Source organism: Gymnogyps californianus, chromosome 1 (genome assembly GCF_018139145.2).
Source record: "Gymnogyps californianus isolate 813 chromosome 1, ASM1813914v2, whole genome shotgun sequence".
Classification (NCBI taxonomy): domain Eukaryota; kingdom Metazoa; phylum Chordata; class Aves; order Accipitriformes; family Cathartidae; genus Gymnogyps; species Gymnogyps californianus.
The window spans coordinates 28,995,078-29,111,421 of record NC_059471.1 but is presented as its reverse complement, the minus strand read 5'-3'; the positions used below and the strand labels follow the sequence as shown (position 1 = coordinate 29,111,421).

The 116,344-nt window shown below is 44.0% G+C and overlaps 5 protein-coding genes across 10 annotated transcripts in view; 3 read left to right on the top strand and 2 right to left on the bottom strand.

The window, feature by feature from the left end:
• The first annotated feature begins 15,135 nt into the window (after positions 1-15,135).
• On the top strand, positions 15,136-35,772 carry THSD1 (thrombospondin type 1 domain containing 1). 2 transcript variants are annotated; one of them, XM_050902972.1, is made up of 4 exons: positions 15,136-15,196; positions 20,581-21,546; positions 29,869-30,027; positions 34,270-35,772. In XM_050902972.1, the coding sequence occupies exons 1-4, from the start codon at positions 15,139-15,141 to the stop codon at positions 35,643-35,645; spliced, it is 2,559 nt and encodes an 852-aa protein (XP_050758929.1). In that variant the 5' UTR covers positions 15,136-15,138; the 3' UTR covers positions 35,646-35,772. The 2 variants fall into 2 exon arrangements, with proteins under 2 accessions (XP_050758929.1, XP_050758938.1); XM_050902981.1 differs by lacking the exon at positions 29,869-30,027.
• Positions 35,773-39,219: 3,447 nt separating this feature from the next.
• Positions 39,220-49,920, bottom strand: LOC127020418 (fibrinogen-like protein 1). The gene is made up of 8 exons (XM_050902960.1): positions 49,726-49,920; positions 47,924-48,008; positions 46,377-46,587; positions 45,088-45,247; positions 43,433-43,530; positions 43,264-43,352; positions 41,654-41,844; positions 39,220-40,632 (listed from the first exon to the last, which is right to left on the bottom strand). Exons 2-8 carry the CDS (start codon positions 47,996-47,998, stop codon positions 40,443-40,445), a joined length of 1,014 nt encoding a protein of 337 aa, XP_050758917.1. The 5' UTR covers positions 47,999-48,008; positions 49,726-49,920; the 3' UTR covers positions 39,220-40,442.
• Positions 49,921-57,464: 7,544 nt separating this feature from the next.
• On the top strand, positions 57,465-77,999 carry LOC127018967 (phosphatidylinositol 3,4,5-trisphosphate 3-phosphatase TPTE2-like). Of its 2 annotated transcripts, none has more exons than XM_050900814.1 (19): positions 57,465-57,516; positions 58,400-58,493; positions 60,578-60,655; positions 62,971-63,018; positions 63,482-63,643; positions 64,057-64,176; positions 67,555-67,654; positions 68,489-68,552; positions 69,071-69,135; positions 69,673-69,733; positions 70,637-70,718; positions 70,801-70,889; positions 72,170-72,231; positions 73,197-73,277; positions 74,342-74,447; positions 75,095-75,192; positions 75,567-75,662; positions 76,148-76,218; positions 77,728-77,999. In XM_050900814.1, the coding sequence occupies exons 2-19, from the start codon at positions 58,444-58,446 to the stop codon at positions 77,828-77,830; spliced, it is 1,536 nt and encodes a 511-aa protein (XP_050756771.1). In that variant the 5' UTR covers positions 57,465-57,516; positions 58,400-58,443; the 3' UTR covers positions 77,831-77,999. The 2 variants fall into 2 exon arrangements, with proteins under 2 accessions (XP_050756771.1, XP_050756780.1); XM_050900823.1 differs by lacking the exon at positions 57,465-57,516 and adding an exon at positions 58,145-58,165.
• A 2,621-nt stretch (positions 78,000-80,620) lies between these two features.
• Positions 80,621-96,316, bottom strand: SLC25A15 (solute carrier family 25 member 15). Of its 4 annotated transcripts, XM_050914843.1 has the most exons (8): positions 96,223-96,316; positions 94,295-94,422; positions 90,185-90,443; positions 85,451-85,588; positions 84,952-85,121; positions 83,749-83,907; positions 82,678-82,829; positions 80,621-80,866 (listed from the first exon to the last, which is right to left on the bottom strand). In XM_050914843.1, exons 2-7 carry the CDS (start codon positions 94,347-94,349, stop codon positions 82,705-82,707), a joined length of 906 nt encoding a protein of 301 aa, XP_050770800.1. In that variant the 5' UTR covers positions 94,350-94,422; positions 96,223-96,316; the 3' UTR covers positions 80,621-80,866; positions 82,678-82,704. The 4 variants fall into 4 exon arrangements, with proteins under 4 accessions (XP_050770800.1, XP_050770792.1, XP_050770795.1 ...); XM_050914835.1 differs by having other exon boundaries at positions 80,621-82,829; XM_050914838.1 differs by lacking the exon at positions 96,223-96,316 and adding an exon at positions 95,033-95,065 and having other exon boundaries at positions 80,621-82,829.
• Positions 96,317-102,929: 6,613 nt separating this feature from the next.
• Positions 102,930-116,344, top strand: part of MRPS31 (mitochondrial ribosomal protein S31) — a 21,640-nt gene continuing 8,225 nt past the window's right edge. The window contains exons 1-5 of the mRNA XM_050910858.1: positions 102,930-103,008; positions 105,273-105,563; positions 106,259-106,417; positions 111,290-111,436; positions 114,457-114,530. Of these exons, the coding sequence (XP_050766815.1) occupies positions 105,427-105,563; positions 106,259-106,417; positions 111,290-111,436; positions 114,457-114,530 (517 nt within the window). The 5' untranslated portion in view covers positions 102,930-103,008; positions 105,273-105,426. The remainder of the gene's footprint in view (positions 103,009-105,272; positions 105,564-106,258; positions 106,418-111,289; positions 111,437-114,456; positions 114,531-116,344) is intronic.

The following is a 116,344-nucleotide window of genomic DNA, read 5'->3' as shown; positions in this document are numbered from 1 at the left end:
GTTGTCCTGGCCAGCAGGCCTGAGAGTCATTTTTCTTTGTGGTTTAGAATTAAAGTAGTATTCAAATACTAAAAAAGCACCAAAACAGAAAAACTTCAGGAGTGAGTGAGGAAACCTCAGTTTCAGAAAACCCCATAGCCTGCTAGTTAGCATGGACTCATGAGAGGTAGCCCTGACAGAAACCACCCTGCTTCATATCCCTGGGTGCTCCAGACCAAAGACCAGGTAGGATCTTGGGTCTCCTCCTTTTCCACTGGACTGTGAATGCCGTGACTTCAAATTCCCACTCGTGAAAGAGCGCATTAAACCCTGGTCTGCCATGCCCACAGCAGCAATGGACAGCAAGTTCAAGGTAAAAGGGGCTGGTACTGCTGGAATAGTCGCAGCACTTTTGTGAATCGCGTCCTGCTCTGAGCATAAGGCTCAGACTATTTAGATGTTTTGCGTTGTTTTGTTCAATTCAAAATGTTTTATGTACTTGGAGGGCTTCACTTAGCTGATGATGAATTATCATCAAAATGATCTCAGGGAGTAAGTAAAGGAGGGGACTGATACGATCTAAATGCTGTTTCACTGTGCTTTTGAAGTCAACAGTCAAACAAATCGGTGCTCCTGTGTCCCTTGCTTCATACATGCAGAACACTCCCAGAAACTCAAAGACAGGACTTGTTATTTTCTTTTAACCAAAAACTTTGCAGGAGGATACATGCTGTGTGAAGCGCTCTCTTTTTGCAAAGAACAATAAAGGCAGCACAGTTGCACAGAATAAATTTGTGTCTGTTGCTGGTATGGCATTTGTACTGTGGCTATTTAATGATTCACTTCATGTAGGTAGAATTCTTTTCAAATGTTGCCTAAATACAACAGTATTTGACATGGTATATGAGAAATGTCTGTTCTTTCAGCCAGACTCAGCAGTTGTGTGTGTGTGTGTGGCATAATTCCCCCGAATTTCACTTCACATCGGATGGAGAATTTGAGGTGTGTCCTTAAATTGCAAAGATACTCTGGTTTGATCCACCCATTAAATGAGAATGGCAAAACTCCCACCGACTTCAAACCCAACCTTTGTTATAATTATCAAACGTTGACTAGTTAGCAGCTCTGAAAATGGGTGTATTGGGTATGGCTGAGCTCTGACAGCAAGAAGGAAGAGCTTAAAAGACATTCTGGAATAAGATCACAAAATGGTTTGGTCTCTTCAGTAGAAATACCGAACTAGGCGCAACTGTTGCAAAGTGGCTATTCTGATCTTTTTGCATTCCTATTGTTTTTTCCACCATGTTTTGGGAAAGCCCGAGACAAGGATAATTTTTTCTCCACTGGGACTCTAATCTATTTATAGGTTACAAGGCCAGAAGAGACTATTATGACCATCTCGCTTGACCTCTCGGGTAACAGAAGCTTTAGGACTTCCCTTACTTAATTTATGTTTGAAGTAGGATTCCTCTTTTAGGAACAACAAGAGATTGCAACTTCTGGGAAATCCCACCGCAGCTCTTGGCAAATTATTCCAATGACTATTACCTGTTGTAAAAATGTTTTCGGTGTACGTAATCAGAGCCTGTTTAGCTTCGGCTTCTGGCCATGGGACCTTATATTTAATAAGTCCTCTATTAAGTGGAAAGTATCCCTGCCCATGGCAGGGGGGTTGGAACTAGATGATCTTTAAGGTCCCTTCCGATCCAGACCATTCTGTGATTCTATTAAGGGTGAGTTCCCTTCATGCCAGGTATCCTGGAATGTAACTGTTTCTTAAACAGATAAATCATTTGGAGTCCTTCTGCCCACCACATTGTCCTATTTTCTGCTCTTCCCAAGGTTTTCCATAGTTACCTAATAACCACCTTAAATCGTGAACACCAGCACTGGACCAAGAAAAGCTATTGCAAAAGTACTAATTGCAGAGGTAACTCGTTTCCCCGGTTTTTATACTCCCAGCCATCACCTACAGACTGCATGCCCACGCTATCAAACATGCGCCTGAACCTATGTTTGTGCTCAGTTCACTCCCCATCCACATAGCTCAGATGCGAATGTGACTTATATGTCAGACTTCTGCTGCACTCTCATTCCCGTGGGTATCTTAAGAAAGAGGGAAAGTGGGGTTTGAGGGTGGTCTCTTGTAAAACTGCACTAGGCTAAGTGCACTGCAGCCTGGTTTCCCGGTGGGTGTCCAAAGCTAGACTTTTCCTAAGCACAGTATAAAAACTATGAGCCTGAACCACAGTGGGGTTATTAACCAACAGCATAGATGGAAAGGCTCAGGGCTTCCTCTGATTAAGCCTGCCCTGCAGCTTCCCCGGCAGCTTACAGATGCTTTCCTGCAGATTTGCTTCCTCAGGGGTTGTCCTTCGTGCTATGGTTGTGTGATTATTTCTCATAGTGACAGATGAATTTCACTTGATCATCTCTCTATTTTGGTAAGATATCAATGGTAACTACTCTCTCCCCAATTTTCCTGTAAGTTTTTTGTTTCCTCATAGCAATCTGATCAAGGTCACATTTCCTGCGCTTGGTCATAATACTTTCAGGTGGGATAGTGGCAAAAGACTTGTGAAAGTAAGGTGACATCTTTACTCAAAACCTGTGGGCAGCAGCACGAACTAACTGATGGGACAGTGGGAGCTCAGGATTAGCTAACAACTCGGTATGATCTCCAGATCTTTGTAAAGTAATGAGTACCCAGGAGGGAGCTGCACATCCTATAAAGCATGTCCTGCAGTCTTTGTTCCTAGATATGTAATTTTATGGGAGCTATATTAAAATATGTATTGTTTTCTAAAGCCCAGCTTACTCAGAGATTGCTCGGTGGTAGTGACCTGTCTTCAGGATTTACCATTCTCCCAATTTGTGTGTTATCTGAAAATTTGAGCAGTGATGATGTTACATCCTCTTTTAGGTCTCTGATAAAAGTTTTAAATTGCTAAAGCTTAATCCATGCTTAAATCTTTAGGTAAATACATCCTGCATGAAGATGACACATTAAAAGGACATTTTGAGACCAATTAGTCAACATTTAATCCTTTTAATGCATGTTGTGCTAATTTTGCAGAAGCGTCCTTGGTGGAAATGTCAGGGTTACCAAACCAAATGTTCTATAGAAATGTAAAGTATTATTACATTATAATATTGCTACCTTTACTCACCAAATTTGTAACTTTATCTAAAATACATTTTCCACCAACCTTTGTCAAGTGGCATTAGTGATGGTACTCTCCTTTTTTATTATCAGCTTTTCCACCCCTGTGTCTGGAATCAGGGTAGGGCTGACAGGTCTGTATCAGCCGGGGCTGCTCTCACTTTACAAACCAATCAAACCAATAAAACCCCACACATGAGTATTTATCCAGTGGTCTGAAACCTCCACAGCATCTCTGGACTAACTGACTGGAAAAATAATATTACAAATTGTTGGATGGAAGTTTATCGAGAGCTGCTGATTTTAAGTTAACTGGAGCTGCTCTTATTTTACATTCTCAGGCTGGCATTGGAACAGAAAGTATTTTGTTACCATCCTGGAATATGGGTCTATCATGTTTTCCACCCCAAAACAGAACAGAAATATTTATTGAATATCTGTGTTTCTTTTGCATTCCAATTGACAAGTCAAATTTTTCACATAGCAGTAATCAGTAGAATAGCTACCATTTTTTTGTTTCAAACATATTAAAATCAGAAAAATCTTCATCACTCGACATCGCTGGCTGCGGATCTTATCTTCTTTTAAGTTCTTTACCAGTTTTATACTTCTGATTTGTACCAATTCCTGACAATTTTACCTTTTTTCTACTTATTTTGATTAATTTAAATGCCTTCTGTAGTTAAATTACTAGTATTCTTGTCAGTTCTCCAGTCAAGACTAGTTTTTTCAGCCAGTGCAACTTTTTTTTTTTTTTTTGATAGCTTGAGAAATTTTCTTGAACAATGCAGAGGTATCATTTCCTCTTAGCTTTCTCTAAGGGAAAAGAACACGTTTCAGTTTCTCCTTGTTTTCAGCTTTCTGAAGTTTCCCCCTAAACCACCAAATATTTATATTACTGTTTTGGCCCTTACCTTGTTCATCCATACCAGATGACTAGCTTGCATCCCAGCCAGCGCTACTTTGGGGGTTTCACAATTAATTCTTCTTTGCCAGTGTGGACGAGGGCAAATAGAGATTTCTCTTGCTTGCACGCTTTTCTTTCTGAGTCAGGATATTATTACTGCTCCCGTTAGGAAGCTTGAGGTCATTTTAATATCAGCAAGAGGAGACTTCTAGCATATTTTGCACAGATAGAAATCATACACAGTGTCGCATCTCTCCCCCCTACGCAGAGCACAGAGGGAATTCGGTAGCCAGCCATTCTGCTTTCACACCTGGTGGTCTGTAGACAATATGTGCTACTGCACGATCTTGGTTTTATGCCAACGGAAAAAAAAGACATTTTCTTCCCAACCCAACTGTGCTGGCAGGGGGGAGAGAGCCACAAACCAACACACCACCTTACGCCCGCTGAAAAGCACCAACACAGCCAATCTGGTGGTGGTGCCCTTCAGATAAATACCCTTAATTTGGTTCGGGTAAAATCAGGCAGATCGGTTTCAGCTCGTGGCTGGAGTCAACGTGGCTGCTCTGGCCCGGCTAAGCAGGGGGCAGCTGCCCGCAGCCTCTGACACCGCCTATCGCTAAATGTGCAAGTGTTTTCTGCACAGCTGCCAGCAGCTGGAAAACAGGTAATCCCATTTTTACAGGCCAGGATGCTTTTCCCTGTCTGACCTTCCTGTCACAGCTGCCTTTAACGTTTCAGCCCTGCAGGCCACCTCAGCACAGCGGCTAGCTGGGGTCTGCGCTCAGGTGGGATCCGTCTGCACGCTCACCACTCGTTTATCACACCGGTGGCTGGCGCTACAGATCAGCAATTAAAGGTCACTCTCTCTTTGTATCCTTCGGTGTCTAAATTCTTTTTGTTCTCAACATTACGGTTGTGGGCTAAATGAGTATTCGTCTGCTTCCCTCTTTCTCCTGTCCCTTCTGTTATTAGTTTCTCACTCTCCAGGGAGACCAACTTTAATGGCAAGGAACCCAGCATTTCATCCGCCGCTAGCCAGATGCCTCAGAGACCAGCTCCGCTGAAGTATTTTAATGAAAAATACATTCCTGCTGAAATTTGGACGGCACGTTAACAAAGACAGACCTTAGTCCTTAGCATCACAGCAGGTGTGTTATATGCAAACACAAACCAGTGTGCTTCAAAGGGTTTAATAATGTAGCCTGTGTATTTATCCCGTGCTCATCCTCCTGTTATCTGGGGTCTTTACAATTTCTATCATGTAATCATAGGGGCGACTTGTGTCTTTTAATCACTATTTTTTGGACTCTGTCCCCTTTTGGAAACGTTGACACAAAGGCGAGATGGGTCTAAAAGAAGGCACGGAGGGGGAGCGCAGTGACCTGAGCTGCAGTCTTGGTTTTGTTTCTGGCTTTACAATTTGAGCATAATCTCAGCGAATCAGTTTACTCTGGCAGAAAAATGAAGATAAAGCCTTTTTCATCAGGAGTGGGAAATAAAAAGACCACAGATCACTCATAACTCATAAAATACTCCAAGGCCATGGGATCAAAGGCACTATAGTAAGTGCAAAATACTGCGATACGAGTAAAACATCTTGCCACATGTTCCAGACTCTTTCCTGCTGTGTAGATTTCTTTACTTTCTCCTCTGCATGGAAGAGGAGAGGAGATGGAGGAATGACATTTTTGTCTTAGTGATTAAATTTTTAAGAAGTTGTGTTCATAGAGGGAAAAAAGCCTGGCAAAACACTCACTGATACAAGATTTTTCAGATGTTAAACATAGGCAGCAAGAGAGACTGGAGTTTCAGTCCTGGGACTTCAGCAGACTTTTTGGAGCAGGGAGCCATTCACTGCACACTTGCTCTCCTCTGAGCTTCCCCATCATCTGTAATCTCCTTACAGTACTATTCTCTTTACTACCCTACATGATTTATTACCTGTTTCATTCAAACCAAACCCAGTACCACGGCGCATCCACTTGTGTCAGCTGGTACCTTACATGATCAATATGAAAGGAGCTTCTGGCATGACTGTGTACCTGTGCACGTTAGCCCTCCACAGCAGCACTCCCTGGAGCTGAATTCTTGCTGCCAGATGCACAGACCAGGACCAGGCATGGGAAGCTCCTCGGCATTCAAAGGAATCATAGAATGGTTTGGGTTGGAAGGGACCTTTAAAGATCTTCTAGTCCAACCCCCCCTGCCAAGGGCAGGGACATCTTCCACTAGACCAGGTTGATCAAAGCCCCGTCCAACCTGGCCTTGAACACTTCCAGGGATGGGGCATCCACAACTTCCCTGGGCACCCTGTTCCAGTGCCTTACCACCCTCACAGTAAAGAACTTCTTCCTTATGTCCAATCTAAATCTACCCTCTTTCAGTTTAAAACCGTTGCCCCTTGTCCTGTCACTACAGGCCCGGGTAAAAAGTCCCTCTCTGGCTTGCCTATGAGCCCCCTTTATATACTGAAAGGAAGGGCTGAGCTACGTCACCGCGAGACATGGAACAGATTGTGTAGCCACATCTTCCGCGGTAAGTGTCTGTCGGCGAAATGCAGTGACCTTCACTAATTAGACTGGACACACATGTGTATCCATTCTCCTATGAAACATCAAACACTGAACAAAGTCTTACAGACACCAAAAAGCTGAGTTAAAAAAACTGTATACACCTGTATTAAAACAAACCAGGAGAATATTAGGAATTTGAATTGTTGAAATTGTTAAAAAACAGCCTGGAAAATCTTTATGATACATGAATACTTCACTTTTTGCTGTCCAGAATACAGTCCGAGTTCCTCAGCTAGTGTTTATCTTGCCTTCCTGAAGGTTTTTGACAGTACTCCAGATGGCAGTGTGCCTGTGAAGTGTTAACCACCGCAGACCCCAGCTAGCATACGGAAAAGGGTTTTAGCGCAGGTTGATCAGAGCCGAGTGAAAGCTGGAAGGCAGGGGATGACAGGGGGCTAGGGAGGGTGGCAACACTAATCAGTGGCTCGGGCTCAGCATTCATGTGGGGCAGAGATACTCATGTTGTGTGGAAGTTGTATTTTCTTGGTCATATAGATGACCAAAGTTAACTAAGAGCAACATTTTGCTTTGTTTTTAATTTTGGACACCAGAAGTTGACAATTACTTCCTCGGGCCTTTATGTGGTGCCCATGCTTACTGTACATGAATTAGGGAAAGCAGGAAGATTCTTTACATGTAACACAATTTAAACACCCCTTGAAACCCTTTCATAGCTTTGTGGGCGTGTGGATATCCATCCGTCTGTATTTAAATCACAGACTCCATGTCAGGGAAATAAAGTTAACCGTGGTTTGAGATAAATGGATGAGTCTGTTGCAGAAAAACAGATGGAAACTTTTCTTTTAAAGAAGTATCTCTGGAAGAGGATAGTTTTATCCTGTCACAATAGTCCCTGATTATTATCCATAAACACTGAGCGTGACAAATACCCATGCATACATGAACTTTGGCTGCAGATGGGCATGTTAAGGAGCCAGGGCTGCTCTTCCCTGCTGATGAGATCTTTTGATGCCCTGTCTTCACCACTGCAAGTTGATTCTGGAAAGCAGCCCCCGGTCTGCCCGCTGCTTTCTTCACAAGACAATGACCAACACCGATGCCTGGCTCCGACATGCAAGCTTGTGCATGGATGGATGACGTTACCAACGCCCAGCAGGAGGGGACTGATTTTGGGGTGAGGACTCTCTACTAACCATAAAGAAAGCTTGCAGAGAGGTGCACGAGGTGGAGACAACCACGCATCTGTGGAGAAACAGCAGCTTGGGCAGGTTTGAAGGCCTGGCCTGCCTCCCGAGTGTCGCCTCGACTCACACCACGGCTCTCCAGCTTCTTCATGACCGAAGGGAAGTCCGTGACTAGTTCACCCTAGGGCCATACAAACCGCGCTGCACCGTGAAGACCATTTAATCTATTGGCTGTTCTCACCTAAAATCAAACCCCCTTGAGGCACACATCGGGCTTCCCCATCCTTCCGCATCACCCACCAAGCGCACTCCTGCCTCAGGCAAAGGCAAACCCATTCGTGGGATTGCTTTTTCTCAAGGACCTGGCTGCACTGGGTGTTGAAGGCCGGGGTACGGCAGAGCCCTCACCGGGACTGGCCGCCGGCCCAGCGTGGCGGCTGAGCCCGGGGCGCACACGCCAACGCACCCCGGCGCCTCCCTGCCTCGGCGGGCTGCGGTGGCCGCCTCCCTCCCGGCGGCCCCTCTCCCACAGGGGCCGCCACACCCCGGCGGCGGGCGGGAAGGCGTGTGAGGGCGGCGCGGCCCCGGCGGGGCTGGGCTGGGCAGGGCAGCGCCTCGCCTCGCCGCGCCTCGCCGCCAGGGGCGCGGGCTCCCCTCGCGCAGCGCCCGCCGCCGCCCCGCGCCCCGCTGACAGCCGCCCTGACAGCCGCGCCGCGCCGCCATTTAACCCTCCCCCCGCCGCCGGCCGGGCCGGGCGCTGCCGCCGCCGCCGCCGCCGGAGGTGAGTGGGTGAGCGAGCGCCCGCCCGCCGCCGAGGGACAGCCCCGGCGGCGTTTCCTCCACGGGAAGGATCACGCTTCAGCCCCGTCCCTGCGCGCCCGTCCCGCCGGCGGCGCCGGTGCGGCGGCCGCTCCGCCCGCGCAGAGCCGCGGGCAGCGGCGTGGAGGTGAGCGCGGGGCGGGCGGAGGAGGGGAACCGAGTCCCCTGCTCCGCGGCCCGGCCGCAGCTTCCCCTGGCGGCGGGGCGGGCGCGGGGGCCGAGGGATCCCGGGCCTCGCTGAGGCGCCGTCCGCGGGGCGCGGGTGGGCTACCCCGCGGCGGCGGCGGCTGCCTCGTCTTGCCGCGGGTGACGAGGGGCTCGAGCCGTGGGGGAGCCCCGGGCAGCCTCGGGCTGGGAGCAGGCTGGGTGGCGTCTAGCGGTACGGACCCCAGTCGGCACAGGCTGGGGACAGCCCGTGGGTCGCCTCCGAGGGGTGCTTGACAGGACCGTGCTGTGTTTGCCGTAACGCTTGGTTATTGAGGTTTTTAAAAATACCCGTGCGACTTCAGGTTCTGGTTTATTTTCCCTGTGGTCGCCTCTCCCCTTGAGGCAGGGACCGTCCTGCCTCGGAGCCCCGGTGTTTTAGCACTCCCGAAGTGCAGGTAGCACTGACCCGTAAAGTGGTTGTAATGTTTTTGTCACTCCGAGTCTGTGATAAGTAGGATTAATTTTAGTGTTTTTCAGTATGTTTAGTGATTTCTACTTGATATCAGTCGCTAGACCAGACGAAACCATGTGGGTAAACGACAAAATCAGTGTAAAGCATAGGAGACAGCTTCCCGATTCTCTTTTTAATACTGATACTTCATATTTCAGACCTGCTTCTCAAACATATTTCTGATTATTTCAGCTGTGCAATATATATTCCCCATACTATGATCTTTAAGATAAACTCCACTAAAAGGGGAATTCCAGAAACAGTGAACAATATATATTTTTTTTTTTTTAAAATGTAGAGGGAAAGGAAAGAATGGATGACTGCATTCCATCCCTTATGCCATAAGGGGTGATCTGATGTATTTAATTCTTTGCATTCATTATTTATTATTGCTTGGACACCTTCCCAAATCTCCTTATGCTTAATAAACTTATTTTCACTGTACATTTTCCAAAGTAAATCTCATCCATATATTCAGTCTACTGTAGCCCTTAGCTTTCAAAGGGTGGATGTTGCTGGCCAGCTAGCTGAGTTGAATTGCTGAGTTGGTATCAAAAGGAGCTGAGAAATCCCAGGATTTTGTGAGATCAGACCCCAAATGTTGATGAAAATAGGCTTTACCAGATAATTATTGTTTTTTTCTTGCACACAGAGAATCTTGTGCTGTCAGTTTCAGCCTAGTGAATTTAGATGCATAATTTTAATAAAGCCATTATCTGATAACAATGTAAAATTGTCTGATGTGTAAATAAGAATGAAAGATGCCTTTGAGGATGTCAGCTCTAGCCCCCTGCTGTGGCAGACATCACATATATACTTTTCTTGCTAAACTCAGTATCTTCCGAGAAGTGGCATATTTTTGGCCCTGACCGCTCTGACTGGTCAGCAGTGATTAGATTTTGATAAAATGTGATGCACACCTGAGGTGCTCCCCCTTTAATGTCGAAGGGGGAGGATTATATGGGAAGTTCTGAAATTCCCAGCGGGTGGTAACACTTCAATAGCTGCCTAATCCCATTGCAATAAGCAAATGCTGGTTGAAAATAATTAATGTCTTTCCTGCCATACAGATAAAATACCTTAAATTTGCGGAAATGTTGCAGATACACATTTCTTTTTGCTGTTTGTGCTGCTTGGCGTCTCTCAAGTGAAATGTAGGCAGGATTTAGGGACTTTCAGGCTTTTCCGTCTCTAGCCTATTTTACTGTCAGCCTCTCATGCATAACCAGAATTGTGCAAATTTCGGGTTGCAAATATGACTGAAAAATGTTTACTAATGGACAGCTATTAAGGAAACTGTTTTTCATCTGGGATGGTTTTTTTTTCCTTTACATTCTGGGGAGATTTTCCTTGCTTTAAATTGCAATAAATAACTTCATTTTTCTGACAGGATCACTCCCGTCCCTGGCTGGTTGCTGGGTCCATTGGGGTGGCAGGGGTAGGTGCTGCTTCTTGGGGCGGTGCTCAGGGGGGAGGCAGGCTGGCTCCAAGAGGATCAGTCCTCAGCCTGACCCCCCCACTTATTCCTTCCCTGAGCCCTTCTCCTGCCTTGCTCTCACATGTGCCCCGAGTTGGGGGGGGTCCCGTGCCGTGGCTGGGTCCACCTTCAGGTGGAGCTGCATGGCCCGGGGACAAGGAGGGAGCAGGGCTGTACTCGAGGAGAGATGAGCAAGGACAGGCCTCTTCCTGATTCCTGAAGGAGGATGGAGCTAGGGCAGGGGAGGGCTCAGCTCTTGCGGGGGATTTGCAAAGAGGACGAGGACTGAGGGTACCCATGGCTGGGGTAAAATATGGGATCCGTCAGTGGCACTCCCCTTCGCATGAAGGAGGCTCCAGAGCACAGGTTTCAAGTGCCGTGAGTTTGTGTTCTCATTAAACTCAGTGCTTGGTCATGGAATAGCTGATTAATTCCTGATGGCCCTTTCTTAACTGCAGGGCTCTTCTGCCTCTCAGCTCCCTTATGAAGGGGGAGTAGCTGCTGAATGCTTTACTGTTGCAGCTGATGAAGCTGGTAACTGGTTAGCTGTGCTAAATCAGCAGGTGACAGCACTCGGAAGAGGTGGCTGGTGTGTGAAATGTCATGTCTGCTCTGTGGCCTTGGATACTGCTGCAAAAAGTACTGGGAGTCATAAATCCAGTTGGCTTGTGGTTTGTTGTTGTTTTGGGTTTGGGGTTTTTTTTGCTTGTAGAACGAAAATGGTCACAAAATACTTCATGATTTTAATGACATAGAGAAATAGGGACGTTATTTGAATAGATTAATGTATGTAACTAATAGTCTGTATATATAACCTGTTACTTCTTTATTTGCAAAAAATATTGTAAATAAAATTGTAAATTTCATGTTTGGTTCTTACACGGTTCCTGACACTGTGGTGCCTGTAAGCCTCGTGGTTCATGGTGGATTTTTTCTTGTAATACTCGTACCAGATAGTGGGGTACTATTTCCAGAGGGGAGCTGTGACACAGGAAAACTAAGTGATGTGACCAAGATCACACAGGAAATCTGTTGCAGAGCAGGGACTTGAAGTTTTCCTGTGTCATTTGCGTTACACACAAGCCTCTTGGTCTTCATTTCCAAGGCGCTTTATGGCTTATCCCCTCCTCATCTGTCATTTCCAATTCCCTTTGAAGAGGAAGTCTTCCACTTCCAGTCAGCCCATTACACCGTCTCTTGGAAGAAGAAAGCATCTTTTTATGTTGCTGTGCTTCTGCTGCGTCTCACACAATAGAGCCTTAGTCCGTGCTTGTCCACGAGAGCAATAAATTAAAAAAGCCAATTATTCAAAGTCTGATAGCCTTCTCTATTCGATCATTTTTCATCTCATTAAGTTAATGAACTTGAGGTAGAAGACCTGAATAGAGTAGAAACCATTTAAGATGTACTGTCTGTCTGCCTTGAAAAGCAAAATTTTATGTGAGTATAAGAAGTGGAAAAATAGTAGAGCGGGGGGGCAGGAGGCAAAGATGTGGAGAGTTTTGAAGAAGACCTAAAAATGAGAAGAAATCTAGAAAGAAGTTGGCTTAGGGAAGACTGAGAGGAGAGGGGAGAAGTCTGAACCAAGCTTCGAGGTCAGTATAAGGCCTGTCCAAAACTGAGGTGAGGTGAAAGGAGGGAAAACTGAAGGAGGGGAGAGGAGAAACCTGTGGGGAAAGAGAGGAGAAGGAGAGGGGCGATGCTACACCAGAAATGGGCCAGCAATTCTTGCATTCAAAGCTGCTATTAAAATTGAGCTAACAAAGGTGCAAAAACTAATGGAGGTGCTTTAATTGGAGCTTTCTTCAAAGGTAGGGCTGTATTGCAGCCGGTAGCCTAAAGCAGCTGTATGTGAGGTGGGAGGGCTCCCGCTGCAATGCAGTGGTAGCAGAGGCTTGCGGAGGGTGAAGTAGCCCTGGGCTAGGCTTCCAGAGGTACCTGATCTCACTAATTGGAAGTTAGTTTTGGTACCGTTTCAAATACTCCAGTTCTAGCCTGGGTGTTGCCCGCACTGCACGCTGGAGTCTTTTCCCAAGCGAGCCAAGATAACGCAGAGGGAAGGGCGAGAGGGAAGGAGGTTTTGGTCTGACGAATGATCGGCGTTACTGAAACACCCAAGGGCCCTGGTGCTGGGCTCTGTCCATGGGCTTGGTTAGAAAGAGTCTCTGTCCTGAAAAGTCTGTACCATAAATATGGAGCGGGAGATATGGGGTGGGAAAGAGAGGAGCAGATTAATGCTGCAGTTTGCTGACATCGTGTGCCTGGCAATGGCAGGAATAGGAACAGAAGTCGGGTCTCCCGTGCCTCCCGCCGGCGCCCTGTCTCGTGAACTACGCTGCTTTTCCCTCGGTCAGGCTGATGTGCAAATTAAGATGTAAGGCAACTATCTCGAGAGTGCTCTCCCACGCAGGCTTTTTTCTTTCTTCCTGAGGATTTATTCTTCCTTCCATAGCTTCGTTTCCTCTCTGCAGTGTGTCGCTCATCAGACTGAGATTAGGATTATTTGAATTTCACTTGTCGGTATGTGACTCTCTGAAAGAAGTATTTGTAAAAGCCCTTTGAAAAATACACAGCTAGGAAAGCTAGAATTGGAAAGGACCCGTTAAATCATCCAGCACAATCATGGTTGTGGCCCACAAAGCGTTTTTTTCTCTTTATTTCAGAGCGGTTTACAGCAACGCCACGTAACTTCTGCTGTTTTCCTTCAGCAGTTGACACTAGAGGCCAAGGCATCTATCGCAATCACTTTTTTTAAAATGAAACCTGCTTTTTCTTCCTTGGACCACTTTGATTCTTTGTTTCGATTAACGATCAATAACGATACAGGAAAGGAATGACGTCCCCGACGCGATGCCGTGCCCACTGCCGGTAGCGGGGGGCACTTACGGAGCGGCTGCCCCAGGAGGCAGGCTGGCTCTCGACCGCCCTCTGTTACCAGCCCGCCCCTGTCTTGAGGCATAAGGTTTGTCTTCCTGTAATTTACAGTGTATCAAGTGAAATTGTGGGTGGTGGCGGTATCACTGTCCCTATCTAATTCTTTCTGGAGCCTTGTCAAGTTTGTGGGCCGGATGATGATGATTCCCTTCAGATATGTACAGCTATTATTGTAATGGGCTTTTACTGAACAAAGCCATGCTGTTAGTCTTTTCTTAGAAATTACTCTTCAGCCACTTGGCACAGAGAACAGTTTAAAAAGCTTTCAAATAACACGTTTGCTGTCTCTTGGTTTAACAAGTCTAGCAATGTAATTGTTGAAATATCTCATTTGTGATTCCTAAAGATGTACCTGATCTTTGCCGTACCTGGTTCCTATGTTTTACCTTTATGCTCCGCAGTTTTGTTCGCTCCTAACTTCTGCCTGCTCCAGTGCCAGGTTTCTCTCATAAAATTAGGTTGTAAACTTTATGGAACAAGAACTTTCCTGCATGTTTGCATGACAGAGAGCACAGTAAGACTGACTTGCCGGCACTCCTGTGCAATTCAAAAGAGCAATTCTTGTATTTTGAGAACGGTTCCCTTGAGCTAGATCTTCTCTCTTTAGATTCTCCCCTACTTCTGTTTCTGAAGCAAACTGTTGGTTTTGCTGCTATCATTGTGCTTCCAACCTGTTTAGTGTGATTGTTATGAGACTCATAAAGACTAGTTTAAAGCACATGGACATAAAATTGTGAAACTTGCCAAAAGGAACTCTATTTTTTGTTGGCTTGACCAAGGCTGCAGAGAATGTAAACTTAAAAAATGATGGAGGAAAAAGTGGAAGTTAGCACCTTCTCCATCTGATCTGTCTGAATGACATAAAAGGCAGTTATAGATCTTTTATAAATCTAGTAAAATAACTAAATGTATTACTAGACCTGAATAACAGGGCAGTTTGAGGACCAAAATGATAGTTTTCTCCTGAGTCTCTTTCATGCTTGAAAGCAGTTGACGGTAAGTGATGAGTTGTGTAGCAGCAGTAAATCTCCAATATTGATATATGCTGAGGTCAGAGTTACATTTTGTATAAAATACTTGTTATTTTGTTATCATGAGCCTTGATCTTAGTGTAAGACATGCACAACAGCAATTACTGCAGTGCAAAGGTAAATTGTTGTGACCTGTCTTTGTTGTTCTGGCTCAGGAGCTGACATTTCAGGAGGGAAAATTTATTGTACGGTGAATTGTAGTTGTGCTTATTCAGATCCATTGATACGGTATTAGTAATTGTTAAGTAAATGGGAGAAAAATGTTGATTAATAGTGGTTGTTTTTTTTTTTTACTTATTAGTGGGATGTCTTCCTTATTGTATTTCATGAAGCAAAGTCAACACAGATGTAATTTTTTAACTTTCAGGTGTTCTTGGAAAAAAGTGCCTGCACTTCGGAGCTGAAGAAGGACATGAGGAGTAAAAGGACCTGGGATCTCACTGGTCAGAATGAAACAGATGTTGAAAGATTTTTCAAATCTATTGTTAGTAGTGCTCTGTGACTATGGTGAGTATTAGAGCTGTCAAGGGAAAACTGTGAGATGTATATTCACAAGGTGGTTTTGGATGGTTCAACAGGGGATCTGTTGAAATCAGATGCCACAGAAGCTACCATTCATGTGTACAGAGTATAGTGTAGATCTTACGCAATATTTAGGTGAAAAATGCAACTTGCATAAACTACCCCTTTAGATCAGAGTGGCAGGAACCTTTCCTGCTGTAAATTTGCTCAGAGAAATAAACAAGATAAATGAACAGCTTTCCGTGGGCATCATTGAGGGACTGGCTGTGTTAGAAGCAGTAACTGGAACTCTGCTCTCTTGTAAGACTCATATTTCATAATGTTTAATGAAAGTCATGGAGTATAGACCTATTTTAGATATCCATACCAGGATGGGCGGAACTGCACCATACAACTACCTGTTTCTTTCCATTAACTATAAAAGGAACCTGTGATGGTTGGCTGAGATGTAAGCATCTACAGTACAGGCAACCTCCTATGAGTTGAGCCCCCATCTGATGGTCCTAAGCTGCCACTTAGAGAACTTTTGAGAACAACAGAGGTGTTCTTTCATCTGACCGTATAAGAAGCCAAAGGATGGTATTCATACTCATTCAATTTTAGTCATGTAGAATTAGGCAGCTAGTCAGAGGCAATCAATCAGTCGCGTTTGAGTAGTCCATGCACAAATCAGCACATATTGAAAGCAGCTCCAACCCATCTGCAATCTGAGATGTGTGGAATGACAAAGCACCTCCTTCTCACCATCAGCTGCCAAGGAGGGAGGTTAGACAACAGTAAGATGTCTACAAGCTGAGGGGCATCCTATACATGGTGTCTTATCTTTTCCAAGAATGTACTAAGTACGAAATAGATTTGCAAAGGGAATTAATTCCTTATTGCACAGTGAATTAGAAATTTTGAAAATGGGACTCAATTCCTAAATAATACATATGTTTTTGAAAATTACATTCCTAATTTAAAAGCAGACATTGTTCTGACAGCTGCAGTACATTGTCAAACCATGCTAAAGGATTAAGCCATGCACTGCTGAAATGTCTATAGCATGGAAAAAAATGGAAAAAGGATTGTTTAGTCCCCGCTTATGGAATGAGCTGTGGTAGCAGGTAGTTCACACACCAAAGGCTGGAGATGTCTTACAAAGGAGAGAAATGGACCAAAAGTATATGCAGTTTGCTCTTTGTGTATGAGTGAGAAAAATCTGATTATAGGTAATGACTGAATACTAAGTATGCTCGGCTACTCATGCCTCTGTGCTTGCTCCATCTCCACTCTAGAACAAGGGATCACTGGAAGGTGTAAAGAATCTAGAATTGCCATCTTTTTAGATGAACTTAATTCCAGTAGAAGTGGAGACACTTGTCTATGGCTTTTAGTACCATTTCTTCTTTGAATAAGACAAAGTTAACTAGCTAAGTTAGGAACACTGCACTGAGTGGGGAACACAGTGAAGGTGAGTATTAAATTCCCTTAACCCAAGAAGTGAATGATTGCAATATCTACTGGTTCTTGGTAAGCCAGTCCTGTAGGCATTCACAACTAGTTGACTCAGAGGTAAAAGCGATTATTCCTGAACTTTATAGAGCGTGGCACAGTAAGTAATTACAAGGTGCTGTTAAAGAGCTAAATCTCTACTGCGAACTTTAGGTGCATCATCTTTTGTCTTATTTCCAGTTAAAGGGTAGTCCGTAATTCAGAAAATGTCTGCCAAACAGTTCTGCGTATACACGTCTTTGAGTATCACAGGTATACGTAGTTTTTAGATAACTGTTGCACTCATATACTTCTCTGTTTCAGAGCAAGACTATTTTTTAAATGATCCAGTATGCTCTGGAAAATTACTGTAATGCTAAAAAAAGCCCTAACATACAACAAAACAGTATTCTCATTTCTTATCAGTGTTTCTGATGTGTTTGTTCTTCTTAGCTCTGTGCTACTGGTGGCTGACAAGCCAGCAGCACAACCTAAGTTGGCTTAAACACAATTAAAAATAAATATCACAATAGCACCCTCAAATAATTCTTCTCACTCTTCAGTGAAAACAAGGATTTCCCTTTTGATGTTTCTAAGAGTGAGTTCTTGCAAAGACTCCTCTGGCAGGTTGTTGGCGCCACAGCCAGGCGCCATTAAATGGGAGATCATTGTAATGACAACCAAAAATACACAAGTGCATTGAAAGCTGCCCCTGACTGGCTGTCCAAACAACTGGGACCAATTTTTGGCATGTGACACAGTCATGCGCACACAGTAGGCTGGAGGGCAGCTGAAGGAGCTTCGGTGGAAGCTGGCTAGTTTTGACTGGCACCTTTTGGAGCATCGTAAAAAACTGCTATGTGGGCTGTCCCTGAGTGCAAAGTTCTTGTGTTATTAACCAAAGATGGGGGAAAGGATGCTGTGAAGTGGGGTGCACCAGCCAGAGCTGTGCAATGCTGTAACAGCATCCTCCAGTAATGCTCGCTTTCCTCACTTCCCAAGTGATCTGCGTTAGGGTTGATGGGAGCTACATGGCAGTCCCCTGGCCTCTCTCCAGTCCTCCCACACACGTACACAGTGGCGTTACTTCTCGTCTGAGCCATTCCAAATAAAAAATAGTGCAAGAGAGTCAAGACAGTAAAAGAGAGCAAGGACAGTAGAGCAGTAGGTACAAACAGCAATGCTTTTCATTACTATCACTTTAATGTTTTTGCTGTAAGTTTAAAGCTTGAAGTTGAAATTTTTCATGCTGGATTTTTGCCGTCATCTGATTTCTTTTTGCCTTATAATGTTTCAGCTAAGTTGAATCTAGCCAATTCCTTTGTAGAGAAATGCATCATTTTGCCCATGTTCAAAGAAACAAAAACCCAGCAACTTGCAGCCATTTCACTGGGAAACTAACACAGCTGTGGGAACTTCATGTTTGTTAGAGTGCTCATGGTGGCCTGGGACATGCTTTCTGCTGTCCTTATGAAGATTTGCCCAGACTTGGTCCAGATCTAAGTCCTTGCAGATGAGTTAGTGATGAAGTTCTCTGAAGGGTCGAGCATGCCCCAGCTTCCACTGGCTCCTCTTGGTAGCCCCATGCAATACTGTGCATGGTCCAGCCCAGGGCAGCAGAGTTCCCCTGCATTTGTAACATCAGGCACTAGAGTTGCTTGTCCTATGCTCTCTGCTGTCAGGCTAGCAGTGAGCAAGAAGACTGGGAACTTGCTGAAGTTAATTGCAGGCCCAAGGAACAGGAAAAGGTAGAAGAGCTATAAGGCAAAGAGACGAGGGCAGGAATTTGGAGCACTGTGGTAACGGTAATGGAGTTAGGATAGTACCCAAGAGATATTGACAGTAGGTGATGGTAGGAACAGGACTGGAAAATATGGGCAGGCACAGGTGACAACCAAAACGTGAAGAGCAAGGAGAATGTGTTGCTGGGCAATTCACAGAGCGCCATTTTCACAGGCATTCAGGGTCTGTGTCCTACTCTCTGAGTGTCCAAGTTGAGATCAGGTTTGGTGGGGTGCCATGTGCTCACCACAGCTGAGATCAATGGGATCCTGCTTTGGATGTCTGAAGGACCATTGTATTTAAAATCAGGTCCTGGGTTTCTTAGGGCATCCACAATTATTTGATACTTGACAGTTTTCACCTTTGTGCCTGTGCCTTGGTTCCTAACACAGTAAACGAGAACAGTGACATCCTCTCATCTTTCAGGGATATTGGAAGGATAAACTCATTAATATTTCTAATGCACTAATATACTATGATAAGAGCACAACAGAAGAGTCCATGGGAGAAATTAATAATTCTGTGTTATCAGGATGGATTTTGGATGGTGTGCAGTCAATAATACATGGGACCACCCATGGAAGAATGAGAACAAAAGAGCCCTCTGGTAACAAGCACCATCCATCTGCCAAATGAAGCAGCGTTTTGTGGAGATGCAAATTAAAGACTGAGTTATGGTGCATATATGTAAGAGTATATGCATGATTTATGTGTAGGGCTGTGCGTGCCACCTTCATTCGGACTTTATGGATGTGGTTGGAGCTGGTTATTTTAAGGATGTGTTATAGCTGGTGGAGAGTAATAGGCTCTTCTAGTGCACACTGCACTTCACCCTGATGTAAATGTCTATAGCTGGTCAGATGAATTTCTTCCTGAAAATTTTCCCTGCTGACAAGAAAGTGAATCCAAGGTGACTAACTCAAATTGAAGCTCAGAGTGGTAGGCGTCTAATATTATGTGAGACGAGTCCTGCTACTCCTGACTGCTGAGTGCTTGCCTTGGCAGTTGCAGTGTTTTTCCAGCAAAGCTTTCTTTGAGGTAATCTTAAGACATGTGTAACAGATTTAACAAGTCAAAGTATTGTTAGTTGATACTACTTACGAAAGGATTGCTTTAACTGAAGTTTTACACTTCTCTAGCACCTTCCATCCAAGACTCAGAAGCCTTTTCCCAGACAGTTAATTAAATAAAGATGTCTCACAGTGCATTCTGTATCTGGCATAGATGTATGCAGTTCCCGTTTTTCAGATAACCTTTCTGTGTCTGAAATCCTTAAGTTTCAAGCAACGCAGAAAAGCTAGCTGAACTGAGAACGGAAATGTGATCTTCCCAATCCATTGCTTTAGATATCATCTATCCCCGCTAGTTACAGCACGTCTCAGGATAATTTGGCAACTTGCACAAACATGGTCATGCAAGAAGTGCATTTAAAAAGACTGCGCCATTTATAATGAAATGATGTCATTTAGACATGTTGCACCACATCTGAGACAAGAAAAGTGCTGCAGTCACCATCACTGTTATTTTCAGCTCTTTCACTCAAGTGTCTCTGCGATGCAAATGAGGAAAATGAAAGATTCATAAGACAGAGCAAGAGAAGAGGCTTCAAAAAGCATCATGCAGACTTCCTATTTTATTTAATTTGGGGGACATTTTTCATGTTTCTGTATTAAGAAACTACTGTCCTTTTTTTGCTAAATTATAGCTAAAGTAAATGGAACAACAGCTGGCCACTGTGAAGTGGACTTTCAGAATCTGTAAGTGAAAGAAGTTGAGAAGTTTGAGAATCTGTCCTGATAAATGAAGCTTTCTGTGAATCTTTTGGGTTGTTTGTTTTTTTTTTTTTTTTAAACCTTGTTTTTAACCTTCCTGAACATGTTACTGCAGTGGACTTTGAGCTGCTCCAAACCACGTCTCTGCACAAAGGAGAGGTGGTGAGCTTTAATTGCTATAGCTAGGACCTTTTTTTGTGTGTGAACTGATTCACTTTAAAAAGTTTGAGAACCACTTCTTAAATATCTACTTTATAAATCTTTGTTTTCTTCCATAAGGTAGATAAACAATTAGTTGTCTCTTTGGTTCTTAATACTGTTGTGAAACTGTTTTCCTTTCAGTTCTTGGCGAAGTGGAGTATCTCCTGTTGGAGCGCCCAGGTCATGTAGCCTTCAGCAATGACACAGTGTCTCTGGAATATCAGTACTATAGTGGTGGTAATGTGACAGCAGAGCATCTGTCCATCCTGTTGCTGGATGCCAGCACCAACGAGATAATTGCAAGAAAACAGCTTCCAGCAAATCAGTCCCAGGGGAGGGTAGAGTTTGAGTGTTTCCATTTCAAGAGTGCTGGGGACTTCTTGTTCAGAATGGTCTCTCCCAGCGATAACAGCAGTGCTGCCCAGTGGAGCAGAAGCAGCGTGTCCACCCTGCATGTGGAATGGCCTGTATTTCACATTGATTTGAACAAGAGTTCAGAGGTGCTTGGGAGCTCCCTTCAGGTTGGACTTTTTACAAATGAGCAGTTGTGTGCCATGAACGAGACAGTGGTTTCACTGGATGTGATATTCACCAGCACCCTTTATGAATTCGGAAGAGTAAGCTCTGATGAGACTCTGGGCATTAGAACTAGCAAAGGAATCCTGCTTTCTAGGTCCCAGTGGGTAGAGTTTGATTGCCCACCTGTTGGTCAAGAAACGTACATCACTGTGTTACTGAAAACGTTAGAAACGCATTCCATCATTGCCTCCATAGGACCCATAGATCTCCTCCACAAATTTGGATACAGACTGGTTGTGGCACCAGAAGCAACATGCAAAACTTTGGTTCAGGTCTTCATAGTCTCTCCACCGTGCACTTCTATCAGCGGAAAAATTGTTGTCTATAAAGAGGCTCTCAAGCATCCTAGTCAAAGAACAACTTGGCTGTATGAAAACACCCTTCACCCAGGAGACAACAGGACAGACTTTAACTGCACGTTGTTTGATGTGGGGAAGAACAAATACTGCTTTGACCTCTTTAATTTCTCAAACCGAAGCCATTTCCCATCAAGAGTTAAGGAGTGTATGATGATCCAAAGGAATATGGGTTTGTACTGATGTTTGTCCTCTTTTAGCCAAAATCAGCACTCTTCCCAGCCAACATGGGTAATGATAAACAGGTTTGATTGTGGTGTCCCCTATTGAATAGCTACTTTTTGGGTCTCCTACACCAGACAAAATAGTTGTAATATCATATGCAGATGGGAACAAGATGGAGTAGACTGTTACGTAGAGGCATACACAAGGACATTTGGTAAAAGATGCCACTGTGGTAGCTTAAAACTGCACTAAGTTAACACTAAGTACCAGCCAAAACTGTTCAGGGCATTCTGAAGGATGTATCTATCTAGTCTGGGTAAAACTAAAACTTGGCCCTCTCAGTGAGGTAAAAAGCTGCTGCAGTAGATCTGGCCGATTGGAGACACTAAAGGTAGGATTAGTGTTAGCTGCATCTAAGTGTCTAAAAGCCAGTGGTCCGACATCAAGTAGTGGTCTAGCTTTTTAGTCAAGAGAGACAGGCATCTCACAAGGGTGATTCATGGGTATAGAAGATACATGGGCTGAATCCTCACCTGGGTGTCTTTTTCTCTAGCCCATTTGCTGTAGGAGTTTAGTGTCCTACCTGTCAGATACACAAATTTTGGTGAGATGAATCAGGATTTAGCCATAGCGAAAGACACTGTCGTGTCACTTGGACAGCTTGCGGGTTTTTCAAGCAGCATTTCAAGACATGTCTCTGCTGCTTAAAACAGACCAGGGTGCATTTTCTGACCCATGAGGCCACCTGGCAGATCATGGGTCACATTCGTGTAGCTAAACTTTTCCTCCCAGGAAAGATTAAAATCATACAAACTGCCAACTAGGGACAGTCTGTTGTCCATATAGTCCTTTGGGCCATGACCAGGCATGGTCTGGGAGAGTGCTGGTTGGCAGAAGCCAAAACCATGTCCAGGAGTATGAACGATCATGGTTAAGGAGTGATCACAGTTAAGTACGATCACAAGGCAGAGCTTGAGCCTGTTCCTCAGCCCTGTTTAAGGCATATCTATACATTCTTTTTATATCTATACATCTTATGCAGCTGTAGCTTCAGAGGTGGCAGTCCACGGTTTGGCAGAGTCTACAAATCACAGTAGCATGGCAGAGGAAGCAGATGAGCCAAATGTCCTTCTCATCCCTCATTTGTGGAAGGCAACCACAGTGAGGGATGGGCTGTATGTGCATGAGGGGATTGGGATCGGGATGGGTTGGGTTACGTTGTGTTGCCTACACCCTGGAACAGAAAAGTAGATGTTCTCATTTGGAGCAGGCTTGTGTCCATAGGTAATGAATTAGTCTTTCCCATCTGCACAGTTCAAAGAGTTTGAGTTGAAAGGTTTGAGATGTACACCATTTGCTACACCTCCCCACCCTGGTCTCCCTGAAAAGGAAGTGCGGGAACTTGAGCCAAAAAAGGGTCATTGCGCTTCATGGGCAGGTATCTGAGCGGGATCATCAGGAGACCAGGAGTGTAGGACATGCTCCGTAGCACACAGTCGAGACACAGCCTACCTTAATTAAGTTCCGAGTATCGTGTGGTCTTACTTTGTACTATTTCATAAATTCTAAAACTGCTAGCTGTTTAATTAGCACTTTGTACTAAAAATGACCTCTGTTTTCACCACATGCCAAACTCAGTACGTAGTTCTTCTCTTCATCTTGACTTCCCATCTGCATTCTCTGTTGGCACTCTCTCTCTTCCTTTGGCATAAGAAAGTCTATCTAAAAATGAAAGCATATTATTTTCTTAATGGAGATAATTCTCAAGGAAAAAGGAAGAGAGAATTCTAATTCTTGGGTGGTATGTTACACTGATATGATCTAGGTAATTACCCTGACAGATGAATACCTAGGATATGACATAGATATGTTTCTGTGCTCAATATTTGACTGTTTTAATTGATGAGATCCGCCTTAAGCGATGACTCCCTGCAATCTGCTTTGTTTCCTTGGGTTCCCCGATAGCACCATCCTTACAACCACAGTCGAAAGAATCAGGCTATGCCTATGAAGAACGGAGTTAAGTCAATAGCTGCCAAGTTAGAAGTGTCAAATCTACAAAGCCGATGAAAGCGAAACCACACCATGTAGCCGTAAATAAAATGTCAACCTGAAATTAATTAGACTGCAGCATATCTGACTTCGTGCCTGTATCTGCGAGACTTCAAAGCCCGCAGGCAGCATTTAAAAGGAGCGGGGTGTTCTGGGAGGGGTGCATCAGCCTGAAGCCCTGACAGGCAGAGTGAACCTGCACTGCCTGCGATGGCCATCTGCCTCCCGGCTGCTTCGGAAAGCCCTCTCCTGAGCCCTCTCACCCTGCTGCAGGGCACTGTGAGATGGCATGCATAGACCCAGACCCCTGATAGCTGTTCGTGTAAAATGTGCAGCTGCTGCACAACAGGCGCCTCTCCACAAGTCACTTATTTTCTGCTTTGGACTTCCTGAACTCACTCAGTTTAAGGCAAGGAGAGGTGATAAATCCTCTAGTCTGGGCTCCTGTGCAGCATGGGCCATCACTTTTCATCCAGTTACCCTGATGTTGAGCCCTAGAGCTAGTCTTTGCATTTAACTGCTGCTTATCCTCCAGAGAGTTATCCAGTCTTTTGTTGAAGGCATCACAAAACAGAGACCTTGCTGGTAATTTCTCTCAATACTGTGCTCTGATTTTTATTTTTTTTTTTAAAATGGGAAACTCTGTGTGTTTCATAACTAAAGCTCATCTCACTTCATCCTCTAGTGACTGGCTCTTACTCTGCTGCTCTCTGCTAGAGGAGACAGCTGCTTCCTATCCACTGTCTTTCCCCCACGAAGGCGTTTGCACATCCAGATCATCTCAGTCCTTCCAGATTATCTCAGTGGTTTTTTTAATAAACTGATAAGATTGAGTCTTTAATTGGAAGGCATTTTCTTCAGGATTTGATTAATTTTCTGGCTGTCTTTGGCTCCATTTCCATTATTTTAAACACTCCTTTTTATCTGACAACAGGAGTACCAGCTTTGGGTGCTGTGTTCAGACGTCCTCCTCACTGATGCTGCTTGAGCAGTAGCGCTCTCCTTACCCCACCTCTGCTTTCATTCCACCAATTGCATTAGCTAATTTTGCCATAACTTTTACCCTGTAAACTCCTCTTGAGCTATTTTTGTGTATGACCTTTCAGTATGTAGTCTACCATCCTGCAGGTACAATTTGTATTCCTTCTTCCTACATTTTGCATTTTACTGATTTATGATCTACTTTGCTTGAGTTATCCTAACTTAGCAAGTACCCTACTTTGCTCCATACAACTGAACTATCTACTTATGTCATCACAGGAGTGACATATTTTCTCAGTAATTGTTTTATATTTATTTTCGTGTCAACTAGGCAAGCATTGTACAGCACTGAGCCTTATACTGATCCCTTTGGAATCTCTCCAAATGCGTTCCCACTCAGTGATGGTTTTCTGTTGACAATTGCATATCAAATCTCTCACTCAGCCAGTTCTTACTTCATTTAGCATATGCTCTATTATTATGAAGCAGAGATACTGTCTTGTAAAAGATCAAAGCTCCTAAATCATTAAAATTATCTTCATCCAAACCACAGAGGATGAGATAAAAGAAGATTATTTTGCCACGCCCATTTTCCATAGATCTGGCGTCAGTTATATTCCTGACCCTTTGTCAGTCCTGCTCTTTACTCCTCATCCCGGCCAGGTTTAGTACAGCCTGTGGAACAGGAATCTGGCTTGTGTTTGGAGTAGGAAGGAGAAGGCTCCCAGTGGCCCTAAGCGAGCCAGGACAGCAGCTCTTCCAGCCCAGGCCATCAGCTTCAGAATGAGCATCACAAAAAAGCTTGTGCTATCTAAGACTGTGCTATCTATTAAAGGTGGGGAATACGTCTATTGAATGTGAGCCAGCACTTGTGCAGCTTTCTGTAGACTCCCAACTGGAGAACCTGTGAAAAAATAACAGCGAGATGTGAGTCACTTCATTCATCTCAGTGGGGTGTTAACTGTTTCACACAGGTGACTTACTTAGAGTCATGCAGCTAATTTTTTCCCTGTGTTTGAGTGGATTATATGAATGTCTGAGGTAGGAAGCTCTGTTAGATCATCTTACCCAGCAACAGACGCGTTGCAGGCTCATTCTTTTCAACGCTTTATCCTGTGCTTTGCTCGTCTGGGATTTAAGTGTCCCCAGTAGTGAGACTTCTGCACTCCTTAGAAAGATGTTCCATGTCCTAGCCTGTATCCCACTTGAAACATTCGGGATGAGACTGATAAAATTAATCGGTAATGCTACAACATAGAAAGGGGCATATTTTCTTCATATTTCTGGTGTTAATTAACTTTCTTTTACAGTTCTTAGTTACACTCCAGAGACCGGTTTCAACTTTGGTGTGACTGCCAGTGAAGTCTCTTGCACTTGCCAATAACAGAAATGAATTTTGCTCATCTGACTTTTGCTAACTGTCAAAAAAAGCTATCAGGAGGTCAGCAGGGCATAAGAAGTGCAGCTTTTGCCAGCAAAGGGAAAGAGGAAGGTAGGGGAGACCTTCTGAAGGGAAGAGTGATCAGTAAAGGAGGAGAGGAGTAAGTGGAGTATCTAGGGGTTAGGCAGGGATATACAGCTTCCATCAAATTCTTGCTCCCTGAATAAGACTATATGAATCAGACCTGCCTATCTGTAGGAAAATCTGGGAACCAATTAGCTCTATTGCCTGAATCTGTACCTGGCTTGCATTTATTTAGAAACAGGTGGATGCAGGGGATCCGGGTATGCCAGGGCTGGTTTGTGCCCCATCCACTTCTCCTGTGTCAGTGAATGCTTCATCTCCACACCCCCAGCATTTTAGGAATAAATCGGGTGTTACAGACTCACTGGGATAGCTCTTAGCTTCTGAAAAAAATTTTTTAGGCTGTGCCTCCGCAATTCTTAAAGATGACTGTTTGTGGGGAAAAGACTGTAATTTGCCCAGGTGGAGTCTAGGTTTTCTTCCTTTAAAGGGATCCTCGTCCTTTCGTTGTCCAAATTAGTAACCTGTTGGAGCACGCCACCATTTCAGTGCACCCAGGCTTCATTTCCATGGAAATAGAGAAACAAGGAATGGGTGAGAAGGGTGTTTTCCCAGGTCTTATCCAAACACCAATACAATGTGTGTACACCCAGTCTCAGGACCTAAAAACTGATCTCAGCTTCCACAAATACCCTGCAATCCCTCAGGCTAGCGTAGATGTTTACATCAGCCTGTAAATAATTAGTGATTTCGTCCCATATCACTAGTCTTGTTGAAGTGCTTAGGACTATCACGTGCATCAGGCTGGCAGGATGATTCTGAGCATCCCTTGCTGACTGCACCGTGGGATAGCACTGCATGCTCAAAGTCTTATGAACACAGAAGTTTGAAGGGAGATATTTATGCAGAGCAACAATTAACACAGTTAATTGCATTTATCTTTCATGTTGGCAGATCTGCCAACTGTCAGCTATTTCAAACTAACTCATCGGTTAGATGTCTTCACGTTTATAATTGATTCCTCAATCGTATGTGAAAAAATTCACACTTATTAGAACTAGTTTGCAGTGCATACCTTCTGGTTTTCCCCCTGGTGCTTTGGATCTGTTTGTCTTAAATGGAGGTTAATCATTTCATTTCCTTGGGGGAGAATAAACTGTGCTTCATTTTCTTTTACATTCTCGTAATTGCAGGAGGTTGCAGAGCAAGTTGCAGGAGTTTAAATCTCCCGTCTTTCATGGGAGCTGGAGCATTTCCTGCTCTGCTGCTGCTTAAGGCGCATATTCTTAGCCCCAAAGCTATGGATGCCAAGTGTTTTTGCTAAGGAACTCTGTGCCCTCAGCTGAAGCCAAAGTCAGTGAAAAGTGCCCCAGAGCAATGGGCACATCATAGGTTTGACGTCAAAGTTAGAAAATTACTCATCCTAAATGTTCTTGTACGTTGAAGCCCACAGGCATCAATACAGAGGCTGCCGAGCACCCTCCACTATCACCGGTGTAAGCACTGGAGGCCACCAGAACCTTTCTGGGTCTGGCTCTATATCTGACTGTAATGAACAGAAGTTTAAACGAGCAGGGAATGTGGAGAGAGGGAAATGAGCTAGCTCACGCACTGGAAATTATGGCAGGGACTCACCTAACTGCTCACATAAAGTCGTCTATGAGGAGGTAGGTGCTTCTCCAGCTAGCCTGCCTCCCTCTGCCAGTGATGAGGGACACTGCTGGAGTCTTTCATGATACGGATACGAAGAAAAGTGTCGTGAGATCCCCAAATACTGTGATATCATGAAGTCTTTCGGAGGAGGGATCAGTGAGCCCTTGACTGACTATTGATTATGGCCATTTTTTCTTGCTGCCCTCACTAATAGCTCTGCTCGCTAGCTGATGTGATTTTGCAACTGTCCAGGGTCTGTACCTTTGAGGGACTCCTCACCCCAACAAACTTCCTCAGTTCCCCCCTCCTTGGCATCCTCTGACTCCCTTTCCTCCTGACACCACACACCATCCAGTCTTGCTCTGTTTTGCACTTTACTGGGAACTGGCACGGCTGCAAACTGGAGGAGGAGTGCGAAAGCTCAGCCTGCCTCTGGGCTCCTCTCCCCTGCTGTAGCAGCTCTCCAGCTCCAGAGACAGCGGGGTGAAAGCAGAGAGGTGCACAAAGAGCACAAAGTGAAAGACGGCCTGGGGTCACGGATGTCGCAGTATTGTGGTAGAATCAGTGGCAAATAGCCAGGGAGGTCACTTGGTGTTGTGTGGGCTTACAACTGCAGCACCGCCCGGGTGTCTCGCCATGCCCATCTCTGCTCTGCATTAGGCGAGGCAGATGGACTCGAACATGCATGCACACAGATATGCGTGAGTATGTGCCCACACATGCTTTACAGCCTTGGCTGGCAGCACAAGTGTAAGCTCAAAACCTCTGGGCCCCATCCTGGAATGCAGGTGAGTACCTGCACGCAGGAGAGCAGCCCTGCTGGTTCTGTTACGCTGCTCACATTAACGTTATTCATACTGGCGTGCTCACAAAAATTTGTAGGACAGGGCCCAAAGCAGTTAAAATTTCAAGTTTATTAAAACACAGCTGTATTTATTTTTGTTAGAGACTTTTAAAAATAATAACACGCTATGAACAATACAGCAACCAATATAACATGAAATCATATAGCCATTTCTAGTCATGCATCGCTGTCTAGTCCTTTGACATCGTAACTTTGTCACTGATCAGGAGCTCAGGGGCATGTTAGCAGCAAAGCAACTGTGTAATAAAATTAAAGATCATGACCTGTGTTGGCAGTAGCAACACCATAAATTATTTAAAAGAGCAAACTTTAACAAACCTGATCTACTTTTTTTTTTATTTAGCTGATTTTCCAGTTTATCTGTGAGCAGTGAAATGGAGTTAAGTGGTCTATTGTTTTTCTTTCTGGCAGGTTTCAAAACCAGGCCACCGAGTCAACTGACCCATAGGAGGGTCCCCAGGGTTTTTGTCCTTTAAGATTGCACCTGGATTCGCGCATTAGTTTGGAATTTAAAGTTGTGGGCCTGCTTCAGTGTCACAGCTGTCTGATATGGGCAGCAACGGACCCTTTCTCTCTCTGGGTTCTCGCTGCTGTAAAGTTTGAGTGTCGAACACTGGATGAGGATGTTGGCTAAGCAAAAGAAGGATTTCATTGCACATTAAAAAATTATAATATTTGAGGTAGTATTAGAACCTGAGTCTGCCTCCACTTAAAATAAATAAATGAACCTGCAGAATTTCATCTTGAGTTAATTGCCTAACCATAAGTGATAAAACAATAGGGATCTGTAAGCTGTCAAATGAATGATTCAATAACACGTTTGTGTGCTGAGAAGATAATAAAGAGAAAAACCAATATTGCCGTTTCATTAGGCCTTGTAGGCTTATCCTCCTTTCACAATCATATAAATCAGGAGTAACTACACTTAAGTAAATGAAGTTATCCTGCTGTAAAAGCACTATTTGTCAGAAAAGAATTGGATGAATGTATAAATGACTAACCCATTCCAAAGATTTGTGGATTAATTTCCATTTGCTGTTGTTCCAAGCAGAACCTGCCTGCCAGTTGACTGACTGCTGTGTTGCTGGCTGGCACTGGAGTGAAAAAAGGAAAACAAAAAGTGGGAGCTTTGCCCCAGACTCTAATGGGAACAGGAGCAGGTCCCTGGATGCTGCTTGCTCTTTTGGTGTTGCCGTTTGCATTGTTTGGTTATTTATTGCTATGTTTCTTGAATAAGAGAAGACAAATGGGTGTGTCTTTAAAGGTAAGGAGGCTGATGCGTTCCTCATTGCTGTGAGCTTGTGTATTTGCAGAAACGTGGAGCCTGTGGCAGCCCTGGAGCCCCTGCAGCGTCACCTGCGGGGACGGTGTCCGGGAACGCTTCCGAGAGTGCCTCACCTCCTCGCCGGCAAAACCAGGCTGCGCTGGATTACCAAGGGAGACTTCCTTGTGTTCGCTGGAGGAGTGTTTGTGTATGTAGCTCTGCTGTCCTCTTCCCTGTGGTTGCGTGTCTGCCCTGGCAAAAGCAAAGGGCCTGTTATTAGAAGGGCGTTGTAAAATGGAAGCATCCGATCTATCCTTCAGTCATATTGATTTTGGGGGGGTGTCTCATTCCTGCAGTTGATGGAGTAGGGTGGGAGCCTACATGCGTTTGTGGGACAGCTGGAGATAGGGCTTCAAGGCATAAGAAGATTTCTGAATGCTGTGGGTGCCATGGAAGGGGTTTAAAATCTCCAGCATGGCCAGGGAGTAGAGAAGGGCTGAAGGAGAGATCTTGGGGCTAGCAGAACATGTTCAGTACCGAAGGCCAAAGACTCTAGGCAGTAGAAACTTATTAAAAAGTGAAAACCTATTAAAAGAGGGCTGGTTCCAGCTGGGACGCGCGGTGTGGGGTTCCCATTCTGGGAGTTCTTTGAGGTGGCAGTGCCAGGTCTCCCCCTGCTCCAGCCTGCCACTGCTTTGGCTGGTGACAGGGCAGGCTGGCTGGTGCTGGCAGGTGGCAAGTGGGTGCGGATACAAGAGACGTGAGCCTCCTGTAAGGCGAGAGGGGGTTACAGCAGCCACATGGCCCCCAGTGAGGCTGGATGAGGCTGTGCCAGCACCATAGTCGGGTGCTTGCAGCCAGCATGAGGGGCAGGAGAAGTGACACCTTTTAACGGGGTGCTGGTGCTTAGTCCATGCAAAACTTTTGCTTCTTGCAAACTCCCTGCTGAAAAGGAGGGTGCTGATGCCAAGGGGCCCCGGAGGTCCATCTGCTCAGAAACTGGCTGATCTACAAGCTCCAATGCCTTTGTGTCCCACAGGTGCTGCAGGGGGCAGGGCTGGGGAAGGGAAGGTGCCCAGGGACTGTGCAGGCTCCTAGACTCTCAGGCTGTAATTTAACAGATAATTTAAGCTATTACAAAAAGTGAGCAATGCCTTACCCCTTGCTTTGGCTGCTTCTGTGCACTTCCTTGTGCTGGCAAAATTGGAGTGTGGAGAACTGGAATGGAGCCAGCTAAAAAGTGGACAGTTTGGGGATGTGGGGAAGTTGTTTGTCACATGGCCACTGCAATGCTTGTGCTACTGAAAAGGGAAGGGCAGCAGCGGGGGAGAATGTGTAGCTGGAGGAGGAGGAGGGCAGGACTCCTTTCTTGCTGAGGTGTTGGCTTGAACCAGCTTCAGGGAGTTTGTTGAATGAATGCCTTGGAAGTATACAGGCAGGACTGAAATGTATTGTGGAGCACTGTAAGAAATGGGTTGGTATTGAACAAAAGGTCAGGTGAAGGGGAAATATTAAAAATTACATTCCATCAAGCCAGGTATTGCATTTTGCCAGTGTTCGTGCAGCACTTGGGATGTTTTAACAGTTTGTTGTTAAGGTGTCTGATGTTTTGCGTCTGATGTTTTTTAATGACTGGAAAATGCTGGCCCTGTGGGTTTGCTTATTTCATAAAGCTGTGACTGTAAGCAGAGAGGAACAAGTCAGATATTTAGGGGCCCAGCTTAAAGCTAATGCCCTGCTCTAGGGCTAGTTGTCTTCTCTGTGCCAAACTCTGTCAGACTGCTGCAAGCAGTAATGCCACCAGCGAAACACAGTGGGGTAGTTGGTGGTTTTCTAAAGCTGATGCCGAACTGTGCTATTCCGTGCCTCCTGTTACCTGCTGGAGGGGCGTTTCCATAAGCACAGTGTTTGGCTTGGCTCCTTGCCTGCCAATTTCACCCCACTCCTCTGGAGCTCACAGAGCAGTCCCAGTGCACGGAGCTCCCCGGAGCGGGGTCTGTGTGTGTGGAGCATGTGCTGGACACATGATTTGGGTGTGCACCTTGCTTTACATGCACAGAAGGCCTCTCTGGTGCTTCTTGGAGGTGTCACTCTTTCCATGCAGGTGTGCAGCTGTGTAAGGCTTATGATGGTTTCCAGAGAGGTCAGCTGTCCTGTGCATACACGGTGCACATGCTCATGGCAGTCTGGTTGGAGTTACTGTCTGACAGCGCTCAGCAGGTCTGGACAATCTTCAAATTCCAGCGGGGTCTCTGGATTAATAAAGAGGGTTTATATATAAAGAACCCAGATCCACAGGAGGCCTGCATCTGCACCCGTTGCCGTGGGATCATCTGGAGGAACTACCTCTCTTCTGCACATGGTTTCTCATCCTTCTGCTCCCATGTCAGGCAGCTGCCTTTACAGAATCACCTACATGATTTCATCTCATTGAATCTTAGGTTGCTCGAGGAGTGATTTGACACTGTGATCTTACAGTGTTCATGTGCTCTCTGATGTCAGGCTGGGAGTGTCATTCCTCCCCACCCCCCAACTGTCCACACCTTTCTGAAGCAGGAAAGCTTTTTTTCAGCATAACTATGTTTGCAGTCACTAGTCCAGCAGATGGAGCAAATGGCTGAATAAACGAAACCAGCGTGCAGTCTAGGGGCAGAGGTAGATGAGGTGGAGAGAAGCAAACCTAATTGACTAAGTCTTGTTTCAAACCTTGCTGTTTGCTAGCTGTTAGCTTTCTACTCCAAATGATAGAGCACAGTGTGCATTACAGATAGAAAATGGAGTCTTTAGAAAATAACTGTGAGACCGAGAGAAGGATGAGCAATGAATTAATTGCTCTGCTGTGGCGGTGCTGAGCAGAGCAAATGCTGGTCCTGCCTTCTCCCCTGGCGTCACTTGCTGCTCAGGCCCCCAGAACAGCAGTGCGCAGTGCTCCGTGCTCCAGGCATGATGGCATTGGGCTGAATGCAAGTTTTAGGGATCCTCCAAAAAAGATTCAGCAGGCAGTTGTCTTGTTCTTTATGCTGATGTCGAGCTCTCAGAGTGACGTGAAGATCAAGGTTACTCCCATGGCAGGATTTTTGAAAGGTCTTGGGGCTGTCAGGTAGCCCTGAGTCAAAGAAATGGGTCTCCTGCCCACCCAGCACCCTGCACGTCTGTTATCATAGCAGCCTGAGACCTTCTGGCCTGTGTTCGTCAGTGTATTTGTGCATCCTGCACACCTAATAGCTGTGCTACCAGCTCGTTGTTGAATGAGTGTTCTTCTGGATTATGGGAAGTACACGGTGTCTGCTTCTCGTTATTCTGCAGATGCATTTCCTATGGCTAGATAGTCACTGTGGTGCAGGCAGGAGCACCTGGCAAGTTTTACAGCAGACTGTCCGTCACCCCGATGGCAGGCTCTGGGTTCTGGATAAAACAAGAGACTGGGAGAAGGTTGTTAAGTGATTGAGTTCGAGCTCACAGCTTTGTGGCCAGCTGTTGTCAACCACAGCTGAGCAGCCTTGTCCTCCAACAGCATTTTCATGGCCTAATGAAGCTGATATGTGGCCAGAAGAAGTTGGGAAATGAGTGCTACCTGACACTATAATTAGCTGCTGGACCAATTCATCCATCAGTCGTGCTGTTTTCTGCTCAGGGCTGCCACTGAAATGCTGGAGACCTTGTCCAAAAAAAGAATTGTTAATCTCTCATTGCTTCAGCTGTCTGTAGTGTGGTGCAGTGTGCAGGTGAGAGGTTTAAATAGGGCTGTGGAAAGCTCTGAGATGTTCACATTACAGGTTTGCAGGATATTCTTCCCCATTTGAAGGCCCATCTCCAGTCCGTGACAGAAGAGTGTCAATACCAGAATGCCAGGGGCACCAGAGCAGTGGCCGCCTTCTCAGTTAGGAGCCTGCTGTGGCGGGGAAGGTTTTGTCCTTTGGGGCTGCGACGCTGGGCAGCGGTGGAAGAAGCACCCTCAGAGGACTGCTTAGAAAAGTTACACTGCCCCTGCTAGTGCTGCCTCTCTGCTCTTCAAACTCACTGCAATTCTCATACCCACTTAAACTATCCTAAAAATAATTTTAAAGTGATACCTGAAGTACTAGCCTGGGTTGGGTTATTTTTACTCCTTTTATGGCACTTTTCACCAGGGGATCTTAATGCACTTCATAAAGGAGGGCAAATATTCTTACCCGGTTTTACACGTATTTAGGAGTGCCTTATGGAAATGGCAGAACAGGCAAAAGTAATGATTACATTTAAAAGGTCTGTGGGAGCCTTGGTTTAAAGTAAGTAGATCTGTTCCTGCCAGTTTGAAGTCATTAGTAGTAAGTCATCTACAATGAGCAAGTTTTAACTTCCTGTACTGTATTAATTGGTTATTTTTTCTTTGTGGTAAAGTATCCATTCTAAAATACCGAAATGCTGATGACAGTGCAACTCTGACAGACGTATGTGCTCTTTGTTACAGCTATCAAGCCTCCCACTCCACCTTCTGTCCAGCCAGGAGAGGACCAGAAAGCAAATAACATAGTCACCATCACAGGTATCTCCTTATGCTTGTTCATCATCTTTGCCACCGTTCTCATTACCCTCTGGAGGAAGCTCTGCAGAGCTCAGAAGTGCAGCACTGCCGTCCGCCGAAACTCCGTCCATTCCCCCAGCTTCCGCAAAAACTCCGATGAAGAGAACATTTGCCAAGGAAACAAGCAGCGGGACAGCTTCGCCGAAGGAGGGGATGCCCCTGTTAACATTCCTCTGACCTACAGGCGAAGCCTCCAGTTTGCCCAAGAAGATGATGCCTCTGGAAGTGAGAACTTTCAGCCAAATGCCCAAAAAATAATCCCTCCAATTTTCAGCTACCGCCTGGCACAGCAGCAGTTGAAAGAGATGAAGAAAAAAGGCCTGACTGAGACCACCAAGGTGTACCACGTCTCTCAGAATCCCCTCACAGACACGGTTGTTGGTGCCACCACAATGCTTCCCCTGAGTGCAGAAAACCAAGAGGAGGCAGCAGCAAACAAATTTAGGATCAAATCTCCATTTCTGGACCAGCCAGCCAGTCAGCCCAAATTCCTGGGGGAAAGCTCTCACCCTTGGCTGGATTTTCCATTCTCCCAGGCCAATCCTGCAATGAGCCCTACCCAAACCTTGATAAGAAGAGCTCATTTCAAGCACCAGGATAACAGAGGGGACTTGTCCGAGAGGGGCTGTCACAGAAACCCACAGTTTAGAAGAACAGCCAGTTTCCATGAAACGAAAAAGGCCAGGCCTTTCAGAGAGAGAAGCATGTCCACCCTCACCCCTCGACAGACTCCTCTCTACAACTCCAGGACCAGAACGTGGGACCAGGGTTTGGAGGACAGGACACGGCCAAAATCGAGAAACGCTAATCCAACTTGTGAAAAGCTGGATCAGCCCCACAGCGCTGTGCTGGGGTGTGAACCGCAGGGCCATGGCGCGAAGTGCCACCACAGGGCAGGTCCCCCGGTGAAGAAGCTGGACCCGATCACTGACCGCCAGCCTGCCAGTCAGGAGAAGGCAGCTGATAAGCCTGAGCCTGGCCGAAGTAAGAGGGGCCCTTCGCCTAACCCCAGAGGCGCGTGGCGGAAGGAAACAGGCTCAACTGGAAAAGATAATTCCCAGAGAGGCCTCAGTGTAAGCCCTGCCCAGTACCGAAGGGACAAATGCCAGAGCTTCCCCTTGGACCCTGAGTTTGCCTTTTATGATAATACTACTTTTGGCTTAACAGAGGCAGAGCAGCAGATGATCGACCTCCCCGGATATTTTGGCTCAAATGAAGAGGATGAAACGAGTACTTTAAGCATTGAGAAGCTGGTGATCTGAGTGACTCATTGCAGCCCTGCAGGAGGGGTGTGCACGGGAGAGGATCTGCAGGATCTGTTGGCTTCTGGTGGAAGGAGCAGCGGGAATCGCGTTAGCTCCGCACGGAGCCGGAGGGAATAATGCCCCAAGTCTGGCTTGTGGGAACACATTCCTTTCTAATTACTGGAAAGTGTTTCCATATCATTATTTTTTGTATGTCTGTGTGTACAATACACGCAAAATACCCTGAGAAAGCGCGTGTTAGTGAAGGCGTGATGCAGGAATAGCCAATAGATTTTATTGCATAAAGCAGTGATGTTTCGTGCATCATACATGATGAATGCCACTGATCTAGCCTTTCTCACCTTGTGGACCGTGTACTAGTAGATTATGATGTCCTAAAGCATCCATTGTCCAGTATCCTGAACGATCTGTCCTAATTAGTGAATCATTTCCCATTTAGAAAACACAAACCTCAAGTTGTGAGCAGTTTTCATCGTTTTTCTGGTAGTCATTATTGAACTGTGTTCATTCGTCGTAGTTGCTCATGTAAGTCCTATGGCGGTGTTTCGTTTAGCTGGTTGCATGAAAGTGCGAACAATTGGTGCTGAATACTTGGAGTGAATTTCAAATTGAGAGGGCATTTTTCATCATTCAAGACTGATATTTTCTTTCTGGCAATATTTATACCAAGAAAACAGTAATGTACAAATATTTGCAGGAAATGAGTAGAAAAGGGCATGCTACTGGGAGGGCAAAGAAAATGGATGATCAAATTTCAGTCCTCACAGAAATGTTACTGCAGCATTTTAGCACCTGTAAAAGGCAGTGAGAGAACTGTTGGATCACCCATCCTTTCCATAATCATCTTTGCCTTTATTAAACTTTTTTTTAATGTAAATAAATTGACAATAATACTACTACAGCAAGCTCAAAATAAATTATGAACAAAACCAGTGAACAACAAATTTATTTGATCAATACCTGTTTTGCAAACAAAAAGAAAAAATAAAATGGCTTGACAACATCTGGTGATTCCCAGAGAATCTTATGGTGAAGTACAAAAGTTACATTGGGATTTTTTTGGTTGTGCTTTAAAACCAGAGATCAAAAATTCGCGAGTACACACTGCTGCAAGTATTCAGAGCTGCGTTGAAACCCCAGTTAACAACAGAGGCAGAGCTCGGGCCAGCGAGAATGACTCAGAGGCTTTGCTTGCCATTTGTTAGGATAACCATCTCTTCAGGGAGTTTGCAAAGACCAGGGGAATGCTGTTGGGCAAAAACAGGAAAAGAGGAGATGCTCCCCGTGGAGGATGGAGTGAGAGAAGGTAGGTTCAGGCAGAGGACTGTCAGTCTTAAAACAACTCTCCCATAAGGAGCCCACCCGTACATGCCCTTTAACCCGCCTTGTGGGTGTGAAGGAGAAATGAGCATGTGCTCAGTTCTCTGGCAGTAGGCTGCGTCTTTCTCAAAACTGCCTTTCTGAGCAGAAAGATAGATTTCCCAATCCCACACTTCATGTTTTTTTCTCCAAACCAACAGCAATTTTAAAGGAAGAGCAGCACTGCGGTGCGTTAGCCAGCTACCGATGGCACCCCACTGAAGTGTCCAAAGCGTGCACAGGTAACTCGACAGGCGCACAGCGGGCGGGCTTGCTGTGACAGCCTAGGAGGAGACAGACGCGCAGCATTTGGCCGCTAGCGTCAAACCCCGCCTTTTGAACGGCCTTTTTGAGGGTAAGGTTTTCCAGCTGCTGCTGGAGTGCCGGATCCGACTCGCAGGGTGATGTGAGCTCCCTCTTTCCGAGGAGCTGCACCAGCACGCTGCGTTGTCAACGTTCAGCCCTTCAGCCTAGCGTGGTGCTAGTACCAACTACGCGTTCCCATAAGCTGTCAGCTTCAAACGCTGTTTAAAGCATTTGAGAACATGTCCACACTTGAAGAGTGATCCAAAGCTCATCAAATGTAACGAGTCTTTAAATTGACTTAAATGAGCTGGAAAACAGTCCTCTGAAGCAATTGCTGCTCAGGTTACTTACCACGCCTGTGCTAGGGTAAACTCTGCCGTGAAGCAGTGATCTGTCAGCGTTGGAGCTACAGTGCTACAGTATCTGTTTACAGCTGTGGTGAGCCTCTCGGTGTGGGAGACCCTGGAGAAATAGATCAAATGTACAGCACAGCAACATTCAGCAAGCATTTCTCTAACCTTCAGTGGGAGTGATTTGAACTTGGCAGTAGCCCTCAGATCAAATAAGTACTCAGCTAGTGGCATTTTACCCTGTTTATTAAGATAAAGAGGGTTCTGAAACACTTCCTGGGGTTTGCTGTGGGAGCTGCAGGGTCCTGCACAAAGCCCTGTGACCCCTGCGTCTCTGAGGGGGTTCCCTGCGCCGCAGGAGGGCAGAGGAGGGGGAGCCTTGCTCTAAGCCAGATGCTGCTTCCTGCAACTTTGTCTCGGTGTTGGGCTGCGTTCAGAACATTGTACATTAGGTGTACTTGGGTACATCTTGCATCTAAGGCAGCAAGGCAGCCCCCTTCCCTCCCAGCTTGTCAGATCTTGGCCCCTTTTTCTCTCTCAGAGAGAGAAAAAAGCACCATAACATATTGATGCTGGCTGAAGGCAGTCGAACTATCATGCCTCTCCGTATTGACACAGAGGGAAACAAGCTCCGTACACTGGACTTCACATCACCCACTGCTCACTCACTGGGGAACTGGACTCTGTAGCAGTTGCCTGACTAAGCTGTCCTGAGTTTATCTCCAGCTTGATACTCCATTATCAGATGGGTTATCGGCTGCTCAATGCACTGTCAAACCACTAGTGCTGTCCCTTTGGTGCTGTAGTTGATTTCCAGCATGCAGAGTTGAGCATCACCAGTCTGTAATCTTTACCCTGCTTCCCTAGCCCTCTACTGAAGAAGGGGATTGAGCATCATCTGCCAGAAGGCATTAACTTACTTCACTCGCATTTCTGTGTCTTCTGCCTAGACGAAAATCATCCTTACTGCCCTCAGCACTGCATCAGTGGCCACATGGTTATAACGTGTGCAAAGTGATTCCTTATGTTCCCAACATGCAGTTACAACCTTGCACTAAGATTTCACCATAGTAAAATACAGAAGTAGTGATCAGAAAGGAAATAGTAAGTGCTGGCCGTTCGCAGCCCTTTCTTCACAAGGGTGACCTCATTTCAGAGATGTAGGTGCAAGTTTCGTTCCACGTGGGTACGTGCCAGTGCTTGGGAAGAGGGCAGTGGTGCAGTCTTGCCAGGGCACAGGCTTTAGGAGCACGGCTCCCTGGAGTGCTGGCCCATTGCGTGCCGGCGTTCACGTTTGCAATCACTGGGATGTCTAGGAAGAAGTGAGAACAGGGTTTAGCTCTTGACAAAGCAGAGGAACCAAATCAAGTTTTACACTGAACCTTCACGTGTCTCTGCATTGTCTCCAGGACAGCTTGAGCCATGGAAATTAAACTTACCTTGCAGACCCTCTCAACTAGCCAGGACAGCAGGTGCAAAAGCACCAGAGCCGACACCAAAAGAATGCATTTCTTCTATTATGAGCTTTCTCAAGATTTTAATCCAAATTTCTGTTCAGATTCCTACTGTTGAAAACCAGATGCAAAGTGCTAAGTCCTACTCAGATGGTTTTATTTCACCCTTTATGGATATATAATACAAATTACAATATGTATGGATCTAATAGCAAGTAAATGGCAAAGAACTACCAGTTTAAAAAATTATTGTAATTCAGAAAAAAAATAGGCTCATTCTACAACATGGTAGTTAAATGATCTGCATCAAGGTGATATCACTGTTCATTTTTAACTGTTGTTATTAACAACTTGTGGAAAATAAATTTTCAGTATTCCATTTCTTTCAGTCATTTGTGTTGCTCTTTCGTTTCACTCCGATGAGACAATGAAGGCAGTGTGCCTTATGGTTCAATCACTTTGCACTTTCTGATTCCCCTTCACTAACTCAAAGTCATCTGGTAAATGACACGAGAACGTACAAATGAATCATCACTGCATTTTATGAACTCCTAAGAATATCTGTGCTCATCTTAAATTTAGTAAAATCTGCCTAATTTTAATCTGGGGCTTAAGTCTCGTCGGCGGCAGCATTGTCTTTGTCTGCAATAATGTGTCGCAGTGTGCTATAGAAGTGGATCTGCAGCGGGAAGCTGTTGGCAGTGAAACCCAGTGTCCACACTGTCCGTGTTGTGGGGCTTTACTTTGAAGTAGCCTTAGTCAGGATGCACATTAACATTTGGAGCACGTCCATCCACTGGTTTGGTTTCACACACTCCAGGAGCGCTCTGCAACTGAAGTGTGGCAATTGGGGACCATAGGGAGAGTTGCTTAAAAACATTCTCCCAATCCAGAACAAAGCACTAACAAAGGCACATCAGATGAAGTCCAATTCCCCATCACCTTGTTGTTTCTATTCTTACATTCTTGTAACTGAAGCACTGACGGTTAAAATCAAGATGAGAAGGATTTAGCCCTTGAAGAGTACAGATAGCTAAAAGAACATGCTTGATCATTCAAGGTCCAGAGAGCTTTTCATAAACGCTCTCCAATGAAGTCCTGAAAATCGCTGAAAAAGAAAACTGTGGTTATTCCATGACTGAGATCCATATGTTTTCCATTAAATTGTTGGCTGCCTGTGCTCAAACAACTCGTGACATTAGCTTCAGCTAGTAGAAACAGGTGCAACTCCACTTATCACAGTGCAGATTTGGCGATGGGCAGCAGCAGAGAGCTGGCTATTACACAATTCTTTTCAGCCTGTACTTTTTCCAAAGCAGCAGGTTTCAGCTCCCCTGACTGTTCTCACCATCTCCACTCTCGCTGTCAACAAAGAACGGAGCCCTGATTTTCATGGCCGAGTATTTTAGCGAGTACCACATCCCATGCCACGTAGACCAAACCATGCCATTGTCATGGGATCCATTGTACCTTCCTGTTCTGTAGTATCGTCCATTGAGGTTTACGGCATGGCACCTTGTAATGATGTAGGAGAGAGAAAAAACGAGATGATGTTTAGCATGGGAAGACATTGCATCATTACAGTGAAGTACAATTTTCACACAACATACATTTAGAAATACCAGGGCGGGATTCCTTAACAGTTTCAGACACCTAGATGTACTGAACTGGTTATCTAAAGTCCTACAGTAGCCTATGGAGATCTGGTTAATGCATTTAGTGGAACCCGGAGAAGTATGTGGGTCATCCTAAAGCAGACACCTACGCTGGTCAGATAATTCAACCTGTTGACTCCTTCAAGTGTATTAACTAGAGACATGATTCAGTTGCCTAAACAGAGGGGTGTAGTGCCATTTGGTAGGCTCCAGCTCAAGTGTAGGCAGCTACGTATTGACACCTAAAAATCCCACTATTGATGTACATTTTTACAGCTCCACTGATTTCAGTTTGTATGTGATGAGGGCCTGGGCAAAGAAGAGGCTCATCCTGCACTAAAGCAGAGAAAAACTGAGAGCGATGTGTCCATGCTCCCAGGGCTGGTGAACCTGAGTCCCTATCTGTTGATGTGGGGGGTATGCCCAACTAGCAATACCATCAGGACTATGAAGGGGTAGCTCACCCCCTAGACATGCTCCACAATAAAGAAATGTCCTTTGTACACACTTCACCTTGCAGTGGCTACAATTGTTTTCATCCCTGGGATATAACCCAAAGCACTTTAAGGCATTTCAATTGGGCTCTTTTTCTTCCAGGTCATTCCTCCCTATGCATTTATTCTGACCCATTTTCTTAAAATGAATGCAACTTACCTGTGCCCCAATTTCTTAAAATGAATGTAACTTACCTGCTTTGCTTCATAAGGAAAGAAGCAGATTGCTTTCCTTTGAGGATCTGTAGGTGTGAACATCTTAGATTTGGCTGTGCGAGGCGGCAAGCGCACACAGCAACCTCCAGCTGCTGTAAGGCAGGCAAGTCCTCTCGGCTGTACGGCCACCCACACCCTATGCATCTGAGAGGAATCAACTGTTTTCCATACCTGTTAAACCACCAACCGCCCTTGTTCTCTGATGCACAGTTGCCTGCCAGGAATCGATCATGATCCTTGTCAGATGTGGTGAACTGCATCCCTCTGTGAGAGGCTGACCACTGATCTTCAAAATTGCTCCCACCAGACAGAGCGTCGCCAGCGTTACCAGAATAGGTGCCAAACCATAACCTGTAATTGTCCTGCAAGAATATGTGAAACATGTCTTTGATATCAGCTCCTTCTGCCCTTCCTCCTGTTTTTGAGATCAAATTTGCTCTGGCCATTGTATCCACTGTCAAAGGCATGACTTGAAGTCAAGGGTGACTTTTGGCCCCATGCTTTAATGATCCTAGTGTAGATCAATACGGGATTTGAACTTCCAGAAGGGATTGCTAATTACTGCTGCCGCTACAGAGGGCTTCAGGCTTTATTGTCTTTCAATAACCATTTGATACACTATTCAACAAGCTGGAAGGCTCTTCCTAGCTCATCAAGAACAACTTGGCAGAAAACTGTGCCCAGTAGTTGCTTTCATAAACTGATCAGTTGTTCAGCTAGAATAACTCCTTAGGAATTTTGCTCCTCCAAGAACTAGAAGCCATCTGATTTCTAGCTAAATGGTCTGGTCCTGGTAGGAATACTTAGAAGAATAGTTCCATTGTGCACAGCTAACAGATCTAAGAGACATTTGATATAAGATGGATCATTACTTTTGTGCTGTGGGCTTTTTCCTGTCATCATATTCCACTTTTGTTTATGAAAAATAGCAGTAAGGTATTAAAATGAAGCTGTTCAAACTTTTCATAAGAAAACGCTAATTGCAAACTGAATGTAATGTGTACATTTCTGGAGCGGTGATGGAGTTGGAAGTAGGACTGGTCCATGCAATGGAACTCATGTCCTTGGGTATTCGGGCTACTTACGCGTCGTGTTCAGAAAGGCAAGCCTGCAAAGAACAGCACCTGCATTGAGCAGGATGCTGTCTAAAGCTAGAAAGCAAACATGAAAATACAGGGGTGTGTCTGTCTTTGGGCTTTCCGTGTCTGTAGCACTAAGTGTAGTGCTACAGGTACCTCTCTTCAAGATAGGAACTTACAACTGCTCTTTCAAAGCTTTGATTAGAGTTCACTGTTTTCTTTTAAAACAAAGTAGAGAGGGTTTGTTCTGGTGATTGCCTTTTACGTGACAGCCTGAAACACTCTCCTAGGAAGTAGGAGAACAGTATTCAAGTTCCTTGCGGAGGTTCAAACCCTTATGCCTTCCCTCACTGAAGACTCTTTTAACCATGAGGCCGGAGGCAAATGCATGTGGGAATCCCTGTGCCCTGCGGCAGAGAGCTGCCTTCCGTGCTGCAGCACAGCTAGCAAGAGAGCACGCACGCATTATCCTGTCACACGGTGGCTTCGGCACTCAGCGGTTGTGAGGAAGAAGTCCCAGGCTTACGTCCCTGCTCCCAGGGCTGTTTGTCAGTCAGCCAAACCAGGAATCCCAGGGAACCAGAGCAGGTAAGTTTTGCAGAGCTGTAATTACAACCCTGATACTGAAGTCTGATGCTGCATATGGAGATGCGCCACCCTCACAGACCAAACAAGCAAATCGCCACTCTCTCCATTTCTTACCTGCTCATTTGCAAGCTGGAAATTTTCATAGACTGCATAACGTCTTTCCCCATGCCAGTCCATCAGGTCAATCTTTAATGAGCTCTCTCCTAAACACAAAGTGGTGTCCTGTTAGATGAGCTATCTCATGCAAATTGGAAAGAAATCTGTGGAGGGAAAATACTTGCACCTCTAGCGAGCAGGTCATAGATGTGGTCGTTGCCCAGCCAATATTCATCATTCTTGCCCTGGAATTTCCCAAATCCCTGTTTGTAATCATCCCATTTCCTGCAGTGAGATACAAATATCAATTTCAGCATGTGAGGGAATTAGACAGTTTGTGACACTTGGCTATGGTAACAAGTAAAACTTCATCTGTATCTCTAGACACTGTTTTCTAAAAGTATCTGATTCATCGCAAGCTGAGCTGAGATTTGTCACTCTGCCTTAGAAGTAAATACAGCTCACAGCTTACTCCTTCTCCTGCTAAACCTGTGCACACACACATATTGGGATCAAACCTTCAAACTGCCAGATGCGGTACTCGCAGAATGAGGTTGTCAGATGGAAAAGGAAAGCAGCAGCTGTCATATTGGTCTTCAGCAAAGCATCTGATACTGTTCTTCAGCAAGTCATAAATCAAATGCGCTGCCGGCTGGAAATGAATGTTGCAGTCTAAAATATCCTGCAATCTTGGATGTATGATGTGGTATGGTGAAGAATCAGAAACTGAATAGAAGCTGCAAACAAAAGCTTCCAGATGAAGTTAAAAGGAAAATATCTGGGTTTGCTTCGTGCTCCTGTTCCATTTAAATCTATTTTTGATTCATTGACCACTCTCACCTCTGCTTTTTTGCAGGATCACTGTTTGGATGCGGCAACTTGCCCTTCAAAGATATATACTTACTTTTCATCAGCATTCTCTGGCTTCATCTTTCTAAGAGAAATCTCCTGCTGTTACTTCGCATCATTTCATTCTCTTAAAATCTCCTCTGTTATTTATGTATTATCTTTGATATCACATATACTTCCTGTGTATCATCATTTCCAATTTTACTAACCCCGTGTTTATTCCCTCCTCATGTTGTTATTAGGGATATTAATTCTGCCTGACCTACATACTAGTCAATGCTCCTCTTCAGGATGTTTTTCATTCACCTGTGCTGAGAGCTGAACTACCATGGCTAGATAGCTACCACTCTCTGGGCAAGCCAGCTTAGAGCCAGTTGAGGTAGCTTTGCAATGGACTGCACTCACTGTAAGAGACACTAGACATGCCTTGAAATTGTGTGTGCTGCGATAGTGAATTAATCTGCATGGGGACATTTCTTTACTGTGCTACCAGAGCATCTCTCCTCCTGGAGATTTCCAGGTGAAAGTCACCTCTCTGGGATTTTGCATAGAGAAAGGACAATCTGGACCAGTGGTTGGCATCTTTTTGAATGATCTGAATAAGGAAATAAATGTTACACCATGCTGAACACAATTCCTGATATGAGAACAGATAATATGTTCCACAGGTCTCAGTCTATGCTCTGGCAGCAGATACCTGCCAATTTGGAGCCTTTGACAGCCTCCAATAATGATAAAACAAATATGCACACATGTACACACTTAGTGAAATGCAGAGAACCCATGCAAAATGTGTTATAGGTCCATTTTGAAAATGGCCTCCTGCTACCAATATGTACCACCAGACTGTCCTAATGCAAAGAGTTATCATCACTAAAGCACAGTCTTGCATACCCTGCTTCTCAAATGTTGGGTTTTGCCAGGCAGCAGGACTGGGGGTGGGAGCTGGAGGCCTGACTGGAAGCCCTGTTGATGCAACCACGACGCACCCACCTGTTGAAATTCTCCTTGCCGTTACTCCGCCGCTGAATGACAGTCCACCCCCCACCGTCAGACATGTCACAGTATGCCAGGAAAGGCTCTCGGTCTGCTCTGGGCTGGATCCGGTAGTAGCCATTTTTGGTCTTCTTCCGATTATACACCGCAGAGCAATCTAGGCAGAATGGTATCGGTTTGTGAAACGGGGCGGGGGGAAAGCAAAGGGGTATGTGCAACCAAGAGAAGACATCACTGAGAGGCTGTATGGGAGAAGGACGCTTGGCCAGCCTGTGTATAGCCCTGCAAAGCCAAAGCAAATGGTTCAATAAGGTAGTAGCAACGCTGGTTTGCAAACTGCTGGGCCTGACAAAGAGCAGCAAGGCTTGAGAGCGTTTACAGCCATGCCCTCTGAGGGAGTCATTCCCAAATCTTTGGTGAGATACTGGCTGCAGCTCGCTGGGGCTATAGCATGGGAGCGATGCAGACCAAGACTGGCTCTGTCAGCAAGATCATTTGCAGGGAAGCTAATTTCCATGTGGAAGGTAACCTCAGCTGCACTTCAGATTGGATTGGGGCCCAAAATTTCTAAAATAAGAGGCTAAGCTCCTGTGACCACCTCTACCAGGGCTGTACCAGAAGAGTGCCTTTCAGGACCTCAGTGCTTCACACTTTCAACGTAATGCCCATGAAGGATAAAATCTTGGCCACAGCCCATGATTCCAGTTATGACCATGTTCTCGAAGTGACATGAAGTAACAGAGTGCACACGCCTGCTACTGTGCCGCAGAAGTGATGGAGGAGCTGAGGAACAGGGAGGCTGGGCTCCTCCAAACAGGTTTCAGTGCCTGCAGCTGAGCCAGGCACTCTGGGCTCCCGTAAGTCACTCAGGGGAAATGGGCTCTTCAAGAGCAAGACCCATCTCTTCCTAAAGCAGATGTCTAAAGTAGGTCTGATGGAAAACATCTGAGAGGTGCCTGTTCCTCTCTGCACCAGAGTCCCAGGTGAGAAGCCCAGCTGCAGGTGTCTGCATTGTACCTGGGCGGTAGCTGCCTAAAGCTGGGCCAGCTGACTCTGGCCCCAGGGGATGTCTGCTGGTACCAGGGCCACCAGTCTGCCCTTTTCCTTCCCATGTGCATTTTAAAACACAATCTGCATTTTAAAACACAGACTGCATTTTAAAACACAATCCACTTTTAAAATTCTAAAACTTTTAGCAGAGATAAAATATGACACATAGGACACTGCAGGGAGAAATAAACATTGTAGCAAGCTGAAATTTCCACCCACACTACTGCAAACTGTACCTTGGTCATAGACTATCAAATTTCCGCTGGTTGTGGGTAAAAGCACCTCATGCTGCACGCTCCTGTTGCCTGAGAACAGCCCACTTTTTGTTCTATGGTAAGTGTTCTCCAGGATGTCCTTCAGTTGCAGTTCATATAAGTAAAGCAAATCTTGAAGCTGTTTTAACCTTTGTCTTAATTTACTGTTGTCTAGGAGGCAGATATCTTTTTCCTGTGGAGAAAATAAAACAAAAAACTGCATGCTTCAGTCAGTGGTAAGAACAGAGAGGCAGAGAGAGAAGGAGTATCTGTCTCCTCTTGATCCTAACATGTCACACTGCCTCTGTGGATCAAGACGATTCAATGGTGGTCTCTTGCTAAGATACACGAATCTTGTTGAACCCAGTGGAAAAGGGTTTTCTACAATGACCTTGCCACTGCTCAGAGCATCCCAGAATATGGTCAGATATGCAGAAAATTACTTTGGACAAAAATCATTTGTCTCGACTCCCATTTAATGAACTCAAAGGGAGTGTTTGCAGACTGTGAAACTGCTCAGGGTAATAAGAGGGGGAAAACTTGGCTCTTGCGCTGCAGCCAGGCCAAACCAGTGAGGCTCCAGAAACATCTTCTTGTAAAACTGGAAGATAAAAGAGCTGATACTTGGTGCAAATCAGCTGAAAGCAGTGAGCCTACAGTGGTATAACTTCAGAGCTGCATTACCGTAACCAAGACCAGAATCTGACCCACACTGGCTGCGATAAATATTTTCAGCAACAATCTAGTCTGTGGCTGGTGTTACTCCATTAAAAACATAACAAAACAGAGGGAAATCTCTTCCAAGACAACCGAGCAAGCCCGTGCAATAAGAATCATTGGCTATTTTTGCTCTGAGCAAGCTGGCTTGAGTGCTATCAGGTCAGGACCAGTTCTAGGCATAAGAAAAACAAGCAGTTGCCCATGACAGCAGACTGCTGAGCGTGCTCAAATATGGCCTCCCAGCTGCCTCTTCCTTCTCCTAGGCCTGTTGCTTTTCCTCCACAGAGGAGGATTTCCAGGCTGGAGGCACACAGGGACCTGCTGCAGACAGCCCCGAGCTTGCCAAACTCTCCTTGCCAAGCTCTGTACCTCGTTGGGATGGCCCAAGAGAAATTTGCTCATCAGAAGAGTACAGATTGCCTCAGACTATGCCTACCTCCTCTTCCCCTTCCTGCTTTTTAAATGGCAATGAATAAATGAAGGCAGTTTTCCCTGAGGGAATGGAGTATTTCTTCATTGGCCATAAAATTACTTTTTTTCTTAATTAAAGGGCTTTTTTTATTGTTGTTGTTTTTTTTAATTCTTGGCAATGTCAGTCCAGCCACCCAAAGAGCTGCACAGTCCCTAATGCTGTGAAAACCCTATATTATCAGGACAATAAGAGTGACCTTCCTTTAGCTGCAGGCAGATGCCTTTTTGCTCTGCTCTTGCAGGTCTGCAAACCTCTTGTGGGGGAGCACCTATCTCTACATAACTAGGAATGATAAACCATTGAGAGGTTGTACAGATATTAGCTAAAAGATACGCACCGAAGACCTGGGTGCAGGTGAGCCGAAGCTGACCAGGAGAAGGAACAGCAGCAACGAGGGCATCATCACACTCATTTCTTATCACCTGAAAAGAAGCATCGACAGGCTGCAGTGGAGGTTTCTTTAGTTCCTCTCACAACTTAATCCCCTCTCACAATCATGTTTAATTCCCCAGAAAATGCTAAGAGAATTGGGGTTGTTCAGCCTGAAGAAGAGAAGGCTCCGGCGAGACCTTATAGCAGCCTTCCAGTACCTAAAGGGGGCCTACAAGAAAGCTGGAGATGGACTTTTTACAAGGGCATGTAGTGATAGGACAAGGGGTAATGGCTTTAAATTGAAAGAGGGTAGATTTACATTAGATGTAAGGAAGAAATTCTTCACTGTAAGGGTGGTGAGACACTGGAACAGGTTGCCCAGAGAAGTTGTGGATACCCCATCCCTGGAAGCTTTCAAGGCTAGGGTGGATGGGCCTTTGAGCAACCTCGTCTAGTGGAAGATATCCCTGCCCATGGCAGGGGGTTTGGAACTAGATGGTCTTTAAGTTCCCTTCCAACCCAAACCATTCTATGATTCTATGCTGCAGGATTTGTTAAGGAGGTTGCTTGGAACTACAGGCAGCACAAAATCAGGGAAAAGATGCATGTTAGGGAGAAGCTGAAGCACCAGTGAAGCGTGCTGACAGGGGGATAAAGGCTTAGGTCCAAGCTCCTGCTTCCCTGGAGAAATAAATAGCCGACGTGACTCTCCAGCAGCCTGTGCCCCTTCTCCCGAGTGTCCACGCAGACGGGAAGTTACTCAGCAATAACGCCTCCTTGGAGCACTCCTCGCCAAACTGGTTGGCCAAAATCACACAGTCCTTATTCAGTCCAAACTCCCCAAAGTTAAGAGGAATTTTGCCTCCTAGCAGAGTGAGCGTAGACATTGACCCTCCTCAGTCCATGGAGTGGTCTGTCAGGATGGGATTACCTTGGAGGTCGAGGGCAGAAGTCACATGTGGGACAGAGTGAGCATGGGATAGTTTTTGCTTGGATTTCAGTGGAAGAGATCTCTGCTGCCAACCTGCCCCACCGCACAGATGGGGCTTTGGTCGGAGACTCTCAGCTAGAACAAACGCTAAGCAACCGCCCCTGGGAACACGCAGCTGAACGTGAGTGAACAGTACAAACTGTTCGCAGTGTGCTTGCATGGTGCTTTAAAAAAACCAAAACAAAACAGAAAGAATTAAAAAAATCTGAAAAATAGGCTAAAACTGACTCCCCCGCTTCACATCTGGAAGTGCTGCAGAAACTTGGCTACCCAGCTCTATGCTCTGAGCAACGTGCTTTGTTTCAGCTCCGGCTCTATTAGCATCCCTGCAGTGGCTGGTGCTAGGGCTGCTTCCAAAGCCGGCAAAGCCGCTGCAACAGGGGAGCCGTCTGCCAAGCTGGGCAGGCAGGGCCCACAGCAAGCTGAGAGAAGAAGTGCCCTGTGGAAGTCACCCATAAAAGATGTTGCACAGGTGGGTGCCCCAGCATGCGACATTTTTTCAGCTCACAGAGAGAAGAGCTCAGTGTTACAGCAGGGGACCCCCCAGCCCGTGACCGCTGGTGCTGTTCCTTCACACCGCCCCACAGCCGTGCCAGTGGGTGCAGAACCGGCGCTGAGGTCAGAATCAGGCCCCACGCGGTGCATGTGGGTGGAGGCAAAAAGCCAACAGGAAGAATGGGTTTGAGTGATGGCTCCTCAAAACCAGACAGTGCAGACCAGAGGGAAAGAAAGCAACTTCATCTACACCTTTATCAACACATATGAAATGCACATACCTGTAACTCGCCTTTCCTTCAGACCTCCTCCTGATAAGATTATCTCCCTTAAAAGTCAACTGCAAAAGAAAGTGATCATAAACCTGGCTGCATTTCTAGAGGCTGATGAGATTTTCCTCTCCAGATGGCCCACATCAAAGGTGCAGACGAAGAAAGTTTCACAGCACTAGGCAGTTGCACAGAAAAGACACTCCTTGCAATTCCTTATGTGAAAGAGTTACCCAAACCCTGAGTTATCTGTTGTTACCCAATACTCATCCTGCTGCTTCCCAGTGAGGATAAACGACAGTTAGGTTTCTGTCAGCGGTGCTCTCCAAAGGAGAGGGGCTCTGCTGGTTGCGTACCATTACCCACCTTATTTGACTAGGAAGCTCAACCAAGACTGACTTCTTTAAGTGTTTATATGAATCACTCAGACTAATGCTCCCTGTGGGAGTTTTATCTCATGTTTAATACAGCCAGGCTCATTTCAGTAAGTCCTGCAAGGTGGAAATAACACAGCTTTTCCGTTCAGCATTCCTTTTGCTGTTTAATCTAGTTTATATGTAAAAGCACAGCACAGCTGTTAACGCCAAAGGAGCTGCAAATCTGAAGCAAGAAGCGAATGCGGGGGTATTAAGCAAGATTTGCTATTCGACTGAAATCTCAGGAGGTTTGCAGTTGTGTAACTCTCCTCTGAGCTGGATGATTAGATTTGCTAGTTACACAAACAAGGACATTTGTGGAAGAAAGAAAAAAAAAACCCAAACAAACAGATGGGTGTCTCCTTTTGCGTTATGACCAAGGAATTACAGATTATTTTAAAGAAAAGAGCAGGAATGTTCCATTTTACAGAGCTATGTTCAGAGGAGAGACCATGGGGACAAAAGACAAGGCATATAAGTCCATAGTAAACTTCTGTGTTACCTTCCAGGAAAGCAGGACTCTCCAGCTATTACCAAGTACAGCGATGCTGTTTATCTCTTAAAAACTGCATTCCTCTTCTCCTGCAAGAACCCTGACCCATTTCACTGCCAAAGGATTATGTGAACAGTGCTTTTCTTCTCACTTGTTCTCTACCTCCAATTTTAGGCTGGTTTTGGCAGCTGTGAAATTAAACGAGTGAAACGTCTCCTCTCCTCCTTAGTGGGTACTCGGCCCTTTCTTCCACCCCTTTGGTCAGCAGCTGCAGCCGACAACAGGGTGCTTGGGTACCACGCACCTGAGCACAGGGGGGCTGCACGCCATCCCTTGGGGTTTTCATCCACAGCAGCATCTCTTTCTCAGTTGGAGCCAGCCAGCCAGCGCTTGAGATGCCGCGCACCAATTTATGCTCTTGCCTAGACAGCCAACATCCTCCTCGGCCCATGAGCACCTCCTGGTCCCAGGTGGGACTGGTGATGGGCCCGGGTCTGTGGTGGCAGCATTGGCATCACGGCATGGGCAGCATGGTCAGCCCCCGCGGCTGTCTGCAGGGCCGTACGGCCGGGGAGCATCAGGCCCCGTGTCTCGAAGTCCTGCTGGTCCCTGGGTAGGAGGGGGCGGTGGAGCTGCAGTCCCGGTGGGACTCACGCGTGTATGTTATGTGACTGCAACTTTGCAGGAGCAGGACTCAAACTCCAACCCTCCTTCAGGAACCCCCCAAATGCCTCTCAGAGCCAAGACGTCTGGAGTACTCTCATGCTCTCTCGAGGACTCCACCAGTGTTAGCTTCACCAACGTCTGCATGTGAAAAACCCGGTCAGCTGGAACGTGTTTCTTGCATACCTGCTTCACAGTGAACTTATTTTGCCAGGCTAGATGAAGCTTTAGGAATATCTGAAGCACAAGAGAGGGGTTGCCATGAGGTTGAGTTCACGTGAGGTGGGTTTAGCAGGAGGGTGTGTTCATGTACTGCTCCACTGGCCTGGAGCTAAAACAGTCAAGTCATTGTAAAGAACGTGGACACTCTTGTGATCACTGATGTTGTTTCCTCATAGATGTTGAAGTCCCTAGGCAATGGGACTGTAAATGCTCTTCTTTTTTTTTCCTGGAATACACATGCTTCACACATATTCTGCAGTGCAAATTCCTGTTTAGTTACTTGGAAGGAGATCAAATTCCCTCTTCTTAAGATACTCAGTGATCTTGTCAGCAAATAATAACAGTTTCATTAACTAAAAACCTCCCCACCCTGCTCTCCTGCACCCTCCTTCCAGCAAAAGTACGTAGGTGCTGAATAACAGTCATAAAAAACTATTATTCACACATTAAATGAACAGCCAGCACAGTAAGAATGCACACTGGTGGATAAACGTGAACGAAGAGAGTGGCTCTGGGGCAGCTCTTGATATTCCTACAGTCACGAGGCACTGGGCTCCCTCAGAAAGAATGGCTTGGGATGAAGACATGAAGATGACACCCGATGGACATTCACTCCCCCAGAGCCCAATGGAACATCACTGCATCTGGAAGACAGTGGTGGTATCTCAAAACTCTTCCAAGACCAGTTCCCTGTTGTTTTTTTGTTCTTAAAGGGGGAAGCGAAGAAATGAGGCGGGCTTCTTCAGGCTCCAAAGCAGGTACAGAAACCTGAGGTTTTCACAGCAAGAGTGTGACTGCCTACCTGCGCCCGAGGAAAATTCAGAGTAGCCTGGAGCCAGCTCCAAGCAAAACAGCTCATTTGCACTGAATCCAGGTGCTTTATGCATTTGCCATTTTTTTTATACTTCTCTATCATCACGTCCCACCTTCCATGAATGTCCTGCTCACTGGGAGAGACCACGGACCAGGCTCCTTTGCAGGCACTGCAGGTCTGGAGGTACCAGGGACCTGCAGGCTCTCGATGTGTGAGCTACTATACACCTTCTGTAGGAATCTGGGCTGCCAGGTTTTTTAAAACAAAGTTAATGTATGAGATCTGAAACAAATTTTTTTTTTTTAAATCTAACAATAAAGGGTTTCATCAAAGTAAGATAAATTTAAAAGATCAGGATGACATCAGCTACCATAGTTTCAATCTATGAAATAACCGAAACCAGCATATGCGCATTAGAAGTCTGTGGTTTGTTAGCAAGGAGTAACCACAGAAATCTGTGTACAAAGAAGGAGTAATGGTGGCAGACCATGAAACATGCTAGATCTGAATGTTTTGATAACGTTCAAAGAGCAAAGACATAATTCAGTCTAACTAATGAGTCTGCATGCACCCTATGAGTATCTAATGGGTTGACACAACAAATGTAATTAGTTTGTAAGTTCCTGAGGGCAAGCACAGGTCCGAGCGATCTCACTTACATCAGGAATAGCTGTACCAAAGGGAATTAGTCACAAGGCCAGAGGGAGTACATGGATTATCTGCGTGATCTTCTACCTACCTCAGGTCAGAGAACTCCCCTGACCTAATTTAATCCCATTTGAACAGGAGCATCTCTTTGAGAAAAAGACATTTTGGAGTAAAATATTCAGTGCTGAAGAACCAGCCACAGACCTTAGCATGCTCTTCCACTGCTTAATTACCTGCATTGTTAATTATTACTGTTTTTTGCCCTGAGTCTGAATCTGCCAAGTCTCATCCTGCAGCCTTTTAATCTCATGATGCCTTACTCTGCAAAGGGGAAGAGCCCTCTGCTGCCAAATGTCTTTTTCCCTGCTTAAGGCTAGGTCCAAGTACATACAAGCTGTGTGCCTGCCCCTGACTGGGAACCCAAACCCCGGTTACCTACTTTGGCTGTGGGTGTACGTGCTGGGGGAAAGCCAGAAGGGTCATGGAGCGAGGGGTTGCATGGAGCTTGTCCTGGGCAAGGCTGGGCACAACGGCACAAGCACATCCCGAGGGAAGAGCACTAGTGGGTATGGCACTCGGCTGGCATGGGGACGGAGGAAGGGCAAGAACAAGTTCTGCTGCTGGGGTGATTTCGTTCAGGGTTGTTTAATGCAGAACGCGTACATACAGGTGAGAAGAGCTGTGGGTGGCGTATGGCAGTGTGTGGTGGAGGTGGTCTCGCTGGCCTTGTTGAGGGGGCTCCGGGGCCTGCAATACTCCTCTGCCTAGGTTTGGGATCCTGATCCACCCTAGGCAGGGGCAAGCAGCAGACAGGTGGCCAGGACAGTCCAGGGCATGCACAGGAGCAGAACTGCAGGTTTGGGGGGGATCTCTGCAGCCCAACAGAGACGTGCCCAATCAATTTAGTTGCCTCTAGGGTTAGGCAGCTGCTGAACAAGTACCTTTCTAGATCTAAATTTTGATGCTTTAAGTCTGCTTACACCCCTTTTTGGGCACCTAGACCTTTTTCCAGATCCAGCCCTGACCAACTGTGATTAAGTCACTCCGTATCTTTTCTTTCAAAAGACAGACAGCTTTGAGCTCCTCGATCCAGGTGTGATGAGGTGCATTTCACAGCCTTTTACTCACATCATGGCTCTTCCCTCTTTCTTCTGGAGTTGTGGTTACCAGGACTGGAGACCTGAGAGCACACAGGACCCAAGTAAAGAGCTCAAGCAATTATTTCCAACCCATCATCTTTCCTGTTTGTGGATCCAAGGATCTTGTTATTCCTTTTGCCACAGAGCCGCACGCCACAATCACCTGTGGCTGGCTACTCCCTACCACTACCCCAGGACTTTTCAGAGTTACCTGTTTTTATAATACAGTCATTGATGCTCCTAGTCTGACCTGCCATGGTGTTACTCCCTGCAGTCAGGATGATTGTGATTCGCAACACACGAGAAGTTAGTCCAGAGATGCTTGCAAGCGTTTTGACATGTACACCCATATGCCATGCAGGTGGCAGGTGCCTTGCAGTGACAGTTAGTGGGACTAAAAGTAGACCAAGGATTTTTTTAAAGCTGTTGCATGGTCCTTCAGGTACCAAGGGCTGAAAAGCACCATCCTGAGGTCCTTTGTTCTGAGATTGACAGTGGATGTATGGAAAAGCACGTTGCTCGCTCATCTGAATTTACCAGATGTTAAAATTTACTCAGTGCTAGGCAGCCGTTCTACTTCTATCTATCTGACCACTTTTCCAACCTCTGTGTCAGCTGCAAACTTCATCACTTGGGATTTCATCTGGGGCATGTTTTAAAAGAAAACAACACAACACAACATTAAACAGTGTAAGACAACACCCAATCCCTGCAGAACCTCTCTGGAAAGGAAGTGCTTAAGGATGGTTCCCCTTTTAGTTATTTTAAGACTAGTGTGCTGGGTTTTCACCAATGTGAACCAGATTGAATTTATATTCTTCTACCTTTTTAATTAAAGTGATTTTCTAGCCAGACTGTTGCTTACAGAAGCAACAAAATACTTTTATTTTATCGGTAAACCTTGTAATCTTGTTTTAGAAATATAAATTAGTTTGACAGGAATTATTTTCCCTAATCCCATGTTGATTGGCATTAATTATTATTATTATCACTAAGCTTCTTTAGTATTTTACTAGTTGAAACCTCTATCTACTCTGCTCTCATTTCGTCTGGGAGCAAAGCCAAGCTGACAGACCTATCATCATCAGGTCGTCTGATCTACCTGCTTTTAATATTGGCAGAGAATTGATTTTTCCCCCCCCTTATCTCCATATTTCTGCTATCCCAAGACTTAATAAAAATAAACTTATTTTTCTTGGCCATCTTTCTTAAGAGTATCAGATATAAGTGAGCCATACCTACCGATTTTAAAATCTGTGAAGTTAAAAGATTCCGTTTACCACCTTGTTATTTTTGGAATGTAAAGTATGTCATCACCCCTCTGAGATATACATACTTCATTCTGCTCTCTAGCCAGTAATCCATGTAACTGGAGTATTTACTCAACATTTCAATCTTTTATGCATTTTGTTGACAACTCTGCTATTTTACACTGATGAATAATCGCCAAGGGATCAGAACTGGATTCTGAGGGGTTTTTAAATGTCAGTATCATGAGTTAACCAGCAAAATATAATTAAAATGATTTACAAGTCTTGAATTTAAAAAACAGAATATTTTCAATGCTTCTTTTTTATTTTTAGCTTTATGAACCTTGGATCTTGTTCCGACACTTCTCTCCACCAGCTGAGAGCTACAAATTCAATTTTATTAATGAAAAAGGTGGTGTTTTTATTTTAGTCATCTGAATCCAGAAGTTAAGGTTTTAAGAAAATAGATCAACCACCAGGAAACTCATGATGATGCATGAGCTGGCAAATCTTCTACAGCATCACCAACACTGTAAGATTAGCAACGTTGAAAGGAACAGTTACGGTGTTATCACTGGCAATGCGGCGTCCACCTATTTGATGAAAAACGGGAAGAACTGTTTTTCCTTTTTAAGTGCATCTGCAGCCTCTAGCAAGCTGGTTCATTTACAGCCCTGGCATTCAGTCTGAGTGCCAAACTGGAAGCCTCCTGCCTCCAGTCCCTCCTTTGACTGGTTGTTACAGGTTCTTCTGTGAAAAGTCCGCTTCAATACCCAAACTGCCTTCACACCTTGGTGCTTTCAGAGCCCAGGACAGGGGAAACTGGACTTCTGTATTTCTACACTCTTCTCTGATATGGTCCTCCCCGTGAAGGTGCTCCACAGGCATAAGCTCCTGCTGAGAGTAACTCACAGGACACCCACATGGTCTGCAGGATCAAACCTGTACTAAATAACCTGCACATGTAAACTTTTTTCAGAACTAAGACCAAATTAATTGAATGTTTCTTCTCATCGTCCAGCTTAGTTTCCATCCATGTTTAGCTGCTTCTCGAATACATAATTATCTGAGTATACCAAACATATTTACCTCATTACTTGCTACCACTGTCTGTACTAGCTACTTCCCCATATATTTATATATATATGACAGACTTGAAAGGGAAACTTTCTATTTAGTCTGCTGCCCAGAACTGCTCCCTATTCTCAGCATTCATCTTAAAGATTTCTCTCTTTTGTGCAAGGGGTATCCGGAAAGGCTCCTGCCATCCGTTAACAGCATCTACCCCGACCAAGCTCCAGCAGCCCTGGGAGCAGCCCCCAAAAGCTCGCTTCGAGCTCCCTCTGCTGCCGACCGTCCTGCAGAAAACCTCTCCAGCCCAGTCCTGGCCTCGGCAGCAGCACTATTCTACCGTGTGATGCTCATGCTCAGGGAGTGCTTGTCACTTGGCTGTTGGTAAGCAATGAGGTAGGCGTGAAGCCTCTGCAGAGCACAGGGTAACACGCCGTATTCGGCCCTGCAGGCTTCGATTCTGCAAAAACATAAGTGCTCAATGTTATGTGAAAAACATAAGTGCTCAATGTTACGCGTCTCTGCCCTGGATGGAGGCAGTCGCTGTCACAGGCCGTGGGGGCCTGACCGGCCCGCAGCCCGCGGCCCACCTGCACCAACCCTGTCCCAATCGCAGCCCCCAAAAGCCGCCATCCCACGGGAAATGCATTAAGAGGCATCAAAGTGCAGCAAAGTTTACAAAACCCGAACGGCCGAGGCTCGGGAGCAGGCGGCAGGCCCTGCTGGGGCGGGCTGGCTGGCGGCCTCCTCGCTCCTGCGGGCCTGTGCGGGCCGGGGGAGGCGTAACCCCGGGGAGACGGGCAGGCCCTGGCCCGGCTGCCGGCCCGGCGGGCCCCGAGAGGCGGCTGGGCCCGCCGCGGGCCCGTTGCCCACCCGCTGCCCGCTGCCCGCCGCCCGCCGCTGCTGACTGCGAGGTGACGGGCGGTGTCGAGAGCGGCGGCGGGGCCGTCGCCATGGCAGCGGGCGGTCCCGCCCGGCCCGGCCCCGGCCCAGGTGCGGCTGTGCGGCGCCGCCGGACCATTTAGCCGCGGCCCGGCGGGGGGGCTGAGGTGCGTTCGCGCTCTGCGGCTCGGCCTCGCCTCAGCGGGTGAGTGGGGCTCTGGGGCCCGGCTGGGGTGAGGGATAGGCGGGAGGGTCGGGAGAACAGCCCTCAGGAAGTTTAACGCAACTTTCCGCTGAGTCCGCGGAGCGCCGGGGGCGGGTGTCCGGGCTTGACTTTGAGCCGGGCGGCCGGAGGTGGGCGGCCGCGCTGAGGTGAGGGCGGTGGAGGGAGAGAGAGCTCCCCGCGGAGCCGGGGCCACCGCGGGCCGTCCCCGACGGGGCTGCGGAGCCGCAGGCTCCGTGTGGCGGCCGCCGGGCCGGGGCTCGGCCTGCGGCACCTCCGCCGGGAAGGGGTGCCGGTGGCTTGCCGATGCCAGGCCCTGTCTGGGGGAGCGGGGAGGCTGGCGGGGCCGCACCCGCCGCTGCGGCAGCCAGTTCCCACCCCGGGACTGGGAAGCTGTGCCCGAGCGGCGACTGCCGCCCGGCGAGGCAGGTCTGAGGGAGTGGAGATGCAGTGGGACCAAGTGCGGGCCTCCCGTCCGACGAGGTGATGTGTGCCGGGAGCTCTTGGACCTGCTCCCCGGGGCTTCCAGCCCATGCTTGCTGGAGCATCCTGGGGCTGCACCCCTCCCAGTGTCCCAGTCCCCTGTTCTGTGTTTCATAGCTTGAAGCAGAGGAAAACGCTTCATCGTGCGGTAAAGATGCTGTTTTAAAGTTATTGTCACTGTGGCGTATTAGGTATAGTCAAAAAAACCTTTTTCACACTGCTGAGTGCACTGACTCTCACTAGCCTTATAGATAAAGATTGTGCTTTGTCACCTGTGCGGGAGGGGGAATACTTGAAGCAGAAGCTTGTCTGCTGGTAATGTGAATGTGAGGCTGCTATAGGATGCTGGTATTCACTGTTTCTTGTACTGTTCTCTCTTTAGCTAAATGTGCTTCTCTTAAGACCAGCAGGGCAACATCAGGCAAAATGACAACTGTGAGGTATGAACAAGGGGCAGAGCTGACAGAAGCATCCAGGTGAGTGAAATGAGCTGCACCAGTGTATGGGTTTGGGATTGAAGTATGCTGTGTGTGGTCCCCTGTCTAGAGTTTATTAGTGCTTTAAATATAACAAAGAGAATAATGGAGTGCTTGGACTTTATATAGCATATAGTCCTTATATCCCCTCCTTTAAAATGCTGTTGTCTGAGAGAAGTGATATTTGAGAGAAATATGCTATTGCAATTGACTTCTTGCAGGTAGTTAAGAACTAGCTAAGAAGTACAGAGCACCCAGCCCTGGTATAATAAGCTCATGGCAGTAAATTCTGCTCTCTTCTAGCATCCAGAAACATTGTCAAGGTCTCTTGTAGAGCAAGAGCATCTTGGTTTGCTCTCCTTAGAAGCCTCGATTCTGAAGTTCTCTTTAGCTGTGAGCAGTCAGAAAAGCTTATGCTCTGCATGGAGAGTGTGTGTGGGGAGGAAATAGGTTCTTCTAGTATATCCTCATTTTCTTCTCTTCCATTCCAGTAGTCAAAGACTAGGTGTAGTAGCTTGTGGCAGAGAGCTTGTTCCAGCTTGGACAACAAGTAGATGTAGAGTGCTCAGCAAAACAAACTCCCTCTGAGGAAAGCATTATCTAGAACTGAATTTCTGTGTGAGAGCACAGTGAAAACAGTGTATTCAGGCTTGGCTTCTGTTTTCTTTTTATGTTGAAGATTGGCTTCCTAACCCAAACACTAATGTTGCTTATTCTTATTTTGGCTTATTTTAATCACAGTAGAGGATAAGAAGGTGGCATTTGGTGTGCTTCATGTGTCTACAAGTATAAGCAAGTGACTTGCAGCAAAATTGCGTAGCAGCAGCAACCTGCTTTAATGAGTGAAGTATTTCAGCTGTATATTAAGTGGAAACTCCCAAGTGAATATCCTGTAAGAAGAGCTGGGAAGCAAAGCTAAATGGCCATATATCACTAGAGCTTTGCTTCAGTTCTAGGAAAAAAATGAGGATACTGGTGTCTGGAGATACTGGAGCTGGAAAATTACCTTTAAATAACAAAATTGTTGGGGGGTGGAGGGGAAATCATTCCTCTCTTCGGCCTGATACTGAGTGCAGGTGGTGAACCATCAGTACTGGTTTCTGACACTGTAGGAAATGCATCATTAAACTTCTTGCTTAAAAGGGGGCTAGCCCATACTGCAGAAGCAGTGCTGGTGCATGGGTCTGTTGTGGAGGATGAAGAATACTTGGATCCTCTGAGTTGTTACACTAATGCTTCAAACATGCTAGATTGCCTCAGAATGGCGTGGAAATATCAATATTGAATATGTGTCTGTAGTTGCTCCTGCCCAAGAAGCAATGATGCCAGAGACAGAGCCACAGCAAACACTGTGGCTGTGCTATTACGCAGCACAGTATTTCTGTGGAGAAGGCTGAATTGGAAACTCCTGGATTTGGATGTTACACTTTATTTTCTCTGAAGTCATCATGTGGCCTTCAAAGCTTCTCAGGTGGCTGAACAAAAACTTGATCTAAAGAGACCCTTTTAAGGAAGTTATGGCAAGCAGCCACTACCCCCAAAAAATGCTGTTCTAGCACTAGCTCAGCTGCTGCTGCTCTGGTCTTCCAGTTTCCGGTCTGGTATCCTGCTCTGCACAAAAACATCTCTGTGCTATGGCTTTTCCTGGCAAAAACATTTGTTCTCTGAACAAGTAGCTTACTGTAATAGCATTAATGTATTTTGGATTCTGAAGCAATTTTGCACATGCATGTTTCCAGCACTTCCAGAGTCTGGACTGGACTGTTAAGTCCTCAGCAGACTTTGGATGCCCTACTTCAAAGCCCTTTATCCTATTGCTGAACACATCTGTTCCCTTCCTCCCCAAAAGAGAAAGTTTTCAAAGATGGATTGCTAATGGGAACTTGGTTGGTACAAGCCAAGGAGTTCTGCTGGGCCAACATATGAGAAGTCTTTCTTCCTCTGGTACTATGCCTGTGCTCTGGCCCAGGCTACTGCATACTGCTCACCTGACAGTTAATATCTCTTCTCTGGAACAATGAAGGCTGGCAATGTATAAAGTTGACTTCTGTATCAGTATGTGACTTGTGTTATTCCTTTGCCAGCTCTCCAACAGCAGAAGAGCCCACAGTAAAGATTGATGATGGTCGTGATGAGGATAATGAACCAGACAGCTGTTCCAAGTAAGCTAATGATATACTAAATGCCTTGCTTACCCCCAAAAGTGGAAACTTTTAAGCCAAAATAAGAAGGCAGATGGCTTGGTGAAGTAGAGATAAGTCCAGTAAATCACTTGATATTGACATTTGTTCTAGTACATAATAAGGACAAGTAAGTTCAGGAAGCTTCTTTATGCCTCTAGAGATGAAAGCCCAACCCAAGAACTAGCTACAAGTCTATCATATTATGGAGAATGGGTAGTCCAAACTGTGTTGATTAAATTTTCCCAAAGGAATGAGTTTGTGAGAGCACAGAAGAACAAATGCTGGTGAGAAAATGAGGTGAATGAGTATCTGAGGCAAATGATAAGCATCATGCCCTCATCAAGACTAAATTGTCTGAACTTCCTAGTGATTAACTCTGTTATTGAAGTAGTTATTTTCTAACAGTGTTTAGCTTGTCACCAGATTACTAACTCTTATAGCATACTTAGTCAAGGCAGCGACAAGTAAATAGACTTGTTCCTCTGTTTCTGCCGCTCAAGAACAGTAAGATGAAGCCAGTTATCTCAGTTCTTCTATGCAACAACATGTCTTTCTATAATTCAGAAGTTGGCATTTACTTAGCTTAAAGCCTTTGTGAAATGCATTTGTATGTGAGCAAATGTGCCACGTTCTCTTCAACTGAGTTAAGATGTTGGCAGGCCAAATTGGAGTGGTGTGTATATATTTCAGTCTTTAGTGCACCTCATAAAGGTACTTGTCCTTAGACTGTGGAAGCTGAAGTCTTGGTGTACCTATTATATTTGCATTGTAGGATTGACTGGGCAAAGACATAGGCCAACAAACTGTTAGTGTAATTATTGCAGTGCTTCCTTAGATGTTAGACACTTATAAATGCAAGGAGAACCTCCTATATGCTAGGCTGCCTTCAAGACAAGACCTGTTATTACATCCTTGACTTCTATGGGAAAAGTGGGTACTACAACCTAAGTATCTCCTTCCTGCTTAAGGATGCAGATGTTTGCTGGTTAGACCTTGTTCCTTAGTTTAAAGTGTGAACCTAATAGTGAGAAGTGTGGGTTAATTCAGTAAGCCCAGCAAGATGCTTCCTCATCACTTCAAAGATACCTAGCCTTGTCTTAAACTGAGTGATTGAGGTGTTAAGGATATGCACCAAGTGAAATGCGATGCTCAAGTTAGCTTAGAGGAAACAAGTAGCTCAGGATCACTGGGGTGTCATGTGCATTACTGAGCTGACAAAGACTTCCTGTAACAGTGGTATCTCTAATGGTGGTGGGGAGGGGAGGTGTAGTAACTGTATATAACAGGAAAGACAGGATAGATAGGTGAACAATACGAAAGGAATCTACCAGTACTTTTTGTCATTATGTCAGAACTTTTGGTAGGTCCTACTGTTAGTGATATACTTGGAGAAGGTCTTTTAAGTGTCTAAGAGAAGACTTGGTGCTTACAGTAGTTAAGCAATCCTGAGATTACTTAACAGGCTGGCAGTCTTTTTCAAACTGTCAGAACCTGGAGTTTGCAGATAACTGCTTCTACCTTAGTTCTTGGTGTAGCCTAAAGAGACTTTCAGCTAGTGAGATATTACACAAACGTTTAGCTTTAAACCAGAAGGCTTAAAGCATACCAAAGAGGCAACAAATAATTTTCCATAACTGAAAACAGGAGCTGGAACCCTGCTAGGGCTGGAGATAACTCTCACAATTGGAAAAACTTAGTTTCAGTAACTCATTTTCTTAAGAGGCACTTGAATCTTCAACTTGAAAGCCAAACCAATATTTCCTTTTAAAGGTAGGAGAGAGATTTGTCTTGCTCTGTTCCAAGAGCACAGAAGCAGTAGTGGAGCTATTAACAAGTGCAGCTTTTTCCAGGCCTGGAAAAAAATCATCTGATACAATAAGCTAATATCTTGAACAAGATACCTAAAGAGACATTTATCCTTTAATCTTCCTCTTGACCAATAGCTATTATATAAGCCCACTTCTTAAAGCTTATAACTGGGCATTAAGCCAGACTTCCAGTGTCACTGGAACTGTGACACTGAATAGTGTTATGCATAAGTACATACTGCTGTACTTCTAGGGTCTGTAGCTGATGAATACTTTTTCTAACAAGTGGTCAAAGCATTGCTTTCAAGTACTGTCTTAACCTATGTACTTCATGAATGCAATTGAGTAATCTCCTCTTAAAGAAATTACTACTACACAGAATTCTAAAACCACAAGAATGTGAACAGAAGAATGTAATAGTGCTCTTGTGGCTAATATCAGTAGCAAAGTGTCACTTGTCTTCATGCCAATTCTCTTCTCTTGCAGTGCAATTAGGAGGAAAATTTCCCCATTTGTGATGTCATTTGGATTCAGGTAAAAGATCATGCTTGTAATGATATGGGCAGGGTAGAAATAGTCCTTATTTCTGCTGTAAGAACTTGAAGGGTTCCTTGAACAACAGTGACTCCAGCTTGCTCTGTCTGGAAAGTACTGAATCTCCTATCGCCCCCAGAAAGGGTGACTTGAGAAAAGTACTCTGATTGGGAAAGAAGTCTTAAACAGATATGGAATAGCTGTGGAATTATATGTTAATAACTACAGCTGAGTCTGAGGTAAATGTACAGTTCCACATGGATGATGTACTCTGTACAGATCACTTAAAAAATGCAATTTGAATCCTTCAGCTGCTTAAACAAGCAGGCCTCAACCTGTATATAAGAGAACACACTCTCACTGGAACAGCTTAAAAAGAAAATATGGGCTTGTGCTCTTCAGTCAATAAATGTCAGCAATTCATTCCTACTTCTCAAGGTGACTTGTATTTTTCTTTTTGCAGAGTATTTGGAGTTGTACTTATCATTGTGGACATTATAGTTGTTATTGTGGATCTGGCTATCAGTGAGAAGAAGAAGGGTGTTAGAGAGATTCTTGAAGGTGTTTCCCTGGCAATAGCACTCTTCTTTCTCATCGATGTTCTCCTGAGAGTGTTTGTTGAAGGGTAAGATGTGGGCAAAAATTAAGTTGGTGTGGCAAGTCCTCAAGCTAGTAAGGAAGCACTACTTCAAGCTTGGACTATGAACATGGATGCCCTGTAGGCTAATTTTCTGGTCATAGATAATGGCCACATCTTTTCTTGGCTGTGTACATTGGCTATTACCCTTCTATAGAATAATCTGTAAAGTGCTTTTGGTATAAGTGAGCACTTGGAAACTGCATCAGCTTTGCTGTGACTTGTGTGTAGACCAGGTGTAAGATTATTTTCTTAGTAAGTCTTCAGTGCTTAGTGTTAAGAACTACATCAGGAGAGCCTGTCTCTAGCAGTAGCTCTGTATAGGTGATTCTCTTCCTGAAGATGTATTTCAATCTTTGCTATCCATATGAGCATCTGTCTAAAACTCCCCTTTGTTTCAGCTTCAGGAACTATTTCCGGTCCAAACTGAATATTTTGGATGCATTCATAGTGGTGGGCACTCTGTTAATTAACATGACATACTCCTTCTCAGACCTTGCTGCAGCAGATCAGATACCAAGGTAAGAATGGTATGGCAGCTGTTAAATGTAAGCTCTCTTTTCTTGATAGTCTTCTAAGAATTTTCTTGGGCACTTCTAAGCTACATGTGTGCATACTAGATCACGAATATGGCAGTGATAGTATTTTGTGGTACAGACTAATGAAAGATAGACACACCTAACTTTAGTCTACAGTTATACTGTAGACTGTCCCTGTCTCAAAGGCAGAGATGATCTAAACATATCAGTTGGGGTAAGTAAAAGTGAATAGTGAGGCCATCAAATGCTCTGGCTCAAGCATTTTTGGGGGGAAGGTGTGCAGCAGCCCTGATAGAGAGGAGAGTCTGAAGAAGGTCAGAAAGAAGAGTTGCATTATAATAGCAAATGGAACAGACAATTGAGAGGATCTCCATCTAATGGATCTTGAAATAGAGTTGCCACACTGTCTTGTTTCCTCCACCTTGTTTTCCCAAAAGCCCCACGGTAACATATGTTGGATTTTTCAGCCATGCCCTGGGGAGGGGAAACATGCTGCTTATGTGTATAAATTAATGCAAGTCTACTGGTTTTGGCTGGGATAGAGTTAATTTTCCTCACAGTAGCTAGTATGGGGCTATGTTTTGGATTTGTGCTGGAAACAGTGTTGATAACACAGATGTTTTAGTTATTGCGAGCAGTGCTTACACAGTGTCAAGGCCTTTTCTGCTTCTTGCACCACCCCACCAGAAAGTAGGCTGGGGGTGCACGAGAAGTTGGGAGGGGACACAGCTGGGACAGCTGACCCCAACTGACCAAAGGGATATTCCACACCATATGATGTCATGCTCAGCATATAAAGCTGGGGGAAGAAGGAGGAGGTGGGGGATGTTCGGAGTGATAGTGTTTGTCTTACCAAGTAACCTCTATGCATGGTGGAGCCCTGCTTTCCTGGAGATGGCTGAACACCTGCCTGCTGATGGGAAGTGGTGAATGAGTTCCTTGTTTTGCTTTGCTTGCATGCACAGCTTTTGTGTTACCTATTAAACTGTCTTTATCTCAGCCCACGAGTTTTCTCACTCTTACCCTTCTGATTCTCTCCCCCATCCCACAAGGGCGAGTGAGCGAGCAGCTGTGTGGTGCTTAGTTGCTGGCTGGGATTAAACCATGACAAAGTTGTATTTCCATCTGATTTCTGTAGTTTGATCAGATGATAATCTGTGAGAGGAATCCATTCCTGATGGAGACAGAACTACAACTCTAAGATTAGTTTGTCTGCACTAGGTTTGTATTAGTGACATTTGCTTGCATTGGCCAGGGAAAGAAGTTGAGCTCTTTTTAAAAAAAAAAAAAATCACCCCCACAATTCAACTGGCTACTGGGCACAAGGAGGGGAAACATGCTTCTAGAAGAAACCAACTCAAAGTCTAGTTATTGAAGAATCCAGAGTTGGACAAACATCTGGAAGTACTAGTCATCTCTTCAAATGCCAGCTAAGCTCAGGTTTCAAAAAGTAGAACTGTCAAAGGAATAGCTGTTGCAGCCTCAGAATCATAAAAGGCTGTTTCCTTCTAGGTCTTTTTAAACATTAATCTGAGTTTAATGATTACTTCCCATCTTGCTGGTCACACTTTTCTAAAGCAGCTTTCATCTTACGGCAGCATCCAGTTAAAGGCAGGAGAAATAGCACAGGGTAATCTGCACTGCTATCTTTACTAGGCTATGTTAGTAGTAGGCCTGATCCTGCACTGACCCATCCTGTTGTCGGTCAAGGTGTGCAAGTGCCTTGTATTCTGACTTGCTGAAGTTGATGGGGCTTTTGGGTCACATAAAAAGGAGTTAACACTGGTGCTCTCAGAAGATACTCAGCTGGGCCCTACCATCTCACCCATGCAATTCTTGAGGCCCTCTGTAATGCTTCTCTTGTTAAGGGATCTTCAGTCCTGTTCTGACCAAAATATCATCTAGTGCCAAGTAGTAATACCTCAGACTTGGCCAAATCTTGAGATGAGATAGTCTTCCCACCTAATACTCCAGTATTGTCCACACAATCTAACAGTAGCCTACCTGGGCTTTATCACTTTTCTTTCCTCCTAGACCTTCCTCAAGAAGCAGACAGCAGTCTTAAAGCACCTGATACATCTCAGAATAATTAGAATCTGAGCAGTTCTTATGTGGATGAGAGTGTATATGTGACAAGTGAAATCTCAGTGGCAGTCCATAGAGGTAACATGCCCTGATAGAGGGATATGGTCTGTATTTCTAATCTGGTCTAGCTGGGTGTGTATTGGGATGAGTTACCTGTTTCCTTGAAGTCTGACCTATAAAAGGATACTGAGGAATGAGAGCTGGGTGTCAGTCTGGGAGCTAATGCTGAACTGGTTAACTTCCTACTGGGCAGAATGCAAACTGCTTTTGTCTTGAAGAGCTGCTTCTCACAGTTGTGATTCAGGCTGGGGAGAGGGGCTATGGAGTTGGTTCATCTTCCTGGCTTCTAGCTCCTTGGCTGCTAGCTCCAAGGGAACTCCTGTTTTGAAAACAGGAGGGTGATCCTGGACTAGGAAGGACCTGGGGGCAAAACTGAAGCTTTCCTCCAGGTGTCCAGGACAACCTTGTCTTGCTGACTTTAAGCTCCACATCAGTGGAGAGCAGACTCTCTTCAACTGGAGGTGATGGGATAATGTCTCTGTAATATTTGTCGCCCTTACTGTAGGTATTCACCAGGATTCTTACCAAAGTGTATCAGGACTTGAAATGTGCATATGCTCCTTAAAAGTATATGCTCACATGCCTCCTTAAAGAATGAATGTTAGTTTGCCCTAGTCCCTAACGGTATATGAAAGCAGCTGCCCCTGTTCAGTTGTTTCTGTAGAACCACTCACATAAGCATCTTACCTGCTTCAAAGTTCAACAGCAGTTCAAAGTTCCTCAAACCAAATCATCTGCTCAAGTTGCTGAATGATTAAACACAGGGTTTATACTGATCTGTTCTCAGGCTTCTTAATCAAGGCATGATGTACATAGTCTGTCTAGCTTCTTTTCAAGTATTTTTCAGGTGGCTACTTACACTTAAATGTATACTTGAACAAGCTTCAAGGAAGAAGAATTTGGGGATAATAACATAGGTAGTGTTAAGGGAATTTGTTGGTTGCTGGGCAGAGGTGCCTGTGAAAGTCTGAGCAAGTAAGGGGTTTCCTAGTGCTGTTAGTTGTCCAGAACATGTACTCCCAAAAAACCCTCAATAAAGCCATGGTATTCTCCAAGCATAGTATTCTTTCTCCAGAATCAGCCTGAGAAGTCCTAGTTCAGTATATGAAACAAAGCTTTAAACTGTCTCTGAAACAGCTTTTAAATAGCTTTAAGCTTTGTGTCTAAGTTTAATTGTGTTCACTTTCTTTCATGGTGAAACTGACTCTCATCTAGAATGGTTACTTTCCTCCGAGTTCTGAGAATTGTCATCTTAATAAGAATATTTCGCCTAGCTTCACAAAAGAAGCAACTTGAAGTGGTGACCAGGAGAATGGTAAGTTGGCCTCTTAATACACCTAGGCTACTATTACTGTTTCCAACTGTCTCTTTCTCCAGGCAGCTATCAATGGTGAGTAGCAAGACTGCCCACAGCCTATTGGTCTGCAACTGATAACATTGCCTATGCAGCATATCTGGTCAGTGTCCCTGACAGGGTACTGGAGCTCTGACTCCAACTTCAGTATAGCTAATAATTCTTAACTTTGCTCAAGTAAAGAAGCAACTTGACCTGGAAGGCCAGCATATCAAAGTGATTGCAACACCACCATGTGTCTCTAATTTCTAGTTTGTGTGGTACATAGACTGTTTTCCCTCACATGGAGGAAGATAGGAATTTTAATGCTTCTGCTGCTTATTCCGGGTGAAACAAAACAACCTAGCTGTTGAAGCCCTATCCACTGTAAACGCTGTCTCTTACTTTCATCAGGGGCACTAAAGTGGTACTTGAAGCTTCAAGTATGTCCTCTTGCTCAGGAATAAGCTGTCTTGGTTATGCTGCCTGTAACTATTTTCTTCCTTCCCTCAGCCCCCAAACACTCAAATAGCAATGACAGATCCATGCTGCAGTCTGCAAAGAATCTGCAGTATTCTTTCCACTAGGATAAGCTTTGATACTTCAGGGTAAAAATTCTGTATGGAGCTTCTACCTAAAAGCTAAGACAAATGTTATTCTTGGCTAATGCTGTGAACTTTGCTGTACCAAAATAAGGCTCTGCTACTCATGACTTAACTTCAGAGTCTAGATGATTGGTTTTTCCTAGTAACAGGCAACACTTGTTGATCTTTGGCATTCCTTTGGAAGACTAACTCTACTTTTTTTTTTTGGCAGGTCTCTGAAAACAAAAGGCGTTATATGAAAGATGGCTTTGATCTGGATCTCACTTATGTTACTGGTTTGTAGAAGCAAACGACACTTTGCAGCATGTTACATCCTACTAACACTAGTTATTCAGTTAATAAGTGCTTGACATGAAATACTGGCAATGTTTTAGACTAATGAAACTTAAGTATGAAGTCAAAGCAGGCCTGCTCCTTTTCTGTGGGATTTTGAGATATGACTCTGACACTGTTCTCAAGGATTAGCCTTCTGGGAGAGAGATTGTACATGCTGTATGTAATGACAGAAATTCTCCTGAGGCCTGGAGAACCAGAGCTGAGAAACTATTGACTAACTCATAGTATTTTTGCCTGTGAGTCTATGGAGACTGACACTTAATGGTAGCTGATGCTTCAGGAAGCATTATTCTCCTGCTCTAGCTAAATGCAGAAGAAAACCTCTCAGAAACGAGTAGGTGGTTCTTATAATTAAGGTAGAAATAAGCTGTTTCATAATGATGATGTGCTCAATCATGTAGTTCCTACATGTGGGGAGGGTTCCCCCTGTTACTTCTGATTGCTGTCTTTTCCACAGATCGCATTATTGCAATGTCATTTCCATCTTCTGGGAAGCAGTCTTTCTATAGGAACCCTATAGAGGTAAAAATCCCTCATCTACCAAGTTCAGTATTTCTGAATGTTGTTTCACTTCTAGATTCCCACTAATTTGCATGTGAACTAGATTGTCAAGTCAATCCTAGTCCTGCTGTCTTGGCTGGTTGGAATGACTAAATGGTGGTCTCTGCTGTGCTGCACTGATTATGTTGTAGTCTTAGCTAAGCCTAGTGAGATGTATCTCACAGTGTGCACACACTGGTGCTCTGATACTCCTGTTCCTTGGGAATGCTTCAGAGAACCAAATCAGTTCTGTCCCAGGCTAGTAATAGTATGAGTGGTGAAAACCGTATATTCATTGAAATAAAGCTGTTTAAAAGGTCTGCATTAATGCACTTTAGTTGCGGTAGTACTTCTATTCCAGACAAGAACCTGAGCTATTAGGCTGGAAAGGCCTGCTGTCCAAGGGCTGTTTATGAATGCAGTTGCTGACCCCACTTGGGGGGTGGGGGACGAGGTGGCAGTGGAAATAAGGAGTTAGAGCACTAACTACTCTGAACTTATATCTTGTTATTGCTTTAGGAAGTTGCAAGATTTTTGGACACCAAACATGCAGACCACTATAAAGTCTACAATCTCTGCAGTAAGTATGTTTAGCTGCTGATGGTATTGAAATACTGCTAAACAGAAAAACATCTTTTCAAGGTATGATGCTGGCAATACCAGATCTCCAAGAATTTAAAGTTTGTCAAAAGTACACAGCTGTCTGGCTACCTTCTGTCCTGAATGTGGCTATTGACTTTGAGCATCTAATATATTGTACTGAAGCTTGTAAAGGAGATACTGGATGCCTTGCGGTTTAGACTTCCTTGCTCGTGCTGAACAACTGCTTCAATATTCCAAAACTCTTACTAAAGAAGTGGAAGACTAAACCTGGGCTAAAACTTAGGGTGATGTTGGAGGATTTTTCTAATGAAGGCTTAGAAGACTGAGGTGAATGAATAGTTAAAAGCTCTTCTGTTTAGAAGTGGCTAAAACAATGAAAAATACTTCAGGAACAACTATCCTGTGGTTTCTGCTTTCATAGTAGAGCATCAGAGCTGGAAGCAGACAAGATATAGAAGCATTGATATGGAAGTCCTGAACAATTAAAACTGTTCTCTAGCCAGCAGAGGGATAGATGAGGGGTCACAGATGAGGGGTGTGGTGTTAGCAGCTCCTTACTGCTTTGTAGATGGTCATTGCTGTGGTTGACCCTGACAGTATAGCAGAACGTTAACTTTCAGATCCCTAAATAACCCCTATGGAAAGGAATGGCCATCTGGGCCTGGAGAGGAATTTTCACTTAAGTGAGAGGTGTGAAACTAGAAGCTAAGCATGATTTTAGCCAAATTACCTCATAGTTTTTCCACTTTGATCTGTCTATTTTTACTACTGTACTTTAAACACTAGTATATGCTCAGACCAGCAGTTTTGTGTCACAAGCCACTTTCTTTATTGCAAGTCTGTTCCCTTTCCTGGCATAACTCCAGATCTTTCCTTATAGGTGAAAAAGGCTATGACCCCAAGTACTTCCACTACAGGGTAGAAAGGATCTTTATTGATGACCACAATGTCCCAGCGCTACAGTGAGTCTTGTCAAAAAATACATATGTCATGATAGTTTTATGTGGGCATTTGCTTTGATCCACTGATTTTCCTCTTATCTAGGGACATGCTGAAATTCACTGCCAGTGTCCGTGAATGGATGAGTCAAGATGAAAAGAACATCATAGCAATTCACTGTAAAGGAGGCAAAGGTAGGACTTCTCATGTGTGATCTGTGTATACTACAAATTACACGTTATTCTTATCATGGCTTCTTTGATGTTAGTATGGCCTTAAGCCATAGCATAAGATGGGTTTAGAGTGTAACTTGACGAATTCTGCAGACACTGACTAGCAACAGTATAGTGCTGTGTGTTTAGTATTGTACAACCCCATTTCTAGGTAGCCCAAACTGGTTCTTAATCTAAGCTGGCATCTGATCTCTTAAAATGGTCTTCAGTAACTTCCTGCTGTCCTGACTGCTGGGACAGCAGTCTCCCAGGAGAGGCTGGGGATAGGGAGCTACTGAAACTGCTACTATCAAAAGTGTTAAGCTGCTGCTTTGGCTCCCTGGCAGCCAGTCACCCACACTGAATATCCTGCACTGTAATATAGCTCAAGCTTCTTAATTTCTTCCAGTGCGGGGGTGGAATGTGTATCTCTAAGAACCAGCAGTACCTACAACAAGGTATTATGTGATAGTGCAATGTAGTCTTACGGGGACAGGTTAGTCAAAGCTACTGCACATGACCTGACTTGTGGGTGCTATCTGCAACCTGTAGTAGTGCAGGAACTGTTGAAGTGCATAGATAACTGTGCAAATAAGCCAAATTTCCCTGCAAACATCTGCCACATCTTTGGCTGCCTGCTGTTACTACTGCAAATACTTGGCTTAAACCAGGTGGTTACTTAACATAAAGAACACTCTTTCCCCTGACCTGGAACCATAGCTTAAAAGGTTTTGCAAAACTGAACATTGAAACTACCTGCAGGCCAAAACTTGCTTGAACAAGTGTAGGGAGGGGTGACTTGACCTCTGAGACTTTAAATTCAAAACTGAAACTATACTGGACTCTGTGCTAGCAGTTTTGATGCCTTCTTAGTAGGGTTGGGGGGAAGAAGTTGGAGCAGAGAAGTAACTCTGAGGCTTAGAGCACTGGCAAGTGCTGGTCTATAACCTAATCTAGTAGTGTGTACTTGACTCTGTCCCCTGCTAAATGGAGTATGCAGATACTGGTCAGCTTCCTAAGTATCTCTAGGAACACTACAAAGAAATGTGGAGACTGCTTTCAAGGAATAAGTTAACAAACTGCAGTATCTTGTCTTTAACTCATTCTTCCCAGAAATACAGGCACTTGACTACTCTAGTGTCACTTATCTCCTGTTATCTCTTCTATTTCAAAAATTATAACTGGATGCTATAACTTCACAAAAATAATCCCAAATACCTTTGAACTCCTGTAGTTCAATCTGTCTCTTACTTCTAATACAGGAAGGACTGGAACAATGGTCTGTACCTGGCTCATAGACAGTGACCAGTTTGAGAGTGCAAAGGTAAAAACTGGTGTTTATTTTTTGATCCTTCTAGTATTCAAAATGTCCCTTTTAGAACCTACTTAATTGGTGAAATGCAGTAATACTCTACAAAAAGTCTATACTGGAAAAAGGATACTGTGAACAATCTATTTTACAAAAAAGTTCTTGCAAATTTTGCTACTATGTAAATTCCTTTCTGATGAAGACTATTATTGATCAGGAAGCACTAGGAAAGTAGAATTTAACAGGATACTAACTTTGAAGCACTTTTTTTGGAGGCATAATAGACCTAGGATCTTGAGCAACAACTTTCTTAAACAGTAGATGGCTTCTGAGCATGCTCTACTAAAGATAGTATCATTCTTTTTAAGTGCAATTCTTTCCCCAACCTCCCTCTAAGTAGTGAGAGGCAGCAAGAATTGTCTTGTCTTGACTACCAGCGTTACAGCAAGAAGCCCTTCTGGGGAAAGGGAGGAAGATCAGCAAGTCCCAGCCAGGACAGATGCATGTGCTGCTTTAGTATCCCAGATCTGGTATATCAATCTAGAGACCTGGGTTGCAGAAGGCCCAGGTCACTCAAGGTAGTCTGGCCAGAGTGTGTATCCATTTAATCACTTGTTTTTTTTATCTGAGTTTGGTTTGCAAAGATCCAAACTAATGTTCAGCTTGATCTGCCACAGACCACTTGAAATATAGATGGTTCTGAAGCAATTGCTTAAAAAGCATATGTTTTTCCTCCTTCAATGAGCTTTATTAGCACTCTTTCATGGATGACAGACTTAATGTATCTGACTTCCTGACTAGTACTTTCTCATTCTAGTTAAAAGCCTCCTTTTAGGAGGTACCAAAACAACTATTGCATATTTTCACTTGCATTCCCTTATTGGAATTGACTAGTGTAATTCTAGCGTACTATCCACTTCTCAGAGGGGGAATGGTGGTGGGATGAATATCTTAACCCTTGAAATTATCTTCCTACGTAGGAAAGTTTGGACTACTTTGGGGAGAGAAGAACTGATAGAAGCACAAGTACGAAGTTTCAAGGAGTTGAAACTCCATCCCAGGTAAGCTTAAGGAGGTCCAGTAACAGTAGCCAAACCAACACTAGCCTTGTGAGTGCTTATGCTACCCCACCTCCCCTGCCTTGTTTCAGAGATGTAGGTTCCTACTAATGCTTAACTCCTGAACTTTCTGTACTCTTTCTTTAAGGTTGGAAGACTATCAACTGGTAGGGTTGCACTGCATCTTCCCTCCCTCCCCTTTCTCCAAGCACATTGCTTATGCCTTTCTCTGTGTAATATCTTAGATACCATAATTCAGATCTGATGATAACGGAATTGTTGAGACTAGGAGAGCTTTTAGTCCAACCCTACTGTTCATGCAGGGTGAGCTAAAGCAGGTTGCCTACAGCCACGTCCAGTCAGGTCTAGAATATCTCCACAGATGGAGACTCCACAACCTCTATGGGCAACCTGTTGCAGTGTTTGCCCACCCTCACAGGAGCATGACCCTAAAGACAATTGGGCTGTTTATCAAGGATGTGCTGAAGTCTGCAGCCTGGCCTGGGGAGGGCCATGGCACTGCTGTGCCTGGGTGGAGGAATGCATCCTCTAGAGACTGCATTCACAAGGAAATACTAAAGTTATTGCCTCAGACCACCGTTTGGGGCTTTGCTCACTTTGATTTGCTGTGTACTGTGAGATTCAGAGGTGTGAGATGATGAAGCTGGTGACACAGGTACTTTAGTTGCTGGTATAAAATGGAATGGAAGTATAGCTGTCCTTCAGAATGTGCTTCTGTAAAATGAAAGTGTCTTGTACGTTTAAACATTCTGCCCCTTGAAAAGCTACAACATAAAAGCTCCTCACTTCTTGCTGAACTCAAAAGTACAGAATTCTTCATAGAACATGAAGTTTAAATATACTGCTTAACAATGTAGATGTTTTATTTGTCTAGAGGATTGTTTGAACTGGGGAGGGGAAGGAGAACAAATGGCTACTTTCTTCTTAGCTTTGGACTTAGAGCTAAGAACTTGGCATAGAAGATCTAGTTAATCCTACTTCTGCCTAGAATTAGTCTGTGTGGGGTACAGAAACTGCATAATGTGTCTGGGTTTTTTGCATTACAGAGTAGGTATGTTGGGTATTATGAGATCCTGAAAAACAAGTATAACTTGAAACTCCCACCAGAGAGACAACTCAAAATAAAAAACCTCAAAATCCACTCTATACATGGTAAGAACTCTTGAATTTGGGCATTCCTCTATCTGGTAATGGTTTCCTAGTACAGGCAGCTGATCTCTACTGTCTCTCTTGCTAAGCCCATAATAGCAATGTAGACTTACTGTGATTTGAGAATTCAAATGGCACAGTTAAAATACAGTGAAGAGCATTCTGGAGTGCAGTTGCCCGATGTGTTCTGTCACTTCCTGTGTGTCCAGTCAAATGGTGTCTCCCATACAATCTGCTCTGTTTTGGGAGGGGAAGCACTTTTCAAGTGAGACTAACTCTACATGTGGAACTGGATCCACTAATGTTTCTCAGCCTGATATACACAGCTGTTTCTGTGCATGTGTACTGGTGACTTTGATAAAAGGCTGGAAGTTCAGCACTACGTGTTCAAGGGGACTTCAAACTGCTGTTCTTGTTCAGTCAGTGGAACTAGACTCTACATTAGCTTGTTCCTACTCCACTAGTAGGATTCACTGCTACTTCAAAATGCAGCTTTCAGCCACTGAATCTTGAGCTACCTTTAGGATTTGAGTTCTCTAAAGTCTCTAGCAGGGTATTCTGGAGAGAATAGGATTGCACTTGGTTTTCATGACCACTTATGTTTCCAGCTAATGTATGTACTATGGTATAATGCAGCTCTTTCTTCCTAGGAGTTGGGAAAGGCAATGGAACTGATATGAAGGTGCAGATAATAGTGAGGAAGCAAGTTGTACTAGAATGTGTATGTGCCAGTCAAGGAAACTGCAAGGTGAGAGTACTATGAAATTGTGTCAGTTGAGTCACAGAAGCTGAAAGCTGACTTATAGGTCAAAAATGTCTTCCTGTAAAAGTTGAATGCTGGACATAAAACTGTGTAAATAAATGGATGCTGTAAATTCTGAGAGAACGGAAAAGCTAAGCTTTGCTAAATCACAGGAAAAGTAGTGGTAAGATAGTGAAAGATTTCCCTAGAAGTCAAACACAATAGCTCACTGACCCACGTAGCTTAAATTGTTGGCTGTTATTCTAGCACTGCCACTGTATTTGTATACCATGAATGAGTAGCTAGGTATTGTCACAAATTGGTCCCTTGTCTCTCTGCAGTAACTTTTCATAGAAGTAATACTTTATTCTGTTATCCAGCTCTTCTTTGATTCTGAAAGTGACTCTGTAGTCATCGGCTTGGAAGACAGCCCTGTTATAAGTGGTGATGTGAAAGTCAGATTTGAATCGCATTCTGTAAGTATAACAGCATGAAGACCTTCACTTGAGTATGAGGAGAGGCTGCAGTGCAAAGTGCAGCTGGGCTGTGTGGGGCAGAATCTTGTGTTCCTCCCCAGTGACTCCTGCTGTGTGGGGTGGCCCCACTGTAGCAGCTGTTATTCCACCCCTGTGCAGTGAGCGATGCAGCAAATGTTGCTACATCAGCCTGTGCAGGCGGGGGAGGCATCTGGCTGTTCAAACAGTACAACCAAGACATCTTAGTTGAGTACCTGCTGCTTCTAACATGGGTCTCTTACTTCATTGTATTAAGTTTGAGTGACCTAGTCGTGAAGTAACTTCAGTGAAAATAGTGATCTGGGTGTGATATTGGGCTCTTCAGGTGTTCTGACTCTGGCACTAGCTTTGTAAACCAAACTACTGAGGATAGGTGGGTACTCTTGCTCTGCAAAAATTGAGTCATATTGTTGAATGGAGTCCTTAAACAAGGCCTTTGTGTTTAGGATCTCCCAAAAGGCTATGATGACTGCCCATTCTTCTTCTGGTTCAACACTTCCTTTATTGAAAATAACAGGTGAGTGATCATAGTGACTGCCTTCAGATCCTAACTTCTGGTGTCTGAACACAGCTGAAAGTTCACAAACCTAATACTGAAAGCTGTTCAAGCCTGTCAGCTTCCGTGTGGATACTGGTCTCTGACTCTCAATTGTAACTTGCAAGCAGGCAGTTGGCACACACTTGGCACAGTGCAAGCAAGTGTTTTAAACATATGTGAGCTCTTTATCTTAATCAACTTAATCCACTGGACTCTTTCATCAGTGCTCTAAGTATTGTTAACGAACTTGAATTCAAAAAGGTAATGCTAACTATTCAAACCGAAGGCAACTCTGCCATCCTCTATAGCATGGCTGACTGAAAGGCTGGAACTCATTCAGTAGCTTAGCAGGCAAACATTAAGACCAGAGTTAGAGGTACTGATGCTTGGGATCCCAAAGAAAGGCTCTTTAACAAAAGCATGAGAAGCAGTAAGTCAAAGTTAGAAATTACTGTATCTTGTTCTTGTTGAGACTAGAACTCCTGGTGGAGCTCCAGCCAGCAAAAGTTGGGCTTGTCTGTCTCACTAGGGGAGTGATGTAGAAATGCAGAGACATGAGATCTGTCTCTTTTGTCTACCAAACTTGACAGTTTTAGACAGAGGAACAGTGAACTTGACATATGAGATAATTGCTGTTTTCTCCAGGACTGGAATAGGAAGGAAACAATTTTTATTTAATTGATCCCATCAGAGCATGTGGAGAGGTAGCCATGAGTCTATATTCATAACTCCAAACTCAGTATGCTGATCCAGCAATGCACCTTGCAGTCTAGGTGCAGACATCTAGTTAGACCAAACCAGTACCAGGAGAAATGTATGCCTGCTGTCTGACAGCCCTGCAACAGTGCCATCTCAAAAGTTTCACCTAAGTGCTTTGTTTCCTCCAGGGCTAGGGAGGATGCCTCACCAGACCTTCTCTTAAACACAATTTAGTAGAGACTCCCTTTCTGCCCAGAGAATTCTGGTAGACCTCAGGTGGCCTAGGTCTGAGAAGTGAAACAGCTGCTAAGGTAGTGCTCCTACCTCTGTATCTCTAGTTCAGCCACAGCTGATGTGCAAGTGCTGTTAAGTGATAATTCAGAGACATGAATTTGGTAAGCATTAAAAGTGGAGAACATGCCTGATGAGCTTGACTGAGTACCGAATCAAATCCTTGTCATTAGGAAGGTCAGTTATTAAATTCCTGCCACTTGCATCCCATCAGGAGGCCTTGAGCTGAAGGTAATGCTAATTTTACTCTAACAGTCTTGCATTGTGGGGCCCTGGGGGGAGAAAAAGCCAACAAAAAAACCAACCCACAAACCCATCAGGTTGATCGTGTGTTTCTCAGACTACTTCAGATCCAAAGCCCTGTGCAGGCATGGTTGATGTCTCTGGATTCAAGATCTGGGGCTATATTTAATATTGCAGGGCTGAGCTTGAAGTTCTCTTAGCTGGCTGAAAGGAAAAGCATGGCTGTAAGATATGCTACTGAATTTTGTCTTTCAGACTCTACCTTCCCAGGAATGAGCTGGATAACCCTCACAAGTCTAAAATGTGGAAAGTCTACAGTGAGACATTTGCTGTGGAGGTGAACTTTATTGAACCATAAGGGAAAGCCAAAAGAAGGGAAATACGTAAAATTCATCTCTCTTCCTGGAGAATGTGTTGCTACTTCAGTATAAAGTGATGCAGTCTCATTTTGATGTACTTAATGTATTTCTGTGTAGATAAAACTTCTCAAATAAACCTACATGAAGTTCTGTTGTGCAGAGCAGTAATACTCTGAAGAGTCACTTAGTGTCAGCTGTCATGTCAATGAGCTGTTGGATCCTTTGGAGCTTAGATGTCTCTACATACAGGTAATCCCTACTTTATTAATCTAAGACAATTGTCTGTCTTTAAGCAAGAGCATTAACCTGATGGTGGGTGGAGACCAGCAGTCTGCAGGAGACTGCTGGAGAAATTTGACACACCTTCCCTCAGCATCAGGGTTTTCCACAGGTCAGTAGAATATAGGAATTTGGAGGGAGGAATAGTAATCTGGCACAGGCAGACTAATAGTTCTTGAGCAGAAGTCTTGGTACCAAACCACTGTTCATCAGAAATCCATGATGTAGGGTTCTGAGCACCACCTGGCCTGGGAGCTGACTGGGGGGGTTGGAGACTGCACAGGTACTTCTCTGCCACTGTACCTCCCCACAAAGGGCTGAGATGGCACATCAGCTCATGAGCATGCTGACTGCCTGGGATCAGTTAGCCAGGCTTGCTTTAATACCTGCATGTGATGGGTTTGATCTGCGCACTTGCTCCTTTGAGCTAATACTGCAAATGCTCACTGACCCCTCTTGAGCTAGACTAAGACCTGTAATGCAGAGACAATGCTTATTCTGCTTCCAGCTGTTCTCAGCAGTGCAGCTCTTCTGTGGGGACTGTTCATGCCTCCCTTGATGTGAAATGTGTTGAGGCTAGCTTCTTGGTTCTGTTGCTGCTTTAGTCTTTTTATTGTTAGGACCAAGAGCAGAAGGGGACTGATGTAGCTAGTTATTAGCTATGGAAAGCTAATGGAGTAGGTGGAGATATCTCATACCTTCCAGGTGCTTACTTGAGGGGAGCAGCATACTATGAGTATGCATGTGGACTCAAGTTTTGCTATTGCTGTGTAATGACTTGGTATTGAGGAGCTGGGCTGTTGGAAACTCCCACAGAGTTGGAAGCTGCTTCTGTCTGCACTGTACTTTAAGTGTGGAGATTGAAACCTGTCTTCAATGACAAAAAGTGTTCCACTAATTGTTTGCAGTTCTAGGTGCAGGACAGTGAGCTGGGGTCACTTGGATATTGTGAGTGGAAGTAGCTGGAGGTCATGTAGTCCAAACTCCTGTGCAAAACAGGCCCAGCTAGAGCAGGCTCACACAACCTGGTTCAGATCTATAGATCTCCAAGGACAGGGATTTCACACAAGCCTTAACCTATAACTACTCTTCCTTCCTGGTTGGAGTTTCCCATGTTCAGAGTTGTGGCTGTTGACTCTTGTCCTGCCCCTGTATGTCTCTCAGAAGAGCCTGGCTCTATCCCCTCCCATGAATGAGGTAACTGCAGACAGCAGTAAGAGCTCTCCTCAGCTTTCTGTTATGGGTGAACAAACCCACTTCTCTCTACCATCCATCCTGGTTGCCCTCTGCTTGACTTGCTCCAGTCACTGCCCTTCTTGTACTGGGGAATGTGAAATTGGATGTGGTATTCCACATCTACTCTGACAGATGTGTGAGGTATGAGCAGAGGCTCAGAACTGTCTGATTTGCTGGCTCCAAAGCCTGCTATTGCAGCCTAGCCTTTGCTGCAAGGGTGTGCTGGCTCATGTTCAACTTCTGCAATGCTGCTCCCCAAACTGTAGTGCTGCTTCAGAGGCTGCATATGTTATTGCACATAAACTTAGTGAACTGTCCCTCAAGGTTAAGGGGTGCTGGCAAAGTTAATGTAACCCCTGTGTCTCTGGCGTGAGAAAAGGCAGAAATACCTGCTTATACAGGAGACCAAAGCTGCATCACTAGAGGGCGACAGAGCAAGGACGCAGATGAGGCCTGTCAGCACTGAACGTGCTAAGAGCTGGAAGAGGATGCTATGTTATTGCAGCTAGAAGTAGCTGATGACTAAGTTCCTTTTGGTGCAGCTTGGGCAATTGGATATCACTGTCCTAGGATGCCCTTTCTAATAGCTTGTGGGGCTGTTAAGGTGAACCTTCTTCCTGCTTATGGAGTAAGCTAATCTCCTGTAGCAGCAGCAAAGGCTGTAACAGCAAGAGCCAGATTTTTCTAGCTGAAGCATGCAGTTAAGTAAAAACTACTGTATAAGCAGGAATGAGTAACTAAATAGCTGTATGAGGGAGATACTACATTTCTCTTAAGAGATCCAAGCACCACTGCTCAGAAGATGGTAACAATAGTTCCTGAACTCCCTGTAGCACTGACCTCTGGCTTCAGGGTAGTGGACATTCATCCCTTACATATGTGGAATTCAGGTGACCTGTGCTGGACTCCTGGCATTCTTCTGGCAGGAAACTTACCCTTATAGTGTGTATCATGGTAATCAACAATCTAGAAACATAGAAGTTGAGTTGAACCTTAATACTAGAACTGACTTTGGTACTAACAAAGCAACAGGCCAAGGGGCTAAACTATGGGCTTTATTTTCCATAGCAGATTATGTAAAATCTGCAGTTGTTTCACAGCACCTTATTCATAGCACTTTCCCTTCAGTTTTAAGAGCTTTATACATTCACTGATTGCAAGAAGACTTTTCCTTTAATTCTGGAGGGGTGGTGACACTGACTTCACCCTCTCTCTGCTCCTCAGCTAGACAAGCCTGTTAAGCGTTGTTGCATAAACAATAATCAGGTACTCAGTTAATCAAATCAAACTTTATTCCCATGAATTCCTATACCAACATTATGAAGTTCTTAACTGAACAACTGATACATGTCCAGAGCTTAAGCAGCTGTGAATGGAAAAATTACTGCTTACATCAACTTCAAGAGGTAAACTCTGAAAATGCATGTCTATTTCAGTCACCAGCTTCTTGCTGTAGGTTGTCCTAAATATCCTGCTTCTCTTGAAGCTTCAACTTTTGTATTAAAAACTGCAACTGTGAGCTTTAAAAAATGAAAGCAAAGACAAATCTAAGAAATAGATTGAAGTATTCCACTGATGTGGTGTCAGTCTTTACCTTTTCATAACTATTAGAAACATGTACAAATATACTATTTCTCTTGGCTAGACAACTTTTAAAAGAAGGGGAAGTTTAACAACTCTTAAAGCCTCACCCTTCTACCTGAATTATTTAAACTTTTGGTGTAAATTCCTTTTAATGTACTGACAGTGCACAGTATTACTGCCCCTAGTGTACCAGTCAATCAAGGTAAATTGGTGCAAAAGACACTGAAGATTCTTCAGCCATGCCCTGCTTTAACTGCCTTTTCTCATGGGTGTATAGAAGGGAGATGAACAGTTCTTGCTGCACATGAAAGGCTGGGGAAGCAAGAAGAGTTTGTGAAACTGTAGCAACCACCTTTCAAAGAGGCTGTAGCAGTGCAGTGGAGTAGCCAATTTAAGTGCATCCTGGCTACACTGCAAGAGGCGGTAGGTATTGAGATGCTTTCATCTATGCCTAAAGCTTTTTCCTGTTTCTGGGATCTGAAAGGAAAGCTGTAACATGCAAAACTGAGCTGTTTGCAACATCCCTCTGTACGACTCCAGGCCTGAGTCATGAATTGTGTTGCTCTGAGACCCACTTTGCCTTCTCCCAGGACAGGCAGTAGTTGCTGCTTCCAAGCCAGAGCATGCTTGTATAAAGAACATCCTACTTCAAGAATGAAAGTGGCATCTAGAAATATGTGTTATTGCATCATTTTGGGCAACACTGACTAACTGCATGTTTAATCAACTAACATGCCCAAAAAGGCATGCCTTCCAGGCCTGAAGGTGACACAAACTATCCAGTCATATGAGCTTTTTCCACTCAGCTGAGAGACACAGCAAGTGGCAGGACTCCAGCCCAAGCAAGTGCATGTTACAGCATGGAAACAATGGTGTTTGTTAGTTGTCTTTAAGAACTCAGTTCTGGCTTTCTGCTCCTCTTCAGCTTCCTGTCCTTCAAGCACATGGACTCATTCATGTCAAGGTGACCCAAGCAGGAGCCTGCGCAAAGTTACAATTCTGTGCTCAGAGCCAGCAGCTATTTCCAGCAGTCTCCCTTACATTAAGTGTTTAAGTCAGTGGTGCTTAGCATACTCCAGCACTTCTTTAAAGGATTTAGAAAATAATAAAATGCTGCATGGACTCCTTAAACCCAGTAACTATGTTTTTATCTCAAATGCAGGCATCTCTCAAGCTCTAAAGTCATACAAGGTACACAGTGAACACTTCCTACTTTTATAAGCCCCATTCACTGGGACAGAGTATGTCAGACACCAACTGCCATGACCTTGGAAAGTCACAGAGCAGAAGGGAGCTGGAGAAGGGCAGGGGTCTAGCTGAGGAATATGTATGTATGTCAGCCATACTCAGCAAGATTAGACAGGATTGCTGTTATTTTGAGTCAGACACTTGCCAGCAATAACTGGGAAAGTTCACCACCACAGCAGAGATTTTAAAACAGTGCTTTGCCTTAAACAAATCACAGCCTACTGCTGCATGTTACATTAAACCCAACAGGTCAACAGTCTTTTAGCACCATTACAGGTCAGGAAAATACATTTATGACATGCAATGTACCTAGTGCAGAATCTGCAAGAGAGAGATAGTTCTGCTGGTCCAATTCAAGCAGCATGTACACATCTCTATAAAATCACCTGAATTTAAAAGATTACAAATCCTAAACTGGAGCTGAGTTCTTAAAATTAGGTCACTGTCATGACATGATCTACAGGTTTTTGATCACTTATTTAAATGATCCTCAAACAACCTTTTGTTCTCCATCTGCTAGAAGGTATCAGTAAGAATCCATTTGTTTCATCATAAGTTTCCGGCTGTACTCATAGGCAAGGAACAGTGCCCCATTGGCCAGGAATGCACGGATCATAGTTGGCTTTAGTCCGGAATACAAGGCAAGTACACCTGGAAATGAAGTCAGAGCCAGTTAGCAATTTACATTGCCTATCTGCATCAACCACTGTGCTTTTGCATTCAAAGGATACTGAAGTAATGCTTCTGCTTAGAGGGGCACACACACAGAGAGCTGAACTCACTGGTGTAGCTGCTAACCGCAGTGTTACTGGATATTAATACAGAACAAGTATCTAGTCACAACGTGAGTTTAACCTCATTTAAGTGCTTATGTTAGAAGCTTATCTCAGGTATGACAGGGTCTGCAGAAGGCTACCTTGGTCACCTGAGGATACAGCCCACAGCAGCTGTACCACAGCTGGCAAGGGGACAAAAAGAACAGCAGGATTATGTTGGGAGCTTTGCCCCCAGTCAGACTCCCGCTCCGATGAGTATCTTCCATAGCAACAGGGCCAGGATTCATATCTGCTGCCATATACATTCTTACACCATCTTCTGAAGTGCCTGGTGCAGGCCTTTTCCAGAGATGAGACACTGAGGTAGATGCCCCAAGTTGCCAGGCTAGATAGGACTGATTTATCAAAACAGCCCTCAGCCATATATTAACTTCTAAAAGTAAAGAAAAATTGTGTACTGAACTTAACCAGTTCCTTCAATTTTCATGTATAGGTTTGGTCACGGGTAGTGGAGTTCATTCCTTGATCTGCTTTTAATGCATACTGAGCTTTTGTTAGCTTTAAGTGAATTGTCTCCTGAACCAAGAGGCATGGCAGATGCAGCAGGTGTCATTTTCTTGATTCCAAGCTTTGCAGACTACATGAAGCATCAATATTTCTGTTTGTTAGAAACAGTTATTGTCTGTCTCTAACACATTATCAGTGGACTAGATTTCTTAAGCAATTTTTGGTATTGGAGGGTATAGATTTCAATCTGCAGCCCTACAGATTCAGTTGATGCACTGCATACTCACCTTCAGTTCTCACAACAGTGACAAATGTTCCCATAAAGCCTGCCTGTTTTCCAGCCATTGAAAGAACCTGAATTCTAGATTTGACACAGTCCACAGGATACACAGCAATCCACAGACAGCTGCCTCCAAAACCTCCACTTAGTAGCAAAGGAATGGGACCTAAAGTTAAGAAATAAGCTTTTATACACACCACAAAATATTCACCAACATAAATATCACATTATTTCATCTACAGAAGTCAAAGAGAACAGAGGAACCTGCTTATGACAAAAGAGCAGTTTCTGCTCCCCCACAAACCTTTAAGTTAATTTTAAGCCACTGGTAAGTTGCAAGTCTAATCAGAAGCTCAAAGGTTATACGGAGTGCTTCTTAGATTATTGGCAATGCTAAAAAAAAAAAAAAACAAAACAGAACTCAGTTCTGTTTTGACTGTGTTAACTAAGTTAACTCCACTCCTTTCACACTTGTAATCACTTTCCAAGGCTAATTTTGAAATGATTTAGAGTATCATCACATAGTGTCACTAATCACCTATACAGAGATTTATTTGGTACAGTGAAGTTACTTTGTGACCAGTCATTTTTCATGATGCAACCTGATTTTGTGTTTCAGATCAGATGTTTATAAACATTTTGCAACAACAGAGACCAGAATGCATGCAGCTGAAATCCTAACTCCGAGCAAGACAAAGTATTACTGTTCAGTCTTTCAACAGGAGACAAGCAATCTTTATCCTGGCATCTCCTTGTTTTTTCATCTCTGTGTTCTCTTACTATCATTGTAATTACATCTAATGGTCAGCATACATTTCAGCATGCACTTGAACACACTGTTCAAGAGAATACAGCTAAAGACTTCAAAATCACTCTAAACAGCTGCTGAAATGAAATAGTTTGGAGTTGTGTTACACTGTAGGGTCAAATATTTAAGTAGCTTTGTAGTATTACTGTTAGCTCACTGATTTATTCTCCATTTATAATACATCCTACTCCATTGGAAAGTGGTCACTTCAATAATTCATTACTATATATACACAGAATGCAGACCTCCATATTTTGTATGTCCGGTTTCCTTCATTTTACATGTATTTTACAACTGCTGTGCATCATTAGTATATCTTCAGGGAAGATATGCCCCCACCCCCCCCCCTTATGTCCCCCATGACAGCATGCTAAAATCCACCTGGAAAAAGAGGCACCATACCCAATTCATCTTTTGATCTCCCAGAGGCAAAAAATGTCCGGCTCAGTTCATACCCTCCAAAGAAGAAGAAATAGCCTGGGACTTCCCGCAGCAAAGTGCTCGACAGGCCACGGTAAAATCCAAGGGGACCATCCTTTTGAATAACACCCTTCACTACTGACCAAACTGTACTGATAGAGAGGTTGATCCAGTTAGTGATGCTTAATAGCCAAATAATGAAGGTTACAGAACAACAGGCAACTGCAGCAACAACTAAGGGTTAGACCCATTGTTTAGACAACAGAATTCAACTAAGACTTAGAACAAGATCCTGCTGGGAGCTCTTCACTGGCATCCAGCTGTACTAGTACCTGAAAGACCTCCAGGCTCCAACCCTCCCAGCCACAAGTCTTCTGTGGTTAACAATGCACTACAAATGTGACACTGAACCAAGACAGAATTAAAAATAATAAATACACATAAAAGGGTTTCAGAGATACTGGGCAGGGTGTATACTTACTTGTGTCCCTGGATTATCTTTCCTGACAACTGCATTTCATGCATGGCCTGCAGCCGGCACTTCACCAGCTCTGTGGGACAGAGGACAAGGGTGGCAAAGGCAGAGGCGAAGGAGCCTGCAGCAGCATTCTGCAGATCACTGCAAGAGAGAAACTGCAGAAGGTATTTGGGCCCTGACCTTCAGTGCCGTGGAGCAACTGCACCAGCAATCAGCTCCCTGAACCTGTACTCTAAATATCATCAAGAAAAACTGACGCAGTCTTGGGAGAAAGTCTCAAGGGAAAACGGCAGTTACTTGAACTAGAGAGATGAAAGACCTAGCTCATCCTGTCTTCACATACAACTCAAATACATCCTTCTGACACCCGAGAAGATATATTGCAACTTTTACCCTTTTTGCTGTACTTTAGCGATTGCAGCAGAATAAACACTATCAAATCTTCCCCTTCTTGGCTTTTATAAAGATTTCTGTAGACTTGTTTTACTGGGCAACTTTTGAGTACTAGTTACTTCCTCAAAGAGAACAGGAGCAATAACCACCTCATATAGATGTCAGCGTTTTCAAATTCACCTTACCAGTATTAATACAGGTTTTCAGTGGAAGATGCTAGAAATCTGAAAGCAAGGCACAACGGACCACTAATCTTTCTATTGATGTGCTGCCATGAATGCAACCATGTGAATCAGAGATAGCACAGACAAACATAAACCACACCACTGAACAAGAGCGCACTGTAATCTGCATTGACTCACAGTATTCCGAAACTGGGGCTTACTTTGTGGTGATTCTACACATATCGCAAAGTCTGGGCTGCTAAACTGCCAGGACTCATAAGGCTGGTACTCCAGGATCATACTGCTTTATGATACACTTTAAATGGGCTCCTACAGACACTGGTGTGTTGGACAGGAGCTGCACAATAGCCCAGAACAAGTGGAGCTTCTCTCTTCTTTCAGAACCTGAGTAGTCAGCAGAGCTGAGACTGACCTCCCTGCTGCACAGAAATTCTTTCGACACAAGGGACATGTTTGCCCTATGCCCAGCAGTTTTATACATCTACAGTATCAGAGATTAAAGCTACAACTTTTCACCTTAAAGAAGCATCATGGAACTAAAGTTGTGACATGAAGCAAAGCTCATGACATTCAGATATGGCAGTGACAAGAACTGTCGAAGTGGAATAATCAGTAACTGCCTGCAGAGCAGCAACTGAATAATATGCAGTAAATAAGAAATGGCAACATTGATTGCACAACCCTCTTGCAGCACACAAAGCTTGGCGTAACAGGGATCTGAAGTGTAACCCACTAAAGCTCAAGACAGAGCAAGGCAGAGTTAAAAATACAGTATGTGGCTGAGCCCTGCAGTCTATGAGCTAGAGCAAGGCAATAAGGCTACACATTGAAGAATTAGCATAAGAAAATATGGAAGAGGTGCCTTCTAACTATGCACTAAAGGGTGCACAGGATCCTTCCTCCTTCAGGAGAGAAAAAACCAGATGCTATCAGACAAAAAGAATTCTGACACATGTACATAAAGGACTAGATTTAGCCATAATTCAGATCTTTTCTACTTTTGCCTGTTGATGTTTAATTCTACATATAAAAATTCAACTAGACCCACTGTTTAGGCTTTGATCTTTAATATAGTGAACCTCATTGCAGAAGTGATAAGCCTTGAATCCTGTTCAAGTTCCCTCTCAACTCAAAATGCCTAATTCAGTATTTTTTCTGGATGGGAGAGTTTTGATCACACATCACAGAGCAAGAATCCTCTACTCTTACACTGCTGCTTCTTCTATAAAAGGCAGTTATCTTGTTTTTTCAAAGAAAACAACCTGCTGAAGATGACTAGTCACGTACTGAGAAAGTCAAACTGAGGTGAACAAGGATAATAGTTCTCTCAGTTTAGACTTCGGCACAGAACGAAATCAGTTTGGTTGGACTAAATGGGCATTTAAAGGCAAGTGGAATTTAGCACTTCCATTTGATTGTCTCAGTTTAGACTTTAGCATGGAATGAAATCAGTTTGGTTGGACTAAATGGATGTTAAAAGATAAATGGAATTTAGCATTTCTCTCTCCATTTGTTTTCTTTTTGACTCATGCATCAGTGGCATGTATTCCTTTAACTGGAAAAAGCGTTGTTTTGTAACTGTCCTTGTAACTGTTTTGCAAGGCTTCACACACTGACAGGGGTATCCCTAAACACAGGCAGGCTAAGCAAGCTTATTTCCAAGTCATTTAAAGGTATGACTGAAAAGGTAACTTAAAGCAAAACCAAACTATTATAGCTGGTTTTGAGAAATCTCAAACATTATAAAATAATGAAAAAGTAAGAAGCAATTGCTTATATATGGATAAGAAAAATGGTCAGGTTCACCTCAGTTTGTGACTTGACACATTTTCTTCTTCAGGCTAAGACAGTATGACAGTTTTTAAACAGCAGAGGCAATGAAGGTAATTATAGTTCTTTACTTGTCATGTCTGGAGGTTAACCACCTCATCAGGGTTTCTTCAGCACACTAAAGGCTTCTTGACTCTTTCACAGTAACAATGGGCAGAGACATCCTGGACAGACCACATGTACTCAGGGCACCACTGTGGACCATGTCAATACAATTCTCTTATACGTGCACCTCATAAGATGCCCCCACAATGATCCAGATGAAGAGATCAAGGGAGCAGCACCAAGGGAGAAATCTTTCAAGTAAACTTAAATACTTTAGTGTTTTGTCCTAGCACAGCCATGCAGTCACACTATTTGCTCTTCAATCAACAACGTATTAAACAGCCATCCTGGATCTGAAAAGTACCACTACCTGACCACGGAAAGAAGGGTCAGATGTCAGAGGCACTTGCTATTGCTACATATTCAAATTACATTCCCATTCTGTATCCTACTCCAAAGATATGGAGTACTACACCTATGTACACCATTTGAAGGTTCCCTGCGCTACCTCCCCTACATACACCATAAATGTGCTATCTCAATCACTTGAAGAGATGAACCTAGGACCTCTGCAAGTCTGTAGTCTGCCTCCCAGGAGGATCACAAAAGATGGTTAGCAGCGAAGCATGCTGTTGGTAGGCCTACCTCCTACATTTTAGCAGGTAGGAAAAGATAAGGAGTCTGTAAGCTGAGCAAGCAGAAACTCCCTGATCTAAGAGAGCAATAAAAAAGGTGGAAACAGTTCTGTCTCAGCTGAGAGGTCTCAACTGCCAGAAAACAGTGAAAGAGAATGCAAGTAAGAGCAATTAATATAATCTGTTTCTTCATCACTTCATACTCCCTCACAGCAGGCTTCACTCTTAAGATACAGCACATCTTAAGATGTGACAGGAGAACACCTCACTTAATGCCACTTTTAGATACTTGTCTTGCACTTAGGTACCTACCCATGTCATGTCAGAGATCTCAAATGCAGAATCATGGCCTCCCCAGCTACTTCCATTTGAGGTGACAGAGGCAGAACAAAGCTATTAAAAAGCTGAATGTGGTTAACCTTGCATCACTCTGAATGAACGGAGTTAGGACAGTATGAGAAGTCTTTTACACACTGTGGGGCACCACAGGGATGGAGAAGGTGCAGCTACTCTAAGTGCTGCACAGAAGACATACCTTGAGAAATGCATAACAGTAAGGCACACTGAGACTGCTGGACCACTGACAGCTCTCAAGTGATGCACCTGGAGAAAAGCCATCCCAGCTAGAAAGAGATTATGATCATTATGCCAGTGCATAAATCCATGACTTGTTCACACCCTGAATACTCTGCACAGCTCTGGTCTCATAAGTTAAAAACCCAGACGTTAGAATTACAAGAGTTTGAGAAAGACAGCAAGGACAGCTAAAGGAACAGCTTCAGAGTGCTCATTGACTAGGAGAGCTGGATCCTTCCATCTAGGAAAAGACTCAGGTGGGGAAGAGGGGCATGGAGCAATGGATAGAGGTCTACAAAATCCCAGGTAGCATGGAGACAGTGGCTAAGGATCAACTGCCTCTTCCAGTTACAGAATTATTGACTATCACCTGCAGAACTCCCTGTCAAAGCATACTGCAGATGCAAGGAACTTACAAGAATTCCAGAGGAGACTGGACAAGTGCTTCAAAAGAGATCCAGAGTCACTGACTGGATCACACCAGGATCAAGAAATCCTCTGAACTAAGAATGCAGCCTGGCAGAGGACTCAGAAGAAGTATTAAACACTTCCTTCTCTCTCATTCTTTGGGCAATCACTTATTGCCAGTGCTGTAGACACACTGTGCAAAATTAGACCTTTGGTCTAACCACCATTACATTCAAGCTTTTGAAAGTTAAACAGATTTTTAAAAGCAAGGCAGTATTAGAAAAGTGTCCTTTCCCCTTACTATGCCTCCCTGTAAGAAGAACCACTACCTCCCCTGCAAAATCAGAACAACCTAGAGATCAAGGGAATACTAACTTCCAGGTGTCGCAATGTTCAGTCCCTTTGGTAAAAACATTCCAGGTCTTGAATATTCCAGTTAAATTGTGATTATCTAAACCAGCCAGCTGCAGTGACAAGTAGATGGCTCTGCTGTAGTTAGACACCATATCCTAGCACAAAGGTATGTATTCCAAAACTTACTACACTGCACACTGGCAGAGGGGGGCCTGGGACATCAGTTGAACCCTGACAATACAGTATTTGCAAGTAGCAGTTGCATGATTTTTTGTTTATTTTAAAATATGAAACAGGTTTCTATTACTAACCTGAGCTTTGTTTTCCTGTCTACTCCAACAATTCTTCTCACAATTTGTTGGCAAAATCCATAGCACATGAACAGAACTGAGTTCTCCGCGATGTTGGCTACAAGTGCCGGTGTGGTTCCCTTGTAGAAGCCTCGAAACCCCACTTGCTTATAGGTTTTCACAAAACAGTCAACAATTCCTTTGTACATGTCGGGGAATGTCTGCATCTTCACCTTTGCAGTGTCAAAGGGCTGGCCAGTCACCACGCATGCTGTCCCACCTAAGCAAGCAGTGGAAGTTAAGAGGGTGGCTGAAGGTTATCACAAGTGAAACACCTATACACAAACAGCACTATTACGAAAATCACACAGAAAACAAAGATTAATTAATTCTCCGCAGTAAAAGACAAGTGCACTGATTTTAGCATAATGGCATCAATTGTCAGTGGTGAATTTAGTTACCTGAAGAAAAAGAATCAGGCATAAGAGCAGTAACAGCTTGATTCTCATTAAACATTTCTTTACCTTAGTAAAAGCAAGCATCTAAATCAATCAGTTCACTTACATAAATGGGTACTGAATTAGAGGTATTGTTCTGCAATCAAGTCACTTGTGTTAATGAGTTAAGCAACATTTTCCCTTGCTCATTAATGCAGTTGTTCAGAAGCCACCTGATTTTACATTCCAATAATAACAAAAAACTGAAAGATTTGTAATCAAGTGAGACAAAGATTCCTTCAGGACAAGAGTAACACTGCTGAGAGTGTGCTAAAATTGATGATACATTATGAATTGATAACCAAAGACTCAAGCCCTTTACTTCAAAAGTCCAGATGATTCTTATGTACATTTATTCCCACATACTGGAAGAAAGCGTCCAGTGTAAGCCAAAAAAGGGCAAAAGGGCAAAGTTTGTCAACGTGTTATCTTTTCCAAACTGAACTGCAAGGTCAATACCCTGAAAACTTGTGAGATATTTCCATCAATGTCATCAATAACCACTTTGCCCACACTGCAGTGTTCTTCCACAAGACCTAACTCAATTCAGTAGTCTGCAGAAAGAGCTAACGTTACACTTTTTCAGTAAGAAATACCAGTGTACACTGACAGCAATCTATTAGAAGCCAATACCTAACAGGAAGCATATGATAGGTGTACCTTATATAGGCTTTATGGCTTTGTTTTTTTAGCAAGAGAGAAGAACCATCCTAAAACAGAAGCTGATCTTTAACCAAAGCACAGTTGATATGCATATACCTTAAAGAGGGCAGGTTAACAAGCTGTTTTTTCAGCTATGAAATGGAAATAGTTATCTGTAAATGCACATAATGTAAAAAACTGAAATAGAAACAAATGTGTGAATCCAATTAAGATTACTTATTTTTCTTCTAAGTGCAGAGAAGAAGAGTAAGCATTTGTTTAAGCGGGGTTATTTTCAATCAATTTCACTCTTTGCAAACACATTTGTGTTATGCTGTTGTTGCTCCTCTGCAAAGGGGTACTTCACACCTTTAAGAGGAACTCAAGATCTAGCTGCCATAAAACCTCATTCTCAACCACATGGATCATTAAAAGCTTCAGAGCAAATCATGCAAGGAAGCATGAACAGCTTCTTGCTCTGGGAGGGATAACCAAGGAGAGGTAGCAGCTTAGACCAGTAACATCCATATAAGCCTCAAATGGAAAGCAGAGCTGGAAAGGCTCAGCCAATGCTACTTGCAGGCAAGTCAGGTAGATATTAATCTACAGGTCAAGTGCCAGGTTCCTGTGTAAAGGTAGACCTAAAACATCCACATGTAGTAAAATAATGGCTGCTGGAAGAAGCGCATGAAAACCAGGAATGGTCTTGGCAATGCAAAGCTGAAAAATTGGGAGTTGACTGTGAACAGCTGTTCCAAAGAGAGAAAGGGCTCTCCTTACACTGTCATTGGAGGTGGCACAAGAAGCCCAGTAAACTACAGCAATGAACATTGTAAGCCTCAAGGTAAAGACCAAGAGTCCCAGTTAATATCTAAAATATTAAAGAAAAAAATAATTATTCCAGCCAGCAGTAGAGAGTAAAAAAAAACACAACAACAAAACCAAAACAAACCAGAAAAACAAAAAAGTCAGCCCTGCTTGAACGTTTAGATGAATGTGGTCCTAATAATAACATGGGAATGGTGGGGAAAAGAGTCCTACTTAATCAAAGAAGTGATTAGAGGTTGCTCAGATCCTAGGCAAAGAACTATGACCCACAGGCAGCTAAATGACTTATTTATTCTTGTTCAGAATTTACTTGCCCCACTATGTCACTACTTATCAGCTAGTCAAGACTGTATCTGAAGTGGAAGGTAAAACCAGGTTATGCATTTGCTGGAGGAACTAGCTGTTTGCCTAGTTAAATACACTTTCTAAAGGGTGCAGAGACATATGTAACACAGAAACAAGCACTACCAATGAACACAGGCAATACAAAGCAAGTACGTGGAAAGAATATGGAAAATAAATACTAGAGGAACAGTAAAACTATCCATTACAACAGAAATAGCAAAGAAAAAGAACAAGAACAATGATTTAGGATTACTGAAGTCATGTTGAAAAAGGTCTAAATTCCTTCATCTTATCTGAAGGAAGGAAGAACTATATCAGAGAAGAAAACAGCATAATTAGTTCTAAGATCCTCTAAGCTCTACTGGCAAAAACTAGGCAAACCTCAAATGCATGCCCTGTTAGCCTGAATGTGGGCATGGAACAGTATCACCAAGCAATGGATTTCTAAGCTAATGCTAGTTTCTAGCTCTTGTAGTAGCCAAGATGAGACATACCAGGCTTCAACTCAGAAAGACAACTTCCTAAGCCAGAGTGCTCCACTGCCCTGGATGTTAACAGCCGCATTCCTGAGCTGAAGCACCGGGAAGGAAAGCAATCACACCTCCCATTTAAGCACCTGGGAATACCCACAAAACCATCAAGAACTGCACAGATATTAAGTTGCTACTTTGGGAAATAGAACAGATAATAGCTATTCTTTACTGAGGACCCAAAAACCAAGGAGAATGAACAGACTAACAGAAACATATTTTTTTCTAAGGCAATGAAGGAATAATAGCAGAAACACTTCTCTTCCCTTGCAGGGAAAGAGGGTGTTGTCTAGTCAATAACATATTTTGCAAAGGCTAACAAAGCAGGTATTCACTGGGCAAAATGCAGTGGCAGACGAAATGCTTTATGAAGGTGCCACACTGGACTCGTTATCTGTCACCCCTTGCTTTCTCACCGCACTAAAGTTAACTCCACTCTGACAAATGACCTCAAATAACTACCCTTGAATGCACTTAACGCCATTAATACTGTCATATTCACAGCATTAACACCGTCATAAAAGGACTGACTGTAATAGCTATTGTATGGGAAAGAAAAAACATGAAATTGTTTAAACTGGTTAAAACAGTACATTAGACAAATGTTTCCTTCCACCTTTTGTGTATAAACATTGTCAGCTTAGAAATGTCAAAAAGACCCCTTTTCCCTGGTAGAGTTAAAAACCGATTCATCCCTCAGCCACAGACATTACCAACATGCTAATGTCAGCGAGACAATGCAACTGTTTCCACATTTGTGACTGTCACAACTGGTCCAGCAAAACTTTATAGCACAGACTAGACCGAAGTGAAAGTTAGTTAAGCAAATTCATCATCATCAGTCCTACTACTCAGCTTTCCAGCTTTTAAAGATTCACACCGGGATGCTGTCTGAGCCAATAACCCTTCACATAGCCTCCTGCCCGTTTCAATTAGAGAGGGTTCCTGTGACAAAAGCAGCACCTCACTCACACACTGTTTGAGTTCATTCCAACACTGCTTGTGACCGATTCTTAAACTCATGTAAGCATGAGAACTAACTTAAACCTTCTGGAAAATTATTAGTCTGAAATAAGGGTTACGCCTTCACTGTGTGGCAGGGGTTTCACCAGGGAGGAGCAACAGTGATGCAGTTACAACGCTAGCTGAGGTCAGCTGCTCCACCTCCACATCCTTAAAATACAGAAGGCGAGGCTTTTTATAGCAACAGGAAACTGCTTTTACATTTGTCAAAGCTATTAAAACTGTCCCTCAGAAGTTTTCTGCAATTAAGTTCTCTCCAGCATTACCTGCAGCTCCTGCTGTGAGGTCAATAGCAGCCTGAATAGCAGAGTTGATCCTCATGCTTCACACTGGTTTATCAGTTACTTCAAAGTGAAGTCTCCTGTTTCCTGGCAGGTGTCAAGATACTTGTCTCCTGAGGGACGAGAAAGATGAAGCATACACAATTTACAACAATAACTCTGACAGGCAAAAGCATCACATGAATGCTTTCACTTCCACTCCTCCATTTAGCTTGTTCTAAATCATTTAGAGACAGAAAATGCTTGTCCCCAGGACTGAGACATAGCATATTTGTATTTTGACTGACTAGTTTTGCCACATTAGGCAAGTCCTTTGGAGTATCACTGCCTAGCTGCAGATTACTTGGGCTTTCCAGCTTCTAGTCGCCCTGGATCTCTCAAATGAAAGCAAAGAGTACCTCCAGGGAACAGTGTTGAGCATTACCTTTCTATTGATTATAGAAGTATAGCCTCCACCAGGTGTCTAAGGCTAGCTGGCAGGAATACTTCCCCCCCATCTCAGTTCCCCACCTATAAAGCAAAACAGAGAATTGCTCTCCTCATGGTGAACAGCAGCTAAGAAAACTGTATTCATGATGATACAGGCACATTAGATATTTCTACATGGCTCTCAGAAGATATGAGTAGAAAGGGAATGAATAAGAACATCTAGAATTGTGTCTGGCTGTCATGTTCCCAGTGCAAGTCCCCCTTACACCAGCATATTATAAATAAGAATTACACCTCATCTCTCAGGAAGGCAGCTGGAAAGCAGAAATACAAAGGCGACACTTTCAAATAAAGCATTCAAATGAATTCAGTTCTCAAGTTTGCAGCAAGGTACTTTCACTGGGTAAGCAGTTAAAACAAGCTTGCTTTTCGGGAGTAAAATCACTGAGCCAAAGAGCTCCCACTGTTTCAGAACCATGTTGCTGAGCGAGACACTTGGCTGGCGGCGCTGTCAAAAAAGTTGCATGACTCTTAAAAAACACAGAAATACACACATGAATCAGCCCCTCATTGACTTTTAAGCCTGGCTTCAAGCACAGTACATCAGTAAATAGAACGTTTTTCACTCTTCTACCTACTGTAATGCTTCTTTTGAAGCCTGTTGCCTCCCAAAATATATTGTGGGGTAATATGAATGGGAAACAATTTCCAGTAGGCTACATTGAAAGAATAATTTAAAAAACCACACTGTATGAACCACATCCTTTGTACAACTGTTACATTACAAGCACAGACACTTCCATACAAGCAAGGCTTTAACAAAGCCTGTCTCTAAACAGATTTATTATTCCTGAAGCTTAAAAAAACCCCAGTAGGCCAAATACTGTCACTCAGTAACTTCACATGTCCAATCTATTTAAGATGTGTTGCATGAATCTGAACGTAATGGGTTTAAAAAATAAAAATCACTACTTTTGTAATAAATGGCACTAATACATGCTATTTCCAAATTGTGGTTACAGATTTGAACCATTTCACTGCTGACAGCATGGTATGCTGCGTGTTATTTCAAAACAGAGGCTCCAAGACCAAGTTACACTTCATTATCCTATACACCTCATTACTGTTTACACAGCACTCCGCAGTTTTGCTTCTCATTTAGAGGAAGAAAAGAACAACAGATCAGCAAGAGAGCCTCTGAATGAAGGGAATTACTAGAGAGCAACAATTGCCTGCATTCAGTAAAATGTACGCTGCCTTGCATCATGCTGAGTGCTTATCAACTTGTGCCAGGCCCCAAAGGGAGCACATGCCAAATCACCCACAGAAAGCTTCCCAGCAGAAGGAAAAACAGAGATGCCTATCAAAATATGGAAGTTTTAGGAGCCAAGGAAGTTTAGTTTCCTGAGCTGTAAGAGCACATTGCCACTTTCAGAAGATTTAAGACTTAGTCAAAACTACACCAGTATTATCTATGTACATACCTTTCCTCCTATTTTTTTTATTTGTAATAACACTAGCAGATTAAAAACTGCTTGCACATATAGTGAGGCAACAACTGCTCTGTTACTTCCAAAGCGAATCCAAGCCTCAAACCTGGAAACACAGAAGCATTAGTTAGTGTAACAGGTCCCGCAGAGTCCTCCGCCTGCAGCCCCAGATGCTATTCTCTGCTAATGCATTCTCCAAACACTAAGCAGATAAACCCAAAAGGTAGCACTGCCCCTTGCAAGAGCCCGCAAAGGCAGGCCGTAACTCTGCTTCCCAAGGTCACAGCAGGCCGGCACCCCAGCAGCACCAGAGCAACACCGGGGCTAACCGCGGCAGGCTGTCACACGTGCTCACGGCCGGTGCAGTGACGGACTCTTTACCGGCCAGACCGCCAGCTCCAGGGTGAGCAAAGCCGAAGGGCAGGCTTCCTTCGGAGAGGAGGGCTCAGGCTGCAATCGCGGTAACCCCCTGTTCCCAGAACACCCACCCATTTTGAGCAGGAAAGCCCCGGCCTGCGTTTGGCGGGGCGGCGCGGGGAGATGGCAGAGGCCTCCCGGGGCAGGAGGCCGCCTAACCTCGCACCGGCCCCGGCCCGAAGCCCCTCCCGGGCGGCTGCACGCAGCCCGCACCTTCCCGAGGGGCCGCGCACCGCTGAGCCCCGATACCGCGGCGCACCCCGGGCCCGCCCGCCAGGCCCACAGGCCGCGGGGTAGCCCGGCTCCCGCCCAGGGACCCCTCCTCTCCTCTCCGCGCCGAGCCGAGCCACGGCCGGGCCAGGTCGGTCGGCCCGCCCGCCAACGGAGAGGGCAAGGCCGCTGCCTCCTGCCCGGCACTCCCGCCCGGCGCCACCACTCACCACAGCACACCGCCCGCCCGCCGCCGCCGCTACCTCTATATAGGCGGCCGAGGGAGGCGGCGCGGCCCCCCCGCGGCCCCGGGGAAGACGCGGGCCGGGGAGGCGGTGGGCGGCGGCCTGCGGTGCCCCCGGCGGCGAGAGGCGGTTCCGGGCGGGCGGGGAAACGCCCAGCGGCCGGCGTGGCTGCGCGGCGGGGGGTCGGGGACGGGGTTTTGGGGTCCCCACGAGTACCGGCGGCTCTGAGGCCTCTGCCCGGCGCTCGGGCTCGCTGCGTGGCACGGCCCGCGGGTGGGCATGGACGTGGCAGTGGCTATGAGAGCAAGACCCGAGCTGCTGCGGCTCGGGTCGAACAGCATTTCCCCCCCCCCCCAAAAACCTGTGATTGGTGGGCTGTGTTTAAGCTTACTGAGCAGGATTTAACTGACTTTATGAATTAGAACCAGAATATCTTTTTGTTTTGGTTGGGTGGGTGGTTTTTTGTTTTTAAAGAAGGATTTATTTAGGAATTAAGTACCCTGAAATAACAACAGTTTGTGCGTACAGGGGAACCACAGCAGAACTGCCGTAACTCCCAAGACAGGCACTCATCTGGCGGCCACAGTCTGACTAGAGGAGGTTTTTTGCTTCTTGCTAGTTTGCAGTGTTTGGCAATTTTTTAAAATGTCATTTGAGCAATGGAGGACAAGGCAAATTAACTTGTGGCCATTTTTTTGTACTATATGACTGAATAACAGCTATGTAAAACAAAAATGACTATTCCCCTTTTCCCAAAATACAAAATTCCCCATTAAGTTTAATATACATGTTAGAGTACTAAGCCATACAGGTCTGGAGCTATCTTAAAAAATAAAGATACAGCAGTCTACAATCTTCTGTCTAACGTTATAAAGATATACCTGACCTCTTGGATACTGACTAAAATAAAAAGGATTTTCTTCTGCCTCTTTAGTCGAATAGTCAAATAATTGTGAAGATACAAATAAAAAAGGTGTTCCTGTTCTGATGTCTCTCAAACCTCTAGCTTTACTGGTGCATAAACGACAGTGACCTGTAGCACATTAAATTGGACATGGACCAACATTCGTAAGCAATTTGCTGCAGATCAACAAGTGACTTCTCCTAAGCTGAGATGTCACTTTTGTGCTCCTAGCTTTTCGGGAATATGAAGTGACATATAGTGGCTTAAACCACTGTGATGAGGGCTAATACCACTTTCCTCAGCTGAAACTGCACAAAACTTTTTTTTTTCTTTTGATTAGCAATTAACTGAAGTGCTTGCAATAAGGCTCATCAGAAGCAATGCCCAGTTGAAAGCAGTAGGACACTGTACAGCCTCTGGAAAGGTAAATGAGCCGTAGCTATAAGGTGTATCAGTGATCAGTAATACTTGAGATACTCTGCCAGACCAGGCAGTGTTTCTGGGAAGCGCTGTCCATGTGCAATCCCTGCTGAGCTGCACATGTGTTTGCGTGGATCGAGACCTACATGTTTCAGCTTAGATCCATGGTGTTTTCCCCCAAATAAAACTGACAGCTTCTACTTTCAAAGCCCAAACTAAGGAAAAAGCATTATAAATACCAGAAAGTTAAATGTACATTTTTTCCTGTCACTTTTAATTAATTGTAGCGTTCAGACATGATTTTTCTATATGGTTATTTTATTGAAACATTCCTTTGAAATGGTTTGGGGCTATTCCTCAAAATATGGCAATTATTAAGGAAGAGCAGGCTAGGTTATAAATGGTTTTAGAAACAAAATATTGAATTGTAAATGACTTTATTGCTTTAATGTAGAAATAATTGCTGAGTCTGTGGCAACCACTTAGTGATTGTGAGTTAGTTGTGCATCTCAAATGACCTGAAATACTTAGAGATTACTGTTTAGTTGCAAAGTATTTTGACCTGTGTGCTGACTTCTTTTTTAGCAGGACTGCAGCACTGTTGGAAGATCCAGTTGGTGAAAAACATCTAACCCCTAATGCGATGAAGCCTGCGACTAATATGCCATTAAACCACGTGCTGCCTGCCGTTGCCATTTGCCAGCTAAAACATCAGGCCTTGAGTATTTCAGGATGCTTCTTCATAACCACGTTCCTTGGGCAGACCATCAGGCCTGATCTGCTCTTGTTTGGACCCTGTACAAAAGATGGAGATGGTGGGAGTACTTGAAATGTTGCCTGGGAGATTTTGTAGCCGTGAAATGCAGTACTACAATGAGCATATTGCCACCACATGGCCATTTCTGCTACCTGCACCCATGTCTACTAAGCCAAACCGTACTTTTTGCCCCTGTACCATGCTGGCGTGGAGGTCCTAATGGACAATTTGTTTGGAGCTTAACTTCAAGCTCCCCCTCAAAGGATTTAGGCAGGACAGAAATGGGACACGTGTGCAGAGAGCTTGGCTTGCAAGTGCTTTGCAGGAACATGGAAGTGCTTTCTGGGACTGAAGGGGTCTGGCTTGGGGTATGGGAGATTGGCTTTGGGACGTGATGGCCCACTGTGATGGGAGGGGCACAACCCCTCTTGAGCAGGGTGTTTCAGGACTGGAGGGATGGGTAACTTCTGGGAGGTGAAAAGCTGGTAGGGGGATGCCATGGAAACTTGTCTGACACAGGAGAGGAAAGGGTTTCCTTGCAACATGTGTTCCTTTCCCTCCGGCAGGATACCAGCAGTCCAAGCCTATCTCCTGGGCCCACCATCTCCAGCCAGCCACAGGGAAACCATTTGCTCCCTGTAAGCCAGTTTGCCTTTCCTAATTCTTGGGGAAATTCTCATTTCCCAGGAGGGTGAATGTCAGTTCTTCGCAAGTATCGTTCGAGAATAGCAGCCAGAGCTGCAGAAACGAGACTGTGAAAACTCCCCCAGCACCTTCCAGTGGATGTTGTCCAGGCTGTTTGGAGAGGTGGGTCAAGCAGTACAGTACCACATGGGGGTTGTACATGGAGGAAAAGTAAGATGGCTTCTGCATGTAAGGCCTTACACAGGTGATAGTGATTTGGGTGCTGATGTACTACTGTCAGCTGCAAGTGAGAGGACAGTGTTGGCCTTTCCAGAGTGGGTTGCACTCAATGAAGTGAAGGTTTGGGGGACAGCTTTGAACCACATGTTTCAGAAGGATGTTTGGCCCTAACCTAATGCAAAATAGACTCCCCAAGTCAGAGGTGAGGAGCCTCAGCACTAGACATTTCAGTCTGCCGGTCTGCTTCTGTTGCACCAAATTAATTATGAGTGTAGATGGTCCCACTACCTTGGGAATTCCAGAACTTCCTGGAGTGTGGTGTCTTCCTAGTAAGTGTGGAGATTGAAGACCTTACTACAAATCTATCTGGAAGCACAGAGATGAGGGATAGTGCAAGTCTGAGGGGAAAAAAAAGTTCATGTTCTTGCTATAGGTATCATTCTAAGCGAGAGAAGAGACTAGCTGCAGCCACCATTTTATCACTTGGTATTTGCTCGCTGTGACTCTAAAACAATGGAGAACATGCAGGTAAAAGGTGCAGCTGGGCAGCGCAGGATGCGTTGCTGTGTGAAAAGGCAGCTGAAGACCACCAAAATAATTTGGAGCAGATTTGATGACACAAACATTACTGTGACTACTGATTCCAACAGGAGTGAAAACATCAGAGGTGTTCAGCTGTGTTCAAGGATTGCGTTGATATGGTCTGATTGACAGCAGAGTAAACCACCCGCAGAGATATGTCTTTGGAGGAAAGTTTCTTTGCAGTGTAAGAATTGTACTTCCAGGTTCTGTTTTCCATACTTTGACTGCACAATAAATCGTTTTTCTTAGTTTGCTTAATATTCTTGATAACTGGCAGTTGCTATGGAGTTACAGTGCACCATGAGCCTTTTCTGCCTGTTTATTAGCCACTTGCAAATACTTACCCTTGAAATCTCATGCAAAAACAGCAACCCAAAGGACCAACATGGAGAGCTGAAAATGGTATGTTTCTTGGACATTTTTGTAAGACTTCTATTCATTTTTTTAATGACTAATGGTTCAGGCATGCAATGGAGTTATGGAAAGTTAGTTACTGAATATCAACCAAACTCTGGGAATTGTTTTGGTACATTGCCTCAGCCAGGGCAATGTGATACTACCAGGCAGCAGCTCACAGGGAAGGAGGGTTGTGATGCAAAAGAGTGGATTTTTAGGAGTAAAAGTCATTTGTTAGTGAAGTTACCTGGATTGAAAAATCTGTGTGTGGGAAATATGGGGCATTTGTATATCAAAGGTAAAAAAGTCACTTGGAAATTGCTATTGCATGCAATAGGAAAAAAAAAAAACTTGGAGGACAAAAAGCACATGGACAAGTGAGTATTGCCAAAAGTCAGACAGAGTTTGAGGAAACTGGCCAACAGCAGCAGTTCCCAGTTCATTGGATTTTTGTTTTCAGTTTAGTTTCAGACTGATTTGAGCCAGACCCAATATTTTCCTTCCATTTCTGGTACGTCTGAAGTTCCTCTGATCTTTTTCAGCTAGATCAGGGTTCTCGTTAGTATCTGTGCTCACAGCAGGAAGCCATTTTCCTCAGCAACAGCTAAAGGCCTCAAGGCAGATCCACTGTACGTGTCAATCCCCAGGCTGGACACCCGAAAACCATCATGGGCATATCCTGGAGCAGAGGCTGGCAAACCACCAGATTTCATCTCTTTGGTATTTGTAAGCCCAGTTATTCTTCAGTTGTGGACAGATTTTGTCCAGAAAAAGAAAGTTGTCTCCTTTTTCCCTTCCCTTGCTGGCCTGTGCTTCCTACATGATACCTCTGAGCTGTGGTTGACATCTGCTACCCAGCTGGAAGGGAAGCACAGGCGAAAAAGCGCGGCAGCCGTGCCGGACGCAGAGGGGGGCTCCACGCTCCTCCTTGGGCACCTGCGCTCCTGAAAACGGCGAGAAGCGAGGCAGTGAACAGGAGCTGGGTGCCGAAACACCGCTGTGGAACCAGCCACGCACTGAAAGCGCGGTACGGGCTGAAACCTGTGGCCCAGTGTTTTACATTTAATGTTTTCAGTACCACAAGCTTTAGAGAAAGGTGAGAGGCGCTTGAATTAGCTGTCTGTAGAGGAAGTTGCTTTTACATTTCTTAAAGCACCTTATGCTCTGAAATACAAGATCGTCTGACCTTCAGAGGGGTAACTTTGCTCTTCAGATACCATGACAGCACAGTTCTGGGTGCTGCTACTTGTTTCATTTGTCCTCATCTGTACTGCTGACAAGAGTCTAAAAAAGGACACTTTTGGGAACTCAAATCTGTTGAATCTATTAAATCTATTTCTTAAATATCCAGAAATAGGTACTTAACGCTTAGGAAACTGGCACGGGTGAGCCATCCTCCCACTGGAGCAGGACTGGTGTCCCTAACGCAGAGCCAAGTTAGCAAGTATTCAATGATGGAAATAATGAGAACCATCTGACTAGACACGTGAACTTAATAAACACAGGTATTTTTGTTTCCTCCACAAAATCATTAAAGGTAAGGGCTTTGTGGCCCCTACTGAAACCCTTGTGGGTATCTGGTCTTCTCAAACCATTAAATGCTTTACGAGGGCCATCCCAAGACTTGGTCTACGTGCCTGCAACTCCTGGCACCAAGTGAAAACCTGTCAGAAAAAGGCGTGGCTGTAATCGGGGTGGTTTTGGCAGAGGACCAGCCAGCGCCGCTGCCCCCTGATCCCAGCCGGAGCCGGGCGGGGCGGGCGGAACGCTGGTGCCCGGAACGCTCGGCGCAGCTCCTGTTTCCAGCCGGCAGCTCCGGGGGGACCGCGCAGGGGACGGACCGCCGCGGGTCGCCGCGCCGCGGGCACGATGTGGAGCCGCGTCCGTGGCTGGGGCTCCTGTCGCCTCTCCGCGCGGCTCCTCGCCGGGCCGGCCAGCGGCTGGGAGGCGGCGGGGGTAGCGCGGCTGGAGGGGAGGACTCACAGGTACCGTCGCCTCCCGTAAATCTTTCACCTGGGGGAGAGGGCGCCCGGCGGCGGGGGGAGGCTTTGCGGGGCGGTGTCCACGACAGCGCCACGCGTCGCCCCAAACCGCGGCCCTCTGAGCGGACGGGCTTTGCTCAGCTCCCCGGGGAAAGCTGCTCCGCTTGGCCGCAGGTGGGGCCGGCCCGCCGTGGGCGGGGAGTGGCTCGCCGCGGCCTGTGCCTCGAGAGCGGGTTGCCGCCGTGGGCCTTTGTGTTAAACGTGGGCCTCGTGTTTTAGCGACTTTCTCCCGTGAGCGTGGCGCCTGGATCGGGCGGGTGGGGTGCGGGGCCTGCCCGGTGCCCTGCCTTCAGCTGCCCTGTTGCCTGGGTGCCTCGGGGTTTAAACCTGCTCGGGCAGCAAGCAGGCCAAGCCCGAGTCCGTCTGTCCTGCTGGGGCTGTGTGCTGTTGACACCAGTGGGCAGAAGTCATCGGGAAAGTGAAGTCAAGTAGAGAGGAGTGGTTTGGGTTGTGTTTCTCGTGTTGCTCTCCTCGCCGTCCTCGTCTTTGGTGTGAACGATGCGCGTACGTGACCTGAGCATCATTTTACAGCGTGTGTACCAGCAGAGTGGTGCTGGCTGTCGGCAGATGTGCATGCCCAAAGCACTGGCTAAAAGTAGTATTTGGAAGTTCGTTTTTATTTTTATTAAAAACTTTAACTACTTTTAATGAAAAGTGAGTTGTACATTTATTTTTCTTATTTCAAAGCTCCTTGATATTTTTGAACAAGCTCCGATACTGTGATAGCCTCATATATAAAGCAGCTTGGTTTCTTTTGTAGCTGTGTTTGCTTTCTAAGGTTAGGCTGCTGAGCAGAAGACAAACTTGATGGTAGGTGAAATACAGTAATGCAAACCGCAATGTACTATTGGCTTTAAATGTTTAAGGCTTGCAGTCTTGCTGTGTTTTTCTGACGCTGTAAGCAAAGATCTCTGAATGGTTAAATAGTTTTAAGGAGCATGCAGCCTGAATTAATGAAAAACATGTGTTTGAAAAAGATCTGTGGAGAACAGCTCAGTGTAAAACAGCAGGACTCCTACGATCTTCTCAGTAATGTGGTTCTGAAGCTTTCCTTAAATTTTCCTTTTGCTTCTCAACATCGAAATTTAGGGTTTAATGCTGACAATTTAATGCTAACAATTTATTAAGTGCAGAGTGACTGAAATAATAATGTGGTGCCTGCTGATACTAGTAGATTTTTCTTTTTTAGCCAAAGAGCGCTGTGTGTGAGGGGGGGAACGTATGTCAAAATTCCTTCAGATTTGTTGAAGTGTTTTAAGATCTATTGAAGTGTTTTATTTTGAATCAAAATAAATATTTAATTGTAAGTTTTTTTTCTTTATTTTGGTAACTTGAAGGTGATTTTTAAACAAAAAAAGTAGTTGTGAATTTAAAGATTTAAACATTTCATTTTAGAATGTTAAAGAGAACAGTTCTTTGAATTTTATGATAGTTTTTCCAGAGAATGCAGTTGTGTCTGTGTTGCAGCAATATCCTGAGCAGCTCCCTGCTGTCCCTGGCTTCGCATCCTCTCCTGCTTACCATGCCAGTTTTAGCTTCTTTGCAGTGATGTGGTAAACTAGGTAGAGGAACTGTTCCAGAGGGAAAAATAACCAAAATAACTTTTTTGTTTGTTACTGGGTTATCTTGCAGCAGAATCCGTTTCCCCATATGGCTGCACAAATGCTTGGCTGCTATATTGCAGGGCATAGGGTAGGGGAATGTGATCCGTAGTAGTGCCACAAGTATGAAACGATGTGAAGCTAAATGTGCGTGTACAATCTTTTTTCAGGTGGCTAGGAGTGATCTCTTTGTTGCCTCATTTTAAGAGTTTCAGTGAGTTTTCTATAGTACTCATGAATTTAAGTATCAGGTACCAGTAGATTCAAACTCTCAGTCTGCTACCTAATGCAGAGATACTTTAAAAGTTTTAAGTTCATAGATTAAACACAGTTTATTTGTGGAGGAAATAAAGTTGTTTGTTTGATTTTTGTGATGAAGAAACCATAAACAATCAAGAGTTTTAAATAGTGCCCTAGCCCTTCTCAAAAGTCAAAAGGTACATGTTTGACATGTACTTAACATACACAGTTTGCACTCAGTTAGGCCTAGAGAGTTGTAACTTATGGGTTTTTTTGTAGGCTTACAAAATTCAGCCTTGGACCCTTTTTGTAACTTCTGATTTTTATTTGTTTATTCATTTTTTTAAAACTTTGTACATCATCTAGCAAAATACAGAAACTCTTCAGCACAGGCAGCGTGCTTTCTACTGAGAAAGATAAATCTACCGCTTCCAAAGACAGCACCACTGAAGTGGCATCAAAGAGTCAGGAGGGTACAGCAGAAACACCAAAGCAGAAGTTGTTAGACATTATTGGTAATATGAAAGTAGAAGTGAGCTACAGGAAGAAACTCCAACAGTTAAAAACACGTGAGACCAAAAAGCAAGCCACGAACAAGCTGGAAGGCCCAGACAGTGAAGGTACTATGCTTCAGAAAACTACAGAAGACATCCAGCGGTAAAGTATAACAAACTTTTCTTAGGCTGTTTTCTATTTTTTTCAAATTGTTTTTTATTATCTAGGACAAAAAAAAAAATGCCATTTCCAAGTGTGGAAAAGAATCTTGTAAGGGAATGTGCTGTACAGATGTAGATTGCAGTAAATCACAGGAGAGAATCTGGACAAAAGATGTTGTATGCTTTCTACCATATGCTACCTTTTTCTGCACTGAGACTCTTGAAAGGTAGCACTAGCATCTCCCTGTGGAAAGTTATTTTAATGGGAGGGGGGAAATCCTGTTCAGATAAAATACAATAAAACTGAGGAAAAAGGAGAAAAATATTTTAAGAATGGCATCATGATTGTCAAGTCTTGCATGTGGCTCCCCTCCACCATGTGTTACATCACGTTTATAACCCTGCAGGTCTATGCTGCCAGTGGTCTTCAGGCTTCATGTCCGAGGGGCTATGCAGTGACGTAGGGCTGCCATTTTCCCAGGTTTGAGAACAAGAGCTTGTCAGTGTCATTTGGCAGTTGATGATTAGTGCAACATAGGGCAAACCTGGCTGTCCCCCTGGCCACCCTCATTTGGGATAATGTGTAACTGTAACTTCTGAGTTATTAAGATACAGAACAATAGTACAGAAATGATAGTCTAAATATATTAAGACTTTTATTTTTCTGTATTTCCATATCTGTTGTGTCTCTTACAGAGGCAAGCCTTTAAATCCAGAACTGGTGGAGGCTGCTTCTGCAGTCGCGTCTTCCCTACCACTCAACAAGAAGCAGACAGTATCAGAACTACTTGCACAACTAAGAAGACACGAAGAAACCACAGATAAACAGAAAAAGGGGGGAACTGTTAACATACGGTCTGTTTATTGAATGTTATTCTCAATAATGTTCGAAGTTCTGATTTTGCAAAGTCATCTTGAAGGTGACTGGGTTCTGTGTTGGAAAGATACCCCTAAAAGATACATTTGGACAGGTTATCCTTGGAATTAATGAATACTGGGAACATCATTGGTCTGGTTATACCAAACTCCCTAAATTTTGCCATCCTCATTCTAAAATGGTTTTGCAGAAATGGAATTGTTTTCCTGCCCAGGATCATTACTTTCTTGGACAGGCTAGCAAAATAACAGATTTTTTTATTTTTTTTTTTTTTTTCCCCCAAGCTTCCAAAATTCTCACACAATGGATGGATTTGTAGACGTTTCAGACGTTCTGTCTGGGCTGGTGAATTTTCATGACAGGTCTGCAGAACTGAACTAGAGCAGCTCTATTTATAGCCCCACCCTTCCTTTCAAAACTTTCCAGTCAACCCAAGAAACTCATCTCTTGGCTTAACGCCGTTTCCAGTGTGGCTTTCAGATGAGAAACATTTGTTTGGAAACTGAAACAGTTGTGCATACTGCTCTTCTGGATGATGGCTAAAGACAGATTTTTCGTTCTCTCCGCCCCCCTCCCCCCGCAGCTAGTATTCAGATAACTACTCAGAAAAGAAGGCATTAAATCCAGGTGAAATGCTGAACTAAACAGAAAATTGGATCTTCAGCAAAATAGGAGTGTGAAACCTTTATTCATGGCTGTTTGCGGTGTGAACTGCAAGCTGCTTATCTTGGTTTTAACTTATTCTGTGAAAATGAATTTGTCCCAAACCAGGGTTTAAGTTTGACCCATGTATTATTATTTGTAGTTTGCTCTAGGGATCAGTAAAGGATCTGCTTTGTATGTTTATCAATGTACTGCAAACAGAGCAGCCAACAAGCTAATGATGTTTGTGGCTGATGTTTGCCTTTTAAGTGAGTGAAAACTAAGGACAAATGTGACAGATGCTTGCAAATAGGTTGAGTTAGATGGTTGCAAAGAGGCTGGGATATACAATGGTCAGTGAATAACTTTGTTGAACAAAATGCATGTTCTTCAGAGACCGTGAAGAGAAAAGGGAGAAACTATGCAAGTTTCCTTTGTAGCCTGTATTCATGATTCTCTGCCAAGAGTGCTAATGGTGGTTGTGGTGAGCAGAATGAAATCCTCTCCAAATGTGTGAAGTCTTTGCTATTTGAGGGGGAAGTATGGTTTTAGGTAGTACGTGCAAGCATCTGCAAAGGCTGTGTGTGTGCTGTTTTCATAATGTCCTTTCAGCGTGAATATAGGAGATCTCAAGAACTTGATAGAAGCTTATCTCTCCACAGGCTCTTGGAGCCAAAATGAGTAGCTTTAAAGGTTAGAGGTCTGGCTGTTTTACGTAAAATTGATGTGTTCCTGCTTGTTTTGTTTGTTTGTTTTCTGTGTGCAGTATTACCAAAAACTTAAGACACACTTCCTAATGTAAGGAGAATAAACAAGGAGTATTTTATATAAAGCATATGTTCATTAAACTATTAATTACCAGTGAGGTTGTTCCAGCTCTGTCACTGAGGTTTTCAGAAGAGCAGAGTACACAAATGTGTTAATAATGGCATCGGCTGTGGGTGGCCAACTTAAAACGTAATTAGAACCTACTTCAGTACCTGATAAGATGTTGGAGGACCGTACTGATACTGACTGAGCTAATACGTGCAGTGGCTAACCTCATATGTGCCTACATCTATTCCTTAAGGTGTACATACTGTTCTCTAAATGTGGTTGGTCTGCCTGCTGGCATCAAGGCCTCGCTGTCCTCACCACCCATTGCACTTTCCCTTAAGCACTTACGCAGCTGTGGCTGCTGTGGAAGAAAGAAGGTGTCTAAGGAAGTTGTAGTCTAAGCAAAAAGGCTTTTTTCTCTTGAAAGAGAGTTTAAATTCTTCAGAAATTTAAAACCTGAAGTCCCTTCACCTATATAGTGCCTCTATATAGTTCATTGATGGGTTAAGATGTGCTATTACAGTATTTTATAACATGCTTGTGGATGAATCACTATGGTTAGAAAAATGCATTTTCCTCAACCAAAACCAGCCTTTTTGGTTGGCTAGGAATGTCATGGCTGGCTTGCTCTGCTTTGAGTTGGCAAGTTCTGCTTCCTGAGGCAGCTTTGTGAACTAGCTTGCTTCTACCTGGGAATATATGTTAATTTTTTTTATTATATGCTGAAAAGTTCCGTTTTCTTCCTTAATAGTTAGGTAACAGTTTGAAACTCTATCAGTGGATGAGTTTTCTAGACAGAGCAGCAACTCCTGCTGATTTTCATGACTGAAAACTTGGTTAATAGTAACCTTTCACAGTTAGACTCTCAGATGAATTTCAGCTTTCTGATCAGTGTTAAAACTGTTGATTTTTAAAAGTTCAGCAGAAGGCACTGAAATGCTTTTAATATATTAGAAAGCAATTACTTTTATTCATACATGATTATTTTGTGTTGATTTTTGGCAACAAGAGAATACAGGCAATTTAACTTTTCATCTTTTTCCATAAAGGTTTTGCATTCAGTATACTGACACATTTTAAAAGCCAATATATATTCCTCTGTTATTTAAAACTATTTAAAAATGAGCTATCTTCACAAGAAGTAGAGCCATATAATGCTCAACTGCAAAAAATTGCTATACTGCTATTGAGATTTATGAGGGTATGAAATAAATTGTACATTGTCTGGATCTTTTGGTTCGTACTAATTTTTTTTCCAGGATTGTGGTGTGGCCTCCAGAGGTCACTGTTGTATGCAGTCATCTCATCGCCTTGTTTTGTAGACAGTGTGAGGACAGCGTGTTCGCTAGGAGGGGAAAATATTAATGATACAGGAATTTATTTTTCTCAGTGTCGGATGAAGTTTCACTCAGTGGAAATTACAACAGCACTATACCAAAATAAAATCTGCAGCACTACAAGCTGAAATTTCAGCTCCTGTTTTGGGTGAAGAAGAAGAAAAATAATTCAGAGCTTAGGCTAAAATATATCCAAAGCTCCTTGGGTCTCCATTTTTAGTATTATAATTATTGGTTGGTAATCAGGAAGGAGACAGAATCTGTGGGTGTTACAAAAGCTCTACCTCTTCCTATCTCTGGAAGGCAGAAGTATCTAGGAACTTAGGTTTTTAACCTCATCTTGGGACATGAGGTAATATCGTGTAATATCTAACCACTGTAGGTACGCTGGGATTGGAGTATGACTTTGTAATCCGATGTTTTTCATTACAAAAGGCATTAAAAACATCTTTGTAGTTTTATTTTTAGTTAATACAGGGGCACTTTTAATGATGGAGTGATGAATGTTGCTGCCAGAAATGTTCATATACGAATGATGGGGTGACATTAGGACTTCCCAGTGAGAAATATGATGCCATTGACTGCATGTTCTGATAGCTTGGTAGCATAGTGTGTCCAGACCTACTGTGCAAAACCACAAATAAATCAAGGTCAGCTGTGAGGAGAGCTTCTCTGAGCAAGCCTGATCCCCCTGAAGCATGGGAACACTCCAGCCTTTTAGGTCACAGCCGAGTCAAGCAGTTGGGCTGGGCTGTGTGTGGCTGACCTTAGGAATTATGTCCCCTTGACCCTCAGAAGTGTCTTAAGCCTCTGGCCCAACACCAGCTCACTAATGCCAGTAGGCACTTCATAGAGTAATTTCTAGTGTGAGATACGCAGCTAATCTGAGGTTGTTTTTTCTTTAAGATTAAAATGAAGTTATTCAAAACTTGTTTTCAGATGCCTTTCAGAGTAGGTACTTGAAGAGCTATACTGTTTTTGTTCTGCCATTTGAAACTACATCTAAGACTGAAGAGAAATCCTACTGTGTTGCTGTGGCAGTTAGCTTTTACAAATTTCCAGAAGTATTTCTTTCTTGTCAGTAAAATTTCTTTTGACTTAAACTGCCAAAAATATAGTTTGAATTTCATTCAGAATTTTCATAAAATGGATATGCAGTGTTTTTGACTTGGCCTATTTTTATTTTTTGAGACCATATTTATGCCTTAAAACTTGAGCGCTACAATTTTGGATGTCTGCGTGTTACTGGAAGCGGTTGGGCGGAGAGGATAGCTGTGAGGAAAAATTACCAGCTTGGTCTTTACCAACCAACAGACTTACCAATTAAGGGGACTAATCGACAGAGGCAGAAAGGTGGTGTGTTTTGCCCTTTGCGTTCAGAATGAGCTGCATACAGCACTGGAAGAGATCAGAGCATTTGCTCTTCACGTATGATTTTGACTACAGAATTACGAAGGAAGATGTGGTCTGTTAATGCTATAATATGATTATGCAATGCAACAGATTGCAGTGGATCAGGAAAGGTGACCTACTTATTAGGGTGGCATGATTGACCCGTGTCAGCTGATGTGTGAAGGCAAGCTTTCTTTTGGTCTGCAGCGGCACAGCTCTGTCCCTGGGCAGTGTTGGTTCCTGTCCAAAAAACTGGTGATTTTTCCCTCCCTATGTCAGCGTATTCCTTGCATCCAGAGAAATTCCTCATTTACTTAAGCAAAACATACCTAGTGCACTCTGTGAATATTGGTATGCAGATATATGAAATTTTTCTTTCAGTTGGAAACTAAATAATTTCAAAGAAAGCATTAATTGCAGATCTAGTAGGCTAAAATAGCACTGTTCATTTGATCTATATAGAATGTAACAACTGAGGTGGTTTAAAAAGTAAGACTTGAATGTTTGATGACTTAAAAATGGGTGTATTTTGTGAGGAATGTATAATTCTGTCTCGTAGAGGCTATGAAACCAATTGAGAGTAGAGTTTCTGGTTAATACATATGACAAACTTCCTTGCTTTGTTGATTTGTTGAGTTTTTACCGTCACATTTTTAATTTCAGCAACGTTATTTCAGAAATGGCAGTTAAAAGGCAGTCCCCAGCTCAGAGAGGTGTGAGGATATCCAGTCGCATTTCTTTGGAGTTGGATGAGGATGGTCAAAGAATCAAGCCTGAAAGATTGTCACCTCAGTCTTTTGACTCCAGAAGGTATTTTTGTTGTGTTCCCTTCCAACAGGAGGAGTGTGCAATCTATTACTAATGGATAATATTTTAAATTTAGTTGTACATATTCATTTTACCATGATACTTCAGAGCTTAAAGAAATTACTGAAGTATTTTTCAAGAAAAGTACTGTTAGCATTGAAATAAACTTCTGTGAGAACACACTAGTTAATATTAACCAGCTAATCGAATAATGTGCACTTTTTTAATATTAAATTTTAGATAATTAGAAGTACTTGGTGCTGAAATGTAATTGTGTTTGTTTTGACTAGTTTAAATTATTCTCACTTATGCATAATACAATTTTATATCACTTAACTTTTTGGAAATGGAGGATTTGAAGGCTTACTTTCATCTAATGGAAGACTTAGATAAATGTTCTATGTTTAGAAAAGTTTTGTCCATTCTGTTGGGGTTTTAAAGGTTTTTTTTTTTATTTTTTATCACCTTGTTGCAACTAAAGACATTCTGTAATTGATTTCTCTATTGTCTGTGACATAATTGTCTATGAAATGAACTGTATAATTTACATGATGATTTTGAGGTACTCCTTAAATTTACCTTGCTGCTGGTTTATGTGGCCAGTCTATTTCTTAATGAATTAAGGAGTGCTCTTAAATTTTTTATTTTACTCCTGTAAGCTATGCTTTCTTGCCTGCAGTCTTTTGATTTTCCCATGGCAGCTCATCATTGCATTCCTTGTCAGTATATTCTTTCTCTAATTAACCCCCTTTTCTTGGGGTTAGGGGCTGGAAGTTGGGGGAGTCATTTGCATTTAGATAGGTAATGCTGAATACAGAATTTGGATAACTAAGGAAAACAAAGCATAAATTACTGGGTGAGTAGATGTACAATATTTTGCCCTTTGGCTGAGACATCTATTTCAGTATATCACAAACAAAGAATTGTGACTTCCCATAAGGAACAAATTGGAAGATATGCACTGAGCCATGTAGATCATGTAAAAACCTCAAAGAAGTGACTTATAGCCAGTCATTAGAAGCCATAACCTGCTTGCTGAAATATTTCTGAGTAACTTCCCTGTTCTTGAACTACCAAACTGTTAATGTGTGTTAGGGAAGTATCTCTTGGGCCTCTTCAACGTTATAAGGCCAGCAAGCAGTGTTTTCTTTTGCTGATGCAAAGCTTGTAGAAAGTGCAAGAGGGGCTTCTTGTAATGGAAGATGAAGGGAAGAAGTGGAACAAGGTTCTTGACCAAGCCCTCCTGACTTAGGTATTTCCATCCTGGTTTTTCATTCAGCTATAAGCTGCAGGTTTGAGGAGCAAGGGAACTGACTTCATTATCAGCTGCTGAATAGCTCTATAGATATTTTTAATCTGGGGATAATTATCAGACAGAGTTGGTAGTCACATGAAAGTAATTTTGTTATTACGCTATGATTCTTGACTGACTATGAGAAATACTTTATTTAAGGTGTTGGATTAAAAATTTTTCAAAGTTTGAAAGAATAGAAATAATATGATCTAGAAGTATAAACTGAAAACCCGAGCCATTATGTGCTTGTACAGTGTATATTATTTTATATCTTTGCTAAACTTTTCATTTATTAACATACTGCAAAGTAAAGTGAATTTCACTTATGTTTGAGAACGTTTATTATATTTATGATATCTGAGAAGCTGTCTTGCCCTCTTTGTGTGATGAAACTGTACTTGGTATATAACTTCAGGAACAGTTATGAACAGTTATTGCTCCCTGTAATGAGCAAACTGTTTCCCGTTTCAGTCTGAAGTTTCCTCCTACATCCCTGAAAATCTAACGGGTATACTTATCTATTGATAATATGAAAAGAATGGGTTAGGAAGAATATCTAAGTTTAAATCAAGTTAGTAGATTTCAATGAAATGAGTGATGTTGCTTTATAGTAATTTGAAATAGTCATTTTAAAATAAATGTTCTTCCAAGTCATGCTTGGATCTTCGGCCAACATTATTGGGAGTTACACACAGATAGGAAAATATAATCCTAAATCAACATTCTTTCAAGGCACTGTAATTAGATTGCACTGTGCTGAAATAGATCCAGGGTAGTTACATCAATAAAATGTAATATGACAAGAGCAGGTTTGCAGAAGTAGTTGTGGCCATCAGAAATCTGCAGTAAATCCAGAGAGGTGAAATTTTAAGGTCAGGAAGGGCAAGTATTGCCAGGGTAACAGTGAATATGGAATAACATAAAGTAGGAACTATTAGAATTTCAGTGGAAACCTGGAAGATTGTATGATTAAAAGAATCATTTGTTCTAAAGTTCAGTGTGTTCTATAGTAAAGGCATTGATTTTTCTTTGTTTCCGTTTATAAGAAAATTTATTTTGATTACTTGTTGAACTCTTGGATTTTTAAAAATTTTTTTAATATAAGCTTGTGCTAAAGATAAATATGATTAAAAATAGATGGTCAGAGTGAAATATTTTTATATTCAGAAGAGAGAGCATCAGGGTGATGCTATTTAAAATATATCGTACAGATATACTTTGAGTATTTGCCATATGGCAGAGGAGGTGGCTGTGTAATCTTCCAAAAAGGCTATTTATGTCATAAAGCAGGAATTGTTTGATTTAGCTGTTGCCTTTTCTCTTCCTGAATTGTGCAATACTTTTCACAGGGGAAAAAACCCAAATCACCAGATTTGCTTTTTAGTTGAGACTTTGTAAAATTGCTTGAGTACTGTGGTTTGATACTGTTTAGCTTTGTTCAGATTCCTAAATATTTCAATAAAAAATGACTGCAAATATAATGTTTGATTTATGCTCATTCTTTCACACGGAAATGTTTTGGGAAGCTTGGTTACAGACGAATAAAAAAGTCATAAACACTTTCTCTGGTTAAAAGCCTGAGGATTTAGTGAGAGTCACTATCATCTCGTTTCTTTTTCTCCAGAGATCTGCTAGTTCATGGGAATATTTTGTGCTTTTAAATTTGTTATCTGGCAATGTTGTGAAGTGTTGTGAAATACTAAATATAATTTTTCTTTTGTGTTTATAGAAGTCTCAAAGTAGGAAGGAGGCTTAATATATTCACTAAGGCTTCTGCAGAAACAGAAAATGCACTGAAAACAGGTTAGTGGAAATTCAATAATGAAAAACCCAGTGAAGCCAAGTTCTGAATTTTTAGAATATCAAGAGATTCACTGTTGTGAAGGAGACTTACGACCTGTTAACTTCCTGCTTTCAGACCTATAAAAAAAATGACTATTTTAATGTAACTCTGACTTTTAGTAAGCAAAAATTCCATGCAGTGTAATAGATTAATGTTTTCTGTACTAATCAGGACATTCTGTTACTGAACTTGAAGGGTAAAACTGGCTTTTTGTCACTAGGGCCAGTCTTTCTTCTGTGAGTGTAAAACCAGCCTGGAGAATGGGTGTGTTGGCTCCAGTAGCTTATTTGATCAAGTTGCAAAGTTGCTGCATTCATTTTATTGCAAAGAAACACAAGGCTGTGATCCCAGGGAAACAAGCGTGCTCTACAGGTGGCTATGCATAATCAGGGTAGAAAAAAACCCAAGACCACGTGTTGGATTGCTTTGTGGCCTTCTCTTGTTTAGTGTTGTATATGTAGCTTGAAAGATCCTCTAAGTGGCTGACAAATGACACCTTGCTTTACCTACTGTAAAGCTCTTCATATATATTTAGAATCATAGAATGGTTTGGGTTGGAAGGGACCTTTAAAGGTCATCTAGTCCTGCCCCCCTGCAATAAGCAGGGACGTCTTCAACTAGATCAGGTTGCTCAGAGCCCTGTCCAACCTGACCTTGAATGTTTCCAGGGATGGGGCATCTACAACCTCTCTGGGCAACCTGTTCCAGTGTTTCACCACCCTCATTGTAAAAAATTTCTTCCTTATCTAGTCTGAATCTACCCTTTTTTAGTTTAAAACCAGTACGCCTTGTCCTGTCGCAGCAGGCCACACTATGAAGTCTGTCCTCATCTTTCTTATAAGCCCACTTTAAGTATTGAAAGGCTGCAATAAGGTCTCCCTGGAGCCTTCTCTTCTCTAGGCTGAACAACCCCAGCTCTCTCAGCCTTTCTTCATAGGAGAGGTGTTCCAGCCCTCTGATAATTTTCGTGGCCCTCTCTGGACCTGCTCCAACAGGTCCATGTCTTTGCTGTACTGGGGACTCCAGAGCTGGATGCAGTACTCCAGGTGGGGTCTCGCCAGAGTGGAGTAGAGGGGCAGAATCACCTCCCTCGACCTGCTGGCCACGCTTCTTTTGATGTAGCCCAGGATACGGCTGGCTTTCTTGGCTGCGAGCACACACTGCCAGCTCATGTCCAGTTTTTCATCCACCAGTACCCACAAGTCCTTCTCTGCAGGGCTGCTCTCAATCCCTTCATCCCCCAACCTGTGTTGATACAGGGGGTTGCCCCAACCCAGGTCCAGGACCTTGCACTTGGCCTTGTTGAACCTCATGAGGTTCACGTGGGCCCACTTCTTGAGCTTGTCCAGGTCCCTCTGAATAGCATCCCGTCCCTCAGGCATGTCAACTGCACCACTCGGCTTGGTGTCACCTGCAAATTTGCTGAGGGTGCACTCAATCCCACTGTCTATGTCGCTGATGAAGATATTAAACAGTACTGGTCCCAATACGGACCCCTGAGGGACACCACTTGTCACTGACATCCATCCAAACATTGAGCTGTTGACCACTACTCTCTGGATGCGACCATCCAGCTAATTCCTTATCCACCAAATATACATGCCAAAACTCACGTAAGATAAAAACAAAAACCAATGGCAAAACAGGCATGACCCACCTTCACATTCACTGAATGGCACAGCTCTGCAGGAACAGTCTTAATACCACATAAGGGGGATAGCTTTAATTCATGAAGACTTAGCTTTACTACAGACTGGGTTTTGGCGAAGAGTGT

Bases quoted from the DNA above. Each gene is read 5' to 3' on its own strand.
- THSD1 (XM_050902972.1), top strand. From the start codon at position 15,139: ATGAAACAGATGTTGAAAGATTTTTCAAATCTATTGTTAGTAGTGCTC. The intron at 15,197-20,580 runs GTGAGTATTAGA...TTTTCCTTTCAG, and splicing joins AGTAGTGCTCTGTGACTATG to TTCTTGGCGAAGTGGAGTAT. The intron at 30,028-34,269 runs GTATGTAGCTCT...TCTTTGTTACAG, and splicing joins TTCGCTGGAGGAGTGTTTGT to CTATCAAGCCTCCCACTCCA.
- LOC127020418 (XM_050902960.1), bottom strand. From the start codon at position 47,998: ATGAGTGTGATGATGCCCTCGTTGCTGCTGTTCCTTCTCCTGGTCAGC. The intron at 46,588-47,923 runs GTGCGTATCTTT...TTTTCTCCACAG, and splicing joins CACCTGCACCCAGGTCTTCG to GAAAAAGATATCTGCCTCCT. The intron at 43,531-45,087 runs GTGGGTGCGTCG...ATCTCACTGCAG, and splicing joins GGCAAGGAGAATTTCAACAG to GAAATGGGATGATTACAAAC.
- LOC127018967 (XM_050900814.1), top strand. From the start codon at position 58,444: ATGACAACTGTGAGGTATGAACAAGGGGCAGAGCTGACAGAAGCATCC. The intron at 60,656-62,970 runs GTAAGCTAATGA...CTTCTCTTGCAG, and splicing joins GAACCAGACAGCTGTTCCAA to TGCAATTAGGAGGAAAATTT. The intron at 63,019-63,481 runs GTAAAAGATCAT...TTCTTTTTGCAG, and splicing joins GTGATGTCATTTGGATTCAG to AGTATTTGGAGTTGTACTTA.
- SLC25A15 (XM_050914835.1), bottom strand. From the start codon at position 94,349: ATGAGGATCAACTCTGCTATTCAGGCTGCTATTGACCTCACAGCAGGA. The intron at 90,444-94,294 runs GTAATGCTGGAG...CTGCTTGCTTAG, and splicing joins CCTCACAGCAGGAGCTGCAG to GTGGGACAGCATGCGTGGTG. The intron at 83,908-84,951 runs GTATGGTGCCTC...TCTTAACTTTAG, and splicing joins GAGATCAAAAGATGAATTGG to GTCCCATTCCTTTGCTACTA.